At 44.1% G+C, this 142,368-nt stretch overlaps 4 protein-coding genes across 9 annotated transcripts; 2 read left to right on the top strand and 2 right to left on the bottom strand.

Moving 5' to 3' along the window:
* Window positions 1-29,767: 29,767 nt before the first annotated feature.
* Window positions 29,768-44,933, top strand: DLD (dihydrolipoamide dehydrogenase). The gene is made up of 14 exons (XM_048301722.1): window positions 29,768-29,874; window positions 30,811-30,886; window positions 31,575-31,654; window positions 35,276-35,344; window positions 37,181-37,250; window positions 37,624-37,724; window positions 38,032-38,175; window positions 38,340-38,441; window positions 39,626-39,816; window positions 41,196-41,366; window positions 41,755-41,944; window positions 42,313-42,450; window positions 43,735-43,824; window positions 43,926-44,933. The coding sequence occupies exons 1-14, from the start codon at window positions 29,836-29,838 to the stop codon at window positions 43,989-43,991; spliced, it is 1,527 nt and encodes a 508-aa protein (XP_048157679.1). The 5' UTR covers window positions 29,768-29,835; the 3' UTR covers window positions 43,992-44,933.
* Window positions 44,934-49,652: 4,719 nt separating this feature from the next.
* LAMB1 (laminin subunit beta 1) lies at window positions 49,653-91,769 on the bottom strand. The gene is made up of 33 exons (XM_048300519.1): window positions 91,684-91,769; window positions 91,360-91,529; window positions 88,935-89,070; window positions 86,886-86,959; window positions 84,833-85,021; window positions 84,670-84,733; window positions 82,990-83,192; window positions 81,653-81,773; window positions 81,295-81,483; window positions 80,841-81,020; window positions 80,311-80,423; window positions 79,387-79,466; window positions 76,736-76,871; window positions 74,517-74,675; window positions 73,673-73,800; window positions 73,095-73,218; window positions 72,354-72,558; window positions 72,051-72,194; window positions 71,723-71,954; window positions 71,055-71,218; window positions 70,375-70,599; window positions 69,348-69,565; window positions 69,144-69,240; window positions 60,050-60,419; window positions 58,193-58,377; window positions 56,748-56,989; window positions 55,108-55,311; window positions 54,583-54,727; window positions 53,633-53,840; window positions 53,321-53,462; window positions 52,321-52,497; window positions 50,912-51,071; window positions 49,653-49,966 (listed from the first exon to the last, which is right to left on the bottom strand). The coding sequence occupies exons 1-33, from the start codon at window positions 91,718-91,720 to the stop codon at window positions 49,830-49,832; spliced, it is 5,358 nt and encodes a 1,785-aa protein (XP_048156476.1). The 5' UTR covers window positions 91,721-91,769; the 3' UTR covers window positions 49,653-49,829.
* LOC125324540 lies at window positions 91,719-126,987 on the top strand. Of its 6 annotated transcripts, none has more exons than XR_007203027.1 (7): window positions 92,034-92,362; window positions 92,616-92,769; window positions 92,889-92,983; window positions 93,459-93,637; window positions 99,636-99,787; window positions 112,960-113,168; window positions 121,945-126,987. XR_007203027.1 is itself a non-coding variant. In XM_048300521.1 (5 exons), the coding sequence occupies exons 1-3, from the start codon at window positions 91,719-91,721 to the stop codon at window positions 92,940-92,942; spliced, it is 828 nt and encodes a 275-aa protein (XP_048156478.1). In that variant the 3' UTR covers window positions 92,943-92,983; window positions 93,459-93,637; window positions 95,221-96,162. The 6 variants fall into 6 exon arrangements, 2 of the variants coding, with proteins under 2 accessions (XP_048156478.1, XP_048156477.1); XR_007203026.1 differs by having other exon boundaries at window positions 92,034-92,769; window positions 121,945-122,027; window positions 126,464-126,987; XR_007203029.1 differs by lacking the exons at window positions 92,034-92,362; window positions 92,616-92,769 and adding an exon at window positions 91,851-92,008.
* On the bottom strand, window positions 96,237-136,681 carry LAMB4 (laminin subunit beta 4). The gene is made up of 35 exons (XM_048300523.1): window positions 136,645-136,681; window positions 135,970-136,032; window positions 134,601-134,758; window positions 131,441-131,576; window positions 129,754-129,827; window positions 128,938-129,126; window positions 128,720-128,783; window positions 127,983-128,197; window positions 126,993-127,113; window positions 126,168-126,356; window positions 125,383-125,562; window positions 124,572-124,681; window positions 124,029-124,108; window positions 122,917-123,067; window positions 121,845-121,976; window positions 120,899-121,084; window positions 119,594-119,715; window positions 118,792-118,912; window positions 117,684-117,861; window positions 116,178-116,321; window positions 115,716-115,947; window positions 113,961-114,118; window positions 112,210-112,434; window positions 110,889-111,109; window positions 109,619-109,715; window positions 108,927-109,302; window positions 108,403-108,563; window positions 105,099-105,304; window positions 104,016-104,219; window positions 102,297-102,441; window positions 100,261-100,465; window positions 99,520-99,658; window positions 99,085-99,261; window positions 97,928-98,081; window positions 96,237-96,589 (listed from the first exon to the last, which is right to left on the bottom strand). The coding sequence occupies exons 2-35, from the start codon at window positions 136,001-136,003 to the stop codon at window positions 96,450-96,452; spliced, it is 5,424 nt and encodes a 1,807-aa protein (XP_048156480.1). The 5' UTR covers window positions 136,004-136,032; window positions 136,645-136,681; the 3' UTR covers window positions 96,237-96,449.
* Between the last annotated feature and the right edge of the window lie 5,687 nt (window positions 136,682-142,368).

The following is a 142,368-nucleotide window of genomic DNA, read 5'->3' as shown; positions in this document are numbered from 1 at the left end:
GACTGGAGGGAGATAAAGCAGTGACAAATTCAGTGACTTACTGTAGAAAGAAGCTATTTTTCACAGAGAAAGAAGAAAACAGTTCTGCTGGAGATGCAGAATTTGTCTTGTGAAGAGCTCCACGTCTGTCTTAAGTGTTAAATAAACACCAGTAACGATAGTGGGAGATTAGGTGGCTGAGAAGGTGGATAACAGCATCAGCCGATACAGATTTCTAGTGTTTCCCAATGTTTTCCTTCACCATGTGCTGTATAAACCATCTGTTCTCCTCTGTAGCTTCTGACCAGGTTCTGCCCAAAACCTTGAAGCAAAAGTTGCTCACAATACCATCTGCTGTGATGCTAGAGGTGCAAAACCTCCCAAACTCAAGTTCTTCCAACCATTTAAAAATTTTTGCTCTGTTCTGCTTGGGCAGATTAGCACATAAAAGAAAAATATTTTGCTCAGTAGTAAGTGCAGCAGGCAGTTTGGGAATGCACCTCTGGTTGGTGCCAATTCCTCTCTCCTCTTTTGGAGAAAGGACAGGGACCCAGCCTCTGAATGGTATCCTCAGGAAGATTTGAAGCCCCCACTGGGGACATCCAGGAAAGAAATGGAAAATTGGTTGGCCCTGAGAGACCTTCATGGAAAGCAGAGTTGTCCCTTGTACTCACACACTCAGGACACTGATGCCAGAAAGAAGCATAATGTAATTTCACTTTTCACTTCTTACAGTCTCTACTACCTTGTTTTTTTACAGAAAGTTTCTTCTACTAGCACACTGAAGCCCAATTCAAATCAGTCACATTACTGGGTCAAATTCAGTGGTGATGACCAAAATTAGGATGAGGATGAGTAAGGAAGTTTAGGCAAGATGCACATTTCAGGCAAACAACATAAGAATGGAAAGGGCAGTGAGGTTAGGTGGGAAGAGATCAGTTCCATTAACAATGATATTTCTGGATTGCTCAGATTTATTGAGACCTGTAGAAAAAGAGAGTCTGAATTTTGCTTAAGTGCTTCAGGAGGAGCTGACACTCTGCTAGGATATGGGTCATGGAAAGTTATCACTCCTTTGTATAGAACAAACTATAAGCAGGAGCACCCAGTGCTGTTATTCCAGTGTATGGGAAAGTGGAACCGGAAATTTCCAATAAAAGATTGGTGCCCTATTCACATACCTCTCACTTTTTATTCACACTTCTCTTATTAAACTTCTGTAATTTTATTATCCTTTTACAGTTATTGTGCTCTGAAAGCCAGCAATCATGGCCTCAATATTGGGTGTTTTTATGATTCCATTACACCATAATGAAGAGCACAAACACAAAATCCTGCACATTGCTTTTCAGAACAAGGAAAGTTTTGACGTCCTTCTCTGCCAACATTAAAAATAGTGCTTGATTCCTCAAAACAAAAGTATCATATTTCAATCCAAAGTTAATTTTATTTCTCCTCTTATGAACTTACCGTATTTTGCTTAAGATGTAAGTAATTTGTTTTCATTTAAAGCTGTCTCTTTTAATTTCATTAAGAAAATTAATTAAGCAATGTCTCACATCAGAGACAACCAACCAGATTAGACTTGTTGATTCAGCATTTGACTCTACTTTTAGAGTTGCTGAAATCAAGCAATACATTGAGACTCGACCAGGCTGGGAATCAGGGCTGGGAGGATGCACAGATGAGTCAGGGAATCTTCAGTGTCACAGCCAGATACTGCTACAGATACTGGTGTATACTCATAACTACATGAGCATGGAGTTATGTTTAACACAGACTGTAATGAGTGTTCAGATATCTGAAATAAAGCAGAGACAAAGATTGCCTCGTTTGTGCTGTGCTGGAATGGGAGGCTCAGCCCTGCTATTCCACCCCGATGTCCTGCTGGCTACAGGGACATCTGCCCCAGAGGTGCTTGTGGGACCCCCATTTGCAAGGGTTTTCAGCCATGTGAGAGTGCAAATACATCCTATGTTCCACCAGGCCAAAGGAGAAGCATTGCAGGGTGTCCTGTCCACCTCAGGCTTGCATACAGTGTCTATTTATATTTCTCCTCTAGGCATATCCCATCTCTGGGAAGCTAGGGTCAAGATAATGATCCTTGAAGACCACAACAGCAGTTACCTGAATTTCAATTAATCCCAAAATATTTCTCTTAAAGAGGAACAAAGTTGAATTGTCATGAAAGCAAAAGCAAAACCAAACTAATTATAAATGGCCAAAATGCTGCCTGGCAGAATTTTACTTCCATGGATTACTTCCAAGGAACTTCCATGAATGGGTGTCAGCACCGTATTTCACAGGTGAGCCCTGGCCACTGTTCCCAATTTCTTTTTCTAAAGTCCAGCTGAGCACACTTTTACTTGCTTATCCATTTTGAAATAACCTTAAAATAAACTGTTAAAATTAGCCTAAACAAATAATGTATTTCTAGGTAGCTGGTGGAACATTAGAATATACTCAAACACTGTCAGAGACATCTCCTTGTAATCATTTATGTTTGTGCTCTAGGTCTCCCTGTGTGATGTACCTTTGCAGATACCACTGCAATAAAATACTCCACTATCTCCAGATACTTTAGACTGTGCAATTCCTTAAACGGTGAGTTATGCCTGGAGTTTCCCTCGGGTAACAGTGACATGGAAAAATGTCTTTCCCAATATTTCACCAGGTCCCTTATCAGTTCCTGCGTTCTTATCAGCATCAGCTTGTTTTGCAAGAATGTGCAAAACGAAATGATCTAGGGTTTGCTCATGGAGCAACATTGCTGTGTTCATCTAGCAAAGGGATTCACCTACCTGCAGGCTCCAAGGCTCCACAGGTCTAGGGTCTGCAGACCCCTACAAGAGTTGGTTCCAGAGCTATCCAGGTGTCCATAGCCCCTTTGATATCACATCTGGATTTGGGAATTTTAAGCTGAATTCACTTTTATTAACAGCCTGCTCTTCCCCTGGAATAGCACAAAAAAAGTCGCCACAGGGTATGGAGTATTTTGTCTTTTGAGCTTACATCAGGATAGTTTCAGATTATTTAAGGAGCCTCACTTTCCTGAATATTTTGGTAACTGCTAAGAGAGGGAACCCCAGTTCATACATTGCAATGATTTGCCACTGATATTCTTTGAAATTTTTGTTATTTTTCAATTTACTGTTAACATACTGAACTTCTTCCATTTGTGGGCTCATAAACATTTCCATACAGACTTCCAGGCATACATTGAAGTCTGTCATAGAGAATTCTGTCTTTCTTACTCATGTCACAAAGATCCTTGGAAGTAAAACACTAGGTTCAAAGACCACATGCTGAAGATCAGTAGTTTAGACTAATTTTCAGATGAGTGCTAGCGAACTTTCACTTCTTTAAAGTTTGCTTCTCAGTGTCATACAGGTACCACATTCTTTAAAACCATATTATAATGCATTAAGTGGCAAATAAAATCTTATATATATATATTTAAATACTATTATAATAAATACAAGTAGGGCAAATTAAGGGTAAAATTCAAGAGATTAGTTCAGTTGCAAGAAGAAGTTAAACATAATTCTGTTCATCCCTCTTAGTCTACAAATGAGATCTCTCTCATGCTATTGAAAAGCCCCACAGTATCCTCTGTTGCATTCACACCTCTGAATATTCTTCCTATCTGCTTGTTTGCAGATCGACACAGGAAGATGATGAAATCTTTATGCAGATCAGCAGGCTGCCTGACCTGGCATGCTGTCTGCTCAGGAGAAGGCAGAAGTAGGAAAGTGGTTATATATCATATAATCCCAGTCGTAGCACTCCTTATTAACAGTGCTAATTTGAGGAGGTTTACAAGTATGAGAACCGAGAGATGCAGGGAAAAAAACCAACACAACAAAACAAACAACCACAAATGCAGCATTTGAATGAATTTTCATTTATCACTTGTTGAAGTAATGTCTGCATTTCTGTGCTCACAGTCCCAAACCCACCAGCTCTGGGGCTCCTTGGCTCATCCACAACACCTCTCAGGCAGCCCAGCCCTGACCCCAATTTTTTTCCTGCCCCACACAATGAATGTAGTTCATACTTTGGCCTCTGCTTGTATGAGGCCTCAATGCTTATGGGGCTTAGCTGTGACTTGCATACAGTCTATGGTTTCAGCCTACTTCTTATTTTTTTAGCTAGTTTTTTCAGTAAATAAAGAGGCTTATTAGCTCACTGTGCCAAATCTGGAGGAAATCTGGCCACCTAGAGCTGTAATCAGGCCCACAGTTGTCTCTGGTCCCCAGAGAGGCCACTACTGTAGTTTCTACCTACAACATTATTAGTAAAAAGAGCTGCACTTCCTCCAGCTGGGATAAAAATTTGCGAAGCCACAAATCCCAAAGCCAGGTGTGCAAAGTCATTTTGCAAACAGTGGGCAGTAACAGCAGTGGGAAAATCCTCCAGTACTTGGGTGGTGGCACTTTCTTTTGCAGCAAGCTCTGGGGAACAGATCCTGGCCACAGCACCTGCTGCCAGGGCTGGTGCTCCCCTTAGCTCCTCAACAGGCTGCTTCAGGCTGTAATCATGCCAGATCAAACAAGCTAAAAATAGTGTGACTAAACAGTTTAGGATAAAGGCTATCTTGGAAAAGATAGTTGCTCCAGGAAATAATCTTCTTTCTCAATAGCTGGCATCATTCCCAGTGAACCACCCACTGGGCTCTGAGAGCCGGGCTACAGAAGTGCAATAAAAAAAAAAGTCCTTTGGGTGAAAATAAAGAGGGATTCTCGGCCATGCTGAGCTTCATGCAAAAACACTTAAAAATAAGGCAATAAGAAACTGGTCAGTCTGAAGGGCAGTACTGGGATTGGGGAAAACAACCACAATCCTGGACACAGGTCCCTTGAAAACAAGCATTTGGCGGATTGGAGGAGGGGAAAGGGGAACTGCCCATTCTTACCAGCCAATTATCAAAGTCTATGAAGAAGGTAATCTACAGCAAACAAAAGGAGGCTAGAATAAGAGCAGGAGTTGTAGCAGGGCTCTTCCTTGAAGGGTGAGGAGGAAAAAAATTCCCTTGAGATGAGAACCAGCAGCAGCTGGGAGTCTCCACAAGCACAACCACGTAGTTTTCCTGGCTGGGGCAAACAGTCTGCTGGGTGGAAACGTGTAGCTGGAGCTCTGGGGAGGTGATTTTGCAAAGAATGGGCAGACAAGTAAGCAGTCCTCATCAAACTCTCCTTCCCATCTTGAAAATATCTTACCTGTCTCATTTCTCAAGATGTTTGCATGAAAAAAATGGTCATGCAGTTCATGTGTTTGGAGTGAGTGTATTTGGATGGTCTAGTTTAGTTGCCAATGGAAATTTAACGCTTGCTTGTCATAATGCCAAAAACTTCTGTGTTTCTGGGGCTTAGAGCTCAGTCCTGAAACAATATTACAAAGTACCACCAAGTTCGAGGAAATTCCTGTCATATCCCTTACAAAGGCATTTTAAGTTTACAATAATAATTACAACTAACTTTTAAAGCTTTATTATTATAAATACTTCAGTATGCTTTCATAACATAGTGGCTTTAATGAAAAATGCTTTCAAAAGTTAGTATTCTTTTTATTATCCCTTTATGATCAAAAGTTAATTATCTTTTACCTATTGGCTGCACTTGCATGATGTAATATTTTCCAAGGTCTTCTGGAAAGGCTTTTTAATTTATTACTTGGGATGGGCCTAAAATAAAACCCATGTATCTAAGTACATCTGATAAAGATGAGTTGGTTCCAGTCTAAGTCCTAATCAGGACAACCCAAATTAAATGTCCTTTGTTGTAGAAAAAAAGCCACACAAACACGGGTATTCCTTTGTTTTGTTGAATCATTCTGTTTCCTTAGCCAATCCAGCCCTTTATTTACCCAACTGCGTTCTCAGAGCCTGATTTAAACAGCACTGGGGAGTCAGATTACAGCTTGTTTTGGCTCGGCAGGATTCACCGTCAGGGCAAGGTGGGGCAGGGACTGTTGCCTGAGTTATGTATGGAAGGTATGGTGCAGCACTGCTGATCCCATTGGTACCAGCTTCTAAATAGCAATCACAATAAATAAGTGATACACACAACATTTTGCAGACCCTCATGATATTCCGAAGTGCTGTGTTGCTGCAGCTTGAGTTGGAAAGTCTGCACCACCCAGACCACCCTGGGTCCTGATGGGCTCTGAGCAGGCCAGGGTGGGAAGAGATCTCCTGCTGTTAGTGCTGGCAAGCCTGAAAACCATCCTGCCGCATCTCTTGGGTGTGAAGACAGGCTTCACCAAAAGGATTCCCATCTCCACAAGAACCACTCTGCCTTCCTCATGTACTTTAAGATGTTCCTTTAAGTTTCTAGAACAATTTTCTTCCACCTGAAGGTAGGATTAGTTAATTCTAAGTTAAGATTAGTTAATTCTAATTCGAATTAGTTAATTCTAAGCGACTGGGTTTTGTTCTAATGACTAAACTCCAACTCTCTATAATGAGACATATCAGCAATTGATATAAATTATCAGGGTGAAGCAGAGGAGACAGGGCACATTTAGGAGAGTGCAGGTGGAAATGCAGATGAATGAGATGGCTGAAGTAACCAGGAGAGCCAGTTTGCCGGGGAGACTGATAGGATGCAAGAAAATACGAATTAACCTAAGGAGGGACTTGGCTGTGTGCTCCTGAGGGGTTTTCTGTACCTGCAGCCAGGCACATGTGTGGGAGGTGAGTCCAGAGCCCCAACCTGGCATCAGCCCCCACAGGGTCCTGCAACACCTTCATATGCAAGCAGGGCATGAGGGCCAGGGCCAGGGAGGATGGCCTGACCACTTTCCTTGTGCCCCCAGCTGAGGTCTCACCATGGCACAGATGCCTGTGTGCTCTTGGGGAAGGGTGACCCTTCTGCAAGCCTCCTTTGGAGGGCTCAGCCATCAGCCTCACTGAAGAAGAGGAGCAGGGAGATGTACCCACCACCCTGCTCCTAGCCTTTCTCCTCCTGTCAACCCACAGGACAGCAGAAACAGCTGAGCACTAGTTCTGGGCTGGAAAGAGATGATTTTGGGCTTGATTTAGTCATATGAGCTTAAAAATTTCTTCAAGACAGCAGACATGTCTTCTCTTGCTAACTGCTTACACACTGGAAAATGAAACTTTGTTGTGTATTGTTGGGGTTTTAGTTTAGTCTTAGGTTTTCCTGTTAAAGGAATTTTCTCCCATATGCATGTTGCTAGGGGACAAATAGCTGTACTTAAGAAAGACAAAAAGGGGAGTGGGGCGGGCCTGGCTACTCCTTTGTCTACACCTGGGTGTGGGGGCAGTTCGCTCTGAGCGTCCGGAGAGAGAAGCTGCAGAGAAAGGAGCTGCTGCTGCTTTCTTTTTGGCCGTTCCTTCTTCCTGCTGGAAGCAACGCCGGGACCCCAAAAGCCGCTTTCCCTGCCCTGCTGGAGACCGGGCTGTGGCTGTCCTGCTCCGCTGCTGCTTCGAGCTTTCGCTACGCTGTAGCCCTGCTCGCCCTGCCTGCCTGGGCCTCCGTGGTTTTTCCCACCTGGATACATCTCGTCTGCCACCCGGGATTTGCGTTCGTCCCTGCCATTCCAGCCTGCTGTTCCTGAGAGCCCGGGATCAGCTGCCCAGGGGTTTGTGAAGCCTTTGTCCCATCCCTTCCCGGGATCCCAGGGCACCAGAGCCGCGGGTTTCCCGAGCTCGCTCCGGAGCGCCCCCTGCAGCCGCGGGGGAACCATCGCACCTGCCCTGCTCACCGGGAGCCGCCAGCGCCCCTGCCGGCTGCGAGCGGAACTGCACCCGAGGGGAAAAGGGACTGACAGCCGAGAAGGCTGGGACTGGGTTTGTGATTGCTGTTACTGCCATAGTTGTTGTTGTTTTGTTTGACTGGTTATATCCATACATATATAGAGTAAAGAACTGTTATTCCTATTTCCCACATCTTTGCCTAAAGGCCCTTGATTTCAAAATATAATAACTTGGAGGGAAAAGGGGTTATATCTGCCACTTCAAGGGGGGCCTCTGCCTTCCTTAGCAGACACCTGTCTTTCAAAACCGAGACAGATCTTGGCGCCCAATGTGGGGCCTGAGGGCATTAAGAGATAGAGGTGAAAAAGGAATAACAGTTCCTCGATAACTTTATTTTGTGTGCTGGATATTGGAACCTTGTTAGGCAGCACTATGTGGTCTAGTTTACCCTGGTTCGGGTGGCATGTAGCCGTGGCTATATTCTTCCCCTTTGCAGCTCCTTACTTGAGTATGGGTCCTCTGACTAAGGCTACCATTGCTGTTATCCAGCTTGCGTTATGGGTCGAGAAGGTGAGGAATTCATGGGTTTTTAACTTCCTCCGGAATGTGGGCACGTGGATAAACAGCTATCACACACTGAGCACATGTTTTTGGGGTTATGTTAACAATGGTACCTTCTGTGAGGAAATGACACCAGGGGAAGTTTTCTCCCAACCCCTCAACCAGTTCTTTGGGCCCACCCCATCAATTTTCGAAGGGTTTAAATTCCCTCTGAATACTAACCATCTGCTGCTGATAGGCCTACTCTATTTAGCATTCAAGGATAAGTTGAGATTGGCTTGGATATCTACCCAGACACCAGCCCCAGAGACTAGAGATCCTGCCCCAGAACCTGACATGGCCCCAGAGAGTAGAGTTCCTACCCCAGAGCCTGATCCTGCTCCAGAGCCTGACACGGCCCCAGACACTAGAGATCCTACCCCAGAACCTGACACGGCCCCAGACACTAGAGATCCCGCCCCACAGACTGATACCGCCCAACGGTCCACCTCAGAAATGGACTACCCAAACTGGGTGGGGGTACTGGCAAAAGGGATGCAGGAGATGTGCCAGGAGATGGGCCAGGTGCGCCAGGAGATGTGCCAGGAGATGGGCCAGGTGCGCAAGGAGATGTGCCAGGAGATGGGTCAGGTGCGCCAGGAGATATGCCAGGAGATGGGCCAGGTGCGCAAGGAGATGTGCCAGGAGATGGGCCAGGTGTGCCAGGAGATATGCCAATTGCTAAGGGAATACACCTCCTCAGCTAGTGAAAAACCCTCTCCCTGCCCCAAAGAGGGTGAGTCCGATGGTGCAGCAGTGGAACCCACGGATGTTACAACCGTCCAGGCTTCAGCTGAACCACAAGGACAACCACAGCCAGCAGCAGTCGCCCCTGTGCAAAGGAGGAAGTATAAGACCAAATCAGTACGACCAGTTAATGATGATGGGCAACCAGGGCCCTCACAACCAGCAGGAGAGCCAGAGCCAGAAATCATCACTGAGTCCCTGTCGCACGACAGTCTCCGTGCTATGCGAAACGACATTGTGCGAAGGGGGCGTGAGCCTTATACCACCTGGCTGCTTCGGGTTTGGGACCTTATGGGCACAAGTGTGCAACTGGATAGTGGTGAGGCAAGGTATCTGGGATCGTTGACCCAGGACCCAGGTGTGGACCAGATATTTGTGAGGGAGCCAGGGCCTCTCTCTCTCTGGGAGCGGCTCTTAATGAGTGTGAGAGAAAGGTTCATTCACAAAGAAAGAATGCAGGAGTATCATCATAGAATGCAGTGGAAGACACTCGAGCAAGGGATCCAACAGCTAAGAGAGGTGGCAATATTAGAGGTACTCTTTGGGAAGGATGGACAGCATGATAATGACCCCGATAAGGTCAGGTGCACAGGACAGATGATGTGGAACCTGGCAAGGCTAGGGCCATCGCAATACACCACCTTCATTGCAACGATTGATGCTGACAATACCCGAGAAACAGTGGGCTCTGTTGCCAACAGGCTCAGGCATTATGACAGCATGATCAATGGCCCGCTGAAAGCTCATGTCTCTGCTGTGGTCCAGGACTTCAAAGAGGAGATGAAGGAGATGAGGAAGGAAATGAGGGAGGAGATGAGGGAGGAGATGAGGGAGGAGATGAGGAGGGTCAGTGTGGCACCAGTGCGAGTCACAGGCCCCCAAGTCAGAGCCCGTCGTCCCCCTGCTAGAGAGAGAGGGTACACCCCACGAGCTGAGCTGTGGTTTTTCCTGTGTGAGCATGGGGAAGACATGAAAAGGTGGGATGGGAAACCCACCTCTGCCCTGGCAGCGCGGGTGCGTGAACTCAAGGAGGGAGGCACTAACCGAGGGGGTTCCGCTAAGGTGAAGGTAGCCTCAGCCTCCCGTGACCGAGCTGCCAGGTATTACAGAAGGGAGGATGATATGTCGGATCCCCTTGAAGGTACCTCGAGCATGTACGCCCAGGGAAAGAATGATAACCAGGGCTAGAGGGGCCCTGCCTCTAGCCAGGAAGAGGCACGGGAGAACCGAGTTTTCTGGACGGTGTGGATCCGATGGCCTGGCACATCAGAGCCACAAAAATATGATGCATTGGTTGATACTGGGGCACAATGTACTTTAATGCCATCGGGACATGTGGGGGCAGAACCTGTATCCATCGCTGGGGTGACCGGGGGATCACAGCAGTTGACCCTTTTGGAAGCTGAGGTGAGCCTGACTGGGAAGGAGTGGCAAAAGCATCCGATTGTGACCGGCCCAGAGGCCCCGTGTATTCTGGGCATAGACTTCCTCCGGAATGGCTACTACAAAGACCCAAAAGGACTCAGGTGGGCATTTGGGATTGCTGCTGTGGAGGCAGAGGGCATTAGGCAGTTGAACACCCTGCCTGGACTATCTGAGAATCCTTCTGCAGTTGGGCTCCTGAAAGTGGAAGAGCAACGAGTGCCAATTGCCACCTCGACAGTGCACCGCCGGCAGTATCGGACAAATCGAGATGCTGTGATCCCCATCCACAAGATGATCCGCGAGCTGGAGAGTCAAGGGGTGGTCAACAAGACCCACTCACCCTTCAACAGCCCCATCTGGCCTGTGCGCAAGTCTGACGGGGAATGGAGATTGACTGTGGACTATCGTGCCCTGAATGAAGTGACTCCACCGTTGAGCGCTGCCGTGCCAGACATGTTGGAGCTCCAGTATGAGCTGGAGTCCAAAGCAGCAAAGTGGTACGCCACTATTGACATTGCCAATGCATTCTTCTCCATTCCTCTGGCAGCAGAGTGCAGGCCTCAGTTTGCCTTCACCTGGAGGGGCGTGCAGTACACCTGGAACCGACTGCCCCAGGGGTGGAAGCACAGTCCCACCATCTGTCATGGACTGATCCAGACTGCACTAGAAAAGAGTGAGGCTCCAGAACATCTGCAGTACATTGATGACATCATTGTGTGGGGGAACACTGCAACCGAAGTGTTTGAGAAAGGAGAGAGAATAATTCAAATTCTCCTGCAAGCTGGTTTTGCCATCAAGAAGAGCAAGGTCAAGGGACCTGCCCGAGAGATCCAGTTCCTGGGAGTAAAGTGGCAAGATGGACGATGTCAGATTCCCACTGAGGTCATCAATAAGATCACAGCAATGTCTCCGCCGACCAACAAGAAGGAAACACAAGCTTTCCTAGGTGCTATAGGTTTCTGGAGGATGCACATTCCCGAGTACAGCCAGATCGTGAGTCCTCTCTACCTGGTTACCCGCAAGAAGAATGATTTCCACTGGGGCCCTGAACAGCAGCAAGCCTTCGCCCAGATCAAACAGGAAATTGCTCACGCCGTAGCCCTTGGCCCAGTCAGGACAGGACCAGAGGTGAAGAACGTGCTCTACTCTGCAGCCGGGAACAATGGTCTGTCCTGGAGCCTCTGGCAGAAGGTGCCTGGTGAGACTTGTGGCCGACCACTGGGATTCTGGAGCCGAAGCTACAGAGGATCTGAAGCCAACTACACTCCCACAGAGAAGGAAATCCTGGCAGCTTATGAAGGAGTCCAGGCTGCCTCAGAAGTAATCGGCACAGAGGCACAACTCCTGGCACCCCGACTACCGGTGCTGGGGTGGATGTTCAAAGGAAAGGTTCCCTCCACGCATCACGCCACCGACGCTACTTGGAGCAAATGGATTGCCCTCATCACGCAGCGCGCCCGAATTGGAAACCCAAGTCGCCCTGGGATCTTGGAAATAATTACGAATTGGCCGGAAGGTGAGACTTTTGGGTTATCTTCTGAAGAAGAAGAGGAGCAGGTGACACGTGCCGAAGAAGCCCCACCATATAACGAGCTACCAGAGAGTGAAAGACAATACGCCCTCTTCACTGATGGTTCCTGCCGAATTGTAGGCGCTAGCCGGAAATGGAAAGCCGCTGTATGGAGCCCCACACGACAAGTTGCACAGGCCACTGAAGGAGAAGGTGGATCGAGCCAATTTGCTGAGCTCAAAGCTGTCCAATTAGCTCTGGACATAGCTGAAAGAGAGAAGTGGCCAAAGCTCTACCTCTACACCGATTCATGGATGGTAGCCAATGCCCTGTGGGGTTGGCTGGAAAGGTGGAATAAGGCAAACTGGCAGCGCAGAGGAAAACCAATCTGGGCTGCTGAAGAGTGGAAAGACATTGCCACTCGGGTAGAGAAGCTATCCGTGAAGGTCCATCATGTAGATGCTCACATCCCCAAGAGCCGGGCTAATGAAGAACATCGTAACAACAAACAGGTAGATCAGGCTGCGAAAATAGAGGTGTCCCAGATAGACTTGGATTGGCAACATAAAGGAGAACTGTTCCTAGCTCGATGGGCCCATGATGCCTCAGGCCATCAGGGCAGAGATGCCACCTATAAGTGGGCACGAGACCGAGGGGTGGATCTAACCATGGACAGTATCTCCCAGGTTATCCATGACTGTGAGACATGCGCTGCGATCAAGCAGGCCAAGCGGGTGAAGCCTCTGTGGTATGGCGGGCGATGGTCCAAATACAAGTATGGGGAGGCCTGGCAGATTGATTACATCACACTGCCTCAAACCCGCCAAGGCAAGCGCTATGTGCTCACAATGGTAGAAGCCACCACTGGGTGGCTGGAGACCTACCCTGTGCCTCATGCTACTGCCCGGAACACCATCCTGGGCCTGGAAAAGCAAGTCCTTTGGAGGCATGGCACCCCTGAGAGAATCGAGTCTGACAATGGGACTCATTTCAAGAACAGCCTTATAAACACCTGGGCTAGAGAACATGGCATTGAGTGGGTGTACCACATCCCTTACCATGCACCAGCAGCTGGGAAGGTTGAGCAGTGTAATGGACTGCTTAAAACCACCTTGAAGGCACTGGGTGGGGGGACTTTCAAAAACTGGGAGATGCATTTAGCAAGAGCCACCTGGTTAGTTAACACTCGAGGTTCCACCAGCCGAGCAGGCCCTGCCCAATCCGAACCCCTACAAACAACAGATGGAGATAAGGTTCCAGTGGTGCACATGAGAGGTATGCTTGGAAAAACTGTTTGGGTAAAGTCCGCCTTGAGCAAAGACAAACCCATCCGTGGGGTTGTTTTTGCTCAGGGACCAGGTTGCACCTGGTGGGTGATGCAAAAGGATGGAGAGACCCGATGCTTACCTCAAGAGGACCTTGTTTTAGGGTGAACTACCCATGGCTCTGTACTTGTATCAGTATCAGCATGTATATTTGTATATAATTTGGGTAATGCATAGATTTATATGGTTAAAAAAAAAAGTTAAGTTTCATGTAACATGTTAGTATGGGAAAAAATTCAGGGTGGATAATGTTGGGGTTTTAGTTTAGTCTTAGGTTTTCCTGTTAAAGGAATTTTCTCCCATATGCATGTTGCTAGGGGACAAATAGCTGTACTTAAGAAAGACAAAAAGGGGAGTGGGGCGGGCCTGGCTACTCCTTTGTCTACACCTGGGTGTGGGGACAGTTCGCTCTGAGCGTCCGGAGAGAGAAGCTGCAGAGAAAGGAGCTGCTGCTGCTTTCTTTTTGGCCGTTCTTTCTTCCTGCTGGAAGCAACGCCGGGACCCCAAAAGCCGCTTTCCCTGCCCTGCTGGAGACCGGGCTGTGGCTGCCCTGCCCCGCTGCTGCTTCGAGCTTTCGCTACGCTGTAGCCCTGCTCGCCCTGCCTGCCTGGGCCTCCGTGGTTTTTCCCACCTGGATACATCTCGTCTGCCACCCGGGATTTGCGTTCGTCCCTGCCATTCCAGCCTGCTGTTCCTGAGAGTCCGGGATCGGCTGCCCAGGGGTTTGTGAAGCCTTTGTCCCATCCCTTCCCGGGATCCCAGGGCACCAGAGCCGCGGGTTTCCCGAGCTCGCTCCGGAGCGCCCCCTGCAGCCGCGGGGGAACCATCGCACCTGCCCTGCTCACCGGGAGCCGCCAGCGCCCCTGCCGGCTGCGAGCGGAACTGCACCCGAGGGGAAAGGGCCTGACAGCCGAGAGGGCTGGGACTGGGTTTGTGATTGCTGTTACTGCCATAGTTGTTGTTGTTTTGTTTGACTAGTTATATACATATATATATATAGTAAAGAACTGTTATTCCTATTTCCCACATCTTTGCCTAAAGGCCCTTGATTTCAAAATATAATAACTTGGAGGGAAAAGGGGTTATATCTGCCACTTCAAGGGGGGCCTCTGCCTTCCTTAGCAGACACCTGTCTTTCAAAACCGAGACATGTATACACGAGGCCATTGAAGGGCAAGATTTTTCCGAACTGGTGTAACCCAATTGCAGAACATTGTACTCAGCCTTGACTGCCTTGTGCACCACAGAGCATTTTGTTAATATTTAAACTCAGTCTTTTGAGTCATCCCAGAAGCCATGGTAAGGGTTTGGAATTTAGGCAGGTTGTGTAAGCAAGACCCTGGTGGGTCCGAGCTGCAGAATGGCAGCACTCTCACGCACTCCTGCCTGCCAGCAGCTTGGAAGGTCCACAGGGTGAAGTCACAGCAGGGGAACCAGGCTTGTCCCAGGGAGCTGCAGTCAGCACAGCATTCTGGTAAAGCTGGCACATGAGAACTGACCTCCACAGCCTCCCCAGGAGAGTGTGGAGAGCCTTGCCAGGAAGGAACACTGGGGTGCAAACAGGAGCCCAGCACATGCTGTACCATGGCTGCAACCTCCTTGTCTTTGTCCCCACCATTAGGGAGCAGTGGAAGTAGCATGGGGGCCAGAGACTCAGCTGGGGGTGCAGAGGGGAGAAACTTTGATGGAGGACTAAGGATGGAGTGCTAAGATTTCACATGGTTGTGGAAGACCATCTGTGACATCCTATGACCTCATGTACCTTGTACTCAAAAAAACCCCAAACTCCTCGGAGAGGATGAGAGCATGATGTCTGTGGCAGAGGAATGAGGTGCCAGCAAAATGTGTAGAAAGCATAAATTACATGTGCAGAGTAGGGGCTGTCTCCTTAAGACACCAACAAATTCATGTCTAAATTTTCAGCAGGAGAGATTCAGAGATGACTACCCCAGGCACCCTGCTCTGATTGATGCAGCTACAAAGCCCTGTTTTTCTTAAGAATCAATATGTAAAGCTCTCTCCTCAGTTCCTGGACACACATGTACCTATGTCTGCCTATGCCAGAGTATTTATATATATGTGTATGCAAATGAACACTAAAAATAATTCCAATTCAACCATTAAACAAAGTTAACAACAATGCAAACACAATGATTAGACTGGCCTGGTCATACAGGAAAATGAGTTGGGGCTCTTGGGACCACTATAAACCATTCTTTTTACATAAATTGACATTTTATGATATTGAGATATAGTATTTTTCCCTGACACTCTAAGAATATAGGACATGAAATGCCATTAAAGTCTTTTATTCCTAGTTAGCATTTGAAAACTGATCTGAAATACAATTTTTACTCAAGCATTATTTATTAATGTACACCTATGCTGGTAACCCTTATACTCTGTCTGAAGACAAAGTGTTTGTAATACACCTGTTATTTAATCACTCCAATTTTTGAAGATAATACTTCAATTAGAGGAACTGTACCTTGATTAGAAGAATAATTAATGATTGCTTAAGTGCCATTTTTATTACTACTGCCTCATTCTACAGTTAAACATTACCTGAGGTATCTCACTATTAATGTGTTAATGATATAAGGACACTTGTCACTTCTTAGGACCTTCCACTCAAGAGTCTTGAATTGCTTTATGACTGTTAGTGCGACCCTATAAAGAACTTTCCTTAGTAGACAAACATCTGATATTTGCTTTACATAAAATGACACATGTAAAATTTACTCAGTGCCATATCAAAGGATGTTGTATTGATAGCTATTTTTGAAACTTCCTTTACAAGGATATCTTGTCCTGTGCTAGCCCAATGCAGCTCTTGTTAGAGGCAGATACCAGCTCATGGCAGTTGACATTGTTCTGGAATTAAAATGACCTTGACTGGGAGAAGCCTTCTGAAAGCCCAACCAAACTTTGAATTATTTCAAGGGGGAAAATAGTGTCCTTATATTCTCTCTCACTTCTGCTTTGAGTCTGTGGCAGATCCTTCAGACTATTCCAGGTCTTAAAATCCCTTGATTGAAAAGCCTTGCCCCAGAAACCTGCTCCTGCCTTCAGGCATGGAAGCAAGCTGTGAAAAGAAGAATGGGCATGTTGCTGGCTCTTGCTGGCTTAAGAACTATTGTTCTGGTGTCACAGTCATAGTAGGGCTGGATTACTGATATGATTTTCCATCTTCCTCACTACCAACAAGCTCAAAATCACCACCGTGTCACTCAGGAGTCTGCGCTGATTTGCTCTGTGACTAATTAGCTGGCACAGGGCAGGCAGCCGTGTCCTTGCGTGGGTTGTGCCTCACCTGGGTGACCTGGGTGTTCAGGTCCTATTGTTTGTGTGCTGCCGTTCACAAGGATGTCTTGTCACGTGTCTTCCTTAATTGTTTCCCAACAATGTCTCCTTAATCCATTTTAGTTATTGACTAGGCCACCAGCAAGAATACCAGAACTTCAAGAACTGTGGTTGACGTTGTTTGGGAGGCCTGTGAGGGGCATTGCAGGTATTGGTTTTTAGCTTGTTAGACATTAAAATGACTGTGCTCCACAAATATGTTAAGAATGCAGCCAAACAAAAGCCTCATGTATCTCTGTGCAAAGGACACCCTGAGGAGCAGTTCCTGGTCTCCTGGGCTCTCAATATTAGAAAAAAAAAAAAAAAAGGCAAATTAAACTAGAGAGAACAAAATTCAAAACCAAAAAGGGAATCCTTTTTCTCTGAGTGCCCAACTCAGGGTGATGTTCCTGCCCTACAATGTCATTGAGGCCGGTAGTCCAACAGGAATTTAGCAAGCAAGTATTGACTGCCCCACTTCACAGCTGCACTGCTCCATGCTGTGCTGCAGGTCTTTGCAATAAAACCCCATGCATAAAATCTGCTTCAGGATAAATTTTGGGATGGTTTCAAACGAAATGGTTCAGGTATTTCTAAGAATATGACAAAGGAAAAGTGCCTTCCTTTTCTGCCAGCTTTTATGTGTGAAATATCCACTATATCCAACTTACCCCACTTGCTCCATGCTGTGAGCCTCAAGGCTGCAGACCTGCTGAGGAGAAACCAAAAAGAAGTCAGGTATTTGATCTCCTGATTTCTTATCATCACTTTGTAAAAGCACCCAGAAACAAACGCTAGTTAGAGTAAACTGTTAAGATTGCAAAATAAAGCATCCCAAATTAGGACATGACCGAATATGGGTGTTCTACGTGAATATGTATTGGCTATAGACAGTAACTGCAGGATCTCACGGCTGTGCCCCATGGGAACCTTGCCTCTTCCAGATCAAAAGGAGATGGATTGGGTTGCGCATGGAATAAAGCTGATGTAGATGCTCATAGGTGAACTGGTCACAGTCTGCTGTCTTTATGAAAAAGTTCCAGGCTGTGAAGAGCCCATCTTCCCATGGTGCGCTCTACTGGAGGTGCCTTGTGAGTATCTGTCACTCCAACTGTCTGCAAAGCCACTCCACAGAAGTCTCACAGATGCAGGTGTTGCCTTTGCAGACATTCAAAGTCCAGTGATTGGACTCCTATCCTTGATGTCTAATGGTAGGTGCTGCTACAGAGAAGTTTGAAAAAGTTAGAGAGCTTCAGGACCAGAAGAAGAATTTCCAACTTGTGTCTGCTTTGGGTTGTGAAAGAGCACTGTGAATTCTGACACACTTTTTGCTGAGCTGAAAATAGACTCCTAGATCAGCTCAGTCAGGGAAGCTGGAGTGGTCTAAGGGGCCGTGGGCGCCCACAGGGAGGCCCTGCTCCCCCCTCCAGCACCCTGACATCTCTGCTGTGCATTGCATGTCTGTTCTGTGCCTTGCAGCAGAGGTGCTAATGTGTAACTTGATGAGGAACAGCTGGAAAAGGAACAGTAAGAAGACAGGAAAGAGTGGAAATTTGGCAACTACCAGTGAAGACAGACACTCTGAGTCTGCTCTGCAATTTTCCAAGTAAACCTTCTACCTTTCCCTGTAGTGTAGTCACATCACAGTTTTACAGCATAAATCAAGTTGGAGGAGCAATAGCAAAGCAGAAGTTTGAAATGGATCTCTGCTACAAGGCTGCCCCCAAAAGCACTGTACATGGGGCTTGTGGTGGCAACACAGCACACAGCCCATAAGCCCAAACAATCCCCTGCCTTGGTGCCTTTCAGAGTTTTCAAGTTCTCTCAGCTTCCACTGGAGGAGAGAAGTAATTTTAGAGTCAAGTAGAATAACTATGTTTCAACCACAGGCTTGGGCAATCTGGCATTGGGCTGCAGCATAGTTACTCTAAATTTAGTTCTAAATGCAAAAAGAGGCCGGTCACCTCAGAGGCTGCTGCAGCAAGAGAAATTGTCGTAATAATACCTCCAGTGAGCCATGAAAACATCCCTCTAGAACAAACAGGTAGAGAAGGACCATTGACTTTAAACCATGTTTTAACCCGTGCTGAATTAATGTCTGAATATTGCCATAAGGGCAATGTCTGAATATTGCCCAAATATAAAGGCATTTGAGGGAGAAAAAAATCTCAGAAATAGATTTCTTAATCCTGCTGAAGCAGTAGATCTTGAGCCCTCACAGGGTCTGACAGTGTACTTTAGGCTACCGCTTGGTGACATTGGGATATTGAAGCATCTGGTATCCCAGCAGGGCAGTGAGGACAAATCTGCCCAGCAGTTGGCACAGGAGCATTACCTTTTTGGGTACTGCTTCTTTGATTTTACTTGAAATCAGCCTCAAAGATCCTGGAAGATCCACAGACATCCTCTTCCAAAGAAGCCAAGCCTTGCTGAGCTTATCCAGGCATTCCTATCACCCTGAAACTATGTTTAAGAGTATGGCAGCACTTCACTCTTACTCACGTAGGCATACCTGAACTGGATGAAACTGGTTAATTTAGATGCTGATAACAGAAAACACTCCAGTTTGACTTGCACCTAGTTGCATATAAACTGTTCCACATTCTCTTTTCTGTAGTTGCTGGGTTCTTGTATCTATTTTTTCATTATTATTGTTATTTTTATTTTTGTAATTTTTTCATTTTACTGTCTCCCTGGCTCACTTCTGACTGTGCTTCAGCCTTCCTCCAGTGCTGAAAAGTTGTCTGCAAGCCCATGAACCTGGATACAAGGAGACTTCCCTACTGGAGAAGTCACAGGGATAGCACAGAAGGTCTGTTCAGGCTCCTGAGGAACTGGATCCAGGACTATTGGTAGTAGAAGCATATTTGAACAGGTGTCCAGGTCAGGATTGGGAAAAGTGACTGAATTCAAGTATATGAAGTGCTTTCTAGAACACAGTCTAGAGTGAAAGACCCAATGCACAACCTGTTGGGCTGAAGTAGGGTGAATCAAGAGGTCAGGAGCGCAGCCTGGCTGTAGGCAGGCGCATGCAGTACCCCAGACTGCATTCCCAGGGCTTTCCCTTGCTGTAGGGCTGGGACCTACCTTCTTCTCACTCCTGCCATCCCAGCACTGGCTGCTGTCTTGCACTGAAAGTTGGAGACCCTAAACAGAGGGAAAAATACCCCAACTTCCCAGACAGCTCCTAGCTCATCTCCATGATAATGTGTTAATGGCAATTAATGAGAACCAGTGTTAAGATATAGAACAGAAGAAAAGGTGAAGTTCACATCTTTGGGTTCAATCATTATTCAGGTTGGCTGTGGAGGAATATTAATTAACATTAGGTATCTAGTAAACCTCTAAAGATAGTCCTGTGTCTAGTTTAGAATAATTATATTATGACTGTTGTACTGTCCTTTTGTGGCATCAGTATGAGAAATCTATCAGAACCATCATCTCTGCCATGTTTGCACTTCTTAAGTGTAGGTTGTGAGCCAGTACATGATTTGGAGTCTCTCTCTACAGTGCTCTTTCAGTGCCATTTCTAACTTTTGGACATGGATTTATTTTATTTGAGCACCTGGAGCCTCCTCCTGCATTCTCATTGGGAGCATCTACATCAGTGTGTTGATTCCGAAAGCAAGTCCACTTCTGCAGCAAATCGCTTGATCATTTCCCATTTTTCTGCTTTGGGTTGCATGAACAGCCTCAAACTGCATGAACCAGATTCCCAGGGATGGGAATGAATGGGAAGATGTGCTCCAGGTGTCCATACAGAAGCAGCTGCAAAGGGGAGTTCAACAGTTAGGTACAGTTCATCCAAAATAAAGGACACAGAAATGTGGATTTCAGGTTCTCAGCACCAACTGCTTTGCTATACGAATCCACTCCCATTTGCAGTATGTTGTAGTTTAAACCCAGCCAGCAGCTAAGCCCCACTCAGCCACTTGATCACTCCTCCATCTAGTGGGATCCTGGAAGCATAGAAGTGTGAAAGTTTCTGGGTTGAGATAGACAGATTAATAGGTGACGCAAAAGCTGCACACACAAGCAAAGGAAAACAAGGAATTAATTCACCATTTCCTGCGGCCAGGCAGGTGTTCAGCTATTCCCAGAAAAGCAGGACTCCATCACATGTAACACTTACTGGGGGTGACAAATGGCATCACTCCAAATGTCCCATTTTTCTCCTTCTTCCCCCAGCTTTTATTGCTGAACACAACCCCATATGGTATGAAGGATTCCTTTGGTCAGTTGGGGTCAGATGTCCTAGCCGTGTCCTTCCCAGCTCCTTGTGTATTCCCAGCCTCCTTGCTGGTGGGGTGTTCTGAGAAACAGAAAGGGCCTTGATGCTGTGAAAGCACAGCTCAGCAATAAAGAAAACATCCTTGTGTTATCAGCACTGTTTCAAGCACAAATCCAAAACATAGCCCCATATGCTTGTATGTACTATGTACTATGAAGAAACTCTTTTCCAGCCAAAACCACTACAATGTACTACATGTTAAACTAGAGGTACCTCTTGCCTCTGTGCTTGTTCACTTTGTCAAGCAAGTCAGGTTGGTTTGATTTGGTTCAACCCTCATTTTTCTCCTGTATCTTTCTTTTTCTGTCCTTCCTTTTTGTATACTTTTGCACAAGTAGTTTCAGGCAACATTTGGCTTGATGTTGTTTTACTACCTGAAACTTACATTTCTTCATTGCTGAAACACGAACCCTTAGGGTAGAGAATGGTGATAAATCATGCTAGATTGTCTGAATATTATTTAACCTCTTCTTTCTCTATCCTATACATCCTTACAAAAATGTGTATATAAAGTTTATGCTTATAAACTGCAGGTAAAGGCTCCTAGGTTGGCAGGACTTGATGAAATACATCCTGGACTCAGAGAAGCAACCTCTGACTCTTTTCAGAGACCTGGACTCATTCTTGCTGAGTGTGAAAGGATTTACTTTATTTTTAACTGAAAGAGAAAGAGAACCAAGGGAATACGAGACTAATTTAACACTACTATGTAAATTTTAGCACCTTTAAGACAATAAAGAGATAAGCAAGGTTGAACAGACATTTTATAAGAACAAATTGTACCCAACTGATAAAATGTTCTCTTTGACAGAGTAACCAGCCCAGGGTAGATCCAAAATAGATGTGAAATTTTCTGATGCTGATGATACTAGGGTGGGGGAATAGTGAAATTTTAGCACCTTTAAGACAGTAAAAAGATAAGCATGGCTGAATAGACATTTTATAAGAACAAATTGTACCCAGCTGATAAAATGTTCTCTCTGACAGAGTAACTAGCCCAGGGTAGAGCCAAAGTAGATGTGAAATTTTCTAAGGATGACGACACTAGAGTGGAGGAATAGGTAGACAGCAGCATTCTAAAATCTCCTTGGGAGTCCTGAAGAGCAGGTTAGATAGGCTTGTGGATGGCTGGACAGGTGCCCAGAAAAAGGGCACAGCATCTGTGCTCCAACTTGTGCCTGTTCCCTTTATCCCTGTATTTTCTTGCTTTGGGGAGCCAATATTGGATGCAGACCTGCTGGCTCATGCAGCTGTTGGCCTTCATTGCTGCCAGGGCACACTGCTGGCTCATGGTCAGCTTAGTGTCCACCAGTCCCATTTCTCCAGAGCAAGATCACTTTCTTGCCAGCTGGAACTCAGCCCCCACTGTGGCATGGGGTTGGTGCCTTCCAGGAGCACAGCTTTGTTCTAACGTCTTATATTAACAGATTAGCACACAGTATCACAAGCAAACAGTAATGTTAATGTAACTAACCTTTATGAATTACAGTTCTTAAAGGGCAAACTGCAGATTAGCATGGGGCATGCACTTTGATTTTCATGGTGTCAGTTGATTTGCTGTGCTAGATCAGGACATTTTCCCATCCAGATGCTGTACAGTGCTTACAGCCTTAACACTGCAGTGAACTAGGATGCAGGAATTACACTGTGTTTATCACCCTGTTATCACTGAGAAACTTCCAAGCTGTACAATATCATTATGCTTCAGGGAGCACTTTGACTTTCATAAAGCCAAGATGACCTAACAATGGGAATTTATTACTTCAAAGATTTTCTAAAGGAGCAAAGAAATTGTCACTGGTTTCTGGTGCAAAATTTCCTGTTAGCCACAACTTCCTCCTGCTTGCTCAGGGGGTTTAAAGGTCAGGTCCTGAATTAGGAGAGCAGAGCACAAGAAAACCTATCCCCAGAGGTGAAGTGTACCACTTCTTTGATGTAATACATATCTCTTGAGGGGAGTCTGTGAGTGAATTGTGCGTCTGACAGAGCTTTCGGAATTGAAGAAAATGAAATACTGCACAGTTGCTTCATTTTTAATGGCCTTGTTTGAGGACAAGTTGAGATTTTAGTTAACATGAAAACTTGTGTGGAAACTTTCCACCTCAGTTTACATTTACATGTTTTCCAACAATAGAACAAATTGATTTTACATGTGTCTAAGAAATAGAAAATATTTGTAGGTTTTGGTTTGATTTTTATTGCAAAGCTGAAAATGTAACTAGAAGCTTAAAACAAATGAAAGTGGGGGTTTTTTTGCTTTACATGTAAAAATAAAGCAGCGCTTTATGATCAGCTCTGGTATGAATGCTTATAAAGAACTTTAAATTGGCATGATATATTGAGCACAGAAAAATGGAAACAACAGTCATATATCATTCTAACTCTTATTGCAAAGACCTTGAATTATAGGCACTGAGCAATTTTATTCTGCAGTGAATCATTTTTTGCGTAACCTGCTAGAAAGAACACTGACTTTTTCCCATGAACAAACAAGGCTTTCATATACCGCATTGGCCTCATCCATAATCTCCTTTCTAATTAAGTCACAGATTTTCACAAGTGTAATGTGCAGGGAACAGAATTTTACAAGGTACAAGAAGTTACTGATATGCAAAGCCACTCACTGCTATTGCAAAATAATTGCTAACCAGAAGAAAGTCAGATGGAAGAAAATTGGAGGGAAGGATACCATACACAGACCTCCCACTGTCTTTCTGCAGCACAAACTTGGTACATCAAATTAAGCAAACTGATGACTAAAGGGAGGTTCATCTCTGCCTCCTTTGAGGGGCAGCAACACAGTTGTGTCCCAGGGATGCCAAGGGCAGGAGCCAATGGAACAGCCTGAGATGCCCAAGTTCTCCAGGCCTCTGGAGGCCCTCCTTCATTAATGGGGTGAGCTTTTTTCTCATCAGCTTTGACTGTATCAAAGTTAGATGTTTAGAGTAGGTCACCTGTGTCCCCTCTCTGCTCAGCATATGGCAGCAGATTGGAGGGCAATCCTTGACACCCACCTTGGGACAGGATGAATGACCCTCTCAATTTGCCAGTATTTCTGCGTGTCCCATAGAAGCCCAGAAGACAAGCTCTCTAGTAGACCTGCTAAACCAGATGTCCAACCCTGACAGCTGCAGTAAGTGCCGCAATGATTGCTCGCTTTCCCTGTGTAGTTAAAGCAGAAGCAGGAACCCTTGAAGGCCCCAAGGAAGATCGTCTTGGCCTTGGTGCATGCATATAAGACAGGCAGATAGAATCTCCTGGGTGCTTATTTTGAAGGACATCTGCTGACCATGCAGGGAATTTGGATACTTGCTTTAGGACGATGGCTTCTCTAGGTGCTTAACATTTAAATGCAAAGAAGTGTCACTCCCTCAGGTGAGGGAGCTGGATTCCACCTCACACACGAGCTACTGCCAGGAGCAGGGTGCTGGGTGTTTAACCATGCTATGTGGCAAGGTCTTCAGTATGTAATGGTTCAGCTTGTGCCCTTTTCTGCAGTCACCAGGTGGTGCAAGAGAACCCAAACGTGTCCTGTCACCAGCACTAGCTCTGGTGTCCTTTGTAGGGTCTGTGACTGATCTTCTCTTTGGCTTGAAAATACATCAAGCTCCCCAACCCCTTCTTGCTTACATGTACTCCTTTAGAGCTCCAACTGGCAGAGGAATGTCCTGACTGCTTAACTCTCCTGCTAGCATCTGGGAGCCACAGATCTTTGTAAAATACCTGCACAGCAGAGCACATACCAGGTCTCCTGATACGCTTTGTCTTGCCTTTACCATGAACCTGAGGTATGCTGCTATTTTGCATCTGGCGCAGTTTCACTCACCTTCTTTTCTATTTATCCCACATATTTATGCAAAACCTCAAGCAGAGATAATTGACTTACTGTAGCTTTCTCAGCACTTCTCACCTTGCTTTACTGCCTGAGTGACAGGAAGCTTTTCTATGCAGAGCAGTAAACTGAGCAGTCTGGAAAGCAGTACAGGGCCCTGCTTTGAACAAGGATGCAGACTCTTTCTGGATATACTTTGCCCTGCCTGTCACAAAGAGAGGATTTAGCAAAGAGAGGAGGAATAATCTGAAAATGTGTTTTCTTAATTACAGCTTGAATGGAATGTGGTAGATATTTTAGTTCTGTTTTCTCAAGTAAGATCCAGTGTAATAGTCTGTCTAGATTGATAATCTTGATTTGTACAAATAAACATGTGTGCATAGGTAAGTATGTAAAATTTCAATGCTTAATGCAAGAAAATATTCAGTATTTCAAAGAAATAGAATGTTCTACTTCTAACACATCCTTGCAGCTCTGTTAATCTATGCAGCCTTATTGCCCTCTGCTGACTTCAGCCTGTTGGCAACTTTCCTCTGGCTCCAAGTCAGAGCTGACTCTTATTCTCAGAGCAATTAACCATGATGCAGTTTTTTTCCTGACACAGAACTGCAGAATGGTTGAGGTTAGAAGGGACCTCTGGAGATATCTGATCCAACCCTCTTCTCAAGCAGGGCTGCCTAGAGCTGGTGTCCCAGCACCATGTCTGGATGACTTGTGAGAAATCTCCAAGGAGAGAGATTCCAGAACCTTTCTGGGCAGCCTGTACCCTCACCCTCACAGTAAAATAAGTGTTCGGAAGGAAGCCGCTGTGTTTCACTTTGTGCTCACTATCTCTGGTCCTGGGCACCGTTGACAAGAGCCCATCTCCATCCTCTGTGCACCCTCCCTTCAGGTATCTGTATACCTTGATGAGATCTGAGATCCCCCAGAGCCTTCTCTTCTCCAGGCTGAAGAGTCCCAGCTCACTCAGCCTTTCCTCACACGAGAGGTGCTCCAGCCCCTCTGTCATCTCCATGGCTCTTTGCCAGACTATCTCCAGTATGTCGGTGTCTCTCCTGTACTGGAGAGCCCAGAGCTGGAGGTAGAACCCCAGCTATGTTTCCCCAGTGAGCAGAAGGGAAGGATCATCTCCCTCCTCTTGCTGGCAAGATTCCTCCTCATGCAGCTGGAGTCCTGGGAGCCTGCTTTGCTGAGAGGGGACATTTCATGAGTACTAATGGATGCAATAAAAAGTAGGAGTGTAAACACCTACTGTAACCTCAGTGTTCGTGAAAGGAGTGCCACAACCAAAGCAAGGTGAGGTAGAGTCATGCCTGGAGCAAGGGAACAAAAAGTACTCAGGTGTCCATGGTTTACAAGTACCACAGTTCTACAGGCAATACACTGTCTTTATGATCTTTATTACTCAGAGATGTAAAACCTCAAAGAAGAATTTTAACAATCTCCAAACTTCAGCAGAGTTCCCGGGAAGGTTCAGAGCATTGGTCCCAGTCACCATGACCCCAAGGGACATGCAGTTAATGGAAAAGGCTGTTCAGAGGTGACTACTAGGGCTGAGGTGAATGGGATGGAGGGGTCTAACCCTGCATTCCCTGTGTGCCCTTTTGCCTTCCCACTGTCCCCATCCACTAAGACACATTTTGATGCTTCCTATATTCCCCCAGGCCCTCTACACACTCGTGCTGAAGCAATCACCACACAGGCTGCCTTCCCTTCAGTGGCCACAGAAACCATCATTCAGAGCCTCCAGCCATTTCCTGTTGCAGGAGATGGTCTTGTTCATTGCTTGCAGTAAGAAGATTCTCATGGCGTTCAGATTTGTGTCTGAAAAAACCTGTAATTTCACTAGAAGTACTCACGTACTGCCTGTGCAGAGGGGAGAGCTCCAGTACCCCAACGTGCACCAAGGCTGGGAGGCCATGGAAAATTAAAACGTAGTGGCTGAATATTTTCAGTTAGCTACTGGGGCAGTTTTGGGTTTTATTCTCTTTGGTTGGCTCATTAGTGAGGGTGGGAGGAAATGATAGGGACATGATACTATCCCTGAAAGCACCAGGGACTCTGGGATGCTTTCTCATTAGAATCACAGAATATTCTAAGTTGGAAGGGACCCACAAGGATCATCAAGTCCAACTCAAGTGAATGGCCCATACAGGGATCAAACCCACAACCTTGGCATTATTAGCACCATATTCTAACCAATAGGGGTTTAAATATAAAAATATTGGGCACATACAGTCTCCAGCGTTGCTGAAGGGCCGGTAAGAGAGATCCTTACGGAGAAAGATAGAAGAGGAATTCTGCCTGCTGAATAGGGCCTTTCCTTTTTCCCTGGCTATGTGGGAAACAGCAGAACGCTGCCCCCTGATGGAAATACTGACATATGCAAGAAATTAGTACATCTAGAAAACTTGAGAACTCTTTTCCACAGAAAATATTTTCAATTTCAGGCAAGGTGAGAAATCAATAGTATGATCTATGTTGCATATTACTTACCTGAAGACACATTTAGGTGTTTTTAGCATAAATTGAACAGAATATTGTGTATATTCTAAATTAGGTAGAATTCACTATAGAAGGAAAATGGTCTTGGCCCATTGCTGTTCTCCCACAGGCAATGAACAATTTAAGTTTTAAAATACTGATGTGCTGAAGTGAAAAAACAGAGGAATTAAGGGTGTGCAATCTATTATTCTAGCAAAAAAAAAAAAATCTATTTTCTAGAAGAAAATATATGTTCCAGAAAAATACACAGATCATTAAATTAAACAATAATAATTATAAAAAAAAGTCAATATTCTAGTTCAGTTCTTTTCTTCATTAAATAAATTGGGAACAATTATTCCAAGACACTTGAAAGTCCTTCCAAAATTAAGTATTTTAGATTTTTATACTTTTGAATGTTTTAAAAATTCAATTTATATGCATTTCACTGTCACAGAGTCACAGAATCGGTCAGATTGGAAGGGACCACAGTGGTCATCTGGTCCAACCTCCCTGGGTCATCCCAAAGCACATTGCACAGGATTACATCCAGAAGGTTCTTGAAAATCTCCAATGAGGGAGCCTCCAAAACCTCTCTGGGCAATCTGTTCCAGTGACAGTTGCCTGCACAGTAAAGATGCTCTTCCTCATATTCAAGTGGAATTTCCTATGCATCAGTTTCTGCCCATTGCTTCTTGTCCTATTGCTTGGCACCACTGAGGAGAGCCTGGCTCAATTTTCTTGGCACCTCCCTTTTAGATACTTGTATACATTGATGAGGTCCTCTCTCAGTCACCTCTTCTTGAGAAGAATTTCTTCTAGAGAATGTTCTAGCTCAAGAATATGCTCAAGAATATTCTATTTCAATTTTTTCCTGATTAAATAATTTGAAAACAATTACTCCAAGTCACTTGAAAGTCTTTCCATAATTAAGTACCTTAGATTTTACATTTTTTAATAATTTAAAATTTTAATTTATGTGCATTTCACTGTCAATTAGCTGGAAGAGGTTTCCATCTGAAACATGTAATTTCCCTTTCTCTGCCTGTGCCCAGGTGTTGTTCTGATGCAGTCCGTCTGGGTCTGGGGGCTACTTTGCTTGCCCCAGGGTTCACTTTGCTGCCAGGTGGGGCCATGAGTTCCCAAGTACCAACACAGATTGGGGTCTGACCTACTTGAGACCGGCTCTGCTGAGAAGGACTTGCAAGTTTTGGTGGGTGAGAAGTTGATTATGAACTGGCAGTGTGCCCTTGTGGCCGGGAGGACCAGTGGTATCCTGGGGTGCATCAGGAAGAATGTAGCCAGCAGGTCCAGGGAGGTGGCCCTCCCCCTCTGTTGGGCCCTAGTGAGACCGCATCTGGGGTGCTGTGTCCATTTCTGGACTCCTCAGTACAAGAGAAACAAGGAGCTGCTGGAGAGGGTCCAGAGGGGGCCACAAAGATGATTAAGGGACTGAAGTATCTGTCTTAAGAGGAGAAACTGAGGGAGCTGGGCCTGTTTAGTCAAGAGAAGACTGAGAAGGGATCTCATCAATACATACAAATGGGAAGTTGAATATGAGTCAGCAGTGCCCTGGCAGCCAGTAGGGCCAACTATGTCCTGGGGTGCATCACCAGCTGGGCAAGAGAGGGGATTGTCCTGCTCTGCTCCGCACTGGGGTGGCCTCACCTCAAACCCTGGAACCAGTTTTGGGCACCACAATATAAAAAAGACATTAAGTTATTAGAGAGCATCCAAAGAAGGCCATGAGGATGCTGAAGGCTCTGAAGGAGAAGCCTTATGAGGAGAAGCCTTATGAAGTCTTATGAACTTGGTTTGTTCAGTCTGGAGGAGACTGAGGGGAGATCTTACTGTGAACATCCTCACGAGGGGAAGTGGACAGGCAGGTGCCAATCTCTTCATTCTTGTGATCAGCAACAGGACTGGAGGAAACATGAAGCTGAGTCAGGGACGGTTTAGGTCGGATATTAGAAAAAGGTCCTTCCCCCAGAGGGTGGTTGGGCACTGGAACAGCTCCCCACAGAAGTGGTCACAACACCAAGCCTGACAGAGTTCAAGACACATTTGGACAATGCTCTTGGGCACTCGGGTGTCCTCTGCTGGGCTAGGAGTTGGATCCTGATGGGCCCCTTCCAACTCAGCATATTCTATGATTCCCTGATTCTATAAATATCTCAAAGACTGGTGCCAAGAGGATGTGCTAGACCCTTTTCAGTGGCGCCCAGCGACAGGAACAATGGCCATAAACTCAAACACAATAAGTTCCACCTCAATATGAGGAGGAACTTCTTTATGTTGAGGGTGGCAGAGCACTGGAACAGGCTGCCCAGGGCGGTCGCGGAGCCTCCCCCTCTGAAGACGCTCGAAACCCGCCTGGATGCGCTCCCGTGTCACCTCCTCCAGGTGTCCCTGCGGAGGCGGGGGTTGGCCGGGACCATGCCCAGAACTCCCTCAGCCCCGAGGCTCCCATGCCCGCCTGGCCCCGCCCCGCGCCGCCGGCCCCGCCCGCCCGGAACTGCGCCTGCGCCTGCGCGCGTCCGCGGAGTCCTTGAGCGGCCGGGGCGCCGTGGCACCGTGGACATGCAGCGCTGGGGTCGCGTCTCCTGTGCGCTCGCTCGGGTACGGCACCGGCGGGCCGGCGAGGCGAGGGGAAGGGAGGGGACAAGGAACGGGAGCCGTGCCGGGCAGCTCGGGCCTGGGTTTTCCTCAGCCCCGTCACCCCGCCGGGGGCGTGCGTGAGGGCGGGCGGGGCCGGAGCGGCGCCTTGAGGCGGGCGCGGGCCTTGGCGGCGCTCCCCTGCCTGCTCCGCTGTCCCCTCCCGTCGCTGCTCGGCCGGGCGCAGGGGGCGCGGCGGCCGCGGGCGGCCCTCGGGGTCCCTGAGCGGCAGGGACCAGCCTCCGTGCTGCCGTGCGCGTTGTCGGTGCTGGTCCCCGGTGTCCCGGCCCGCGGGAGGCCGCGGCCGTGGCGGCTGCAAAAAGCGCCGCTGTCAGTGGGGCCGGCCCCGGCTTTTGGGCTGCGGTGCCGGGGACTTTGCAAGTGCTTCCAGAGACATCCTCTACTCCAGTTATAGGGTGATCGGCCCTCGATATGCTTGTAGCAGCTGTCCTGTGCTGTCCCATTACCTTTTCGTAAAGGTTAAAAAACCTTGCCCTCCCGAGCCTCCTGTGAGAGATCCAGCTGCCTGTTCATAGGAAGTGGCTGAAGGGAATGGTTACAGAACAAGACTCCTCATAGACTCCTGTGGATGTCTAATTTATGTCATTATGTGGTTTGAAAGCCCCATATAAGGAGTTGAAAGTTTAGAGGCAGCCTGAGATGAGACCTGAGAACAGGTGTGATGACAGACTGAGGTGACAGAGCAGGTAAGTGTCAGAGCAACTTCTGCTTCTTGTTCCAGTCAGTGCCCACTGTGCTTCAGTCGTGCTGTTCCTGTTTTGGTTAGCTGGTGACAGTAACTGTGTTCATCTGTGTGCTGCTGGTTGCTTATTTTCCCTCAAGGATAGACATAAACTTTTAAACCTAGGGGATTCTTTTTATTTTTTTTTTCCTTTCTAGAGAAGCCATTTTGATCGGATTCATCATGGTCTTCAGGGAGTTTGTGCAGTGCCACAAAGGTCCTATGCCGATCAAGGTAATTAATTGTGGAAAACCCCACCAACCCGAACCCCCACAAAAACCAAAGCAATACTTCAAACTCAGATACTAGTCTTCCAGTTGAAGTCCATGTCAGGGTGCAGATTTAGATGAAATATTGTGGTTTGTTTGCATTATTTGATTTCAGGCTAAAGCTGTAAATAAAAGTTGAACTTTACCATCACTGTTCTTATGTTAATTAATATTCTAAAGGAGCTTGTGGTTACAAGACAGGAACTTGGTACAAAGTTCATAGCTTCTACTGCTTCATAATCAATAGAGGTTGCATAGATACCTATTGCAGCCATGTTTTCCCCTTTATAAATTTGTGGCATTCAGTAAGCATTTTTGTTTCGTGCTAAACATCAATAGAAGCTATGTTGGAAAAAAATACAACAGTAAACTATCGAGACATCTTGGGTTAAGTTCTTAAAGGGTTTATAGCAAGAGGGATAGGGAATTCAGTTTCTTTATGTCATTTTACATTATTTTCATTGTGGAATTTAAGACTGGTTATTTTTCTTGTGGAATCAATACCTCTACACAATCTTTCTCTGTGTCCAGAAAGTTACTTTCAGATATGAGGTGGAACTTCCTTATCTAAACCTATTTTATTAACTTGCATAATTCTTAATATGTAATTATTTTGCTGAGAAAAAAACAAACTCAAACGTTCTCTGTTTCAGTTGATGCTGATGTCACGGTTATCGGCTCTGGTCCTGGAGGGTATGTTGCTGCTATCAAAGCAGCTCAGCTTGGATTTAAGGTGAGACCTCACTCAGATAGCAGAATACTCATCTAGGTGAACTTGAAAGGTGTCTGTGTGATTGTCATAGGTATCACTACAGTGATACTGTAATTCTTCTGTCACATCTTGGGCCACCAGATACTGTTGACATATTTTGTTAATCTTTCCTTACCTTGCTTACCCAGATTATGCAGAATTGGAAATGGAGATGTGACTGTATTACTGTTATAGCCCTGCTACTGACAGAGCTGCTCAGGACAGCTCACTTTTGGTTGGAACTGATAATTCAGGTGGGCTTATACTCTTGTGAAAGAGAAGGTGGGAAAACAGTGCTAGGAAAGAATTTTTCTCTCAACAAAGGGAAAAATAAAGAGACAATGACTGACAAAAAGAAGAATTGTGAAGAATGGACTGAGGGAACTCAAAAGGGGAAAAAGCCATATCCAACTGATACACTTTTTGAATGTGAGTAGAGGAATTCCATTGCCATGTGAGAATTTTAGAGGCGGAACATGTGTGTAGAAATACTGTAGTATCTTAGTTACATTTTTTTATGTTCTTCTCTGTTGTTCAGCCTGTTGTCTTCGAATGCCTTCTGGAAGAGGCAGTTTGTATCTGATGTGTACTAGTGGTGTGTCGTTTAATTAAGTATTGTCAGAGTTGTATGTGTATAATATATTTCAGGTACTTTTAAACTTACAAAAACACAGAATGTGACTTCAGCAGGATATTTTTTTGCCTTTACTCCTTAATATGAGATCAACTGACTCTCTTGGCACTGCATTATCATTCTCAGAATTATCTGGAACTCTGAGAAGGTGGTGGTGCTAGCAGTCTTGAGGATGTTTCTGCTGTTTGTTATGTCACAATGTGTCTGGATTACAAAAAATTTGCTTTGTGACCAAAATGAGCTGTTTTGACCACCTGGTAAGGACAAGAACTTCTGGTGGTGAGTTCCAGTGAAGCACTGGAATAGTGGCCTGTGCAGCATGTAGTCTTCATCTTTCAGTATTTTCAGCACTTGGCTGTACAAGGCCCTGAGCCACCTGATATATCATAGAATCACAGAATGATGTGGGTTGGAAGGGATGTTGAAGATTGTCCCTGCCATGGGCAGGGACACCTTCCTCTAGACCATGTTACTCAGAGACTCATCCAGCCTGGATTTGAACGCTTCAGGGGTGGGGCATCCACAGTTCCTCTGGGCAGCCTGTTCCTGTGCCTCACCACCCTCATGGTAAAGAATCCCTTCCTAAGAGCTGATCTAAATCTACCCTACTTCAGCTGAAGGCTGTTTCTCTCACTAAATGTCCTTGTGAAACATCCCTCTCCAGCCTTCTTTCAAGCCCCCTTTAGGTATGAGAAGGGTGCTGTAAGGTCTCCCCAAAGCCTTGTCCAGGCTGAACAACCCCAACTCTCAGCCTGTCTTGATAGGAGAGGTGCTCCAGCCCTGTGATGAACTTCTGGACTTGCTCTAGCAGGTCCAAATCTGTCTTGTGTTGGGGCCCCAGAGCTGGACACAGTACTCCAGGTGGGATCTCCTGAGAGCAGAGTGGAGGGGGAGAATCACCTCCCGCAGTATCTTTGATGTTGACTGTGTTTGCAGAAGGAAGTTTGATTAGATGGCCTCCAGAGGAGGGCCCTTCAAACTGAATTTGTCTGTAATTCTGAGCGTTGTCCATCATTGGTCCCACAACTGGGTGTCAGTGACATCTTTTTGGGTATCTTTTAGCCTTCAAATGTGTAACTGTACCAAAATATAAATGTTTGAGATTCCATTAAGTTGTTCCTTCGACCTAGTGCAAATAATTGAGTTGTCTTTACACATATCTGTGAATTACTGGTTTTGTTGTAATAAATACTCTTGCTTCTTGATGTATGTTGTTACTGAGCTAGTAGTACAAGAGGTAAGAAATAAAGTAAGAAACAAAGGTGCTCAGTGCTACAGGTTTTAATTAAGATTGTGGCCTTCTGCCATGTAAGTTCATGTTTGATTATTGTAAAGCTATTTTTGTGGCTGGCTTAATACCAGCTTTTCTTGGAACAATACTGTCCTTGAGTCCTTCATATCTGTGATTAACAGTGGATACCATACACAAAGGGCTTTAAAAGTGCCCTGGATTTTGTTTTTTCATCATAGCAAAAAATAATTCTGTTACACTGTTTCACAGCTCATCAGAGAGAGGAAAATGCTTGGACATACATGTGTACGTCACAATTAGCATTGAATAATCATGTAGAATGTTTTTGGTCCTTGAAGAATGTAAGGAGACATTTTTAGCAGACTGGCAGAAAGATAGATTGTATAGTTACCCTGTCCATGGAAGAACCTGATTCTGCTCTACTGAATCACTTAACTTTCAGTTTTAGTACTGTTTCTGCTAGCACAAGCATTGAGTCCTTGTATCACCACCACAGCATTCCATGTTATTGCCAACAGTGTTCTCTGGGTACTGGCATTCCAAAAGCTTTGCTTGGCCTTGTCAGTGAAGTTTATGTAAAGTGGATGAGGCAGAACATCCTTATTGGGTAAAGGTAGGAGTAGTCTGGTGCTGTTTGATCCATAGTGCAGCTTTTAAAGCCCTTGTGTTGTGTTTCATGTATTCATGTGCTTAAAACAAGAGGAAGGGGACATAGGGGATCAGCATGTCTCAAAATGTTCATGTGATCTGATTTGGTGAATTCTACTTTTCATGTCACCATCATCCCTACCTTAGTACAAAAGTAGCAATTTAAAGAAATTGTGAAAGGCTTTCACCTGGGTAGTTGCCTCTCAGTGGACTGGAACTCTCAAGAGTGTAAACCAAGGAACAATTATTTTGAATATGTGTGTGCCTGCCAAAGGAGGAGACACCAATTCCTTTGCTTCTACAAAAATGGTTTATGATACTCTCTCCCCCACTCTCTCCAAGTGATCTGTTTTTATATGAAGTTTTGGCAGTTGTTTTTGTCCTTTGCACACTTTGATACTCTCAGTTTAATGAGAAGGAGATGACATATTTTCCATCCCTGTTGGTACTGACCTTATTTTTGTTTGGTTTTACTTTACTTGATTTTTGTTTTTTCTTTCTTTATAGGTGTTGGTACAACTTCATAGCGGTGGGAGGAAATGTTGTTTGTGGCTTGGGGCTTCTTTTCTGTTTTGTTTTCTTTGAAGAAAAGATTGCTTCATGGGATTTTAATCTATGGCAGTTCACTTACCAGTTGTTTTCTTGCTTTTATGAATCTTCACATGATTTATATTTTTGGCTTTTTGCGGTGTTTTTCTGTAATTTTTAGGGGAACATCTTTCACTGGACTGAGTGTTGTATTTATTATTTAGTTTGTAACAGATTTTTGTAGTAGGACAGCACTTACATGAAAGTATGAATGGTGCGGTGGCTGTCGTTTGGTAGAGGATTTTGTTGCAAAGAGCTATTTTGTGGGTTTTAAGGTAACAAAAAAAAATGAGGTAAGGGAAATACGAGCTGCATAATAAATCTAGGAGTGAAATTAATGAGACACTTGGTAGAGGTAGAGTTACTAGACAAGTAGACAAATGTCTTTGTCGTCAATGCTAAATTGTGAGATAGCCTATAAGAAAATGGCGGCATAGTATTTCTAAAAAATTCTTATGTTTCCTCTGTTCTTTTTCCTCAGACTGTCTGTGTAGAAAAAAATGCAACGTTAGGGGGAACCTGCTTGAATGTTGGATGTATTCCATCCAAGGTAAGCGTACATAGTTTGTCATAGCTTCATTAAAAACAGCTGACATTCTGTGCTTCACTTGGAAGGAGAGTAGGAAGGAGTTTCTCAAGATAGATGTACATGTACAGAATGGCCTGGAGGGTGAGGCTGGTGGTGCTTGTGTGGAGTAGTGCAGGTGTGGAGACAAAGAGGTGAGTCCAACACATACACTCTGAAAGAAAGGAGGAGCAAGAAGATATTAATAAGGACTTTATATTTGACGTTGTCAGTCTAGTTTAAGGTAATTTCAGACCTAGGCCTTTGTAAGAACTGTGCTGTTGCTGGGGAATCTGCCTCAATAGCACCCAGCAGGTGAAGGAGGACACTGCTAATGCCAGATTTGTAATGGCTGTAGTAACAAACACAGTATTCTTAACAAGATCCCTCCTAACTGTGTTGCTGTTTCTGGTCCTTTTGCTCAAGAGGTTCCATTAGCATGGGAGGAGAAAATACTAAGATTTTGAAGAAAATTTGTATTCGTTTTTCTAGACATTTTAATAATAATTTTAATGAAGTTCTGAGTATGTTATTATACTGAAGCACCACTCAAAAATGTTAATCCACACAGTATTACCTTGAAAGTTTGAAACTCTACTAGACTCTATTTAACTAACTTCTCAAATCCCTTTTTATTTTTTTATCCTTTAAAATTTTTATGAAAATATTACTGAACTGTGGTTTAAGTTGAATGCTATCTAGAACTTGTTTGAATGGCAGTAAACTTAAGAAGTGGGATATGTAGGTTGTGTACACCAAGGTAATAACAAATGACTCAAATATTCCTTTCCAGAAAACCACCCAAAATAATACAATGGAAATGGATTTTTTTTTTTTTTTCCTTTGTAGTTGCTGAAGTCTTAAGTGGTGGCTCTGTGTTTTAAGTAATGTGGATGTTACAGATTCGGGGCTGTGACAGTTACGTGAAGTGGAGAAGTTAATTTTAAAGACAGTTGATAAAAATTATAAAAATGGAATTATCTAATTTTGATAGTATTAGTTTTCCTCAAGCATATGTAGATAAGGCAAGTATTCAAAATGATCTTTGAATCTTTTGCTGTGCCTGCTTTAGATTTAAGTCTGCAAACTCACACTGTTGTCCCTGCAGAGATACAAATAATGTCATATTTGGGATGGTTATAATATAACAAAAGAATCAATCTTCTTAGTAAGATCCTGCCTTAACTATATTGCTATTTCTAATTAAAATACAGTTACTGAGGTTCTGAATTTCAAGCTACTCATTTATAGCCATCCTTATAAAAACTATTCTAAGTTTATCTATGAGCTTGGAAAACCCATATACCTGAGCTAGCTTCAAGCCATCCAGCTCAATTAGCTATGCTGTTGTAATAACTTCAGCACAACAATTCAAAATTAAACTCACATATGTCTACACAGGCTAAAATCTTAACAGGCATTTTAGTGTAGATTTTCCTCATCCAGTTTTTCTGTATCTTCTCTTTGGCCTTCAGTCAGAATCACGTTTATTTTCCTCTACTTAGTCTGTTCCTTTTTTTTTTTTTTTTTTTTTTTTAATCCCTATGAACTAATTATCAATTTCTATGGTGAAATGAGCAAAAAGGTGTGGATTTAACTGTTTTCTATTTCATTATCAAGTATGTAACTTTACTTAACGTTTCAGTAGGAGCTACTGTGAACAATTTCTGTGTTTGAAATACACCTTTTTAAATACAAATATGTCAAACTTTTTCTTAATAGTGAGAACACTTTGCAAATAATGTATTTTTTTTCCTTATAATAAATAACTCATTCTTGTGAATGTATGTCCAAATTCACATTTTTGTTTGTCTGTTTTAGGCCTTGCTGAACAACTCACATCTGTATCACTTGGCCCATGGAAAAGATTTCGCTAGTAGAGGAATTGAAAGTGAGTGAAGAACAACTGTCAGTGCCTGTTAACATCAGTGGTTTCCAATAAAATGTAAATTTAATCGTTCAAATCTGACTAGTATGGTTTTCTGGTCAGAAAATTTTGAGAGTTATAAGTAACATCCTCTATCTGTCACTTGGGGGCTTAGGGATGTGTCTGCTCTTTGAACTCTGAATAACGGATAGATAAGTTATACTTGAAAAGTGTAATACTGATTTTCAACATAGCAGTTGTTGAATGTAACCTTTAGTATTTAGTAGGACCATTCAACACATCTTTCTGTGTCAGAGCTATTAACTGTGTTGAGGTTAGCTCCTTTAACATTAACACACTGCAAGGCTTGATGTAAGTTGTTTTGTTTTAATCTTAGTTACAGGAATCCGTTTGAATCTAGAGAAGATGATGGAACAGAAGAGTAGTGCAGTGAAGGCCTTAACAGGTGGAATTGCTCATTTATTTAAACAAAACAAGGTTAGTTTGGGTTATATACTGAGGTATATCCATTTTTTACATTTTCATATGGCCACATAAATTAATTTGATTGACTGATTTGACAAGGGCAGAATTTGAACGCTTTTCTTCCAGAAAACTTTTAAATGCCCAGTGCCTTCGTTGTTAATCTCCTTAAAAGAGTAATATACAATTACTTTGTGATTTGTGCCAGGTAGTGATGCAGACGTATGTTTTAGCAGCATCTCTAAGCATTAGTGAGATTCAGGTGAAATGTAGCCTAACTTACATATTTGAATCTGACTTCACTGTGTTCTGATTACTAAAGGTTGTACATGTATCTGGGTTTGGAAAAATAACTGGCAAAAACCAAGTCACTGCAACTAAAGAAGATGGCAGCACACAAGTTATCAATACAAAGAACATACTCATAGCCACAGGCTCAGAAGTTGCTCCCTTCCCTGGAATTACTGTAAGTATTTGAGCTGAATTGTACTTACTTTTCAGTGTCTCATAGTCACACAATTTAATGTGTAATAATTGTTTGCACCTGACTGCACTTCACCTTCTGTGTGTTTTGTATATAATATGTAAAAGAGGTTGTAAACCTCCCTTTGTACATTTCTTTGTCATTAGATTGATGAAGATAACATTGTGTCATCCACTGGTGCCCTGTCACTGAAAAAAGTTCCTGAAAAGATGGTTGTCATTGGTGCAGGAGTCATTGGTGTGGAACTGGTGAGAGGATACTTAAACCACTTGGCCTTCAATTTGTAAAGGAGTGGGGCATTATTTTTGTTGTATTTTGATGGTATTGCTGTGATTCAACGTTTCAGTGAGTTGTAATGAATCTGTTCAGACTTCATAGTGTGCTAGCTCACTTTTTTACCAGAAAAGCTGGGATAAGTGTTTGTTTGATCAGTACTTCTGCAGCTGGTTAGTTAAGCAGAGAAATGAGAGAGGAACATACAGGGTCTTGCATATTTATTTTTCTTTTTTGGAGGATTAGGGAGCTGGGGGGATGGTGCTTAACTTTCACTGAAGTTTGTACCTGGCCTACGTATAGATGAGAGAACTTCCTATTTTAAGGGAAGTGCACTAAGTCAGGATAAATTCTTTTGTTTAGCAGTTATTCTTGAGAGATGTTTAATGTGATTGTACATATTCTATCAAGCAAAGGAGTGGAGACTTTGTAGTTCATCTTGGTCTGAGTCCTTTTGCCTCACACCTATATGTTTCAAAAACAATTTACATTTGCTGGTCTTGCAACTGCTTGAAGCTGTGCACGTCTGCCATGTGGTTGCTTAGCCTGCTGACCATTAAGCAGGAAAAGAGTAAGCAAAGTGAAATTCGGTATTGGGTGGATGTGGGTAACTGCAGGTTAATAGGGTGTACATGAATTTTGTTGGTGAGGCTGATGATTGTGGTTAAGGTTATAAATACAGACTGAAGCAGCAGTGGTTCCATTTTGCTGTGTAAAATTTCCTTAATGTGGTCTTGTTTTGGTTAATTAGTAGTGGTATTAGAACTCCACAGCAATGCCATCAAATTCTCTTTGGATTTTCCTTTCAGGTTCTTTGATTTTGAATTTCTTCTATACCTATAACATAAAACATACGTGAGTTGTATTTAGTTATTTTGTTAGCTATTTCTTTAAATAGCTTTCTTTAAAATTAGGCTTAATTCCCTGAATTTGGTTATGGAAGTTTTGAGTCTGCGAATAAGCAATGATAAATTTTTTTTGTGGAAAGACTGGGGAAAGGTGAACTTGCTTTATTTTATGCTGTCGTGTTTGTAGAAATTGATGAGTTTGCTGTTACATGTTATCCTGCTTTGGAAGAGTTTACTGTCTGTTGTAAGTATTAAAGTATCTGAAGTTTGCTTTTCAAAAATTCCTTTTACCTATATTGTTGTGACTGCAGGGTTCAGTTTGGCAGCGCCTTGGTGCAGATGTGACAGCAGTTGAGTTCATGGGCCATGTTGGTGGAATGGGAATTGACATGGAGATCTCTAAAAACTTCCAACGTATTCTTCAGAAGCAGGGATTCAAGTTTAAACTGAACACCAAAGTTACCGGTGCTACCAAGAGACCAGATGGAAAAATAGATGTAGTGTAAGTGTTTAACATAGAACTAAAGTAATGCCAAATACATTCTTCCTCCCAATCCATCAAACCTATTTAAAAATACAGCCTGATACTATTTATTTAAACAGGAAAAAAATGGATCTAGAGGGAGGATTAATTCTTTAGTGCAATTAAATGTTTATCCTCCATTGTAACTTACAGAGCTCATAATTTTGGGTTTATTGAGTCCTAGGTTGCTTATACAGGAGAGGTTCTGTTGACTTGAGGGCTTGCTGGTAAAAAACCACTGTATGAGATCAGTAATAAAAACAGAATTCTAAATCATTCTTTTCATGGAAGATACTTGCTTCTGGTATAATTAGCATAAATACCATGATTGTTCATACAGTCATTTTCAAGCCATTAATTCTTGGCTACTTACTGGGAGGTCGTCTTGTCTTAGAGTAAATATGGCAGACATACTATTGTTCTCGAACAGAAATAAATGAAAATACCCAAAGAGTGTACAGTAGTGGTCATACTCCTAATGGTCATACATACCTTTGAAGTTTTATATATAAACAATTACTATAGACACACATACAGCAAATTTGCTTTGTAAAAGTCTGTAAATACACACTACTTCTGTTTGTGTTAATGGATTCTCTATGCAGAAACTGTACTTTAAGAAAATGCTTGATGTTACTTCACAAAAATAATAATGATCTTAATATGGTGACTTGTAGTTGCTGTATCACCATAGCTGGGGATAGTCTGTTCTCCATCACTGTAAAGGTCCGGGATTTGGGCTTCTTTACATGCCCTGCTGATGATGGTTGGATCTCTCATGTATTCTGTTACTACATTTAGAGTTTTGTTTTGGTTCAGAGTATGGTTTTGAAATACACTTCCAATTATCCTCACTTCCCATGCTTTGCTTCTTGTGCTCTCAGAGCACATGAATTGAACTTGTTCTGGGTGCAGTTAAACACAAGATGCACTTGAGGAATGCATGGGATGCTGGACAGCTGCTAACAGGTGTTTGGTTCCTGGGCTCAGAAGAAAGCTTGCTCAGAGTACATGGCCCTACCCCACCCCAAAGTATATATTCTTTGGGTGGCAAGTACTCATCACCAATTACTTTGCTGTATGGGTTTGATCCTATCAGGTCATGCTATTTGCTATTGAAAATATACCCTGAATTTCTCTCTAACAGTTGTTAAGAAATGTATTGAGAGGTGCTGTCCCTTCCTCCCTCTTCTGCTCCTGAACTCTTGCAAGGAGGAAGCGTGGGGCAGGCTGAAAGAAGTGTTTTGGGTGCCAGGCCCAGCCAGGAGGTCACCATCTGGGTCATATTAGTTACTAGTCAAAGAGAGAGAAGGCTGCAAGCTTACAGCTTAGCATTTTTGCTTCTTATTTTTCTCTAGTGTTGAAGCTGCTGCTGGTGGCAAGGCAGAAGTAATAACTTGTGATGTGCTCCTAGTTTGCATCGGTAGGCGTCCGTTCACAAAAAATCTAGGTCTTGAGGAAATTGGAATTGAACTTGATAAGAGGGGAAGAATTCCAGTCAACAACAGATTCCAAACCAAGATTCCAAAGTAAGACAGACTAATTTTTCGTTTTCCTTTTTTTTTTTTTAAATGCAGAACACTTATTTTTAAAGTTTAACCTACTAAAGCACTTGTGTTTTTTAATACAAATCATACTTTTCTTTTCTGAAAAGAAAACTCAAGATACCAGTATTATTTCAGGAACTAAAAATTTTGAGTCAGCCTTTGAAGTTTTGTAATTTAAAAGTCCCTGTCTATTTCATGTCACTAAATACCTCTTGAAGTGTGGTCATTCTGTGGAAACTGCTAAAATGTATTTTAGTCTGTTTTGATTAGAGTTTCAGTAACGTGTTTCAAACAGACTGTTATGTAAGGTAGCCCAGGTGTGCTAGGATGTTTTTAAACAGTGTCTAATTCTGTTTCATTGGTCTGATAGCATCTATGCTATTGGTGATGTAGTTGCTGGACCTATGCTGGCCCACAAAGCTGAGGATGAAGGCATTCTTTGTGTAGAAGGCATGGCTGGGGGAGCAGTTCACATTGACTATAACTGCGTTCCCTCTGTGATCTACACTCACCCTGAAGTGGCCTGGGTTGGCAAGTCAGAAGAACAGCTGAAAGAAGAGGTACTGTTTGTTTTCTTTTCAGGCAAAAACTGGTTTTCCACCTTGGGCCTGGTTTCACTCTCTAGTTGTTTATCTAGCTACTTTATCCAAATTTCTGCATTTGAATTTATTGCTTAGGGGGTGTGAGTGAATAATGCCCTTATGCATGCCACTCTCCCAAGAACCACAGTTCTTTTTAATGACTTGCATTCTGTGACGTTAATATTATTCATTTGCAAATTAATCTTTTTTAGTACAGTCTTACACCACTTTTGGTGGTTGTTCATGTACATTTCTCTGTGTTTTAGTTCTGTATTGCTTCTCCTCATGTACTTAGCCGTTGGTTACATTGTTCTTGTTGGTCATTAATTAACACATCTGTTTTGCAGGGTGTAGAATACAAAATTGGGAAATTTCCATTTGCTGCAAACAGTAGAGCAAAGACAAATGCTGACACAGATGGCATGGTAAAGATACTTAGTCAAAAGTCAACCGACAGGATGTTGGGTGCTCACATTTTAGGCTCAGTAAGTATCATCACTTGTGCTCTCTTGGCCTTGTAATGGTCTTTTTATTTAGTGTTGCATAGTTGTTGAGTTAGACATGGTGTTTGTAAATGGGGAGGTTTGAGTTCCCCATACTTATTTTTCTTACAGTTCTGTTCTGCACCCCTGCCCTCCTTCCCATGTTTTAGTTACTTTGGTGTTAAACCCAGCTTTTTTTTTTTTCCTCTTGAATTGCTGTGGTTATTTGGTGTCTTTGACCAGTTTTATGTGGTGAGGTTTTGTGGTGGTGGTGTTTGTTGTGTTTGGTTTTTTGTTTTGGTTTTATGAATACTGCCAAATACTTGAGAGAGCAGCAGAAAGTGTTGATTCAAGTTTTGGAAGTTGAGGAGCTGAAAAGACTGTGGCTTTTTCATTGGTGTGTTCTTTTTCCCCTCTCTCTGACTTAAGACTTAGCAAAGGTGGTAATCTTATGCCGCAGTCACCAAATGTGGGGTCAGTAATTTGTGGAACTTTGAGTAAAAAACCTTTGGGATTTCCCCTGTTTAGGGGGGTTTGGAGGTTTTTTTGGTCAAAGTTAGACCCTAATCTTTTTCTGTTTTCTTAGCTTTAAATATTTTTTTTTTTTCAAAAGATGTTTGCAGAAACACTTCCATACATTTTTGTGTACAGCTTTCTTTAAGAGAAACACCAAAACTGCTCTCAATAAGATACTGTGCTGGTCACTTTCTCTTGCAATTGCAGTAATTTAGAAACCAACATGTCTTAAAGGAAGCACAACTTTGCCTGTCTCATACCAATAAATCTAATTTTCTTCATTGGGAAAGGACTGGGGGAAAATCTTATGGTTGTGGATCTGAGTGCTAAAAATGTAAGGGGAGATTTAACTATTTTTGACTCCTCAAAGATATATTCTCTTAGTAAATCTGCATAAATACAGCAAATAAAAATGTTGGTGTAGGTTTAGTAACATGCTTTTGTTTATCTAGTTATCTATTTAACTTTTCAGCGGAGCATTGGTGTTTTGGGTAGGTTTCCTTTCATGGAAAAATGCCCAGCTTTTGCACAACTCTCAGAAATGAGAGAACAAATACTCTCATTAAGAATTATATTTAGATTTATGCTAAGTTTGAGCACAGTCACCAAATAGATTAAGTATTTATGACTTAGAACACAGCTGAAGTGCTAGTTAAAACATAACTTATCTTTTTTAGCAAAAATTGCTTATTTAGAAGCTGTTACTGATTCAGGAGAACCTGGACAACTGCATAAGGATTTGTGCTAATTGCAAGTACCATTAAATTACAGGGTGCTGGTGAAATGGTGAATGAAGCTGCCCTTGCTATGGAATATGGAGCATCATGTGAAGATGTAGCCAGAGTTTGCCATGCTCATCCAGTAAGTGTTTTCTAAAGGGACTGTTGAACACCGTTACCAGACATGCTGTTACTCCATGTAGCTGTTAATGACTTGTAACTTTTTGTGTTTGCTCTCTACAGACAGTGTCAGAAGCCTTCAGGGAAGCAAACCTAGCAGCATCCTTTGGCAAAGCTATCAACTTCTAAAATGAAAGAGCAGATCTTTGTACATATATAGTACATCTCTGAAAATGGACTGTGGGCCCTTATGGAAGGCTGAGTCTGAGGATTTTAGGACTGATTTAAGTGAATATCTTAATTTTAAACATCAGATATTTAAACAAGTAGAGTTTGGAACAAGTGGAATTATCTGTAAATTAAATACTTAAAATTACATGTTTATTTACACAATGAATGTTGCAGAAAAGCAGCCTGACAGAACTCTTTTCTTTTTCAAAACCAAACATTTTTCTGCTGCATGGGATTATCAGGTGTGCTGGTCAGAACTCTGGATAACTGTCCAGCACACCTTGTGTTTTCTTATTTGAAGTAGTGATACAATAAACCATTGAATGCTGGCATGTAAAATGCCACCGGCACTTAAAATGCCACTGTCACTTCCGCACAAAAATGTGTTTCCTTCTAAAGGGATTAACTTTAGTATTTAGCCTACTTCTTACATATGAGTACCAAAACTTGTTTTGACCTAGTCATGCTGGGATGTTGGGAGAAGAGGGGCTCGTATAGATCAATTAAAATGATACTGACTTTCTAAAAAGAAAATTACTCTGTGTATGATTCTCCACGTCATGTTTTCATATTGAAAACTTGTAAGGGGAAAAAATTGAATATTGATTGAGAAAAGAAAGATTGAAGACAACTTCATAGTACTGCTACCTAATCTCTTTTGGTTTTAAAGCTTCCATTGTCCAACTCTCTTAAACTTGAAATGCTGAAACTGGGTAGTGAAGCAGTGTTTGCTGTTAAGTGCTATGACATGAGGGTTATTCTGCACCTTCCACACATAAGGGCTGCAATGTCAGCTCTCCACACAATTAAGACATACTTTCTTCTCTTCTGTTTTCTATTTTGTTCTCTTTTTCTGTCTCTTCTTCTGTAGCAAGAGAACTTAATAAATATTTGACATGGCTGGAGGGTCTTCCTGGATTTTGTTTGCTGATTGGATCCTTTTAGTGTCTAGGTTGTTGAATATGTGAGGAAACTCACTAACAGATGGCATCTTTAGAAGATCCTTAACATGTATATGGAGCATGCCCAATTCCAGTAGTTCATTTTAACTTCTTTTCCAAGGTGACATATGTTCTTTTTTTGCCAGGCTCTTCTGCCTTGAAGAAAACCTTAATATCTGCTGATACTGTGCATGTCCTTTTTCATTATGCCAAAGGAATGAGAAGAGCACATTCAGAAAATGGTGTAACAATGACTTGGTTTTGGGTATAGACAAGATGGTTTTATCTTTCTACTTTTCTTTATAGCTTCTTATTTAAGTATTGATCCATTATCTGTAGTGAGTGATGGAGATGTATGCCAACATTACCATAACAGTTAATCAGCAAAACACCAGTGATACTCTGCTTCATTGTGGTTTTTCTTAACTCCTACTTCAAATGTAGATGGGGTTAAACAACGACACTTCATTAAGCTTGTCACCATCTGATTCATGGATATGCTGGCTTAGTGAATTAATGTGGGTCTGCTTTCAGGTGTTAGTAGGAAACTGCTGAAGGGAAAGCAAAGGTGAGACAACAGGGTAGAAAAGCTCAATTCTTCCAATAGATCTTGGCATTTCAGAATCACTTCTAGTTTAACACAGGTAAATGTTAAGTGTTAATCATGTGATTTGCAAGTTCTTCCCAGAAGCCTTGCTTTTTCAGAAACTGCTTTATGCCCACTCCCTCCACCTTGGGAATACTTGTAGCAGTCTTAGCACAATTTACTCTTGAGGTTTATCAGTTAAAAATTCTTGTATCTCGTTTATGTTAAATGAAGTTTGAAAAGCCAGGGAACCTTACAAACAATAATACTACCAAGGCTGTACTGGAGACTATAGTTTTCCAGACACTTAAAAATCAAGGCCTTAAAATTGTTTTTGTTACTTCTCTCACTGTCATACCCATTCTAGTGAAGTGTACAAAAGAGTGTTTGTAAAAGTAAGATGAGCTGCTGAGCCACCTGTCAGTGGTTTCACAGCAGTTTTGCTTGAGTGCTGCCAAGTTGGCACACTTTTTAACAGCTGCTGAGTGTACTGGCAGTGAGTGGTGTGTGATGCTGCTGTGATGATCAGTTGCTTCAGTGTGGACTCTTTTGTTGTGGTGTTTGTAACCTCTGGAATTTTGGAGTAATTATTAATTTAATCATAATGCCCTTCATTTTGCTTAGGTGGTGCTGTATCCTGCCATAGTTGTCCTGAATTTGATTATGTTAGTCAAGGTTAGGTAAGGTGTCAATCAAAGAACATACACAGAATCCTGGGGTCAGAGTTAGCAGTCAGGATGTGCAAGCACATGTTGCAGTTTTGGGTGCTGACTTGTGTAGCTGATGAATGTTTGTAGCTGCAAATCAGTTTGTGCCATACTGTACAGCTCTCTGAAGGTGCACTGTAATGCAGATAACTTTGAGCTGAAGTTATGGTGAACTGGATGCTACTCTCACACATTATCTGTGTAAGTACAGGCTGTTGTTAAAGTTGTCCGTGTACAGCTCCTTAACTGATTCACATTACATGCCCTGTGAATTTTTGTAGTTCTTTCCCAGAAAGGCCTCATCTTCCTGAAATGTTTCTACACTAACGCATGCAGCATGAGGAACAAACCAGAGGAGCTTGAGGCTTTGTCCCAGTCCCATAGATTTGTCATCACTGGTGTAAGTGAAACCTGGTGGGATAAGTCCTGGGACTGGCATGCCTGTTGGATGGTGACGGGCTCTTCAGCCTGTCTCTTCAGCAGGGCAGAAGAGGCAGAGGGGTCGCACTGTACGTGATAGAAGGGTTAGAATGCTGGCAATGACACTATTAAGAGACTGGGTAAGAATCAAGGGGCAGACAAATAATGCAGATGTCATTGTGGGAGTCTGCTATAGACTTCCCAGCCAGGATGATGATGTGGACAAATTATTCTTTGAGGAGCTAAGGGATGCTTCCAAATCAACTGCCCTTGACCTTATGGGCGAACTTCAACTTGCCAGAAATTAACTGGGAGTATCACACCGGGGCCAGAAGATTCCTAAAAACCTGGATGACAACTTTATGGAACAGGTTCTAAGGGCGCTGACTTGGAAAAATGCCCTCCTTTATCTACTGCTTGTTAGCAGAGTAGATCTCCTAAGTAAAGTCGAGAGTGGCAGCCATCTTGGCCACAGCAACCATGAAGGGATCAAGTTTAAAATCCCTGGTGACAGGAGGAAAAGTGCCAGTAAAAACTCAGCTCTGGACAGGAGGAGAACAGAACTTCAGGCTGCTCAGGGAAAAGGCTTTCTCAGGTGCTGGGGTCTATCAGTGCTGGTCACTTTTTAAACATCAAAGGGCACAGGAACTGGCAATTCCCAAGTGTTGGAAGTCAAGCAGGTGAGGCAAAAGGCATGGCTGAACAGGAATCTTCTCTTGGAAACAAGATGAAAAAGGAAGGTGTATGCCTACTGGAAGCATGGTCAGGTGATGGGAAGAATACTGAGATGCTGCTGGCCACTGTAGGGAGAAAATTAATGTGGCCAAAGCTCAATTGGAGTTAAAGGTGCCAGAACTGAGGGGGTCAACAAAAGAGTATTTTCAAATATATTAATGGCAACAGGCAGTGGAAAAATAACGTTGTCACAACAGGGGCAGGGACAAGGCAGAGGTGTTTACATGATCTTTGCCTCTGTCGTCAATACAAGTGATGGACCAAGGGAGTCTCAGTGGCCTGAGCTGGAGGACCATGACTGCAAGAATGACTAACTCCCAGTTGACCCTGAATTATGCAGGATCTGCTGCTCCAGCTGCCTGCCTCCAAATCTATGGGACCTGAAGGGTACACCCAAGAATCCTCAAAGAGCTGCTGCTGTCATCACAAAAACTCTCTTGAATTTTTTGAGCAGTCTTGGGAATTTGGAGAGGTCCAGCTGACTGGAAGCTGGTGAACATTGTCCCTGATTTTCAAAAAGGGCAAGGACTCTAAAAACTACAGGCCTGTCAGTCTCACTTCAGTGCCTGGTAGAGTTAGATTATTCTGAGAGGTATCGAAAAACACCTGAAATTCAATGTAGTCATCAGTCAGAGCCAGCATGGCTTCATGTGAGGGAAGTCCTGCTTATCAAACCTGATTTCCTTTTATGAAGGAAATCAAGAGCAGCCAGTGGCTGTGATCTTTTTGTATTTAGTAAAGCTTTCAATACTGTCTCTCACAAGATCCTTCTGGACAAAATGTCCAGCACAGAGCTGTATAAACACACCACGTGATGGGTGAGCAACTGGCTCATGAGTTGGGCGCAAAGAGTTACAGTGAATGGGGTGACGGCAGACTGGGGACCTGTCACTAGTGGGGTTCCACAGGGCTCCCTTCTCAGCCCTGTGCTCTTCAACATCATCATGAATGACTTGGATGCAAGACTGGAAGGGATAATGAACAAGTTCAGAGATGATACAAAACTGCAAGAAGCTGTCAATTCCCTCAAAGGCAGAAAGGCCCTGCAGAGAGACCTTGACAAATTATAGAACTGGGCACCAACCAGATTAAGTTCAACAAGGGAAAGTGCCAGATTCTGCACCTGAATATGTGGACAGACTGGGGAATGAGATGATGGAAAGCAGCACTGTGGACAGGGACGGGGGGTCCTGGTCAATGGAAAGCTGAACCTGAGTCAGCAGTGCCCTGGCAGCCAGGCAGGCCAACCATGTCCTGAGGCCATCAGGCACAGCATCTGAACCCAGGCAAGGGAGGGGCTTGTCCGGCTCTGCTCTGCACTGGGGCAGCCTCACCTCGAGTTCTGGGGGCAGTTTTGGGCACCACGATATAAAAAAGACATTAAACTGTTAGAGAGTGTCCAAAGGAGGGCAACAAAGACAGTGAAGGGCCTTGAGGAGAAGCCATATGAGGAACGACTGAGGTCACTTGGTCTGTTCAGCTTGGAGGAGACGGAGGGGAGACCTCATTGCAGTTACAACTTCCTCTTGAGGGAAGAGGAGGGGCAGGAACCAATCTCTTCTCTGTGGTGACCACTGACAGGACCCAAGGGAGTGGCCTGAAGCTGTGTCAGGGGAGGTTTATGTTGGATATTAGAAAAAGGTTCTTCCCCCAGAGGATGGTTGGGCACTGGAACAGCTCCCCAGGGCAGCGGTCACAGCACCAGCCTGACAGAGTTCAAGAAGCGTTTGGACAATGCTCTTGGGCACATGGGGTGATGCTTGGGGCATCCTGTGGAGGGCCAGGAGTTGGACTTGATGACCCTTGTGGGCCCCTTCCCACTCTGCTTATTTTATGATTCCAAGCTTGGTTTATCATATAAATTTGGTGCATTCACACTTTCAGTGCTGACCTCTGTTTTCACTTTACATAGCAAGTGTTTCATAATCAGTGACATGAAACTGGTCTTATGCCTAAATGGGTATCATGCAGGGGGTAAACAATCCTTTTTGAGTACTGTGGCATAACTAACTACACATGGATAATATTTCTTCATTCCATGGTAATTTGGTCTGAGTCACCATCCTATATTTCATAGTAATAGGAACCCTTCTTTAGAATTACATAGTTCCAGCCAAGATTTTTATTAGATCTCTAACCAGTTTAAGAACAAGACTTGCTAAAGGATTAACTGATGTACCATTGCAGCTACTGAAAATAAGAAGGAACTTAATGAGTCATACTAGGTACATACAGTGATACAAAAGTACTGTTTATTTTCAACATCAAAAAGTTACTTGTCTTTGGTTCTGTGACTTTAAAGTCAATATAAAACCTGTTCACCTTATCAGGTCTTAGTGTAATGTCAAAAAGAACTAGTATAATACTTGTAAACCCCATCCTGAACACAAGCACTTCCTGTTCCTGTTCATAAGCAGGTGCTATAAACAGCAACCTTCTGGCTGATTGTCTGTAAGAGGGAGCGAACTGTCTCTTCCAGCTCCACCAACTGCTTGGCTTTGTCTTCCAGAACTTTTTGATTGTTTTCATATGTATTTTCCAAATCTGTAAGCAAAGGAAGGGGAAAACCAGCTTAATTCATGGTGTTTTAATGCAGTGAAATGTCAATCATTATAGTTATGGATAAACTACTATTCAAATTTATTTTTCTGTGGAAGACAATCTGATTGGGACCAAGAAGACCCCAAAAAACCCCAAACAAAACAAACAAATAGCAAAAAACCAAACAAAAAATCCCATAAAAACCCCAATGGCTGGAATGGCAACTTTTTGTTTCCTTAATATAGGGATGTAAAGGAACAAGGAAGTTATTTTCCAAAGGTGGAAATCTAAAAGTATACTTCGAGCATTAAAATAATTGTCATTCTTTGCTCTACGGTGGCTTTTACAGAATGGAGAAATGTTTTAGCTTATGATGATTAAGACCATTCAGCAAGTCACTGTAACTGTGCAGGAGTAGCAAAGAGGGGAAGAATGAGTTCCTGGCCTGGCAAAACCAGAAGGAAAACTTAGCTCTGCCCCTGGTACCAAGGGGCAGATTGCCTCTTCCTGGTTCAATCAACTTTCATTGTCAACAGTAAATGTTAAATAAATCTGTAAACTGGAACTCCTGTGTCCTGATTAGCTTTTGCTTTAACAGCTTTCCAGGGTGGGGTGGGGGGAGTACTGCTTGAAGATGGGGGTCTTGCTGGAACAGATGAGTCCTCAGCCTAAGCAGAGTAGTTTTTGCTCCTTGCCTGTGGTGGTTCTGGGAACAGTGAGAGGTGCCATGCCAGAAGTTTGTGTCTCACCTGTAAGTTTCAGCTTATTTTATAGATATCTTTGATTCAAAAGACTGTATTGTATCCATAAGAATAAGGAAAGCAGATCATGCCTCAGTAACAAGTAAGTACCTTTTCTTTTCCCCTTCTGCTGATGAATAGCTGGTTTAACAGTGTGAAATTGCTTCATGTTCTAAGGTGCCAAATTACCTCCTCAGAACAGCCTTACCTTTGAGCAGCTGAAGTTTGCTGTTTGCTTGAGCCAACAAGGCTTTAGCTTCATCCTGCAGCACGCCTGCTTTCCTCCTGGCCTCAGCCGACTCCTCTGTCTTCTTGGCAATGAGCTCTTCCACGGTTCTGTACTTGCCGCTCAGCTCGCTGTTGAGTACCTGTTCCAAATTCAAGCACAAGATGGAGCCCGTGCGAAGCCAATACAGGGGGAGTTGGCATTTCCTCCCTCTGTCCTTTACTGATCCGGGTGCAAGGAGACACTTCGCTGGGAGCTCAGTTAACGAAAGCAGAACCAGTGTGAGGGTATATTCTACTTCTTGTCCAAGACTAAGAGCTGGGGTGAAGAATCATCGGTTACTCTTTTGCAGATCTGTGGCTGTTTTACAGCTTCAATACTGGCACTTGGCAGAGATTTATGGGATTCAGTTACAGGGTTCTGTAACTAATGGAAGCCAGGGCCCCTAGTACAGGTGGAAAGCTACACATGGCACTGCTCCTGGCTGAGTGGGGAGGAATACCCTTGCTACCCTTTCAGTAAGAAGGACAGAACTAGCTGCCGTTGGTGTTGGTGAAGGTGCTGGAGAAGTTGTGAGCTTGGTTTCTCAGCTGTGCTTTTTGTTATGGGGTTAAGATTAAGAAGTCCTATGGCCCAACTAAATTCAACCATTAAGCAAGACAACAAACCATAGCAGCACTGGAATTCTCTTGTGGTTACTTGACAGCACCTGAAATACTACTTAGTGTTTGGATATTGTTGAGTTGATGGATAATGCAGCTCTCCTGTTAGAAAATGGGTCTCTGGAGACTGGGGGGCTAACTACAGACAAGAGATGGGAGCAATGAAACTTCTTTGGCAGACTGGTCAACTGTTTCGTTAATGAACATTCTTTTGCTATTACAAAATTGTGTAGCAAACATTGGGAGCAATGCCATATGTTCACAGAGAAAATCTTGCCTCTCTGATATTTAGCAATTACTTCAGTTTTATGTTAAAATAATTATTTTTCCTGTTGCTTAATTCTGTATATGCCGAATTCTGGTTAGTTTGTCCTGAACCTATCGCTGTCTTAGAATCGTAAATACACAAGTGGGAAAAAAAATTACCAGTCCTCCTATGACAGATAGTAAAGCTGAGGAACAGAAACCTATCTACGAAAGGCTGACAGTGTGACAGGTTTCCCACAGCTATTTCAGAACCTGAAAACTTCTCAATACATCCCTCTCTCTCAGGGTCTGATACCACACTAAAAAGTAGATATCTTTGGTAAGAGCATAAATGTTGGAGTAATTTTTACCCCCAAAATATGAACAATAAATGATGGATCACATGTATTCACTGATGTCCCTTTAGCCAAACCTGGGGGAGTTTTGCTGGCTTCTCCTTAGGATTGTTCCTGAGCTTCTCACCTTTTTAACTTCTTCAGCATTTTGTTTTGCACTAGTAATTTTGTCTTCTATATTTCCCACATTCTCTGAATTTGTAGCAGCCTTTTGCCTAAGGTCTTCAACACTCTTCTCTAGCTCAAACAGACGTAAGGTAGCATTGTTCAGTGTTTCTGCAGATGCTGCATTTTCAGATTCAATCTAAGAGAAAGAAGGATGAGAGACTTTCAAAAGACACTGGATATAATACTAAACTTTCTCCATAAACCCTGCTCAACTACGGAGTTTGTGTCCATAGATCTGAGTTAAAGACGGTGTTTTAGTTTTGCTAAAAATGGCCCATTGCGGTCAGGGTGAAAAAGCTCACTGCTTGAGAACAGTACATATGGGGCTGCAAAAGCATTAAGGAATATGGTTTAAAAGTATTTGATTGCATTATACATGCAAGAGTTGATTAATCCACTGACAAAACTTCAGACATTTGACTCCATCATGTGATAACAGACTTGTGAAACTTCTAAACTGACCAAGCTTCATAAGTATAGATAGCACTGTGGTCTCATGAGGGCTTTGAGATGAAATCTGAAAATACTTTATCTGACAAGACTTGGCACTTCAATCCAGCATTTGTTTAGTTTAGTCTGGTGCTGCAGTGGTGGATGACACTGAGCATACAAATACACAACCTTTGGGGCTTGCCAGGGGTCTTGTCAGACCTGCTGTGTTAGAGGGCAACAGTCCTGCTCATTGAACTTGGTTGGTGCAGGATACAGGGTGAGAAAAGCCTTTTGGTGGTTTTTTTTGTTGTTGTCTAGTTGGGTTTGTTCATGAGCAAATAGTCCCCTAGCATCTGTCACACTCACTCAAAAGTTGATGTGAAGGCAGGAATGGTTTAGATACATTTTAACTGCAGTCTTTGCTTTGCACTACCCAAGAGCTTTCCTTAGACAGGTTTACATCTGTTTAAAAGCACCAGACTTGGTGCTGTTTCTATTATCTTAAGAAATACTCATGAAGAACTCACTGAAGTCAGCAGGTCTTGAGTTCCTTTAATATCTTCATCAGCTTGTTTGATGGCTTTTTCAGCTGCATTTTGAGCTTTTTCAGCTTCTTCCAGTGCTGCTTTCACCATGTCTGCGGTGACTTTAACATCTGTTGCACCTTTGCTGTGGAGCAAGACTCTGTTAATGCTAAAAATGCTCTTACTTTGGAACTGGAAAAAGAACATATGCTGCACCGGGCTGGTTTTGCCCCTTACTGAAGGAATGAGAAGTTACATCAGGGAAAAGTTAAACTGCGTTTTCTGACACAATAAGATGGAAACAGGGATGCCTACCTCGCTTTTTTAGCTTCCTCCAGTAGCATTTCTGCTCTGGCAATGTCTCCAGCGCTCTGCTGCAGAATGACCTCAACATCAGAAAGGCTTTCTACACGCTCACGAATATCTTCTGTCAGGGCTTGCAGCTGCTGGGGAGTGCTTGGCATCTCCATGTTCAGCACTTCATTAGCCACTGCCTCAATGCTATCCAGGTCAGCACTGTCTTCTAGCAGATGGACACAAATGACAAAGAAGTGAGTAAAAGCTTCCTTCTGTCACATCTCAGCTCTCAAATTCTTGTTCAGCTGCTTCCTTAAGAAGGAAAATAATGGAAGACTTCCTCCCCAGATTTATGGAAAATCAAGGTGTTAAAATTACTTCCCAAGGGGAGACTTCCCTCTCAGGAGAGGCCCAGCAGGTGTATAGGCCCTGCTGGCATAGCTCTCTTGGAAGCCATTCGAAGATGTTGATGCTCAGCTGCACCATGCTTGGGGGGACCCGAGCCCACAGGAAACAAAACCAACAGCTGCATGTAGATGCATCTGTGCTCCCAGCATAGTCAGCCCTGAGCAAACAGGCATGGAATGGGCTGCTGGTGAACAAGGCTCTTATTTAACCTTTACCTGCTTTCTTACAGAGAGAGAAACACTCCGTTTCTGACTTCCTTTGCCTTAAATACTACTTTGTCTTTCTAGCCAGAACTTACAGACATACTTGGCCAAGTACAGCAGTACAACAGCCTCAGCTGAAATGCACACAAGAACATGTCACAGTTTGCTCTCACTTTCTTATTATCTTGGTTTTCTCTTAGTTTTCCTGTTTCCAGATTTCATCATACACACTGTCTGTATGGCGGAGGTGGGGAGAAGGATGACAACGATTGCACTAACCCTTGCAAGATAATGCAGATGTAAAGCTAGTTTTTACAAACCCAGAATTAAAATACAATTAAAATGTAAGGTTCTTACGCATTAGGAAGTCTCTAATCTGTTTAATAAGATTTCTCAGATCTTCATTGCTTCTGTCCACTTGTTCTTTTGTAGCATTGGTTTTGAGCAAAACTGCTTGTGCATTTTGTTTTGCTTCATCTGCTCTCTGTTTTGCCTCAGAAACCTAAAGAGAGGAAAATGGAAGGCTTGCTTTCTTATCTTCTTATGCTTTAGGGCTTGTTTTAAAACAATTCATCTGGAGTCAGAAGCAATAGTAACATGGAATGCTTTTTCTCATAAAACTCACAGAACACTTGGAAGCTGGCCCTGATCCATACCACCAGTGCTAGTTTAAACAACTCAGACTGATGTTTAGTTATACATGAAGCTTCACTTAAGCAAGCCCCCTTTCTGAGGATATTTACAAGCATGATGAAGTTACACAACTCAAAAGAAGTATTTTCTGCAGAAAACCAGCACATACTTTGCCAATTAGTGTCTGTGTTACAACAGAATGATTTTTTTTTCTTTTTTACTATCTTAACAATTGATTTGGCATATTACCATTCTGGAGAGTTGCTCAACTTCTGCTAACGCACTGAGGATGTCTCTGTCAAAATCCATAGCCTTCTGCCAGGCATTGTGAGCTACAGTCACCAGCCCGGCACAGCTGGGGCCTCCACACTTCTTCTTTCCTTCATCCGTTCGACAGCTCAAACCCCCGCACTCGGACTCGGCGCAGGAGGCTCCCGGAGCAGTGCCACACGTCTGCAGGGACACAGGAGACAAGGGAAGCAGTCACAGCCTGATTTCCATTGCTAGGCTGCATGGGGGCTGCAGTAGGACACTATTCTACCACAAAATTTCAGAGCAAACTTTTTTTCTTAAGAAGTGAAACTATTTCCATCAGCAACATTGCCCTGAAAATTATCCACGACTTGGTCAATTGTTTGATAACGAAGGAGATGATTTAACCAGAGGGAAAATTATTTTCCTCATTCTTGTGAGGTTCTTTTACCTTTTCATGCCCCCCCCTCTTTTTGCCAAATCACAGTCACTATCTGAGGTTTTGCAGCCAAAAAACCTCCCTGGAAAAACCTAGGGCCTGAGCCAAGTTAGCTGCAGCTGTCTCCTGTGAAGTGTAAATGAGTCCCTCTTACCTGTTTGGCATGTAACCCAGCAGTAGCTAGAAAGCAGAAAGATGTGTGTGTGTCTCATGATTACACCTCCAAGCAACTCAGTATTTACTGCCTTGATAAACATCTACCCCAGATTTTCAGGCCCCAAGAACAGTCAGGGCAGGAATGTAGGGGAAGAGAAACTAAACAAAAAGATGCCTCTTTCTTCCCTCCAGAGAAAAAAGGAGGGCTGAGGGAGTGGGAGGGATGACTAGTTGTAAAGGACAAGGGACAATCAGTGTGTGAAAATTCACTCCTACCACAGGCCTGGCCTGCCCAGGGGAGTTAATGAGCAGTGTCCTGCAGCCTGCCTTCACCCGGGGTTGTTCAGGGATTGTTCACTGAATGCAGCTGGCCAACTTCAAAGAGAAACTGAGGGAACACCCAGCCTCTCCCAAGAAAAAGCCACCCTTAATCATATTTACAGATGAGCAGGCACTCTCAACAGAGAAAATGCCCTTTTGACTTCAGCTCCCTGTAAATTCTGCTTTGTCTGGAGCAGGAGGATGAGCTTGGGGTGATGCTGAGACCTGCTGGGGTGAGCAGAAGCGCTGCATGGCCAGGCGCTGTACAGGTACAGAGCGTACCCTACAGAGCTGCAGAAGGGAAGAGGGGAGCTAGGGAAAGCAAGCACTGAACTCGAGATAGGCTTAAGAGGATGGCTCTCAGCCCAGCAGATTTGTCACACTTTTCTGCACGTGGGAACTCCATCCCTAGAAAAGAACATTAGGTTAGGACAGGGGTGATGCAAAAACAGGTGCTCTGCTGGGGCTGGGAAGAGTAGGAGGAAGACCAACATGAAAGGCTGGTCTTTGAAAGCCAGTAGTCTCAGAGCCCACCACTTAAACAGCCCAGTTCTAGCCCATAAAACCGGGGGGTTGCTCAACCAAGCAAGGCGCATTTTTCATGAGCCAACTGCCTATCTCACACTGTCTCGCCCTCCGCTTCCTCCCCGCCTGCTGCTTCGTCACAAACCCAGCTCTGGTTCTGCTGTGGGTTCTACCCCAGCGATTCTCAGCCGTGTACCTTCTCAGCCACCTCGGAGAGATCCAGGCTCTGCAGCTTGCCAGCGAGTTCATCCAGAAGGCGCGACTGCTCCTCTTGTTTAGCCCTGAACTGAGCCTCCTTCTCATTGATTAAGTCTTCCACTTCCTGCCGCGTTTGTGCTGACAGCTCCACGGCGCTATCGAGATGAACAGTGGAGGCATTGACCCTCTCCTCTGCCTCCAGGGACATCTGGAAATACTTGGTGATACTATCCAAGGCTCCTGCAGAAATCAGAGGGAGCTGATGAGAACTCTGTTAAGTAACCCGAAATAATGTATATTATAGATGTTAGTAATGTGTATTATAGATGTTAGTAGATGACACATCGGGGTTAGCGATACATCACATTAAATGAAACGCTGGCCTTGGAAGCTGCGTTCAGTGCCATTGCAAGGATGACAGAATTCAGCCTGTTGTAGAAAAAAAGGTTGCTTTTTTGCTTGGTGTGTCAAGCTGGACTTTGAAGTTAAGCCTTTCTCTGACCCTAGTGACTGAATTCTGCTTGCCCAAAGGGCAAAAGGAGATATGGCCTTTTAGGGTTTTTAGGGGAACAGTCTGTCTTCTAAGGATTCCCTCATCCCATTAATTCTTGTTACTTGTCCTGGGATGTCTGGCTTATGGAGTCACTGCTTGGAAACTGGTTAGAGCCTTCCTAAGAAACAACTACTTGATGAAAGATGCTGATTTATGGAACTGTTGATTTTGGACAACTCCTGGAAAGGCCTTGTGTGGGTGTGAGGGACTCTATGGGGGTGGCTATACTCTGCACCTTGGGGTAGCTTTCCTTTGCAGAATGCCAAAAGTCAGGGACTCCCCTGTTGTACATACTACTCGCCTCACTCTGCAATATCCCATGTTCACTGGAAACAATCTCAGACTTCCTGCAAACCAGGAAATTTGTAAGAAAAATTAGAAAAATACTTTCTTTGAAGTCAGCTTTCCAAATAACTTGGTGACATTCCTCTTTCTCCAGCAAATTTTGATTCTTGGCCCATTTCAGTGTGCCAATGGACATGCAAGGCTTGGGTGGCTCAGAAGAACTGGGCCCTTTACCATGAGCTCTCTTTTTTCAACCAGAAACAGCAATTTTACAGACTGAGGGGAGCAAGGGGGATGTCCAAGTGTACTTTGAAGTCTGTGGTGCACTTTCTGCTGTTGTGTCTCATCTACAATGATGGTAGCACAACACCTTAAGATGATTCTGTGCCCCAAGAATTTGAGCCAGCATTGCAATGTGCAGAGGAAGAGACAGGGTGAGGGGGCAAAAATTCCTGCTGCATCAGCAACTCTGCTAATGCACAGAAGAACCTGTCCCTGAGGAACTGTTTTACTGCAAGTTAGAAGATTAATCTGGTACTTAAACCCATGCACTAATTAAATCTTTGGACATCCTGCTGCCTTCTCCCTCTCCCTGTGACACTTACCCCGAACATCAGAGATCTTGATGAACTCTAGCTGCTCTGCAAGTTCTTTCACGACGTGGTCAAGACTTTTGGCATCTGTCTCCAGCGCGCTCAGGTCAGTGTCTGTGCTATTGCTCTTTGCTGCTAAGGCTGATAAGTTTTCTTCTATGTCAGCTATCTTAACTGTAACATCTGCTGTCAGCTTTCTGAAAAACAGGCACAGGACTCAACAAGGGGAGAAGGAAGGGTCATATGTCTCATATGTCACTGAAGAGTGGTGGCTAGAGATGTACCCATCTTCTCCCATGGCAGGACCTGTCCTCCCTCAGTGGAGCTCCAAGTGATTTGTAACAACATGCCTACCTTCAATACTGTTTTGTTTCCTTTATTACACAAAACTACTTTTTAATCTACAGCACATTTGAAAACCCAAAGCACCAAATCGCTCAGAGAACAGCTGCTTTGTGTAAGATTAACTGGAGGCAGATTCCAGAGGACTGGTGTAATGCTCTTGTATCATGGCAACTGCATAGGTCAGAGTTGACTACTATGATCCATACATAATTTGCTTCCCATCCCACACAGCTCAAATGTAGTTTTGATTACTACGAGCTCATCGGACAGATCTGAACTTCAGGAAGCAGGAAGGGGGGAGGCTTAGTTTTAACACAGTGGATTCCTTAAACTCTCTGTAAAGATCCCTCCTCACCAGGGCTATGAAGGAAAACCTCCTGCTCTAAGCATTCACTCAGTGAGCCATGGAGCAGGCTTTAGCTAGTGGGATAACCCTAAAAGGAAAAGCAACTGAATATTACATGTCAAGGCTGCTGTGGAACAGAAGTGGGCATAGGAAGCTACTCCCATCCATGGTGATCTCATCAAGCCCAGCATTTCCTCATTCTAAAAGAATCAAGGCAGTATTTAAGATCTAAGATCAATTTACATCTCTCTCAATAGCCCAATAGCCTGCTGTTTGCCAGGACTCCTCCAAAGCCCAGTACTTTTCAATACAGCCAGAGAGGAGCAAGAACAGATACACATAAGGTATGTTAGGGAAAAGCAGCTCCTCAGCTGCTCTGGCCTCCCTTAATACACACAGAGCCCAAAAGCAGCAGCAATCCCCAGCTCTCCAGCAGGAGGGATGGGAGCTGTAGGACACAAACTATTCCTAATTGAGACATTCGTGGTTTAATCCTCGGCCCTTTGCTTTGTGCAGTTCCCTTTACAATGCACAAGCAAGCTGGAGCAGTTGCAGACAGGGCTAGAAAGCCTCTGTAATCCTACTTAATGTTAGACTGCCCCATCACTAGACTACCATCTTTTGTATGCTTAGCCCTAAAAAAAAAAAATACAAGGCTTCCACCCTGAGAAAAATGGAAACAATCCCTGTTATAAATCTGATGCTTTCCCCCCACACGTGCTCAGAGTTCAGAAAGGAGCCCAAGTTTCCAACTCATCAGCTACATGCGGAAATCCAGGAATTTAATCTCTCCCACTCTTTATTCTCTCACATAATAGCTGTGTTTGTCCTTTGCCCCGGGGCAGCGCAAGGCAAGCATGAGTGGCTCTGTGGTAATTAGCTGCCTGAAGAGCAGGGGGGGCAGGACAACCCCAGCCCAGCACGTGGCAGCTGCGCTGCTCCTGCCTGCCCCGGCCAGGTTTCTGCTCGCTCCCGGGATGGACACTCACTGCCAGTGCTGAGCACGGCGAGGTGCTCCAGCAGCCCAGGAGCACAGCATCCTTGCCCAGCCAGAGGAGCGGAGCCAGAGCGCCCTCAGCCCAGCATGGGGACATCAGTCACTCAAGTAAATCTCAGCTCACTGGAACTCCCACTCCTTCCCATGACAGACTCATCCATGTAACTACAAGTGTACTCACTCTGCTTCCTCGAAGAGATTCCCAATGTTCTTCAGGGGCTCGGCTGCTGGATTTTGAGCGACGATGGTTTTAATTTCCGTGAGCTTCTCCTCCAGCGTGTTGAGCGTCTGCTGGTATGGGCCAGTGACTCCAGTGATTTTGAGCGTATTAGCCCTGTCCAAGAACTGCTGGGTCCTATTAGCCAGCTCGCTGATGATCACGTCCCAGAGGGCAAAGCACTGGTGGCACGGCACACAGTCGGGGAAGAAGCCTGAGTAGCCCCGGGAGCACTTGTCACAGTGCAGCCCTTCCACCCCTTCACTGCAGATGCACTGCCCAGTGGCACGGTCGCACTGTGGGGTCTGGATGCCATGAGGGTTGCAATCGCATGCTGGGAGGAGAAAAAGGCACATGTGAAGGCCATGGAGAGGGAAATGACTGTGATATTGGCAGGGTGGAAAAAAAATCAGTTATAATAAAGTGGCGAAATGAATACAGACATAGTCAGTGTCTGAATTATAAAAAGCTAATTATGGATGTATCGCTTGTGTATGGGGGAAGCAAGTGTGAGTGAGAAAGAGGAGAGAGATAGGGAAATAACTCTAGGGGAGACCAGGATTTGCATATCTCAGAAATAGGAACAATAATGAAGCAGGGATGGACACCACTTGTGGCAATGTTCAGATGTCAACTGGATAGCAAGAGAAAACAAAGATCCCAGTTTCACTCCTGCAATGAAGAGTGAGTAGAGCAAGGCTCTCGGGACAGGAAAAGAAATGGCAGGCAGGCACATAGATAGCAGAGGGTTTAAGAGCAAACCATGAGTGAAAAAGGAAAATTGATTTAGGAACAACCATTTACTGTCTCCTCCAGCACAGGAGTAACAGTCAACTGAGTTCCAAGAACAGGACAAATCTATGGAGCAAAAGCCCTTGTGAGATCTTCTAGGCAGAGGTACAGGCTCAGAACATGCTCCTGCCACAGACAGTGGGAAAACATTCACAACACACATTGAGGAGTCTGGCACTGGGCTGACATTTTGGGTATACAGAAAATCAGAAAAGATCTGGCAGTGACAAGTGGAATAGAACAAAGAATGTGGTCATGGGCAGCCCTGCCTGAGGTCTTAACGACCAAGAGCCTACATGCTGTTTGTCACCCTCAAGTGGGAATGAGGACATTTAACAGATGTGTGTATATATATATATATAAATTATTTCACACTTCAAGCACCAACTTGGGAGTTAGTATTCACTCCTTCCTGAAATGCACTTCTTTGGCACTAACCCACCACAGAGAGAAGTTACTCAATTAACTTAGTGATGCACTGTCACTGCTGAAAGCACAGACATGCTTTGTATGCAATAATGCTATCAGGAGAAGCATTTCCATGCTGCCACTTGACCTCCTTAATTACACAGGAGCCAGCAGCAGCAGAGGACACCACCAACATGCAAAGCTTTTAATAAAGAGACAGCAGCAAACAACAAAAAGACAGGCTTTGAAAATATGCACATCATCTACCTACCATTATAGCAGAGTGCACCCGAAGCAGGTCAAGCACATGTTCCCTAAACAGGAAAAGAACTGGCATACCTGATAAAACCCCTCACTTACACATCCATTTACCAGGCGTTCTCAAAGGAGGTAAATGGCTCAAAAAGGCCCATAAATCAATTCAAACACCCAAAGCAAATGCCCCCTTGAAAACAGGGCAAAACACAAAGCCGTTTTCAAGACTGGACATTGTTTGCTTCAATGCCAGAACACAGTGGTGGTCTTCAGTTCAAAAGTTACACGAAGAGCCTCATCAGAACAAATCACTCCTCCACAAAACGACTTTCTTGTGCAATGTGAATATGATAGGCAAGAGACAAAAATAACTTCTGCTGCCTGCACAATTGAGCAAAATGGTCCTTTGTTCTTTGAATTATACCCTGACACAAGAGATTGTTTTTACTTTACATCGAAAGTGCTTAAGTAGTCAACTCACCATGGAATATGTTCCCTGCAGGCAAACCGTTGAGTTCCTGTTTGAAGGTCAGTTAACCCTTCTGTCAACTAATAAGGCCCTTGGTATAATGATGAATTGTCCAAATTCCTCTGTATAGAAAGAAGCTAAATGGCATGTGGTTTTTCTCAAAGATCCTGAGGTCTGATCAAGTTACATGAATACTTGCTGCTGGCAAATCAGATCACTATATTTACTTGTGGATTTAAAAGGCTTAATGCAAAAAAAAAACCAACCTAACCCCACACTGGTAATTCTACTCCTGAATACCTGCATATTCGGGAAAAGCAGATGACATGGCTTTAGTAACCTTTACACGGCAAAGTGGATTCCAAAATCTCTGGAACCAGAAAATGCTAGGGAAGAAGAGAAAAGAATTTAGGTACTAACTTGTTTGCTAAGTGAAAACCCAAACTCTGCAGCTGCCTGTGAGGGGATGATAAGAGCAAAGAAGTAATTTATTCTAAATGCAGCACAACAGTTGGAAGAATCATCACGTTTCCAGTCCTACCAAACTCCCAAACCGAGCTTTGCAGGACTGTGAGAAAACTGTACAAGGCAACTGGAAACATTACTGTGGGTTATTTCTCCATTTTAGGATTTTCTATCAAGCCCAGAAGCAGGCAATCCTGGCTTTGAATTACCTCAGTCCCCTGAATGAAATGTATATAAAATGGCTTTCAAAAGTGCTGGTTTCATACTTGCTCTTCCTTTTCTTCATGATCCTCCCAAGAGATTAACCATACACTGGACCACACCAGCTTTCAAACTCTAACCATCTCTAACACCTCTAGTGGATGAGTCCTGTATTTTGTGCCCTGGACACCACCACCAGGCCTTTTACATCCCAGCAAGAAGCATGTCCAAGGCCACTGAAGACACTGAAGACACTGAAGACACTGAAGACACTGAAGACACCACCCTCCCTTTATAGCATGATGAGGATCAAACCCTCCATTCACTTTGATTGTGGCCAGTTCTCAAGAGAAAGAAAGCAAGCCCAAGCCAAGATCATATAAAGCCTTCTAGGCAGTGAGGAGCACCTTGAACATTGCAGGCCACCAGGCAAATAGCTCAGTGCCAGCTTTCACCTCTGCCTCAGGCAGTGCCTGCCTGCCAAGAACCTGCTGGCTTCAGTCTCTTTGACTGAAGGGCACAACTTCATCCTAAAGGGACAAAGGCATAGTGACAGTGGCAGGATATATGTGAAAGGAAAGGAGGACCTCCAAGCTGGCACAGACCAGAAAAGACTGGCACAGGACTGGCAAATAGCTCATGGAAGACCACCTGAGTTATGCATCCATCATTCATGATGGTGGGTGCACATGCACCAAAAGGATTCCTGTGACATTCAATTGTGACTGCCAATGAACTGGGATGTGAATACCAGAGATACCTTGATTCCTATCACCTGCTAGAAACAGAGCAAACACCATGTCAGAATGATCCAGCACATCATGCCCAGTATTGTGTTTGACCAAAGCATCACTTCTAGCCAGAGTAGAGTTCTTGTTCCTCCAACACCTCCTTTGTTATGTCCAACTATTCCTGTGGCCATGGTGTAACTCAAATGCTGTCCAGGACTAAGACTGCTGTTACAGGAGTTTTGCTTCTGCTGTACCTAAACAGGCTAACTCAGACACCATCTGCAAAGTATTGCTTCACTCAGAGATTTTGGCCCCAACCAGCACACTCCTAAGTCTGATGTAAAACCTGAGTAGCTACAACACATCCAGTGTTCGCATATGCCTGGTTAATCCAAACTTTTTCAAGAACAAGAAACACATAGGCATGGCTAGGGATGCAGAAGTGTTTCAGATATGGCTCAGTAGCTACCAACAGCTTTATACTCTATTTATCATAGTATATGTGGTGTAGGGAAAGACTAAGTCCTGTAAACTCCTTTTATGTGGCTTCCCCATGCTTACATGACAAGAAATTGGCAAAGTAGTTCATTTTGTACTGCAAAATCGTAGATGTTGAGTTTATGGATGCCTTGACCACTTTGAGTTGGAAATGCCCTCAAGACAAATGGTTGATCACTCTCCCTTCATGCAGACAGATGGCCCAAGGCCAAGGTGAAGGGCTGCAAGTCAGTGGACACACGGCTGCTTGCATTGAAGGTCAGTGTCAGACAGGCTTCAAATCTGTAAGCAGAGCAGGACATTGCAGTACCTCCCATGGAAAACACAGTGGAGGAAAAGAAGTCTTTTGAAATCACTGGCCCAAGATGTAAGGGTTTTCAAAGGAGCATTTAGTAAATTAAACAATAGGTTTCTGTTTTGAAATGTCATTTTGGAACTGGGCGTATTGTTTTCTTTAATTGAGCGTGTAACTCAATCAGCAATTCTTTTGTGGCATACTTCAACTTCAGTGAAATCATATTTTTGACAGCAAAAGTTTTAGCCAAATTCTTCAGTCAGGATCTGCTGATTAGCAGATTGTGAGTATAAAGGATTGTAGCAGTATCTGTTCATAAATGCATGTGCACATATGTGCATGCAAGCACTGAGTATCCATGTGTAATTTCTGTATCACCTTCATCAGTGTATTTCTCCTCCTCCTTTTTCCTAATCCTAAAGATAGAAGTAACAAATCAAATGCAGTCTTGTACAATCCTAAGAGGAGAAATCCAAAAGAAGCAAATTACTAGCTTGAGAGGTTTGCTTTAAACTCACAAGGATCTATGAATTGCTTTATCTTTCACCTGCTCTGGCAGATCTGCTACCTTTCCCTCTGATTTTAAATATTTAGAACTCACTTCTATTTAAACTACGGTAATTCAATATGCAGCACATTTGCACCTCCCTTAATTTAAACTCATGTGTGTCAGAGCACTTGATACTACAGCAGAGGTGATAGAATGGATATTGAATGGGCCAGTATCAGTGTTCAATTCCTTCCTGGAGGATGCCAGGAACAAACAAGTGTTGTACATCACCCTATACCAAAGAGGAATAATTTTTCCAGAAATATTTCCTTTACTGCTTGAGACTGAGGGCAGCGAGCATCAAATGTTTAACTCCTCTGCAGAAAAAACACACAGGTTTTGTTCAGACATGATTTCCTGGCATCATTTCCCAGTGGTAGTGAGGCACCGTGATAAGAAAACCATTCAGCAATTTGTAAGGTTGAAAGTTTTGCAGAGCTAGAAAATTTCTTCTGAATAATCAGCTATTGATTCAAGTTGCCCTGCAAGCATAGTGCTAACTCGTCAGTATTGTGATTTTCAGTAGGAATGTTAAGATAAGATCCCAGCCTAAAATAGTGGAGTTGTGCTACATCTTAACATGCTAGCAGACTGTGCCAAAAGGATAGCCTTCCAGAAACAATCAATACACATTACAATATTTTATGACCCTAGGTCAATTAAAATTATGAAACTCAAAGTGAAAATTGTATTTTCTTTAGTATAGAATTTGTCTGACTTCCTTTAGACACTTCTCACAGAAGGAAACGAGACACCAGGTAGTCTTCTCTCAACACCAGAAACGCCGCCTATAAAAGCGGCCTGTGACTAGTTTAAGACCCAGATGTTAAAATTTAAGACTATAAAACTTTTTCTTAAATGGCAATAGGGTAATTTGCAGCAAACAGTTGTTTCTGCACCAGCCACATAAAGACTAAAAACTGAGAAAAACAACATTTTGTCAATGTATGCAGTGTGTATTTGATGAAAAACATTACTTCCTTTTGCTCGTAGTTCAATTAAAATCTGTGGTTTTGCTATAGGATTTGATAATTGTGTCCAACACAGAAAGATATTGACATTGATATGCTTCTGAAGGGGCTATAGCAACACCACCTAACTTCCAATCTCACACAGTACCTCCTACTAACTGCACTCTGGTCTGTTTGTTCAATTTATTGAAACAGTAATGCCAGTAAAATTGCCATCTCCTTCATATTAGATGAAACATAAACTTCAAGTATCTACTGTGCAAGGGCATTGTTTGAGCTGCATATGCAGCCACTCCACATCTCAGGCTTCCCAGGAGCCTGGAGCCTTCTGCTGCAGACGCGCTTTGCGGGTTGAGGCTGGCGCAGAACTCGGCATGCCGAGTCCTGCACTGTAGTTGCCAGGCTTTGGAAAAGCTCCAGCAGAATGCCTCAGAGGCCTGCATTTGATGAACTCTGTAGTGCTATTATTTACTACCTCAGGAAGGATTTTTATGCACACAAACACGCGTTCACACACAGGCTCATGGGGAGCTGCAGACAGCTCGTGGCTGGAGCAATGGCAGAAGAGCCCTGCCAAGGGGCTAGCACTGCCCCCGGAGCAGTGCTCACAGCACAGCTCCTGCTCACTCTAATCCTCCTAGGGACCTGCATGAGGCCAAGAGAGAAATGCTGGGCTCTTCCCCATCCTCTATGCTTCTGCTGTGCTTGTTTCAGGCATTATGACAAGTTCAGTGAGAGAATGTTGTGCTTTTTCAAAGCATGGGGAATAAGCTGTCTCCGAAAACCCAGCCTACAGGCTCTCTGTGGTGTGTGATGCCCCATGGACATTTGTGGGTGCTGAAGTGCACCCAGTGCTGTGGGTTCAAGATGCTGTCCAAATACAGGCACCCACCTCAGCTTGCCCCAGCAGTGTGGTGCCAGTGTGATATCTGTGGACACGCACAGAGGAGACATCAGGTAACACTTGCCACCGCAGGGGGCACAGACTGTAAATCAAAGCACTCAGAGCACGTACAAAACCCTGCCTTCCCCAGCTCCTGCTTCACCATCTCTGATATTACCAAGGTTTCTAGAAAAGAAGTCACAGGCAGCAGCTGGCAATGGGGATGGCAGGGAAGAGTGCCCTAGAGCCTGGTTTCCAGTGGAGTGTACTGGGACCCTGGGCCACATCCACAGTTTACTGCTGCTGCAAGTGCCTGAGAACCCATGGGGAGCTGCAGCCTGTCCTACATGGGCCATTTTGTACATCTCCACACAGCTGTGTCCAGAGGTTATTTGCAGGCGCTTGGGTTTTTTTAGAATTTTAAAGGTTGTCAAAGCAACGTGAGCGGTGTGGTCCCCACTTCTCATCAGGAACTTGTGTTTCTTGATGCCAACAACCTGAACACCTCTTGTGAAGAGGTCACACATCACTGTCCTTGGCGTAATTGATTCACCCTGCGGTTTCCAACCTTGAGCAGAAGCCACTCGCCCTAGAGAGTGAAGGATCCCACCCTGGAGTCACTGGGACTGATGTCCACACCTCTACATCAACTCAGTGAAGACTGTATCCACACTCACATGGTTCAGAGTTTTCGCTCTTCCCCAACCAGACTGGTTTCTATTTTGCTCCTGAATGCAGCACAAAATGTGGCCATACTGGCTGCTTGGGCCAGCCAGAACACACCAGGTGGCAAACGGCATGGCCAGGAGCCCAAGTGTTCCCCTGCAACTGGAGCAGACATCTTTGTGACAAAGCCTTGTCTCAGTTCCAGCTTCACTTTGGCTGCAAGCCAGATCTCAGCTATTTTCCAGGGACACTGCTCAGCAGCTCCTTAAACGGCACGGTTTTCCAGCTCGCCTGCAACCCGCTTACCCCTGAGAACTGCTACCTGCCCACGCAGCAGCTGCACGTCTGCCAGCCTGAACATCACCACTCACTCCCCGGGGCTAAATGAGGGCCGAGAAGTCAATTGTCTCCTTGCCAAGGAAAGACAGGAGACAGGCAAGAGGCACTGACCCCACCACACCAGGGAGAGTCTGCAGCACCACCCAGCTGGATGTGTTCCACGCTTGGAGCCTGTCCAGAGCATCACGCCGCAGACTGCCACTGCTCAGCCCTGGGCAGCAGCTCTCCCCACCTGCCAGAGACCTCCTGCTGGATGTAATCATGAAGGAAAATCTGTGTTTCCAGCTGAGTGAGGCTCCTCTATCACTAGGGCACAGAAGGGATGGCAGGCTGGAAGGGGAGTGTAGATCTTGCACGGTAAAGATGGGCTCTGAAGAATATATTCTCTTTTTACTTCAGAAACATTAGAACAGGTTTTCACATGTTCAAAAGACAGCAGAAAACTCCAAGAGAGACCAGAAATGCTGGTATGCTGCAAAATCCTGCTGATACGGTATGCAGATGGACTCCATCAATAAACCCTGATGGAGACAACCGATACCAAGAGACAATCCCTGCCCTGGAGCCAGCAGGGTCAGCACACCCCTTACCACGTCAGAACACACACAGCCTCTCGAAAGGCAGCCTTTTCCCCAAGAAACCCAATATGTACTCAGGAACTAGGACAATTCCCTAGTCCTTTCATCTGCTGCAGTAACTAAGTAGCTGTGACTTGACTATCTACCAAGATAATGGGCTCTAAGGTATCTCTATTGTAAGGGATTGATTAAAGACCACAGCAAGCACATTCCTCCCTGCAGGAAAAAATACCTTCATCTATTGCAAACCCTCTTGGCAAAGGCTCCTATTTGAACAGATCAGAGATATAAGTTTGTTCTGGTCTGGACAATGTTTGAAGATTCTTTTCCAGCTAATGAACAGACTTGTTTATAATGAAAGGACAGAGGCCATCCAGTTTTCTAAACAACCTACTCCACAGTGCTCTGTTTCGCAGCATGTAGCTATGGCTAACCCACTGCATGGTCTCTGCTTTCTCCTTTATTTTCATGTGAAATATAAGGAAAGTCTCCTACTAAACAAAAAACCTTATTTATTCAGGGCAAGTCTCTGTAAGAAGACACAAGAGACAGTGGTCTTCAGCTACATACAACTGAAAGGCAAAGGGAACTGGTTTCCAGACCAATTCTCAAACTCAAATGCTTGTGATATGTTTTCTTATCATGCTGGCTTACCTGACAGCATAGCAACCTTACCCTTAAGGAAGAGTTGCTTCTAAACAGAGAGGTTTGTTTCTAAATACAGGTCAGACAAGAAAAACACAGACAAGCACAGGGCTGACCTCCTGCCTCACGTCCCATCCCAAAAGGCACCAAAACCCCAGGGCAGACCCCACCATGCCTTCCTCCCTCTTTTCCAAGGCTCAAGTGGGCTGCTCCTGCCAGGGGTGTCCTAGTGAACCAGGGTGTGATGGTGTGCTCAGCCACACAGACATTTCCAAAAGGAGCAGGTGGAGCAGGCACCAGGGCTGGACTCACCTAAGCACTCCACAGCTGGGTCGCCCCAGAAGAGTTCCTGGCACTCCCGGCAGGTCCGGCCTCCAAAGCCTGGCATGCAGTGGCACTGCCCTGTGAACTGCCAAAACCAAAAAACAGACCCATCAGGAGATGTGCACTCCTCAGCAGCTCAGCACTGCACCAGAGCAGAGGCCAAACCTTGGGCACATGCCCGTGCTCCCTCACCTCGTTGCAGGCTGGGCCGAGGGAGCGCGCAGGGTCGCAGTCGCACTGCTCGCAGCCGGTGCCGCTGGCCAGCCGCCACGTGTGCGGGGCACAGCGGTCACAGGTCTGCCCCACCACGTTTGGGAGGCACCGGCACTGCCCCGTGGCCGCCTCACACCGGCAGCTCTCCGAGCCCTCGCAGTCCTCCCGGACAGTGCCCAGGTAGTTGCAGACGCACTCTGAAGAAAAGAGCATGGCACCTCCATGTCAACCTGCCCTCCTGCTACCAGACTGCCATGACTTCATATCTAGTTTATTCTCCGAGTCTGCAGAGGTGTGGGCATATGCCAGCGGCCAGGCCTGACTGACCCAACACTGAATGACACCCAGCACTGCCCAAGAGTCCTCATAATGTCTGAGGCTGGCCACCTCACACAAGGCCACAGGAGTTCCTCATTCAAGCAGCCCAGCCCTCCCTGCTCTTCTCTTTTCCTCCCTCTGTACAACCAAAGCCCAGGTCTGCCCAACCCTTGTCAGTCAGCTACGGTGGCAGATCCGCTTGAAGTTGCCAACTGGCTGATGGCGAGCTCTCCTACTCAGTGACCTGCCTGTCCTGCTGGGCTGTGCCTGATGCTGCAGGAGAGGTAGCTCTGCCTCCCCACCACCAACTTCAGCCTCCTGTCATGGCCCTCATTCCCACTGCCTGTGCACACCTGTAGGGAGCTGCTGTAAACAAAAGCTAAACCCTCCCCCCACCACCTTATCTCTGGAGAAGGGATAAACAGAGACCTCTATCAAGAGGGTTAAAAGCTGCCCTCCTGCAAAATCCTCCTCTTTTCAGCAAATGTCTCTGTCCTCCCTCTAAAATGTAGAGGACCCCCTCCCAGCCAGGAGCCCCACCCACCTGCAGGGCAGCTGCAGGCAACTCCAGCTGGAAGTAATAAGGTTTTCCCTCCACCCCAAATGCTCCCAGGTAAAAAGTGTTCAGGTGTCTGCTGCTGCCCCCGACAAGGCTGGTGCAAGGGCTGCAGCCGTGTCCCCCACTCACTTCTGCAGTCCTGCTGCAGGGCGCTCCCGTAGTAGCCCTGCCTGCAGAGGTGGCAGTTTTCACCCTCGGTGTGATACAGGCACTTCACGCACGCTCCGCTCCTCTTGTCACAGGCCTCTGGGTCAGTGGTGTCGATGTTGTTGTTGCACTGGCACGGCTGGCAGGCGCCGCCAACCTCATCGGGGCTCCCAAAGAAGCCAGACGCACATTCATCACATCGACTGCCTGTTTGAACAAACAGGCACAGTGGGAATTGCCAGCACTAGTGCTAGTGCGCAGCCCCGTAACCAGCAAGGCAATGAAGACCATTAGTGGGGGGCATTAACTGGATCACGTTTAAAGAAACAGAGACTGCACTTGGTGAGACCACGGCAACTTGCTGCAGAGCACGGATGGTACCACCCAGGGCCCCAAGGCATGCTGCTCATCCAGTGCTGTCCTGTCCACCCTTTGCTGACCACTGGTCATCCTTCACCACGCTGCTGGAGATGAGGTTCGTGTTGGCGCTGGCATCACCTGCACAAGTCACTCTGCCCTGCCACCTTCCAGGTGAGGCAAGCCCCCAGCAACAACCCACTGATGCTGGTGCTGTGGTCACATCTAACCTATATACACACACATACCCTTCTCCCTGAGAGGTTCAACCCAACCAGCCACCCCTCCATACTCCCACCAAGTACCTATGTATCCCACGCTACAGACACACACGACTTGCAGTGTAACTGGATCCTGGTAACAGCCACTGGCAAACTGGCGTCCACTCTCGGGGCCATCAGGGCAAGGGCAGGGGCGGCAATGGTCACCTGATCCCAGGATGGGGTCTCCATAGTAGCCAGCCTGGCATCTGCACAAGAGGGTACACAGCATACAGGGAAACACACTGCAGCCTTGCTGTAACCATGCTCAGATTTTCTACCACTGTGAAGAACCAAAGGGCAGAAACATCCTCATGGCTGTCCCTTACCACTCACACTCCTAGCAGCTGTGTCCACAGACACAAATTTGTCTGGTTTACACCGGTGTAAGAGCAGGAGACCCACGGATGGATGTCAGCCCTGCCACTGCAAGGCCTCTCAGAAGGCTTGCAATGGCTCGCTAAAGGTCTGGGGTCCTGCAACGTGCTCTGGGTCACTTACACAGGTACTGCTGTGAGGTGCAAGGCTGCAGGCAGGGAAGAGGGGATCCCCACTCCCATCGTTTTCCAGGACCACAAGCCCTGCTCTGATTCCCAGGGCCCAGGAACTTTCGCTGTGGCTTCACACCCACCTGAGCACTAGCACCTGCAGCTGCTGCACCCACCCTGCTGTGGGGAAGGAGAGGGGCCAGGGAAAAGGCACACATGCCATACCTCTCGCAGTTGTGTCCGGCTGTGTGGTCGCGGCAGCTCAGGCACTCCCCGGTGTAGGGGTTGCAGTCGTCAGCGTGGCCATTGCAGTGGCAGGGCTGGCAGCTGGGGAAGCCCCAGAAGCTGGGCAGGCAGCGGTCGCATTGCCGCCCATACACCCCGGGGAAGCAGTGGCACTGGCCCGTCTCCATGTCGCAGAAGGCGTTGTAAGAGCCTCGGATGTGGCACTCGCACGCTGTAAGGAGAGCAGGAGAGGGGCTGAGTTTCCACGACAAGCCATAAACTCAGGGTCCCAACCACAGCACAGCCCAGAGCCAAGGGTTTAACATACGTCGGCATCCACTCGGCCCAAACCCAAAGGTGCCAGGGGCACATCTGTCACACTGTCTTCCAACAACATTGGGACGACACTGGCACTGTCCTCCATTGGGGTCGCACACTGAACTCAGAGAGCCCTGGGGGTCACACTGGCATGCTGAGCAGAGAAAAACATTGGAAAGAGTGAGCACTGTGGCACAGGACATGAATCCCCTGCCTCATCCCACAGACACACCTTCCCCATGCAAACTGCTCTGCCTGCAAGTGCCATCCAGCTCCCAGGCATGGTTTGCCCTACAGGTAGATGGTTACGTACATAAAGCAGTCTCATGCAGTAGTGCAGAAATGCTGAATATTATGTTCTTGCAGACATCTGTCATGGGAGTTTTCACAACACTCCTGCTGTTTTCCAAACACCGGTATCTTTGGAAAGTTTCCCAAGCACTGTTCATGACCACGTCTTCGCCTGAGCTTCCCACTGTGAATATGTCCAACGATTTGCAGTATGGCATGAGAACAAGCTACAAAACAATTTTACAATGACAAAGTGTCACTACTTATAAATATCTTCCACCAAAATCGTGAAAATTCAGTATTATCCCAGTTTCTAACCTTTTTTTGGCTAAAAAACAAACAGCCAGACAGAATTTGGAAGGGAAATGACAGTATTTTGCTAGTTTTGGTGGAATACTTCTGGGTATCTGACAAATTCTAACCAAATCTACCAAATTCTATACATTCTGAAGAAAAAGATTGACACTGACATTGATATTCATGACCTACATGACACATATTAGCTTCCCCAAAGAAACTACAGGTCTGTGGATTAGCTGCAGTTCTGTAAAACACCTCAAAAGCCTCTTAGCAAAAAAAGAACTCACATACTTTGAGGAACTTTTGAAGAAACCTATATTGCTTTACATTGTTCAGTTGAAATCTGGCTTCAGCTGCAAGGAACAACACTGCAAAATACTACTTTGAATTTACACAGACACACGCCAGAGGAGATGCAAACTTTCAGGATTTTAAGAGCCTCCCTGGAATAAATTCTGCTCACAGAGTCAATGAGTGTGTATGGGTTCTCTGTCTCCATGTCCACCGAGGAGTACTGGGGCAGCTCCAAGCGGATGGTGTAATTCAGCCCCTTCTCGAAGCACACAGGCCGTGGGAGAACAACATATCTGAGTGAGGAACAGGAAACAATCCTTACTTCAAACATACGGCACCATAAAGCATTTCAGGTGCCCCATAAAGCAATCAAGATAACGGAAAGCAGCCAAGACCCAACCGAACAAAAGCTGTGATGTGAGAGAGGCAGTTTGGAGGGTTGTGCAAGTCGGAACTGGAAAAGGCTATCGACAAGGTAAAGAGCCAAACCAGTGTTCACTGACAGGCTGTGCAAACACCTCCCCCTCCCTTTACTCAGTGAACAAACCATCTCAGAAAATGAGAATAAACTTAAAAAAGCTTTGATTCTACAGACACACCACTGAATGTTTTTATAACCCACTGGAAATTAATTTTCACCTATTTTCATAGAGGCTACAGCAAACTGAAAATGTGACATTTTTCTATTTCAATTTTTAAATGGTTTTTTTTCCTTTCCTCTCCTTTTGCCCATCCAGTTATACCAACCTGGATCCAGGTGACAGTGAGACCACTTGATTATCGTCATCAGGAACTGTGTTGCCACACCGGCTACCTGTGGGGATCTTGCCTGGGCGCGAGACACTGATCACAGCTTTTTCCCACTGATCAGGCAACTGGGGGAAAAAAGAAGCTCATCAGTATCCAGTAATAATCATAAACTTCTGGAAGCATCCAGAGCTCAGGCCAGGAAAAGCATGGGCATAGACGGGGTGGTCACTGTGCTTCAGGGTGGATGGGGCTACAGCTGCTACATCAATGGGGCATCTACCAGCTGCAGGCGTGGGACGAGAGCAAGAAGCAGGTGGCCAGCAGCCCCATCTGCATGGGGTTTGGTGACCTCCTCTTCCCTCATCTTTGGGTCTTGCATCTGAGTATTCACTGCAGTTAGTTGCTGACAAACTCTAGGCAAGGAGATGGAGGGATTTTTCTCTTTCCCTTCATTCTGTGAATTACCAGAGCCAACTGCTTGCAAACTCTTGGCTGCAGGCATTCAACATCCAAGGTGGGCAATTTGTTTCCCAAGGTGCATGATGGCCATCTGGCCAATAACAAATTTATAAGCTAATCTGTCCTGATGAGACTTGTCATTTTTTAATTTGCGCATTAAACAGGTGCTGAAACAATGCAATAGGGAAATAAACTGTAAAGCAAATAGTACTAGAAATAGTCAACATCATCTTGGATTTTCATGCATCTCAGACATTTAACTGAGCACCTGTTCTTGTCTTTGAGCCCTGATGACTCCTGAAAGTGCCAGGCTCATGTCAGTTGTGAAGCAGGACAGCCAGCCCCTGCTGAGGGGCAGCAATGCCCAGACTCACAGACCCACCTGCGGCTCATAGCGGATCAGAACATCATATTCCATGGAGTAGGGGATGTTGTCAATGTAGAATTCCAGGTATGCCCCCTCAGGGACCCTCACAAATCCTATGCCTGTCCATGACGGTGTACGGTCTGGCGTGTACTGGCGCTCTATTATGTTCACTCCCTACAAAACGGAACAGATATTTCAATACCCCACGGGGGCACACGAAGTGGGGGGGGTCTGCTGATAAATGACTTCTGAATCACAGTATCCACTGTTTGCATCCCAGACAACACAAATTCTCTTTTAAATCCATATGTGTGCACACCATTGCCCCTTCACTTAACAACATAACAAATGCAAGAGAGATAAAGCAAAACAAGACTGCACAACTCTTCATTTATTTCTCTGCTATGGTGCAGAATTAAATTTAAAAACTTGCTGTGAGTAACTAATTCACCAGCTATGACATCTCTTTTACCATACAGATTTCTACATCGTACTCGTAGCAGTAGGATTTACTGCAGTGGTACATTACTGTTCCATCAACCACCCAAGCCTGAGTGCTAATTGCTTCCTGACTATTCCAGGCTGTTTCAAACCAAACCACTGCTCAAAATAACATTTGAAAAGCAGATCATGGCTTTAATGAGCAGGGTGTCACTAAAGAACAGACATCCTAATCATCAATAGATATTTCATAGCCAAATCAACACATGGTCACCCTTTTCAGTCTGAGGTGTCAGGTTTTTATCTATTTTTTATATAAAGCAAAGAAGAGGAAAAAGGTAACAGAAAATAGAAACATGGTGCTCAAATTTCCTGTTTCAAACATATCTGTATCCACGAATAGTTCTCTCCACAGAACAACATCCTGTGCATTCCTAAGGAAGCTGCTTTAGTAGAAAGGGATAAATGTAAGGAAATGTCTATATATATATGTATCACTTCAGGATGTCCTCTAACGTATTCTCACACTCTTTGAATAGAGCCTGGCTGTAAGTTATTAGCCTTTGGCTTTGCATAAAGATCAGAGCTCCCCAGAAAGGATGGCAGGCATGACACGAACAAGGGCATGCAGCTGTGAGGAGCAGAGGGGCTAGGCACTGCCTGTGAATCCCTGCAACCACTTCATTTTGTCTTGTGCTGGACCCCCCACCTGGGAATTCAGAGTTTTAGTCTATCATCGGATTTGTGAGAAAGCTTTTCAATATTGGTGTTTTTTTAAATTGTTTGTTCTGAAGGTTTCAAAAGGCAAACCAGCAGCACATCCCCTTCCTCTGCCTGGCAAGGTGGATTTTCGTGCTGGGCTCCTCCATCCCTGAGCCCTGGAAGGCCCTTGGGTACCACCTCTCCAGTTGGGCAGACACAAATACACCAAAAACCCTGTGCCGGCTCATGTGACCTCTGCTGTGGTACAACTTCTGCTCTGCGCTGTCTTCCCTTTCTGCAGTTATCTGAGAGCAAAAATCCTCTTCCTTGGCTGAAACTGAAAAGTGGTTGCATTTTGCTCAAATAAATTAGGGCACTGAGTGCCCTGATTGTAGGCAGACAAGGATCTGCTGCTTTAGAGAAACCATTATTTCCATCTCCCTGACTCCTTGCTGGAGGCAAAACTGATTGATGTAATCACCTAGCTGCTGTTAATGAACTGAAAGCAAGGCTGTGTGATGGGCAACAGAAAGAGCCAGAGACCCTGTCGCACAGTACCAGCAGGCAAAACAAGCTAGAGGCAACCTCACTTACAAAAACAGTTTTTTGCACAATCAACTATGGTTTTAGTCACTAATAAAAGAAATGTTACTGATGTACAGAAACTATAAAAGCTGTGGCAATGTGCTTAAATGCGCGCTTTGTTCACTCCCAGTTTCAGTGGCACCAAAAGAGAAGAGCCAGTGTCTGCGTCCCACCCCTCTTGAGATAAGAGGAGAAGTGGATGTGGTGGGTACACATGCAGTGGGGTACAGAGGGGGATGGTGACAGAAAACTAACTGTACAGTAATGATCAAAAAAACAGGTTTAAAAAGAAAAATGGCCATTCCTGTCCCCTCAATTACTACATTATTTATTGATACTAAGATTGAAGAGCTACAGGTTAACGGTTTACTGATACATTTCAGTTTCGTGTTTTCCACGTTAACTGCAAAACACACAGGGTATAAAAGACACCTCCAAGCACCAACTGGTGAAACAACCTGCCCACACCTCTCCAGATACTCCAGACCACAAAAACTGCTACTCACAGGACCCAAAGTGGCTTCCTCCGCCTCGTAGATGTAATGATCAAGCGAAATGAAGTAATAGCCAGGCTCCACCTGGTTGCACTGACGTCCAAACATGTGGGGCCGGCATTCACATTGGCCAGATTCACTTGAGCAACTAAAACAGAAGAGAAATGAATTTACAACAGATCTTGGCTATGCTGACACAGTGTTAGAGCGATCTTCCACTTTGACATTTTAAACGACACAGGAGGAGAAGCACCTCTGAACACAGCAGACATGACGTGCTCTGGGGCTCTGCAGCTGGGCCGTCTGCACCACTAAAGCAGGAGCACAGTCCTGGGTACAGACTTGGCTCAACCCAACTATCACTCTCCCAAAACAACATCTAGGCTCAGGCTGGAAGCAAGCATGGACCAGAGACCACTTCCAGCAGGCAGTTTGCAAGCAGTTTCCTTTGTTTGGATGGTGAGAGGATTTCATGCTATGGATGCAGTGGTTCCCTGGGGGACAGGAGTTTGGGGAAGTTTCACTTGCTACCAGACATAGCCAAGAGGCACATCTGCCCTGCAAGCCGAGGGCAGCCTTTGGCTCCAAGCTTGCAAGCCACACAGGCAGCATATCTGTTTGTATGGTCTCAGGCAGAACAAGAACATGCATGACCCTACATGCCCCAGGATGCTGAGCTGCTCTCACGTGTTGCAAAGCATCCAGACAGGTCACCATCAGCAGCTACACATGGGGAAAATTATCCCTGGCTGCTTTAGAGTAGGACAGACACAACCAGTGACATGGGGCAGTCAGGGCCATCACCAGAACGTCTGTCCAGAGTGACACACAGATCTCCCCTTCTTTCATAATGAGCCATTTTCTTTACTCAATACAGCTCTAACTCCAAACTGCTTTGGCTGTTTTATTGTCCCCAGAGTGTCTGCCCTGCATCATGAAGAACCCTTGAGCACATTGTAATTTTGCACACACCCAATCACACCTTTTCAAAGGAATGTTTTTTGGTCCACCAAAATACACCTCTTTCTTTAAACTTGAGTGGGATTTAGAAACATTTTTTAAAGGTAAATGCCTCTGGTTTCCATGAACAATCTCCAGGCTCCTCAAGCCTTCAGACCAAGAGCAATTTTTAACTTAAACTGTTTTTGAAGTTGCAGAGATGCACTTAAATGTTCACTCTGAGAAGCCAGAAGTGCCTTAGCTGTCCCAGAAGAGGAGATGGGAAGTTTCCCCTCCGGGGAGGCAGTAACTCCACCACCTGGGTTACGCCACAGGGATGAATTTTGGGCGAGGCACAGCATCTCACACCCTGAGTGGGAGCCAGAAGGCAGCAATTCAGCAGCTGAGGAGAGGAGCCCTGAGGAGGGCAAAGCTCCCCCTTCCCAATGACGTGAGAGAGAGAAGTCAGGAGCCAGAGCTGGGCTTTGTGACTCTTTTGTGGTTGGAGGAAAGCACAGCTGCTGTCTGCCCATGCCAGGATGCTGCACATCCCCTCCCCACATGGTTTTGCAATCAACAGGCTCAGTGCATGGGAAACAGGCTGGGCCATGGCTGGGCTGTTACCCCAAAGCCCTGGAAGCAGCTGTGCTGGGGGAGCTGTTCTGAGCTGTGTGGTGTAACCCATCTGTGCGCAGGGAGCAAGCACGGGGGAGTAAATAATCCCTAACATCCACACTGCTGTCTGCCAAGGGCTAATAATTCACTCGGGAGCAGACAGGAGAGACGGCCCGTGGGACATTCCCACGGCAATCCCTGATGCAGATGGGGTGTCCGTAGGCTGTGACAACCTACGGGAGTCACACCAACAGCAGTCCCACACTCCCCCAGTGTGGCCCCATGGGCTCCAGTGGGAAACAGTTCATTGACCCCACTGGGAAACTTCTGTGGCTTTAGACAAAAGCATGACATTTCAAAGGGTTTGTGGAATGAAGGGGAGATGGGAAAAATAAAAGCAAAAGAACATGCTGCTGTTGATGAGCCAGGGGTTGGACACACACCTAGCATGTAGAGAACTGCTCTGGTCAGAGGAGCAATCTGGCTACCCAGCACCCCACTGACAGGGCATCTAAACCAGAAGCCTTCCATGCTGATACTGATGGATGCATATTGAAAACCTACAGTTTTCTCTAAAAAGCATCCATCTCCCCAGTGGGCACTTGCAGGTCCACATCCAATACCATGCAGCACCACTGCAGCAACAGAGCAGTACTGTGCAGCTAGCGTGCTTCCCCCAGCACCAGTGGGCAGACAGACTGGCCAAAGGGAGATTTGGGAGCACAGCAAGAACCAGCCTGTCCATGTCACTGCCTGATTCCTGCTTTCATCGTGTAAGAGCAAAGCTTTGACATGGACCATACCCCAGGTTACAGCCAAGGCAGAGCTTAATCCATGTCTGGTTCCTACCCTGGCTGACAAAGGCAGCGCTACACTAGAAACAGTTTTACATGGTCACTTGCATCAGTGGCACAAACAGAGGTTGCTCAGCACAGAAAAGACATGGGTACTCCTGTCACCCTTGCTGCAATCAAGACCTGGCACTTTCTGAAGCAGAAAGATGGGTATCAAGCATCCTCCCCCAGAGCACATTGAGCCCTGGATGTTGTGGGTGCAACAAGGTGAAACTGGGAGAACGATGACAGGAGAATCACCGGGCTGGGACTCACTTGTTGTTCAGTGCTCCACCCTGGTCGCAGTCGCACGGCCGACATCCGTCCATGTCATTGCTCAGGCCCCAGTGCTCAGGCTGCAGAACAAAACATCACCAGCACTGTAACCTGGTGCAGACTTAGTTCCATCTAACACAAAGGCGTACTTTTAAAAACTTAGCATAAACTATCCCAGACTGCCCCACAACCCATGAATCCTGCTCCCCTGGTTGTGGGTCTACCCCCACAAGCACCAACACCATTTCCCCACCTGCTCTCCTCCCACTCTGTTGAAGATTTCAAGGGCAAGAGAGCCACATGTGGGGTGGTGGCTATTTGTGTGGGACACTGCCCTTGCAGGGCTGCTACTCTGCAACTTGCTTGCTGGATAGACAGACAGACAGACTTGTTTGTTTGGTTTTTCCATGCAATTCACTGCTAGGTAAGAGTTTCTCAGTGTTTGTACAAACACATCCAGTTATCTGACAGTGTGTTTCTATAACAGTCCAGCACGCATAAATGCTACATGGAAATGTAGGTGTATTAAATAATCCCTGCCTAAAATAATGGCCTGTTTAGAAAGCAATTTTTTTGGTAACACTGTTTCCCTCACCATTTTGTCTTTCACCCCAGCAAGGACTTCACCAGAACTGCCCCAGATCCTTCATTATCACAGAGCAACCACAGGTCTCCTAATGTCTCATTCCTTATGGTCCCAGGAATTAAACTGGATGCTCCTGTCTGCCTTGACATGCATCCCAGCTCCCCAAAACACAGCACACTTCATGGCTCCTGACATCCTGAGGTGTCCTCCCCAGCCTAATGCCAGGCATGGGCTAGTAGGCAGTCAGCGACAGTGGCCAGCACCTTGCTCCACGCGTCCCACACTCCAGCCTCCCCCACACCAGTGTCTCCTAATTTATTTGACGGTGAACTACTTGCCAGACATTGATTGCACTGCTTTCCTGTCACCAGACGCTTACAATAGCAGTTTCCTGTCTCCGAATCACAAGGATTCCCCCCAGGGTGGGTACCCAGAGGATTACACGCACAAGCTAGATTGGGAAATACAAAGAGGCAGGTCAAAAGCAGGATTGGAGTTATATTTTAGACAGTGTTCAACTTAAATATATACCTTAAAGTTTCCCCTGAATTCCCCAGGACAGAAATTAATTTCACTCTTTCCCCACCACCCATTCCAGTAAAACCTCCCTGGCTTAGAGACTTGTAATTGAAAAGAAATAAGGAGGATTACGCTATTTCCACTGAATACACTAGAAGGATCAGCTGGCAAACTATGTTTTAAGGGCTGGTGGACTCCAAGCTACAGCAAATCTAGAGCAATGTTCTCCCTTTAGCAAAAACATGAAAAAAATTTTAAAAAAATCCATCCCACAAACCATCTTCTCCCACACAAACAGCACCTCAAAGAGTTTTTGATCACACATAAAGGAACATATGGTTTTACTCACACTGACAACCCGCTGGGTCATCAGCACTCAGGCCATAGAAACCTTCTTTGCAGAGGTCACAACGCTCCCCCTCGACAAATAATTTACAACGGCACTGTCCGGCAATGAGGCCAGTGGAGAAATCAGTGTAGCGATCGCAGATCCCACCATTCTGGGAGCCAGCTGGGTCACAGTTGCAAGCTAGGAAGGAAGCATTGCACATGTTTTATTAACTGCTGCAAAATTAAAGGCCAAGTCTCACACTGAATTATTGAAACTCAGCTGCTGTGTAGAAAGACTGTCACTCCTGCAAGTATTAGGCATGACATGGGTTGGACATGCAAGGACCAGGTAAATTTCCAGATTCTCAAAGAAAAAACAAAACCCAGCCAGGCTCACTCAAGACCTCCAAGACAATCCCCTGTCCCCAAGGATCCCAAGGCCATTCCCACACTGTGGATGGGGCTGCACTTACGCTCACAGACGTCAGGGTCCCGCAGATCTCTCTCTGGGTGCTGGAAGTAGAAGGGCTTGCACTGCTCACAGTTGCGTCCCATGGTGTTGTGCTGGCAGTCGTCACACACGCCCCCGCTGGTGTTCCCCGTTGTCATGTACACAGCCATGTCGAAGTGGCACTGGCTGGAGTGGCCATTGCAGTTGCACTCTGTGACAAAGACAAAGCAAAGTAAGAGTCCTGGGGGAAGTGCAACTCTGCAGAAAAGACAGACCAGTGTCAACCAAAGAACATGAAGGATTTTACACATGGTCACAAGTTTCCAAGTAACAGAACATAATGCTCATGGCACCCAGTTCTGCATTTTACTCCAACTCACTTTTGCATGCGTTACTGTTGCGGCCTTCAGCGGGACGCCAGGGTAAGTCATGGTAGAAATCCAAACACTGCTCACAATTCAATCCTTTGGTATTATGTCTGCACATGCAGTGACCATGAACCTGTAATCGAAAAAAAAAAAGGAAAAAAAGAAAGAATAAAGAGTTTGTTATAAAAGAAAAAGAAAAATCCCAAACCATTCTACAGTTAATGCAAAATAAAGCGAGCACATAATGGACATATACTTTTGGAGACTTTAATCCATGTAACTGCATTTAGAAAGGCATAAAGGGCCATAGGAATGTTCATCACCTGCCCAGGTGCCCTCATACAGATTTGTCCTTCTTTCCTTACTGAAACTAGTGCCTGAATAAATGCTTTCAGAAATAAACACCTCAATAATCACAAAAGCCTACTGGAACTAAAAGTTAGCTGTTTACTAGCTGTTAATTAGCTATTAACATGCATCTATTTATAGGTCACTAGCCCAGTGCCCTCTTTCCAGCCCTGCCTTGGTTCTCAAAGCAAAGATGGGGTTTATCAACATCAGCCCAGGCTTTGCCTTCAGTGTGTACAGAACAAGCACGAAGAAGACCAACAGTGGTTGTGTGACAGCTGCTGCAACAGACTGGCACTACCAGCACTGCAGCCATGATGTTAAAGGCAAAGCTTGGGTGGAGACACTGATCCAAACACAGAGCAGTGGAGCAGCCCTGGACAACCCACACAACCTTCCCACATGCTTCCACATCTCCAACTAGTTAATAACTCACCCATTAACAGGGTGCTATTACTGCTTGTCAGGCAAAAATCATGGAGAAAAGCAGACCCCAGAAGGGATGTGGCACTTGTGCAGCAGCACCCCATCGAGGCAATCAGGGTTTTCCTTCAAGGCCTGTGCTTATTAGGGCTACAACCTCCACTTCTCAGCTGCTAACAACCGATACAAACATAGATTACGTTTGATTCATAGGTGTTTCAGCCTTTGATGCCTCTATTCACTTCAGCTTTAAGGTAACCAAGTCAATGCATACACTGATCTCTGACCTAATAAGGTTACACTCCCTTTCTTCATTCCTACTTTTTCATTTCATCAGCTCTTTAACATAATTAGAAAAGGAATGTTAAAACAATTATCACCTAATCTGAGATCTGTGTTTGATTAACACCAACAATGACAGATGTGTTGGCTGAGGAGTAATAATTGAAACAGTTTTGTTGTCTGAAAATCAAGCATGCAGAGGTGAGGGACAGAGTGTCATATTTACATTTGTGTACAAATCACTTAAAAGAGGCACAGACAAGAAGAGTTTTATGCAGAGAAGTGTGACTATTTACCATTCCTTCCACTTCCTCATCGAAGCCCTCCACTGGCGCACACTCACTGGCGTGTCCGTAGCAGAAACAGTTCCCGCGAACCACCATGTCATAGATGGCATAGTAGTACTTCTCTCGGATCTCCATCCTGGAGTCCAAGAGGTTATCTCCCAGCGTGTGCAGCTTGACGAATTTCACTCTCAGATTTGTGATCTTTAACAGGTCTGCAGGGGACACGCACAAAAAAACCCTAACCAGCGAGCCCATTTTGGAATCATTTACCAGATACTATACTGAATGGGAGAAAGCCAGGAGTGACTTCCTAAGCATGCTTCCTATGGGCAAATTAGATCAGATTTAATTTCAGCACCTACATATCACTTCATACTCCCCAAATTAAAAAAAAAAGAAACTACATTATTTTACTACAGGTTGATAACTGTGTAAGTAAGTTTAAGCATAATTAAAAATACTGGTCTATTTTATTAGAGACATGCACAGGCACATACACAAATGTTAAAGGCAAGCATAAAGCACCACCTAAAAGACACTGGTTCTTTGGGGTTTTAAAATATGAGATGGGCAAGGACTTGACATTAAGAAACTGCTGCCAAGTGGACCATGAGCTTTAAGAGTTACGAGACTTTTGGAAAAAGTCTTAGTTGGAAACAAAGACAAATAATTCTTCTTTTGTATACGCCCAACTTTCCTAGCAAATATAATTAGTTACATTTTGTGGAAAGAAGCAACACCCCATCACGGACCAAATACAAAGAAGTTCTTGAAGGATAACCCCTGGGAATACAATATTGCAGTAATTAATACCATCTACATGTTTACTTTGAATCCTGTGTAATTTCTTATAGCCTTGAACTAGGCTTGAAAAAGCACTTCAAGCCCATGAAAGCAATTTCTCCTTTAAAATGTTGAGTAAAAAACCAACATTAAACTCATAGCAACCGGCAGACACTCCTCTACTTCACATATTTCCTTTTGTTCCAGGTAGCTTTACACTGAGGGCCATGAATCAAACCTGAGAATGCATATTAAATCAGAGGTCAGCTTAAGGCCAAGCACTGCAGTTCCCTCAGGCCAAATGCCCCACCAGGTTTCTCTTTAAGCCACACTGAGCAACAGATCTCTCCACCTCTGCATTCACGGATTGCCATGACCATACAGGAACATTACAGCAAGCTGTGGTTTATAACCACATCTGTGTGGCCCAGCCATGCAGTGCTACCATGGCCAACTGTTCCAAAGCCACGACTTCGCTCTGAAAAACAAACCACGACCCCATTGATTTTAGCTAGAAACACACAATGAAGTAAGTACCTTTGTAGCGCTGTTTATTTGCTTTCTGAATACTTACAGTCACAGGATCACATTCCAAGGTTTCTCTTGGCAACTGCATGTATTTTGGGGAGAGGGGTTCTTCAATGAAAATAAATTCCTGATCAGTTAAGAAAAGGACCAACTCCAATGAAGCATGGAAGAGCAATCCCTTGAGTTCACAACACTGATTCTTACTGCCCAGCACATCACTGTCTGAGCCAGGAAAAGGAGCCATACACAAAGGTATTCATATGACTTCAAAACTGGTATTGGGGCTAATGCATGACTTTGTTTGTTGCTTACCAGTTTTTGTAAGCAAGTAAGTACTGAAATGCTTTCAAATTAGCCTGAAAGGAACTGCATACATACTCTGAATCCTTGGACTGTATGGATCTTCAATTCGAAAAGCAGGATCTAGAACACGATATATTACCTGGGGTAAAAAATCAAACAATGAAAAGATTCAACTTCAATCTGAATTTGTAAGCAAAAAGTCTACACAATAAACATACTGGAAGAAAATGCCTCTGACCTCTCCCTCTGTTGAAGGTTCAATGTCAGAGTATCGGGAATCACAAATTATATCATCCACTTTCTTCATGGGTCCAGTTGAAATCCCAGGAAATGAGCTCTCACAGTCATAGGCAAAATACCTGTAAACTTGCCAAGTCTGTCCAAAGTCAGACGATCTTTCAATCAACATTGCAGCAGGACGGAATGTCTAACAGAAAAACAAGAGATTTTATTTGGTTAATTATTACTTGCATTTACATTGAGCCTTGTTAGTGTAAGCAGTCCACTTATCTGGATAATAATCTCTCTCCCCGCACCGACTATTTCCAATATGTGGAAATATTGGAAATATTTTTCTGATGATATTCAGCTTTCTTCTCAGAGGCAGATACATGAAGTAACACACATCAAACCATAGACTACCTGTCTCCAAAAGATGGCACTCATTGGCCAAGTGCCTAAACACACTTACAGTAAGTAAGAAAACTTGTAAGTTTTTTGGATTCCAAACCCTTTCTGAAAAGTGGAGGTTAAAGCAGGGCTTTACAGAGACAGAAGGATTTTTTCTCACTGCTTGTGGAAAGCAGCACCACCTTCCTTGCTGTATCTCTTCACCTGGTCCTTTACAAAGGACCTAATGGGCCTCCTCTCCTGCTGTAGGGACCAGGAGGCCACTGTCAGTGCTTCCCACCCAGCTCTGACGCCCAGAAGTTAACTGCTGAGCAGGTACCTCTGATGCTCAGAGAAGCCCCAGCACCTCCTACCTCTTTGTCTGATCACATGACCTTCTGCAGCATCTCTGACACTCAGTGCCAGCTGTCCTCTGTGCTGCCTTAATAAAACCTTCTTTAAGGAGATTGAGAGGTTCAGCTTCATCCACTCATGCTGCACTTGACTCCCCCAGTCCCCAGTGACCCTCCTCCAGCTGGCCTTGCCCACACTCTGTCAGGCTGCATTTGCTTCACACAAACCAGTGTCCTTCTTACCTACATGTATTCAACTCTAGAACAACTAACTAATGAGATTTTGAAAATATTTTTATCCCTCTGACCTAAAAAGTATCATGTTTTAATTTATGTGCTGCCTTCCAAATATTCAGATATTAATTTAACTCTGGCTTGTACCTACCAAGAAATGCCCACAGTCTCTTCCTTAGTTTTATGTATTCAGAGGAGGACGTCCCAGAGCCAAGCACAAATACATTTCAGTCACAGCTGGGAAGAAATTTTCTCTCTGCTTCCTGGCTGAAAATATCACCCAACTTAGAAACCAGTACCTCACCCAACAAAAATATTTAGCAACCCAGAAGTAAGGCAGCTCAAGTGTCTACCACACAAAGTCCACAAAGTATCATTAAAACTGTCTTTCCCCTGCAGTCTTCCTCCTGACAGCAGACCAAGCTGCAGCACCGGGGTACAATGGCTGCAGCACCCACATCAGGTCAGCGGTCTTTTGGGGGTCCCTCACTGCTGACTCCAGCAGAAAGGACCAGCTTCCACCTCAGCCACCACCTTAAGGCAGGGGGAGAAACCCTAGTCAACACCACAGGAAGAGGAACCAGCTGTCCTAGAAAGCTGATGCGTAAAAACGAAGAGATTAATTTGTCCACATGGGAAGAGCATTTAGGATGTACAGGACATAACCTACCATTCCAAGACATCTGTTTGTAAAAAAACAAAGACACTTTGTGTACAGATGTTCCTTCTTCCTCAAGACCTTTCCATTTGCCAAATGAAAACTGATACCATGGCCAACTTTTTTCAGGAAAAAAACCCTTGCTACTATACGATTTAGCTAACAATCTTCTAGAACATAACCACCAGAGAGACACACCAACACAAAACCCAGCTTCAGTATGACTCCTTCTTCAGCCTCACTGGAGTTCAAACACACGTCACAACTCAGCCTTTCTGCATGACTTCAGCACTGGTTAATGGTTGGCAGCTCCAAAAAATTCAGGCCAAACAGCTCAGACAAAGCCCAAATCCCAAATTTCAGACAGACCTGAAGGACTACGAGACCTCTCGTTTCCTCATGTTTTAGGGTTTGGGGTAAGGCTGTGGCTTCCTTACCTTGAAGGTCATAATGAGATGAGTGAAATGAAACTCAGCCTCCAGGTTCAGCTGGATAGTCACGTTTTCCAAACCTGCAGGGGCAGAGAAAAGGTGTTCAGCAAGCAAGGACACCTGCCAGTCTCTGCATCTAAATTCTGCCAAAGCTCTTCACTCTGCTGGCTCACAGACTATTTTCTTTACCACTTGGCTCTGTTGTGAAAAAGGAATATGATGGCTTAGTGCATTCCTGGGGTACAGGGGGAAACACCAAGGACCTGCTGAAGAGTATTACACATGGAATTCCTGTGCATGATCAGCACCAAACACACTGCACCCAGAGCATGAGCCTGCAGTGCGGTGATTTCAGACTGAGAACTGTGGCTGGCATCACTGGATTTTGGGCAAGGACAGAACCACCACGGGCTGAGTCCTGGCACCAAAGCCCCCAGTACAGCTAGGGATACTGTGCCCAGACCTGTGTGGTGGCCCCAGGCTGTCCTCCCACACCACAGCCTCTCTGGCAGCAGCAGCAGCTTCTACAGCCCTCCCAGTCTCACTGATGTCTGCTGGGGGCCATTTCCTACCATTTTTCTCTCACTCTGGACTCTCCTGGCCACAAGAACAGCTCCTTTACAACCTAGTTTTGAGACACTCCTAAAGCAACTATCACAACCCTGCTTTGTGATCCTGAGGGTTAAGAAAATGGTGAGAGGCAAAAGGTTTTCCAAACTCTGCTGTACATCTACCTGCGGTCAAGGACTCCTCACAGAAAGGAAGAAAAACAGCTACCAATATTATTTTGCCTTGTGAAAAGAGCTCTCGAAACATCTGGATACTAATTATACTGTAGTTAGAAAAAAAAAATAAAATCAAGATTTACAGAGAGGAGAAAGGGTAAGAAATGAAAATAATAAAACAAAAAGGCACTTAAATTTTTGACCAGCTGTAACCTTCTGTGAAGCATGCAGCAATGGTCCCTTACACTGTATGCCTGAATAGATGAAAACATTAATTGCACAGAAAGAATCATTTGTTTTTTATTGTTGAAGGACATTTTTATGACCTTATGAGCTAAGAACTTTTCTGTGTGAATGCTGCCAAGCCTGTTGCAAAAAACATGAATTATCTGGAATGCTGGAAGAAAGCTGCTGGAGGCAAGCAGCTTGCTAGGCTGATCTAAATGGTTAAAAAGGATTTAGTGAAAACCTTTCTTTAACAGGCAGCAAAACTGTTAAAAATATTACCTTTTTTTTTTTTCATATACAGTAAGGCTGTTACTGCCAATGCATTTGCAAAAATCCCATCCTGTCCAGCTGGCTCTAAGGCTTCAGGGTAGGACTGCTGTTTGAAAAACCCTTGCTGCCTTGTTTTATGTATGAAGGCATGCCAAAAGCATAACCAGAAAAGTAAAACAGGCAGAGGAAGGATTAAAACAAAAAACAAAAACCCCACCAAACTAATATGCAATTTTTAACTAGCTGGCTTGTTTCTGCAGTTCACTTTATTGTTTGGCATATAGTACAGAAATTCAGGGAGCTCAGGAGGGAGAAGACAGCTTGTACGGTAAGAAATATCCCTGGCTTTACTCTCCTGGGGTAGGAAAAGGAAATGGGAGGTCTGCAGGCACGGCAGCAGCCCCCAGCTCTGTGCCTAAACCTCCTTCTTCTACAGCCTCCAGCCCAGTGGCGCGGGGAAGCCCTGTTGTGCTGCCTTGGCAGCGCAGCCCTGGGATATTTACTCCTGGAAGGCTGCTCCGCTCCTGCTGCCCAAATATGAGGGAGATCTGAGGCCAGTGTGGAAAACTCTTCTCTTTAGGAAAGGATTCTTGCAGAGTGCTTGGACGGCTGTTTCCAACACTTCTGGAGGACTCGGGGGGTTTTGTTACAGATTAAGGACCGCTCCAGGGCACACAAAAGCAGCCAGTTTTACTCATCTCCTCACGCAGCATGATCCTTCACAGGGCAGTAATGAGCGGGCCAGCGATAACAGCAAACCCACAGGTACCCTTAAACAAAAGGAGGGAAAACAGCTCCCAGCCCCGGAAATTGCTCTGGACAAGCCGCATACCATTTTCCGACTGCCACCAGAGCTTCAGGCGATTTGGAGCGAACGTGGTGACGACATTTTCAATGAGGTGACTGTCGGGATTGAGAGTATCGTGGAAGGGATCCTTCGAGTCACATATGAAACATTTTTTGTCCTCCTGAAACAACACGATAATCAGCGTTACTGATTTTATCCATGGGGCAATAGTTGCTTCCTGCAGATAAGAGTATTTTCCATCCATATCACATTCCACTCATTTTGCCTGCAGGAGTCATCAAAGATATTTTTTCACTGAAATGCTAAGTGTATTTACCTTTATGAATTAATGCAAATTGCCAAATGGAAAATATGCCAGGAATTCCATAAACTTCATTTTTAGGGGAAGCATGTTTTCAATCAAAATTGCAGTTTCAGGAAATCTCTTCCAGTGCATGTATGGAAGTGGAATTCAAAACCAATGACAGCATATACAGAAAATTGCTGAATTGCTTCTGTAAAAATGCACACGTGCAAAACTGCATCGTAACAACTTGTGTGAAGTAACTCTGGCTTTTGGAGATGCAAGTTGCCTGCATAAGGGATACCTCCCGTGAGGCTCAGTGCACATCAAGGGGCCCTCAGTGATTTAGCCCTTTTTCTCTGAATTCAGCTTGTCAAACTCCTACCCAAACCTTGTCTCTTCACCTGCCATTGCAACACCAAACTGTGCACATAAAGTCCATTTGCACACATTACAAGGTGTGCCCAAGCAAAACCAGCTCAGAGCAAGTTTGGCATGTGCTGTTTGGGAAAACTGGAAGCTTCTTCACCAGGGGGACAAAACCCCATCATGGCTATTACTACAACCAGTGCTATTTTTGCATTGTCCTAGTGCCTAAAACCACCACTTTGTGATTGCAAGGTAGGGTGCAAACCAAACCAAAAGGGAGGGTTCCTGCCCAGATCAGCGGGACAAGGCAGATGAGGGAGAGGAGATAATAGGATGGCAGTGAGGGAGCCCCAATACACCAGCAACTCATCCTTGTCAAAAGCTACACAGGCATCGTTCCTCCAGCACGTTCATGGAGACAAGCACAATTCTTTATCAGCCAAGAATGTGAGAACTGGCAGGTCTGCGCCACACAGGCTTTCCATTTCACCATTCTGGCTTCAGTGGCTCCTCCCAAGCTCAGGGATTCACCTCCCACGAGCCCTCAAACACTCCTCCAGCACGAAGAATGGCAAGAGCAGAGGTCCCAGGGAAGACGATCTGTCTGCTCCAGGTTTCTCTCCCCCTGCACCTCATGCCACAACTTGCCCCTTCTCTGACCAAAACTGAATCCTAGAAGACCTAACTCTGCAAAGCACTCAGCGCGGCCAAGCCCCATGTTACTAAGAGGATACTGGCACTTTCTCACGAGTTGTTCAATACCACACATTATGGTTCAGAACTAACCAGGGACATCCCAAATGCTGAACCGGGGCTGGGAGATCAGGAATACGGGCACGTGAGAACTTCTGAAGTGATGTTTTTTACAACGGCACTTCCAACATTTTTTGAGACAAGAAAACATAACAAAGCACCTTGGTTACTTTGTTCTACCAGAGATGCTTATATTGTTAAAGTCAATCGCAACATACTCTGAAATCCCAAGTCAAATAAAGTATTAACTCTAATAAACAGAGCTTATATGGTAAAACTAAATGTGGGGAAGGGATGGGGGGGAGCTTTGGTAACTTCAGGGCACAAATGAGTCAAGTGCTACAGCCCCTTCTGCTTCCCATGGTTTTCCTTCCAAGTGCCAGAATCCGGCCCTATTGTCTCCACAGTAATTCGTCCGGAGATTATCCCTTTACTTTCAGTTCAACAGAGTTCCACGTATAACTGATAGTTTATTCTTCTCCATCCTTTCTGTCTCAGAGATTTTGAGTTTGATGAGCTGCTTCTGGCTTTAAAAAGCAACAGCTCACCAGATGTGCTGAGACAACTTTATTTGCACCCTTTCACTCCGAGACTATACACATGTAATTACATTACGGGGACTTTGGACAAAACATTGCCGGGCCCTACAGCCCACTCTCCATCAGGAAGCTGTCTAGACGGCTCCGAGCGAGCCTGGAAATAAAGGATTAATTGAATTTACTGCGGCACATTCTTCCTTATTGACCTCGATCAGGAAAGGGGGATCGGGAGCCAAAAGCCGCGAGGGATTCCCTGGACTCGGGGCTTGGGGTACCGCATCAGGTTGTGGGGTCCCGATGCTGCCCCACCGGAGACCGCTGCCCGCGCCTCCCTCCCGCAGGCGGCGGCTTGTCCCGCCGCCCCGGCCCGGGCGCTGCCTGCGGGCGTGCGCCCCGCGCAGTCCCCGCGCCCCGCGCAGGAGGCGATGCCCGCCCCACCGCCGGCACCGAGCGCGGCAGCCGGCGCGGTGCCCGGGAGCGCTGCCCGCCCGCGCCCGGCGCTCACCTGGAGGTGGCTGACGATGCAGTAGGGCTCGGGCTGGCTGAGGCCGCAGGTGGAGGAGGCGGAGAGGCGGGCAGCGCGGCCGATGAGCAGGTCGCCGGTGGCGGGGTAGCAGCTGCCCTCGGCGCAGCCGTAGCTGTACTCGGGTTCCTGTGCCGCCGCGGGCCACAGCGCTGCGCGGCCGCGGAGGGAGAGAGGGGAACAGAAGGTGAGAGAGGGGAGCGGGAGCGCGGCCAGACTGCGCGCCCCGAGCCTCCCCGGCGGGCGCTGCAGAGGCGCGCCCAGCCCGCCGTGCCCCGACGGCGGCCGGAGCAGAGCGGGAGTTACCGAGGCAGCAGCAGAGGTACAGCGGGAGGCGGCCCATGGCGGGCAGCGGCGGGACGAATCGGGACAGGATGGGACAGGACGCGACGGGACGGGACGCGGCAGCTCCTCCAGGCGCCACCGAAAGCCGCTGCTCCGGCTGCTCCACGCAGGCGCCGCCGCTCCCGACCGCGGCCCCGCGCCGCCGGGCGCCCCCCGGCCCTCCCCCTCCTCCTCCTTCCCCCCTCCGCACCCGCGGGGCTGGGCCGAGCCCCTCCCGGACGGCCCTCCGCCTCGGGCAGCCTGGCCCTCAGGCGGGGCGGGGAGCGCAGCCGTCGAGGATGGGCAGGTCAGTAGGGGTGGGAGGCGGGCTGGGGAGGGGAACTTCGGCCCTTCTGCAGCCAGGGAGCCCGGAGCGGGGGACGGGGAACTACAGACCCCCGGCCCGCAGATTGTGCTGTTCCGCTGCAGCGTCGGGAGCGGGGTCGGGGCAGGATGCGACAATCGGAAGGGGGTGGTGGAGAGGTGGGAGGAATCACCAATCGGGTGCCCCCCTCCCTGCCCCTGTCGGTGGAGAAACAGTGAAGGAATGGGGTTATTGACCTAATCCTGTCTTCTGCTGGTAGTGTGGATGGAACCGGGCCCCTGGGATGGATTGGGATGGATGGATGGATGGATGGACGGACGGACAGACAATGGAGCAGTAAGGCCCAAAACCCAGCAAAGAACCAGGGGGTTGGCAACTGTCACATGCGATGCTCAGTGGCCTCACTTTGCCCGGTGCTGTGGTGCCAGCACACGTGGCTCAGGAGTGCCATTCCTGGGGGCGGTGGCCGTGCTGCCATACATGGCCAGGTCTGGCCCTGGCATGGGCAGAGAGGCCCGACAAGCCCAGACCAGCCACTGCCAGGCGGTGTCGCAGTCGCTGGGAGCACACGGCGCTGTTGCCTTCCCAGGGGCACTGGGGCAGCTGCAAGGAATGAATGGCTGTGCTGGAGCTGCGTCTGCACCCCAGCCTTCCACATCAGTTCCCTGGCCTCTGCTGGAGAACGTGGGGGTTTCGTTGGCCGGTGGCAGAGTCTCCTCAGCAGCCAGGGAAAAGGGTTACTGGTAAATAAACACCAAGGAGCATGTATGAAGGATGGATGTGGCTGGGACAAATGCCTGGGTTTATATACCCAGGTTTTGCTTGCGCACGTGTAACGTGAACTTGTGTAAATCTTTACCAGGTACCAGTGTCCCTCAAGAACACTTTGCCCTCACTATTTGCAGTGCCAGAGTGAAAACACACCATGGTCTGTCTGGCCCAGCAAACCCTGCCGAGGTAGGTAAATATGTTCATTCTCATTTTACAGATGGATAAGCAGAAACAGAGAGATACCAAGTGACTTGCCCTAAAGGTTAAACACCAGGTTTGAAACATAACCCAAGACTCCGGATTAAAGAACTTGTGGAGCTGTTTCATTAAAGATATCCATGAAATGAAGTCATTCTTAACTGTCAGGGCAGGAATTGTAATGTTCTAAACTTCTTCTGCAGTGTGGTCTTCTGAATTCACAAAACAAATTCCGTTTCATAACACTGTCATATTTTTTAAGCTTCAGTACAACAAACATTTTTGTCCCCTGCTAACAGAAAATGTTTTACTTTGCTGTTGTTAGAACCATCTCTGATCCATGGCAGATGGGCAGCAGCATTACCCCATGTGCGACTGTTTCATTGCCACTGGACTTTTTTCTGTCCCATATTTTTTCAACTTTTATTGAAGTTTTCTCCTTTTTTTTTTTCCTGTTTCATAGCCTTGTAGAAGTCCTATCCTCCCCTATAGGCTCCTTTGTGCCTTGCCACAGACAGCATGAAAACGCGCTTTGTTCCAGCCTGGGGGTGACCCTGCCATGCGACGTCAGGGATTGAGCTGGAGCTTCAGCCACGGACCAGGGTGGCCACCATCACCCATAACTGTGGTCTTCTTTCAGAGGTAACTGAAACCACCACATTTAGTGTGTGAGTGATTAGGAACAGCAAGCCTGTGTCCCTCCCTCTCTGCAGTGCTCGTGACAAATAGTGAGTGGGAGTATTTTAATTTGATTCTTCAAATGATAAAAATTCAGTTTTGTGTCTTGCTCTATCCTTGCAGTTGGTGAACCACCCTTACAGCCCTGGAGTGTCTGTGTTTGTGCAGGGTTGGAAGTCTTCTCAAAGAACAACATTTCAGAAATTGATCCCAGTGGGACCCACTTGATCACCCGTGTTCTTAAACACTGCAGTGGTTGAAGGCCTAGTAGACAGAGCTGATATGATTTTGATTAAATGTATCTTTGATTATATGTCCATTTGGTTAAGTGTTGTTTGCGTTTTGATTAATGCCATTGAAGTCAAAATGCTCTACAGCAAGATACTTATTTCAAGTTTTTTTCAAGAAACAGTTTTCTGAAGCCACTTCTCCGCACAAGGAAGAGGTCCAGGGGGAGCTACAAATAGGTACCTTTTATCTAGAGACAGCATTTTCCCCACAAATTGACTTTGAAAAACACTTTGGAAGTTTTTGCATCACTTCCAATAGGAAATGCTGCACAGCTGTAAACCTTAGAAGCTGTCACAGACTGGATTTGGAGTTCTGTAGTCGCTGATCCCATCAGATCTGCTTTCTTTGTGTGTCTGAGCATGCTTGGAGGCAGGCAGGGGAGGTTAGACTCTGTGCTGACTTTCTTCTTCCTGCTTCTCTCTTCCTTCCAGCGATTTCTGTTTCCCCCGGTGGATAAATCTCCCCTCCAGGCCTGTTTAACTGCCTTGTGTTTACAGATTTCTCATCCATGCAACTTATGGAAAGCCATATCACAATTCTCATAGTCAACAGTGGATTTTAGGAGGAAGTTCTCTTTCAACTTTTTGCTTGTGAATTCAGATTTTTAAAGCCATGTATGAAATAATTTTGGTTTTTACGCAATTGGGAATTTCTGTTTAAGGGCTTCAGTTTGCCTCTTCCAGGAGCAGTGCAGCAGAGATGCACTGAAACCTGCAGAAAATCCTTCCTTACTTGGAGACCTGTGTGTGAACAGCTTGGTGTGTGCTCCGAGTAAAACAGAAACACTCGATTTCATTAGGGCAAAGTCAGTCTAAATACAATTACCTGATTACGGCCTAATAACTTAGAACGAAGCCTCACACCTCACAGATTATTTTTTTTAAGTGCTAAAGTAAAGAAAATGCTGACCCACAAATTGTGTGCATTCCTGCTTTCAGGTGGCTTTGTTAGATTATATCAAAATTGTAATTTGATTCCATTATTTTCGCAATAGAATGTGTCATGGTGCAATGTATGTTGCACATTGCCCTGGAGCACAGCTGGTTTGAGTTAGAGGAGTATCTCTGAAATCTCAGCCAGCAATTCCCACCCAAGCCCCCAGCGCATACCAATGCTACTTTAGCTCTTGTAAACACAGGGTGATAACTATGCAGTGTTTATCTCCGTTGGATCGATAAGGATTGTTTTACGGGTGCTGCTGGCATGGGTAAATGTTAAGAGCCCTGTGTTCCCGAAGAGCATTCCTCTTTTTACAGATGTGGTCTGGGCTGCATCCGAGCTCTGAAGCAGCGCCGTGCTGAATGAAGTCCCTCGCGCTGGGACAGTCCAGACAATCCGGGAATGACACGACTCATTTTAACTGAGGGAAACCCATCATTAGTCTGCTCTGTGTCCTGCAGGAGTATGTATACCAAGGGCGGGATTTTTAAACTGAGGCATAGCTCACTGCAGTCTTTTTAAAACTCTGGCACTTCTATAACATTTGCTTAGCTGCAGTTTCCTTCTTTATTTTTATTAAAAAAAGGAATTGCAGAATAAAATTTAGGTCAATTCATGCATTCTTTGCGGCTACAAGAAACTGCTGAGTAAACCCTGACTTCTGTGAAGTGCTGCATGTGGGAGAAGAGCTGGAGAAACTGGTTTTCAACATTTCTGGCCCTTAGACTCACTGCTTAAACCTAAGAGCTGGAGTTATTCTCCAGTTGTTGTTTGCATTAATGAAAAATGTGTGAAACCCCTTACAAGCATAAGAAAAACAGGCATCGCAGGAGCGCCATTGCCAGAGAAAAGATTTTTAAGGTGCTTTCGGCATTAAGCATCTGAGCACTGCCATCCAGTGGGCACCGGGGAATCGGCCTTGTCACCCACCGCCAGTGGCCCCGCGCTGCATGGAGGTGCTGCCCGTCGCATTTTCAGTGAACCCAGCGGAACCCTCACATCGTCAGGGTTCCTGGTGCACCCCCTGCTCCGTCTCAGTGAAGATATGGGGTTGGAGCAGTGACAGTGCCTGGGGATGCTGCTGGTTGCCAGTAGGGTTGGCTCTAGGAGCCCTCTAGGACCCCAATCCGGGTCGGGGCAGCCCCGTGTGGGGTCGCGGCACAACCACGTTATTTAGGGTTTGGCAGAAGACACAGGGTGTTGGGAGTCTGTCTTTGAGGCCATTACCAGCAGCTCTCTGAGGAATCTTCTGCATTTCCAACCCCGCTACCACAAGATGCCCTAGACTGTGCACAGGAGTGTATTGCAGAGCTTCCTCAAAGACTACACCTGATTACTAAATCAGATGGTTTATTAGAAGATGTTTCCTATTTCTATATAAACTCAACTGGACAAAAGAAGAAAAAGAGAAAAAAAAGAGAAAATTGCAATATTCAGTAGGCCACTTCAGATGTACTTCCAGAGGACAGCGTCCTGTGCCAGGATGCTCAGGATGTGGTAATCATGATGACTTCAGCTGCATTTTACCTGATGGTCTGTTCAGATCCTAACTCTTGCATGTTGCATACTTGCTTCCCTGCTCCATGATTTCATTTTTAATGGCTATCACTTGTTCCTCTAGTTGTCTCAGTTGCTCTGCCTTATCTTGTTTGGTTTGATTCAGTTCCTGAAGCTTCTTCTCCAGATCTGGAAGAGCAGAGACATGCAATGATGCTCACATTTGTTGTAAGTAAAATCCAGGGATTAGCAGCATTTCTTTTCCCAGAAGTTTTAGAGGCAGTACTCCCATTTCAAATAGGGAATATTATATATGCAACTGGAGGGAAAAGTCTGGCTTCTGGATAGGAAGAGGAGCATGACAGCCTTGAAGAAATTAATTTCTCAGCATGTGCTTTTGTCCATCAGCTAGGATGGAGCTCTTAAAGGACTTGGTTTAAATGCAGACACTCAGAGGAACAGTGTGTGCACTGATGTGTGTAAAGCCTAGACAATTTGGGCTTAGGTCTTCCTCACTTGTGTAACTGTTTTCTGCTGGTTCCCATAAAGCTACACCAATGTAAACATATTGGTAATGAGTTAAATCCACAGTATTCACTGCCTGTTTCTAATGCCCTTATCATCTGGGCATTTGGAGTGACTGGGATGCTCTTAAAGCCTTTCCTCGAGATATGTCTCAAAATATTTATTTGGATCCTGTCCTGAAGAGTTTTCTCCTGGGACAGAGTTTCAGCTGTTTTGCTGATGTTACATGGTATTTTCCAGTGTTGAACCTGGCAGGATCCTAGGCCTAAGGATTCCTAGTGGGAATGCCCAGACCTTCACTACAAGGAGAATTAAGTTCCCTGTGTGCAGGGACATGAGATGTGCTCTTCCTTTTTGGTGACCCTGTAAGCCTACATGAGGGCCTGCGTGGGCAGTGGTGCCAGTAAGGCCACAGCAGCCACAGTTTCCACTGCCCATGACCCCTCTGCCTGACAGTCATGGCCCCACAGATTCAGGGCACGTCAGCTTCAGTCTCCACAAGCTGGTAATTGTACCTGGTTTGTTTTGCCATTGCTCAGAGATAATGTCTGAAGGGGAACAAGTATGGAAAACAGCTGCCCTACAGCTCTATCACACAAGCCCTCGCTCAGGTGATGTAGAGAAAGAGCATAGAAGGATCAAAGGTCCAAATGCCCAAAGCAAGTGCATAAATCAGGGCCTCCAGCTAAATCTGCAGCCAGGTTTTATGCAGATTTTGCACTTGCCCTGTTTTTAAACTGAAGAAAATCACTGCAAGTTCCTGTATGGACAGTTCCTAAACTTTGCTTATAGCAATCTGTTTATGTCAGAAAAAGTACCTAAGCCACATCAATTCATCTGCTTTTAAAATGAGTAGCTTCAGGCAGGGTTTTTCACCAGGTAAATTGTTTTAAACCTAATTTCAAGTGAACCTAGTGTGTTGGTGTCTGTGGGCAAGGGCTTCAGCCTTGAATTCATGACTATCACAGTGTTTACCACTCATTGGGGAAGTAAGAACACCACCTGTTATTCTTTTTATCTTCTTTTCAGTCTCTTCAGCCAGTTTTTCTGCTTCTTCTTTCAACTGCTTCACTTTTTCTAGTGTTACTTTTAGAGGTCCTTGGGTTTTTAGCTTTTCTTGAAGAATGGTGTACTTTCTTTTAATGTCAGCAAATTCCTGTAACAAAATGCCATTACTTAGTTTAAGAGAATCTCATAAGTAATCTGGTGTACAGAAGGAGGTTTTAATACTTTTTTTAGTCATCCTCTTTGAACCAAAGTTTAGATTTCTCATTCTCCTAAATATTAAAAAATATATCCCTAATCTGTAGATATCAAAAAGTGCTTTTTAAAACGTGATAGAAATCAATTAAAACAAACTGCCAGTGGAGTAATCTAAAGGAGAGAGAAGGGCAAAGGATATAAAGAAAATATTACTTAAGATATTTTAAGTGTATGCTGTTTTTACTTCTGTTGATAGGGCTTCCCTGTAAATTTCATTTTGCCATAAGGCTTAATTAAAATTTAATGAATTATCTGTAGCAACTTTGGGGTTTTCATTTTTCAGTTGTGTTAATATTCACTGGCTAATCCATCCTCTGCTGATCTAGGTTGCTGTTGCGGCTGCAGTTTAGATTTTGCCTATGGTTCTTGTAACTTGGAAGTATACTCATGTTCCACTCTTGTGCTGTGGTTACTTGGTTGTTGCTGAAATGTTAGCAAATTTCTACCTGCATTTTCAAAAAACTGAGTTACTGGAAAGCACCAAGCCAATCAAAAACTCCAAGTAACTCCCACAGCAATTTTCTCTGAAGGAGAACAGCACAGGATGAATGGTCAGGCTGCTTCCATCACTCATGTATTTTAATATCTGGTTTTGTGATTTGTTCTGTTGTGTTTACTGGTGCCCATGGTGACTACAAGTCTTATACACAGTGCAAGAAAAAATGTCATGGAGTAGCCAGAGAAATGTGTATGTTTTCTTTCATTCTAGCAAGCAGAAGTATATGCCAGAAACCTTAATATAAAACACAAATTCTTCTTAACGTGTGGCATTTTACACTGCATGGCATAAGGAAAATGTTAACAGTTTTGATGACAGCAGGGCAATGCTTCTGAAGCAAAAATACTCTTAAATATGGAGGAATTTTTTTCCCTTAACACGTGACAGGAGAGCTTACATTGTCAATATTCTGGGCTCGCTTGTGAGCTGCTTCTGCCTCTGCTCTTGCCTTTGTAGCTTGATTCTTGTTCATCAGTGTTTTTGCCTGCCATGTGGTGCTTTCATCTTCCATCTCAGTCTGTTTGGCTGACAAGTCATTTAGTTTATTGTTTGTCTTGTTCACTTGGTTCTCAGCCTAAAACAGAGCAATTGAAGGCTGTGATTTCTTGTGCAACGTCCATCCAGCTTGCAGAGGGTGGTAATGAGGGACAGTCAATGGATTAAGACACCCTTAAGTAGTATGGATTTGGTGTCATATCTGTGCCACATTCTGGTTTTATTTATTTAAGTTTATGTTAAGAAACTTAAAGTTTCTTTAAGTTAAAAACTTAAGAATGAAGTATCTTTTTCTAATAAATATAGCAAATAAATTAAAATATTTACAGCAAGATACCTGAGAGATTTGTGTTCTGATGCCTTGTATCTCTTCATTTAACTTCATGATGGTGTTTTTGGAGTGTCCTTGGGACTTCACAACATTTTTTAGTTCATTATTAGTTTCATCTACAGGTGGAAGAGCTTTAGCTGCTTTGCTAAAATGGAGAAAAAGAAGCATGTGTAGTATCATGGTGTGGTGAGCAAAACAAGAACATGTTTCGAATGCACCTATGCTGACATGCAGGAACGTTTCCTCAAGTCCAACAACCACCATTAAAATTGTGGTAAGTTGGTAAAGCAAAACCTCAGAAAAGAACTTCGTGTGGGAGCACCTGAGCTGCTGTTCTCAAGGTGAGGTTGGATGCTGCTGGCTGCTTGGTGGTACAGTGCTAGTAGGGAAGACTCAGGGGTGATCATGTTTTTTCAGTTATTGGTTCTTTCTCACCCTTCAAACCACCCAGTGAGCCAGATGTAATGCTCCACTAGGTCCAAGGTGGAATTAAGTAGCTGCTTTGGCCTCTTGGACTCAGCAGGCAGAGGAGCCAAGAGCTGTCAGGAGCTGCTTCCTTTCAGCATGTTGGCTCCTGCAGCCTGAGCAGCGATGGCTCCTTCCTGCTGGAGAGGCCCTGTGGAAAGGGCAAGGTGAAATCTCCATGTGAACTTTTTCTCCAGTGTTACTGGATACTGCCAGGGGTATGGAGCTGTTCTACTGCGCACAGTTCCACTCCAGTTGGCACATCAGTATGAGAATACTTACTCAGCTTCTTGTGCCTCCACCAGCAGTGTCTGAGCATCCTCCCTTTTTATGTTTCTCTTATTATTCAATTTGGACTTCTCACAGTGATTCATAATGCTTTTGAGTTTGCTAAGCATGCCTGTGAGCTCTTGTGGAGTCAGGGGAAGGTTTATTTGCAGAACATAATTTGCCACCTTCTCAATGTCTTCTGGAGGTGCGCTCTCATCTGCAACAGAAACGGAGCTGAGAGTATCCTGAAGTAGCTCCTTCCTTCCTTCCTTCCAGTAAATGGTCATTATGGCTGCCTACCCTTTGAGATATGGGGGAGAATAAAGCTGACAGGCACAGCAAGGGGGTAAGAGAATTATCTCCAACATTTTGTAATTTAATATTATGCTTCCAGGTACTGCTGTTAGTGTTGTCAGAACTGGCTAAAATGAGGATTTGAACCCACTTTGAACTGAGTTATTAAAATTCTGATGTAGGACAGAGCCTGTGGAGGGTTTTAAATCAGTGTCCAGCACAGCTAGATGTGTCAGAACCCATTTCTCCCTTGGCCCACAGATCAAAGAGGTGCTGGCTAGGCTGGAGTGTGAACGGAGCTTTTCAAGCTGGCCACTGGGTGTAATCCCTTCCCTGGAGTTGCCACAATATTGAGAAGGTGGTTCCTTCACTGGTTAATGAGAAAGGCTAAGCTGCAGAGGGAACCTGGGTCAGACTCAGATAGAATGGGAATTTACAATAGAAAAAAACCATATTTTGACAATTCCCATTACAAATGAGCTTGTCCTAGCTCTTTGCTAAGAGGCAGAGGCATACACAGAGAAGTCAATGCCTTGTGAAGTCACATCATCAGTTCTGTTTTCTGCTCATTTCCTTTTATAGACAAGACCTTGTGTGATAAAACAGTTGAGACATATTAAATGTTTGTGTTAATCTCCAGAGTAAGTCAGCAAGAATTAAATAGAAGACATTTAGTGTGCAAACAGTAGTGCATTCCTGAGAGCTATTTTCTGTAGAAATATGTTCATGCAGAATCACCATTCACATCAATGTTGAGTACAGCAGATTTAATATAAGTGTATGCTTCTCAGCTGTTCTGTTCTTAAACTTCAATTAACAAAACAAAGATTTGAAGAAATGCTTTTATAATTGTTAGTAAATGCTGTATGTCTACTAAGAAACATAAAAGAAGAGTAAAAGATGGAATTTTCTGTGGCTATCAAATAAAAATCTGAGACTCTTAAGGAATTAAATGGACCTAAACCTTCCAATTCAATAAAATAATGTAAATGTTTCTGAACAAAAGAAGTCCTCTGTCCTCTGCCCTTGCTCCCATTTGGATGTAGAGGCAGGAATGTCAAAAGACTGCCAATGTGCAATCCATAGAAATTTATGAGGTCAGCTACATTGAGGAGATTAAAGAAAACCCTGCCACATTTGAACTCTTTGATGTACATCTGGTAAAAAAATTTAGGATCTGTTTTGTACAGCATTTTTCTGCAATCGCGAGAGTGGAAAATTTTTAGCGTATATACGGTTGTTTTGCTATTTTTTTTAATGAGAGCTGTGAAGTTCTACCAGAATCCTTTGATTCCTCGAGTTACAGCTTTATGGAGACGATGGAGCGGGATGTGTCCTAATTCCCACGCTCCCTATGGAGAGCCTCTATTTATGGGCCTGGAAGAAGGGGGTGGAATAACAATTTGAGGATGCATTGGACATGCCTGGCCATTATATATTGTATGAAATTATCTTAGTAGTCCTTTACTCGGATAAACCAGGAACAGAGGGAGTTACTTGCATGCTTCAAATGAAACACAGTAAAAAAGATGATAATCAGAATGTAACAGATACATCATAAAATTGGTACAAAGTACTGTCACCTGGGAGAAAGAAGCACTAGAAAAAAGAGATTGAAAAAGTTTGCACAGCTCAGGAGGTAGATGAGAAATTTCATGCATACACAGCAAGATCATCTTCTGGCTGTCTATTATGCTGTATTATGTTGGAATATATGTATAAAAATTGAGTCAAAAAGAACATTGCATATTTACCTAACAAGAAGTCTTTCACTTTTTGGATGAACTCCTTAGTGATCTCTCCATCAACTTCAATTTGATTCTTAGCCATCTCCAGTTGCCCATTAAATTGTGAGCCTTTCAGTTTGCTGTCTTCTGCTATTTTTCTCATGCTGTCAACCTGGAAATATTATTAGAAGCAGCAGTGCCATTTTCTGGAGGTTATCTATCATTGCTTCACAAGTTGAGCTCTGACAAAAATGTAATTTTGATCCAAGCCTCAGCTGGAATCACTTGATGTGGCTTTGAAAAGTAGTAGGAGACCCTTTTGGGGAACTCCAGAAGCTGCTACATCTTGGCCTTCATCTGGCCTCAGAAAAAGCCTAAATCAGGCATTTTTTCTCCCTGCAACCACTGCTACACCACAGCCCATTTGTTTCTAAAAAACAGTACTGACAGTTACTGCAGTACTGTAGCTTGTCAGTGATCAGATTCAGACCTAAGCAGATCTTACCAGCTTCAGACCTGATTACAGAAAACATAATTTCATTTGTCATTTCATACTGGGCTTGCTGTTAAAAAACACTTAAAGAGGACACAAGGAAGGTGGAGTTAAGGCTTGTCTTTAAAAGTTACATTTCACCACTAAATTAGTATTCTTGATAATTTAAATGAGAACTTTAGATTAATTATAAAATTCCAACAGTATTTTACTTTGATAGGGTCTTTGCCTTAAAGAATAGCCCAGGTACATCTGTGGTCTGCAGAGGGAAGAGATTTGGTCTTTTCCCAGGCAACAAGAAACATGCCGATGCTTTTATTTCTGAAATGTCTCAAAATAGTTCACCCATATTATCACGGAGCTGCCTGAGGCTGGTGCACACCAAAGGCGATGTCCGGGCAGCCTGGCTGGCGCTCCCCAGCTCGGCAGATGCCTGTGGCTGCCGTTGCTGCGTGTCCTTGGGCCCCAGGGCGGTGCCCCAGTTGCTAATTTCCATGCCTGCTGGCTGGGATGCAGTGTCGCGTGCATTTTCAAAAGAGGAAATGGATGCCCAGGCATCCTGCAGGGACAGGACAAAGCCACAGCAGAATGGAATTTCTGCTGGAAAATGTGTTTTGCCTATAACTGTAACAGGCATCACCTCTGACTGTTAATAAGAACAGACTCTTTACTGGCGTTTTGGGATTTGTCTGTTTTGTTTCCTTGGCATATGTTGCACTGGCCACACTTTGCTTGAATTATTTTTCACTGCTACTGTGCAGTACAGTCGACTAATTGATGCCCTCTTAAATATCACTTGGGGCAGAAAAGCTTCATCTTGAAATTATTTTCAAAAGCTATTTATTGGCAAACATAAGAGTAGTATGAAGTTGTATAAATAGAGCTTAACACCATGCACAGCAGTAATCCCATTGCAATAAGCATGTCAGGCTACTGACAAATGGTGCAATTTGAATCTTTCCCAGTAAAAATACAGACAATACTAGCCTGAAACCACCAACTCCCATAGACACAGGGCACCATGACTTTTGAAATCTTGGCAGCTGTGAGGAGGAAGACCTAGATAAAGCCAGTCTCTTGGTGGGGCTGGCACCTGGTACTGAATCATGATAGGTCTATGATGTTGGCACAAAGTCCATCACTATGTCACTGCTCTTCGTCCTAAGAGCAGGTGAGTTTTTGTAGATTTGTGACCTCCCAAATCTCATCCTCCATCCATTTCACTGAACAAAGGCAGGTTTGATATACAGCACCTGATTCTCAGGTTCCTGTAGCTGAGTAGTCAAGTTATTTAGCAACACAGCAGTCTCCTCAGCTTTCCTGAAGGCCTCAGAGGAGAGAGGAAGAGCTCCACTGCAGTCTGGGCCACCACACTGCCTTAGTCCGTGACTGTCCTGGCACAAAGCTCCCCCACAGGCTGCTGTGGCACATGGCTGGTCTCCTGGCACACCACAGATCTGCAATAAGGAAGATGCTTATGTCAGGACTCCTCTGGGGGCCTGAGATACATTCCTGAGGGAATGAAAATGTTTGACATCATATGAACATTGAATATAGGATGGGATTTTCCCTAAGACACAGCATCTGGTCTCTACAAAGAGGGGTATCACTGCCAGTTACAGGTCCCTCTCCCCTGATTTGAAGGATGCAATGGCAGCCCATGGCTCTGAGCATCCTTGCAGGAGCCATCTGTTAGGCTCCATGTGTTACACTAAGACCCTTGCTTCACTCTTCTTTAACAAAAGGGCTGAAACCATTCCCTAACCATATCCAGCCCATGGGTCAATGGCTTCTTGTAATGGATCCAGGTAATCTCTAACAGAAAAAAAAAAAAGCATGTCTAGCCCTCCATGTATTTTGACACAGATGTGGAACGTAAAGGCTTAGGTGGATGATCTCTTCCAGATTTGTCATGAATTGGTGCTATCAAGTATTCATTGCTGCCCTGCAAAAGAACAGAAATCCCCTTCTTTCCCATAGGTGACACAAAGGATATGTGAGCACTCCCCATCAACCCTAGGACAAAGTCACTCTGCTTGGTTTAAGTTACTCATGGAGGAGGTTTGGGTTAATCTTTCTGAAATTACTCTGATGTCCTCTTGAGACTAGAGAGTGCTTAAACAGTTCCTTGTGCTGGGTCTGCCCTGGGAACAATGGCTTCCAGAAGGTTGGAAATAACTACAGCTGGGAAGTGCAGCTGTTTTTGATGTGACTACATGGCTGTGGCAATGAAGTGCCATTTTCTAGAATTAAAAATGCATGTAAGCACCATTTAAAAATAAAACCTACTACAACATCAAAAAAAGAGACTTTTCTTTAGTTTTCACAGCGCCTACCTTTTCATTCAAGTTTTGGATGTCAGGGCTTTTGATCATTCTGAGCTGTTGCAGCACATTGCTTGCTTTTAAGACCTGATGGTCCAACATAGCGAGTGCATGGTTCCTGGTGTACTCTGAGTATCTTACAACAGGGGTTGTCCCCCTGCTCTTCTGTTCTGCCAGCAATGATACTTCCAAGTGTTTCCTAATGTTGCTGACGGCCTCTGTACCAACAGAAATAGGGTTTAGTATCAACTGTATTTGGTTGCATTCAGTTTGTGCATTTACTTGAATTCTGGACAATTGGTGAGTGACAGGTGATTCACTGATGTTTGATTTGGGACAGCAGGGAAAGACAGGAACTGTCATTTCCTCAGCCAAGCTTTTTAATCCTTTTCTTATCCCGTTGCCAAATAGAAATAGTTATTGATGCTCATAAAACCTGCTAAACTAGATGAAAATATGGTGAATCCTATGTCATCCATAGGGTGCCAAGGTGTTTGAGAAGCCAACAGAATAGACAAAAGTGTGAAGAAGATCCCATTATTTGCACTAACTGCTACTGAGCTGTATTTATCAGTAGCTCATGCATTGCTGCCATTGTCGATTTGATAAAAGCTTCTGACATTTACAATGTTTTGGAGTTTAGGCAGGAAAACAGTTTCTGCCAGTTGTCATGAAATGATCAGTTCTCTGATTGTGAGTCAGGAAAGCATAGCACCCAAGAGTTAAGTGATCTGCTAGACTGAGACCAAAATTTAGATTACAAATGGGACTATGTGAGGGCTCTTTTGTCTCTGGAAAATCCAGTTTCAGGACTGATGCATTAAAAAATGCACTTCCACGATAAGCTCGTAGGCCAGGCAAAAAATGCTTTCCAGCAAGAGTCTTGTTTGGTCAGTAAAAGCTTTTCCTTAGGTAGGCTCAAAAGGGTTGGAGAATATTACATTTTTTGCAGATTAATAGCCCCAGAAAAGGATTCAGGCCTTTTGCAACACACATAATTTAAAGCTGCTACTGCTGCTGTTGAGGTTTCCTAGATCTCCAGGGAACCCAAATTTGTCCCCAAGTTCCTAGACAGAAGTATGTGCAGAGCCAGAAGTGATGTGTCAGCAATGAAAAAGCATTAGAGGTCTCTGATTAACATCTCTCTTTGTGCTGGTAACTGACTCAGTTACTAGTTGAAGTCAAAGACAAGACACTCAAGTCCTGTGTGCTTTGATTCAGGCTCTAAAGCCCTTGGCTGTGCTAAACATTGAAGCTGAACAATGTTTAGTTATCATGTGGAACCAGGGCTATTTATTTATCTTGTAATTCTTGGAAACAATATACAGTTTAAAGTTAGCTCCTAATACAAAATACCTGGCAAGAGACTGCTGTAACTCTACATCTAAGCCAGAGACTTTTTTTCTGTGCAACAATCCCATTGCAGGAATATTTCACAGTGGTTCAGCTCTGCATTAAGTGGCCTAAATGCATTTTCCACGTTTGGTTTGTGATGGAGCTGCAGAGACTCCAAGTTCCTTTACATTAAACACAGTGTCTTAGCCCAGGCTTGATTCACAGCCTAGGAAGCTGCTCTCACTGCATTACTGTACTGCAGCGGCTGCAAAGCCAGGGGGCCAAGGCTGGGGAGCCATAATTTAATGAGATCTCATAGACTGCAAACATTCTTCTAAGGACACTTGTGCCTTGGTTTTTCCAATGGTTTTAATTCATCATTAGATATTGATGTTTCCAGGTCAGCTAGCTGAATGTATGCATGTGAGGAAAACGCTGACTCCCAATCCTCTGCAAAGAGATGTAGGCAGGAGCTCATTCTTCACATGTGTCTGGGGCACAAGTGCCAGATGCACCCCAGATGGTGTATGTGACCATATCCTGCTCCACCCCAGCAAAAAAAAGGAAAAAGCAGACAGAACCAGTTAGAGGATGTGCTTCTGGTCCAAAATGAAGATGAAGAGAGGAGCTAGTCTCTCTCCTGGTATCAGAAAAGCTGGTTATCTTGAGGGAAATGTTATTTTTATGCTATTAGATGCTTGGTAGCAGAACCAATGAATATTTGTGGCCCTGATACGAAATTCAGCTTAAATTCAAGGTCTTCCCGTCCCCACACTCCCATGTGCTTTTTATAGGGCTGTTTATCTGTCTCCAGAGGCCAAAAGATGAAGTGGGTTTGGAATGTGACCAGAGAGCACCATGGATGCTTCAGCTGTGCGTCCACTGACCTCCCTGGGATTTATTCTTTGTCTTTCTGCCTTTCTCAGTCTACACAAGGCTCAGTTGAATTGGGAAGCAGAGCCTGGGAGAGCTGTGCTGGCTGCTCACACAGGGACCTGAGCTGAGGAGCTGCCCCAGGGGGCTGCCAAGTACAACAGGGCACGGGAGCCCTAAATCTTAGTTAATCCCTCTTTTCCCCTCTTCCATTCCCTCCACATCACATTTTGTTGACTTTTCCTTTTTTTTTTTTTTTTTTTTTAAATCTTATCTAGGCCGAGTTTTTCTTTCCTGAATGAAACACAGAGGAACTGTAAGTGGGAGTGCATTGCTTGTAGCTTGTGTGTTCTGTGGTGGGCACCCTATCTTCTGGGGGTTCATATCTTGGCAGTCATCTCTTGGGAGAGGATTCTGCTGACCATCTCCTGCCATTGTGGGTGGTCTAGCATCTGTTCAGAGCCCTGCCTGGTACATCCCCATCTTTATCCAGAAACCAGTCTGGGACATTATCATTACAGCTATTAGGAGCTGATGGAGACTATATTTAGCTCAAGCACAGACGGTGTAATTCTTTCAAAAATGCCAAGGAGCTCTGTTCTGCTTTCACATTCTTTGATGATGGAGAGCTACTTCTGTATCACATAAAGTGAAGTATTTTCCCATGGGAACACTAAGAAGCTGCACTGTGACACTATGCTTTAATTAAACAAACCATTCCTGTACAAGATCGTTTAAGTATTCCTATGAGCAAGAGGAGTCAAATGTGGGGGGAAAATCCTTTGCTGTTCTACTGCATGGTCTGTGAGTCTGTACTGAGAAACTGGGTGACTTTTATATTATTATGTAAGCATTTGGATTCATGAGACTTCTGACTGATGTGACCCTGGCATATGCATCTGAAGTTTGGGATGCTAGAAATCACAGCATTTTAAGATAAAAGAGAATTTGGAAAGTCAGTATAAAATGTTGTTAGTGTCAACATTTTTGTGCTACCACAGGAAGCTAAAATCTAGGGATCTTTGAAATGTTGTATGGTTTAATGATGAGAAAGAATCCCAGAATTTCAGGGAAAATGTCCACCCATTTCAATTCAATGCTGGCTTACCTTTGAAGTTCAAGTAATGAAAACTTTGATGCAGATGTATTTTCTGTTGTAGAAGTTCAAACACTAGGTCAGCTTCTTTTCCAATATCTTCTATGTTCTTGTTAAGGTCAGGAAACTCATGGGGCAAACTGTGAAGGGGATCCATCTGTGTAACTTTTTGTCTGAAGGGGAAAATACAAGTATGCAGAAGTCAGACTAGATTGTTCTTAAACTAGAACTGAGTTGCACAATATTTTAGAGGGCAAGAGATACATTTATAAATAAACAGAAACATTTAATTGTAATGCCTTATTTAGAAGACCTTTAGTATGAACTGGAAAATTCCAGCATTTAATTATGTCTGTATGGGTTAGGCATGTATTAAGGATTATTTTGTTCACAGATCTATTGAAAACAGTGACTTAGTAGTCCAGCATCTGTGTGCTGATCAGAAGTGGGACTTGATGTGTAGGGAAAGCTGGTGGAGTCTGGGGGATGACAGTTTCTCAGCCAAGGGATTTTTTCAGGAGCAGCCTAGCCCTTACTGAAGGTAGCCTTGAAAATCCCTGATGCCTGAAAGGGCCTCCAGTGAAAGGACAGGATGTTTCAAAATTTGTTCAGTTTCAGAAATGGCATCTTCAAAGGCTTTGAAGCGCATGTCACAGCTGGGCATTCGTCCTCCTTTATCTTCCAGCTTTGCTGCAAACCTCATTAACCCCTGCACAGTCTGAGCAAGGGCAGCAATTTCAGTGTCCCACTGATCAAAACAAAGATGACACTGACGGCAGGAGGGAAAGTCCTTCTCAAAGCCGCGGCCGCACTGGTCACAGAGCCGGCCAGTGACGCCAGCACGGCAGTTACACGCGCCGGTGGCTTTGTCGCACGTGGGATGGCGGGTCCCATCCAGGTTACATTCACATGCTGCAAGAAAGGAACACAGGTTACATCCAGTTTTTCCCTTTCTGTGGGATTAATGCTTGCAAAAGGTGCATTTCAAGGTAATAAAAGCAAACCAGTGTTTGAGTTAGAGCAAGTTGGGCTGCACAGTAATGGCTCTTCTTCATCTCTGACTTCCATCTTAACCATTGAAATAACAATATAGATAATATAGATGTCCATCTCATACACACAAGTATATGAAAGGCTGTTTCTCTACATGTATGCCCTGTGAATATAAAAGGTAAGCATTTATGTTGAGGCAGTTTCTAATCCAATTGTCCCACTTAATAATACTTACAAGCACAATGCATCTGGGGATTGCCAAAGTAGTTTTCCTCACATTCATTACAGCATCTTCCACTGTAACCTGGCTTACATGGACACTGGCCTGTAACCTGTAAAGACAGTTAGGACTGAATAACTTCCAGCAGAGCCATAGGGCTGGATATACATTATTTCAGCTGTACAAGGACTGCAGCAACACTGCTTGCCCACAGTCTTTGAACACCATGGTTTATACAGTATTGGCCCAACTTTCCTGTCTTCCTCCTGAAGGTTCTGAAAACAAAATGCAGTCTGAGAAATGGCTTTACTTTACTAATGTCAGAGATTTTGTATGATCCAATCTACTGATGCCCTTTGAGAACTCATCCTTTGACTGTCATCTGAGAGGATTCTTTTTCTTTGCAAAACAGACTACTTTTTTATTTTTGCTGGATCAAAGTACTCATCTGAACATTTCAACTTTAAACTACACAATATATCAATTGTAACTGAAAACCTCGAAGGTATATCATGCACATTGCCCTAGAAAAATTATTTTGTAATTCAGCTGTTAAATTAAACTGCAGGGAATGACAACTTTGATAACTGCTAGTAGTTCTTTGAGGTCAAGAACTAAGTTTGCTATAAAAAATAATAAATCTACTAAATAAACTGGAACAAGCTGAGAGCATATTGAAAGAAAAATGTGCAAACACATCAGCAAGACCTTAGGATAAGCTCCTGGTGCTCTGAAGTCAATAGCAAAATTGCTGTTGACTCCATGGGATCACAATTTCACCTCTCCATTCTGAAACTCTGTTTAATTTTTTCTACATTCCAATCCTAAAATGTGCACAGGAATTAAAGATGAGAAAAGGTACTCTAGTAGTCTGCTAGATGAGGCATGATTAATGTAATGGCCACAGCTGCTACTTTATGAAAATAAACACTTTAAAAATACTCATAAGACTCTGGGGTCCAAGCTTGGATTTCTTTCTTCCCTATATGCATATTTATGAGGCAGTTTTTTCCTATGTGACATCTTTTTACAAAGTATTTCTAAGATCCACTTGACAAAGAAACAACAGGCAAAGAGAAATTGCTTACCAGCAAAGCCACATTATCAGAACAGCACTTTTGATTTAATGACTCACAGTGTGATTGCACCAACTACAAACTTTCAAAGAATTTTTTGTTTTCAGGGAGTATGACAAAAAAACAATCATCATTAATAAGAGGGTCCCCACTTTGTCATGTCAAAACACCAGCACCCTGATTCCTGGAAAGCAGAGTAATTTTCTTGCCTGGTTGCACTGGTTGCTTTGGGAATTTTTTGGATCACAGTCACAGGTCTGACATCCTTTTCCGCTAGCCAGGTCCCAGTAGCCAGAGGCACACTGGTCACATGTGGCACCCAGCACATTGGGCAGGCAAGGACAAGCTCCTGTGGCTGGGTCACACAGGCAGGCTGCATCCCCCCCTGGGCACATGGCAGGGTGAACACCTGCCAGATTGCACATGCAGCCTGGAAAAAGAAGGACAATTACTACAGCAGACAGTAATACAGACAGCTGATGGACAGTCAGAGCTGGATATAAAGCCCTTGCTGTAGGTTTCTTTCTAGTGACTTCGAGCACGTTTACTCCAATACACATTACCTATCTTTCTATAATGACTTATATATGGCTTTGAGAAAACTTACTGTGAATGTTCAACACTTTTAATACAGGCACAAAAAATGAAGGCTCAGTGAATTTTGAATCTTATTAGAATGCAATGTTAAATATGTTGGGTAAGGATAAGTTGATTTACAGTAGGCATTATCCAGTGTGGGAATCCCCAGTAAGCCAAGTAAGTTAAAAAGCCTTCCTTGTGAGGAGCCAGAAGTTCTTGCTTAACCATTTCTAACAGACATCTTCCAAGAATGAACAAGGGATGGGCTTGGACTATATTTTAGAGATTCCCAGAAAAACAGTTTCTTGACTACAGTTATGATTATCTTGGCCATAGAAATTAAATCCTCGATCAGGCACATTTCTGAAAATGATTATTGAGAAAAATTGTGAAGAAGCTTGTGCCTTGCTTTTCCTTACCCTCCTGCCGTTCTGTTCAAAGTGCTGAGTTATTGATGAGTCCTCATGGAATTTATTAAATTGCCTTAACACTCTCACTCTAGCCACTTAATGAAAACAACTGGTAAGGCAGGAAGTTCAGCAAGGGATCATCTGGCTAACTGAGCATTGCTTAGTTGGCATCAGCCAATGGTGTGGATAAACAATTATCTTTGATTCCTTTACTTTTGATTCCTTCCTGAATAAGCTGAATGAATATTTATTTTTCTAACAGTGAGTACGGCCTTCATTTCACAAATGAGTATTCTCTAGGAGTGATATTTAGTATGAGATTTAGTGAGACTTGGATTACAAAGAATTTAATAGATGTCATATTATTTGTATCACTGATATATTTGGTAATTAGAAAAATATATTTGTGATCCTTATATTTTGCTCTATTCACCTGCTTTAGTTTTGCTCTCCCTCCAAGGTCTAGCCTCTCCTTATAGCCTATTTTTGTTAAAAAATTTCTTGGTAGTAAAACACAGTTGCAGTGCTGTTACTTACTTACTTTGACAGTTTTGATTGAGGGCTGAGCCAAAGTAACCTGGTTTGCAGAACTGGCAGTTTGCACCATGGGTGTTGTGTAAACACTTGGTGCATTCCCCGGTGACCCTGTTACAGGACTCTGGGTCTGTCAAATCAATGTTGTTGTTGCAGGGACATGGTGCACAGTCAAGCCCAGGGCTGCTTGGGTTTTTGTAGAATCCACTAGGACACTCATCACACTGATTGCCTGTCAGAGGAAGGTAAAAATAATTGCTGGCTGATGGCAATTCAAGTGAAACATGTAATTTCCAGTAATATTGTTAAAAGGTTCAGACTGCCTGTTCAAATGCACATTTCCAACGGAAAATATCCACCTGTTTGAGACCATTGCCCTTTAATCCTCTGATCAGTTTAAATTATATCTTCCTCACTGAAACCTGATGGAAATGCACCCTCCTCATCCCAAGTTGTTTATACCAAGGAAGTCCTTTCAGCAAGAGCAAATAGATGCCCCCTCACACAACACCTCCAAACATCTTTTTTCATTGAAGTCCATTCAATGGCAGTAGTCAGGGTTGACCATATTTGCAGGATTTTCGTTGGCCCTTCACTCCAACAGCAGCATTGGAGGGTGGGGGGTGCCCAGGAGTTCAGATGAACTCTGAAATGCTCTGTCCTTGTTTGCTGGCATTACAACTATTTCTGCATTTCATCCCAATGCCTGCTCTGATTTGGGTGCTACCTCTGCATCTCAAAAACCTTTTTTGTGCAGGCTGGTGTTCCTGGAACCACATCCACTGGTTCATCCTCAGCCAAGGACTCTGTTCCTTCACTGTGCTCCTCAGGACCCAGAGCCTTTCTCAATCTCTGAGAAAGTGAGAGCACTGCCACAAAGGTGACCAAGTCTTGCTGGAAAGGAGCAGGAGGAATAAAGTCCAAAACTGAGGAGTGCAGCAATTTGTGAGGACAGAAGTCCCCTGGGTGAGTACCAACAAGAATAATTTTGGGCCTATGACAATTACTCAAGCAAAACCACTCTTGACTTATAATGGAACCTTGCCTAAGTAAAGATGACAGCATTGGTTTAATTTTCAGCAGTGCTTCCCATTAAGCTTTGGTCCCATCACAGGAGATCTTTCTAATGCCCAGGGGAAGGGAAATATCTTCAGCTTTCACTTCAGCAATTCAAGCTAAGTCAACAAGATCTTAGGAAATGAGGAATCAGTTTGCTGCAAAAATATCTGCATTTGAGACAGCTGAGAATAGAAATCTCATTTCTAAAGTGACCATTTGAACCATGAAGCAGTCACTTTTACGCATAAATGTCAAAGAGTTTCCTCTACATGGAGAAAGACTTTCTCTGATTAGGAAATCTTATCAGCTCTTTTTGATGCCCTATTCTTTCCCATTTGGGCTTCCAATGCTTCTTTTTCAGAGGTGATGAGCAACTGCAGTTCTCCCCGCACTCCCCACCAGATTAATGGAGTGCCCCTGGAGAGGAGATTTCCAGAGAGTGACATCAGAATAATTAATGTCTTCACTGTATCCACATAGGTGAATCCCTTTTTAAAACACTAACTGCACAATTCCCATTCTTCTTAGTCAGAACTTACCCACATAATTTCACTAAACCTGAGTGCTAACTCTTCTTAGCTGTTTTTTTACCATTACCTCACTTGTTATTTCTGAACATATGACAGATGGAGGATGATCATTTTTTTCTCTTATGTTAATTTTAGTAGTATCAAAACTGGTCCTTACTTTGCTTCGTACCTGAATATCCCTCGAGACAATTACAGACTAGCTGTGCAGACTGGGAGTCCTGGTAACAGGAACGTGCAAAATACCTATTGCTTGTAGGTGCCCCTGGGCACATGCATGGGCGGCAGGGTTCTCCATCCAGAGGATTTCCATAATAGCCATCCATGCACCTGCCAAAGCAGTCAACACAAAGCAGGACAAATTGTCAAGTGCTCCATGCAGGTGAATCAATTTATATGTATATATTTAAATTAATATTCCAGATCATTGTAATGCTATCTCCATCAGTTGGTATACATATATCAAGCTTCAAAGGTGTTCTAAAATGGAAAATCAGAGCTTCATTCTCAAAATCTGGAGCAAAAAGAAAAAGACACGTTTTCCTTTCAAGGAGTGTTTGGGAAGACTTTCACCTACTCTGGAACAATTTTAATCTAAATGATTATGATATGGTATATCACACATGTTCTGCGTAGGCAGCTAAAACCTGCCATGTAAATATTCTGTATATTTGCCTATCAGCACATATATTCATCTATTTCTATACAGACATACACAGAGTGGTTGGCATGACATTAGAAAATGCTGGCACAGGCAAAAAAAGCAATGATTCATAACGAGCACTCAGAGAATACTGCATATTTTAGATGGAACATATGTATTGAGCCATGCTCTGTCTGACATGTTCTGCAAACCTGGGGAAATGGCTCTTTCAAGGTGCTGGTGGCTGTGCTGTTACCTGGACTGGTGGGAGACTTTCAAGGCTCCCTGGGGGCTCAGCCACCCTTCCTACCACTGCTGTTTCCGCATCCCAACCCCCTGTGGTTCTGCAGCTGCGGCAACAGCAACACAGTGGCTTCTGAAGCATCCTGTCTTTGATCTGCTTTACTATGGCAAATGGGAACACAGTTCTCCATATGTATACAGGCAAGGCTAAAAGACTTGGCTATCTAATTATCCTCCCCCTGGGGTCTGGAGATCCTGTAGAGCCACAGGGCAACAAGTGTTTCCGTCTCCCATTTTTAATCTGTTTGCCGTCTACAAGTACAACAGCCAAAGACTGTACTGTCTAAAAGCACCGCAGGAAAAGCTCAACAGGTTTCATGGGGAAATCCTCTTAAAAGTGAATGACAGGTACAGTACAGCCAAACTAAACTAAACAAACTTAATTTTGATGTCCATGTTGAACTGTGATACTGCTTCCAGTGTACAGAATAAAAAATAGGAGCAGTGCTCTGAACAGAGCTGGAACATGTGGGTAAAGTCATTTGCTGCTGATATGGAACTAATACGACCAGCAAACAGGGCATGTTTACTTATGTTCCTTAGAGGTAATTGCAGGTATTAAAATGAGTATTCAGCACGAGGTTAGCCTCTTGATTAACCTCGTGCTGAATTTTAAATTTGAAAGCTGGCAATTTGAAAGCTGGCAGGAGTCAGTTTATCCCACATGCAGCGCTTTGTGTGTGTCTCCAAGCATGTGGTGTCATGGCCTCCGTGTCTCAAATGCCTTCTTGCAGGGAGCCCACTGCAATGCTGAGTGCATGCCCTACCTGCAGTCCACCCACAGGCATTGCATGCACACTCCCACATGCATTTGCCAAAGAAATAGGTACCTGACATTCAGTAGCCAGGCTCGGTTTCATCCTGGTTTGGGTACATGTTTCCTGTTAAGGTCATCAATGCATTTGTAGACCCCCAGCTACACAGGCATTTTGGAGAGCACCAGTGTCTGGGGGAGCTTTGCAGCACCGCCCATCAACTGACCTTTCACAGTGGCTTCCAGCTGTAAACCCATGGCAGTTGAGGCACACTCCAGTCAGAGGGTCGCACAGCTCCGCATGGCCATTACAAGGGCAAGGACGGCAGTGGGGGAATCCAAAGTACCCAGCCAAGCAGCGGCTGCAGCGCTGGCCATCCACCTCCCGGCGGCAGGAGCACTGCCCCGTCACCTGGTCGCACAGTGTGCTCAGCGAGCCTTGCGGGTGGCACTCGCACGCTGGAAAACACCAAAAGCAAAGCTGTGTCCTTAAAGTATTCCTGCCAAGCCATCCCATTGCTGACGCTGCTCAAAGGCAGCCAGGCAGCAGGGATGGAAAATCTGTTATTTGTGGAAACATTTTTTATATTGCTTCACACATAATCTGGGATTCAAAGCCCTAAAAATTGAGGTATGGGTGAAGAGCCAGCTAGTGGTACTGGTAGTGGTGCTGGCTGCTGAGCACTCACCGTAGCAGCCATGGAAGCCAAAGCCGTAGCTGCCTGCAGAGCAGGTGTCACAGCAGCGTCCCACGACGTTGGCTTTGCACTGACACTGGCCCCCCAGTTTACTACAGTTGGCATTCAGCGAGCCTTGGGCATTGCACTTACATGCTGGCAAGGAGAAAGAAAATCGAAACAGGTTTGGTTGTCAAGGAGTGTTACTGCTTTCATCAGCTTGCAGGTTTCACACTTTGAAATAGGTAGGAAAGAGCTTGATTATTCTTATCAGGGGTTCACTAACCTGATGATGGCCATGGTTTAGATCATTTCATGGTGTAGCATCAATGGTGATGGTATATCAGACACCAGCACAAGTCTTGGTGTTGCAGTTGCCACATTGAAGGCACTGCCTTCAGCAGGCATTTGGGGTAGGACAAAAAGGGAGTAGCAAGTGTAGATCCAGATGGAGATATCCTGAAGTCTAGAAAAGTTTGCTACAAATCTGCATCTAGCTGGAGCATGGGACATAATCTGCAATCTTGTACTTAGTCTGCATCTGTATACTATGTCTCTTTCTGGACACTTTGGACTAACTTGTTGAGTGAAGATGCTCTGCTAACTCACAGAGGATGTTTTCCCAGAATGCTCTGGAAAGCACTAAAAAACCAAAGTGCTGCATTTCACTGGGGGAATCTCATCACTTCAGGAATTAGGCTAATGGGGAGTTAGCACAGCCCAAGCCTAAATGAGGGGTATACTGGTTGCACAGCCATGACCTCATCACCTGATACTAGAGTGAGGCATCAGTCCTTCTAAAAATCACCCAATCCAAGTAGATTCTATCTCTTTGGAGGCATTGCTGCATGGCTCCCTGAAAGGAGCAGGCCACCAAAGTTGTTCAGAAAGGCCCCTCCTGTTACTGGAAGTGCAGAGAAGCTCCATTTCTCTGGGCCAAATACCTGGGAAGGTCTGTGAGCCACTGAGCTCAGCTAATCTTTCCATGGTGGGTCCAGGAGACTGCCTAGGAACTTCAAACCCCACCGGCCACTGCCTTCTTGTTGGAACATCATCAAGGTTTTCTTGATGAATCTCTTCCAGTATATTGACTTATGTGCCATCATGCCTGGAATCTTACTAAGGCATCCAGCTGGCCTACATCATCTAGAGAGAGGGCTTAGAAACTTCTCTGTCATTTTGCAGCAGCCAGAAAAGTAGGAAAGTTACTCCCTTGGCCATATGGTAAAGGCATCTGATACAAACGCTCTTCAGAAGACACAAAATCACTGCCATGGTCCCTGACATGCTGCTCCATGAAGCCCCTCAGGAGTGATGAACTCGGAGATTCATGCCACCAAGAGGTGTTTGTAGCACACATAGGATTCAGTGGGATGTACCCTGTGCATCCATGGATACCATGTGCTGACCAGGTTCACTTCTACTGCGGGCTGAGAGCTCTACAATCAACAAATCCTACAAACTCAAGGGAAAACCAGCAACTGCCCAGCCGAGCTGCCTGTGCAGGCTGGTCCTTACCGACGGCGCCGTTGTGAATTCGGGCTGACAAGCTCACTATGAGCCGCGCGCACGCTTCGGGCAGGACGTGAGGCCCAACTTCAGATGCAATTTCAATACAGTGATACTTCTGGTACTCATCTAAATCCTTTTCACTGCATAAATTCTCCACAGAGTTGATTCTGGGAATAAGTCCAAGCTTTGTCATTAAGAGAGAAAAGAAAATATTTTTGCTTAGATATATTGAAAACCAGAATTTCCCACATTCTCTTAATGTGCTTTCCATTGCAACAACAGAGGCCTGGAGCACTGGGTTTCCAAATCTGCAGCTGTGCCATTCTGTCATCTAAATTCACATTTATTCTGAAGGTCTAGACATTCCCTGAGTTCTTCAAATAAGAGAGACTGTGTTTAAAAAAATAAAATTATAATAAGACCTCAGATATGTGCTCAGAACTGGTCTTGCTGTGCTGGGTTAGTGACTCCAAAAGCAGCATCTGGCCAAAAATTTTACTTGTATTACTACGATAGAGAAAAATCAGCTGAAGGTTCTATGTCCAAGTATAGCCAGCCCTTGTCAGGTCCAGTTCTACAGCAATAATTAGAGAAATAGACTTAAAAATATTTTTCTCAAGAGAAGGACCTAAAATTAACACCCAGTTCCTGACTTGATGGAAACTTGGGAAGTATCTGGACCTGATTCCCAGAAAGTACACGACTAATTTTACTTTTCCATGTCATCTTTAATAATACCCATGATCCCTACAAATTAGAGATATTTTGAAAAACCAAGTGATGAGGAGCTGCACAAATTTATATCCATAGCTACAGCATCTTGTCAGCATATATGGGCTGTGTTCATAATCAATGAGCAACAGATAAAGGTACCTACTCTGACTATCAACATGTGCAACAAGTATGGCTTGATGTATTGCTCCATGAAAATTAAACCAGATACAATTCTGCCTTTCCATACAAAAATATGCAAACAGTGCCAACAGAGATAAGCAGAACCTGAACTTCTATTAAAACACACTATAAATTATTTTAAAATACTTCTAAATAGTCTGTAAAAAAAAATCACTGTGTATAAATACAACCTCAAGGGACTTGTGACAGAACTACTCACTGAGTCAATCAAGATGAATGATTTTGCCTTTTTGTCAGAGGCAGAGAGCTGAGAAAAATACACATCCACAAAATATTCCGTTCCCGGCTCCAAGCAGACTGGAGTTTGCAGAAGTGCAATCCTGTTTTGCAGAAATTAAGTACAGTTATAGCCAGGAGTCTGGACAAGACAAGTTTACTGGGTGTTGTGAGCTCTCCCTTCCCTCTGTGCCTGCAAACTAATGCCTGCAGCCTGGAGCAAGCCCTGCTGCTGTGAGGAGCACACCCAGCCCCACGCTTGCAGGCTTCGGGAAAGCTGCTGGACTTCTGCTGGATAATTCACCAAGTGTAATTTAAACCTGGGGAGATTAAACTGAAAATGGCAAAGGGGTTTGCAATTCACTGTTCATATTCATCCTCTCCTGTCCCTCTTTAATCAAGACATTGGTCACATCCTCTTAACTTCTCTCTATTCCTTACACAGGTCCAGGCTGAAAAGCTGGTTTTGAAAATAGGCTAGGACAGTGACTTTAAGTCAATATTTTCTTTCTATACTGAAGTAGCTGCAGTTGGATCTTCACCAGAGCAACAACCAGCACCAGCTGGATCTCAGGCTGCTCTCCTGGGTTTGGCAAACCTTTGCCAGACTGAGGAGTGGGGCATCAGACTTCCTTAGAGCCTACGTAGTATTGTGGTATGCCAGCTACAGAAAAGGCCACACATATGTTTCTGATCCCACTCTCCCACACGTGTTGCTCTGCAATGTTTCAGTAAATGATTTGTACACAGAAGATCTACAGGCAAAAAGACAGGAACAGTCAGACCTCTTTGTAGCTGGGAGAGGTAACTTGTGTGGCTCCGGTGAAAGGACCTTGTTTTTGCAGCGTTGACCTGACAAGATACCAGCAGGCTGGATGGCAACACTTGCAAGCCAGTCTTCCAAGAACTATAAACAAAAGACAAAAATTATGGTAATATTTTGTATCTGAAAAACCTGCTTTCTCTTTGCAATGGTTAATGAAAGCCATCTGAATGATTGCACACTGCAGCGACAAAACAGATTTTGTTCTTTACAGCACTGAAAAACAATGTCACTTGTGAAAAATTTATTGTATTTGCAATAGCTAATGAAAAACAGAGACGGAAATGGGACCTCAGCTGGTTCAAATGGAAACAGCTCTGTTAGAGTCATTGGAGTTGTTTCTTTTCTTAGCACAGTGTTATTCTGGAGATATCCTTCATTAGCTGCCTTCTCACACATCTAATAAGAAACAATAAACATAAAAGACTTTGTAACGAATGTATTTAAAACTCAACTCTTCAATCCTTAGTCAGAAAAAGCTACCTCAAACCAGCCCACTGAAAAATTGTTCTCATGTTTTAAGAAACTGGGAGATTTTTTTACCTTAGAGTGACAGTCAGAGAACAGAATACAATAGACAGCAGGAAAATCTTGAGTTGTGGGACTGTCCCAGAGAATTGCAAAAGAATAAGGCATATACAAAAGCTGGTACCAATAAAACGCTTGTGTTTTTGAAGACATGGGTGAGGACCTGAGTTTAACCAGATTTGGATTAACAGATTTCCCTAGACATGTCTTCATCATTGAGAAATCTTCTCCAGGCAAAAAATAGTAATTTGCTATTTTCCTACAATTTTCACACATCTCAGAGTCCAGCTGGAACAACTGGGAAGATAGATGCCTGCAAAAGGCCTGGATAAATATCTATGCAGATCACTCCTGCCTGTGCCCATTTTACTGCCCAAAAAAATCCCAGCTAGGAATACAGAATGCTTATCTAAAAGGAACTGCATTTTTCATGTGTTTGATTTGTGAGTAAAAGTATAGTCCAAGTATAGGTGCCAAAAGAGAAACATTCAGAAGATGAAATCTTGGCTGATGCTTAGAAAACAGTTGTAGTGCTGATTTTTCATATTTGAGTGGAAAGGGTTAAGGGGGTCAGTGGAGGGCATATTACTTGGTTGGCAAGGCAACTTGCTACTGGGTGAAAAGGCAAGGAATTTTAATTCTAAATATAAAGAATAGAACAAGTTTCTCATCCTATTATTGACAAAATAGACCCTGCATCTATCACAACATCACAAGACATGCAAGACATCACAAGTACCTCAGGCTCATAACGAATTGTGATATCAAAGTCCATAGCAAAGGGAACATTGTTGATGGCAAATCTCAGCCCAGCTCCACTGGGAACACGGGCGAAGCCATGTCCTGTCCATGTGACAGCTCGAGCAGCGCTGGGCTGCCGGAACACCACTTCTGAAACCGAGTCCTGTCCAAACTGCATCGCACCCTGCAAAGACACATTGACATTTCCATCAAGACACAGAGTAAAATTACAAAAAAAACAAACTCAGAAAAAAGAAAGGAAATACTTTTGCCACACTGTTTACTTATTTTAGCCATCAGTCTCATTTTCTGAACAAGCTCAAAATTGACAATCTAAGAACTCTCCCAAAGATAGGATGTTTAGGGTCACATGTAACGAAAAGCTTCCCACAAGTTTGCAGTAACAGCAATAAGAGGGACTAGAATAATCCACTCACCTCTGAATATTTGGCATCTCCAAACATTCACGTTGCAAACCATAAACAGAATAAGCCTGTTTTCATACCTGGCTGGCCATTTCATTATAAACTGGATACATAAATATCAATACTTAAAATGGCTGCATTTAAGTGCTAATGTCTTGGTAAACTTGTTGGAAATGTCTTGCAACCAAAAAAAAAAAAAAAAGACCAAAAAAAAACCCCAAAAACTTTACCTTCCATAAGGATTTTTCTCTTCCAAAAATTCATGGAACTTGAGTCTACAATGGCACTGGACATAGCAGAGCAAACTTGTCAGTGTGAATAATAAAATGTCCAACCCAACAATTTTTTTCTTTTCAATATTTTTTATTCTTTTTTATTCTTTTATGATTTAATTTGTGTCAGGATTGTAATGTCTAGGACTGTGAATCCCATGTGCTCAGGCATTTCCTTGCCCTTTGTTACAAAATAAAATTTTATTATTTGGTGTAAACTTAAGTAACTACTCAAGTACTAATTTACCTGTTCCAGTCCAGATTTTCTTACAGTTCGTTTCTTGTTCCTGTTTAACACGATCTTTCCATTTTCAATCATGAACTCATAGCCTTTCTTCTGGAAATAGATGTCACACCTTGGAAGAGTGCTTGGCTGAACCTATGAAGTAATAAAAAAGGAGCAGCACTGTCTCAACAACACTGAAGGGGGGTAAGCAACTAAATGAAAATCCACATTCTTAGAACAAGCTCTATTCTCTGCTGGGTGAAACTCTAAACTATGACCCAGCAGCTGTTGGAAATCTTTTCCCCTCACTGCCTTAAAATTAACTTGCACTTTTCCCTCGTAAGCTATGTCCCAGACATCCGTTTTCCATTTAATTATTGGACTGTAGGATGAATACTGGTTGTGATTATAGCTAAATATTTGTGGATGCGACCTGCAAATAAACAGTTTTTATTATTTCTTATCTATAGTTTCTCTACAACATGCCAGAGAAAAAATATTAGTAAAAGCATAGACAGAGGAAGGTATGCATTCCAGGCTTGTACTCAGCATGGGGAACAACTACCCCCATGTTGAAGGGGGGAAAAAAAAGTAATTAATTTTTCTAAAAACATTACAGATGGATGCCAAATTCTTGAGGAAATTGGGCTACAATCAGTGCCTTTATATAAGGCAGCAGGAATTAGTCCAGTGGAGCAGAGAGTAATTTGATTCTTCCCTTGATGGAGATTACCAGAAATAGAACATTTCATGAGAGCTATTGGCAACTCAAACACTTTCCTCTAATTTAAATAATTAAATTAATTTCTCTAATTCATGCTAGTCCAGCCTGCACTTAAGAAGCAGCAAGGGCAGCTTTGCAGGTCATACCACGCTAGACTGACTGTCCCTTTTTAACAGACACAGTTATGGGATAGTCATGTGCATGAAAAACTAAGACAAACTGACGATGGTCAAGGGACTTGCTTTGCATTCTCCTGCTAAAGAGCTGCTCCAGCTGCTCCCTGAGCAAGGGCTCTTCTCAGCCTCAGCTCCTGTGTCACCACCACAATGATCCCCTCTCAGTACAACACCTAAAAAGCCAAATACCTACCAAGGGTGCAGAGCCAGAAAGGGGCTTTGCATGCTCAGCTTCATAAATATAATAATCCAGGGGTAGAAAGAAGTATCCTGGAGCTGGCTCGTTGCACTGGCGGCTCACGATGTTGGGCAGACACTCGCACTGACCATCCTTTGGTGAGCACCTATGGGAGGAGTTGGTAAAGGGAGGACATCAGTGTGGCACAGTGGGGTCCTCACAGCATGAAGGCAGCTCCAACCCACCCTTGTTCCACCTTTGCTTAATCTCATTGCTGGATTGCCTCCATTACTAAACTTCTTCCTATCACCCATCTCCTCTGTTTCTGATGCTGGATTTATTCAATGCTACTTTTCCATGACTTCAGAGTCCATGACTTGCTTTATCTTTGTCTGTTGCGTACCTGAAGCACTGATCCTTTTGTTTCCTGAGCATCTGTTACTGTATTCCTGTATCATTTATCTTTTTCTATAAGAATCATTGTATCACGGTTCTTAATAATCTGTCACCCACAAATATCAAGGCAGGACATGAGATCAGAAGGACCTTTGATGTGATATGGAATGTTTTCATATACTTACACTCATATTTAACACACCAGGTGATTTACCTGCTCACAAAGAGCTGCTCTACAGCATGGGACTGTGTGCTCCTATGTCTGAAGTCTAACAGCAGTAGTGAAGATCCCTGCCCAACAGATTTCCAAAGGAGCCCAACTGAAACCGATCTTGCTTCTAAAATTACACATTTTAAATAGGAGCTAGAAAAAAAAATTCTCACATTTAAGGTAGATGTAGGAAGCTAAGTTAAAAATGACACCTCTAACTTCTAATTTCTAATAATATTAGGGTCTCTGGTTCTGTCAAGGCATACATTTTGTATTTTATATTAAACACATCTTGGTTCAACCTGATCCAAAGTTGGCTTCAAAGGAAATAGTTAAATCCCCATATCACAAATAAATTTCCAAAATCTCCACCCAACTTTACATTGTTTGTATATGATGAAATTCCATCTACATTCTATTTTCCCATCTGCACTGTGACTGTATTAACCTAACCAGAAAATCTAGCCTAAGAGTTTATAAAAATTAAAACCAAGAAAGAACTTGAAGAACTTTAACTTACAAGTTATTCTGGGATCCACCAATATCACAGCCACATGGAGAACAGCCATACAAGCTGTTGCCAAGACCCCAGTATCCTACCTGGTACAAAAAGAAAGATTCTTTTATGGCAAATATTTAAGTATGCAAACCAAAGCAAAACAAAACTCGTTCTGCTGAATGAACAATGCTCTCCACCACTGTGCTTGGCAATGGGAGACTGCTTCTCTTACCAGATAGCAGGGGTGCTCAGCCACTGCAAGAGCCAGATATTTACCCACTTGTGCAAGCAAATAGCTCTGTAAACAGCAAAGATGGACCAGGGACGTAATTTTGCATTTCCTTTTCTTCCTGGGAGTGCTCCTTCCACTGCAATTTGATTGCATAAATGTTTGGGAGCAGTGAAAGAGAAGCAGATATGTCAATGCAAAATGGGAGCATACAGCTGTAAAATTTTTTCGAATTTTGACTAATTGTTTACTTTTATGGCAAGGAAAAGGTGTGGGATGGGTGAGGAGACTTCCAAAATCACATGCAGAAGCAAAACCAAAAACTGAGTACATACAAGGCATTTTTCACAGTGTTGCCCTGTGGTGAACTTCTGGCAGAGGCACTCTCCTGTGGCAGGATCACAGATGGAGAAGGGCAAACTGCCCAAGGGATCACAGTTGCAGGCTGCAGGGACAGAAATGTGCAGTTACCTATGCAGGCCCCAGTGACAGCAGCAGGACTGGCATTTATGTTAGATGAGGCATCAGCATGACAGGCAGTCTCCACCCTCCACACAGACATTCTGCAGATGAACGTGCCCTGGCACCCTCCAGCCCTCAGACTGCCCTTGGAAAATGAACAATTTCCTCAGTGGGTTCCTCTCTGGGGGGACCAGAGGCATTGGCAGAAAGTCCTCTGCAGTGGTTTGCCAAGTGCTGTGTGCTGATATGCACTGCAGTCCTTGTGTGTGGCTGAGCACCTGGTATGGGCATAACGTGCTTACAAACCCACAGTGCACCTGGGCAGGAGTGGGATGTGTTTTTCAGCAAGCTTCTCTCAGAGGAATGGTTGGCTGGAAGTTCTCTTGGCAAGGCAGAGGTCCTGTCATCTCAATCTCCCTTTTCAATTAAATTGCATATTTAATAACCCTTCTATTAACAACAGCCTGATCTGTTATATTATATTATGCATTCTGAAAGTGATTTTGCATTGTTTCACTCTTGGATGCTGTGCCAGAAACCTTGAATTACATTGACATTAAATTACAGTAGGCAACTGGGTATTTTGTGACTCAGTAGAGCATTAGTGTGTGGATCTGTGCATTCAACTACCTCCATGCCTTAAAAATGCTTTGGAAAGAGGACTAGAAGAAGTGGTTTACGTACGCTGGCAGCCCAGGGGGTCGCTGCTGCTCAGCCCGTAGTAGTTTGCCCTGCACTTGTCACAGCGAGCGCCCTCCACATTTTCCTTGCAGGGGCACCGGCCCGCGACCGTCCCCAGCGTGGGATCCGTGTGGCTCTCGCACACGCCCTCGTGCAAGGTGCCCTCGGGGTCACAGTTGCATGCTACAGGCAGGGTCAAGGAGACACATTAAAAAAGCTCGTCTAGATGTAAGCATGAAAATGCAATTACAGAGCTGCTGGTAATCTGCCCTTTGCTCCTTAAGGACTTTTCATGTCAATCAATTGCTACAATTAAATTACAGAGTATTTTCTCCATCCTGTGTTAATAATGAATTTAGGTCATCTTTCAGAAGAAGAGCTTTCCTGTCTGAAAGACTATTTTTCTTGCATATAGCAGGTATCTAGCAAAAGTTACTTACTCCTCCCATCATTTTGCACCCTCTTCTGTAATCCCTGAAGGTCACAGAAGCAACATCACTACTGATATTCATATTTATATTGACATTGTTCAAGAAAGACGATAGCTCTGTTGGATTTCTAAGCTCAGTTTAGCAAGGAGTTGGAATATGCAGCTCTTTTTAGAATGCTGGTTCGAGGATATTGTCATGCAGTGACTTTGTAAAGCAGTTTGGATGTTACAGGTACGGTAACATTTTTACAACCATGTGGACATTTAAGCATGGGGCTGGCTGTAGGGCTCAGAGCAAAGAGAACCATAACAACTCTGTTTTGAGTCATTTTTACAGAAGTTAAAAAGGGAAGCTTACGGAGGCACGCCTGAGGATCTGAGATGACTTTGAGTGGATCCTGGTAAAAGAAACGTTTGCACTTGTCACAGTGTTGCCCAGTGGTGTTGTCCTGACAGTCCTCACAAACGCCACCGCTGACCCCACCGCTGGCCTGGTACACGGCCATGTCAAAGTGGCATCTGCTGGAGTGGCTGTTGCAGTTACAACCTGAAACCAAAACAAATGGGGTATTTCATACCATGCCAATATTGTGGTCTGGCTACCACTGCTGTCTACACTTAACACAGAGTTACTGGTTACTTGTATCATTTCAGTGCCCAGCAAGATTATTCCCAGGCCTTGTGTGTTACAACTGGGAGAAAACATTGGAGTCTTAGGACAGAACTGTGTCCTAAACTTGGAAATGCAGGTGAGTGTGCCTGATATGCAGTGGGGAACACTGCTCTGCTGAAGAAAGCTCTAGCTGAATATTTATTACAGACCCTAATACATTATTTTCGTGTATACTACATTACTCATTATTGTGGAAATAAGTAATTTAGCCTTGTCTAAATTCTTTTACTCACATGAAAAACTCTGTGCAAACCCATGAATGATCTTTTTTGCATTAGCTGCTTTTTCCTCTCCTTACTGTTTTTTTTCTCTGCCTGAAGAATAAGAACATGAAACAGCTCTTCCTCTTGTAGGATAACACAGCACCTATGGATGCAGCAATCTGTTTTTCTGGATGAGGCATGAAAAAGTCTCCCTCTCAGAAACCTGGCCATCCCATTATGAATTGAACTAGGATTGTGCTACACCCACCCCCTGCTATTAAAAAGGAAAATAGCATGTTTGAGTTACGTTTGCAAGCATTATCTTGTGTCCCTTCAGCTGGCCTCCAGGGAACATCATTGTAGAAATCTTTACATCTTTCACAAGACAAACCTTCAGTGTTATGGTGGCAGATACATCTCCCATGGACCTGTAATGTGGTGAGAACAGAGAGATGAGGTGAGGTGAGGTGAGGTGAGGAGAGGAGAGGAGAGGAGAGGAGAGGAGAGGAGAGGAGAGGAGAGGAGAGGAGAGGAGAGGAGAGGAGAGGAGAGATCTGCTCAAGGTATGTCAGCAAGATCAGGAAAATTTGAAGCTCTTTGGCTCCCTCAGCTGACATAATTTCCAATAATTTGAGTAAAAGATCTGGAGAATACCTGCAAACTTTAAGCAAATAGTTTTAAAGCCACTGAACAACATTTAGAAAAAAAGTATTTATAGAGATATCAAAGGAGACTTCAACATTTTAGAGTCTCTCTCTGTCTGCCTACATGTCTTCATATTGAGATACATGCTTTCCAGTAGAAAAAACTCTTGTTCCCAGAGGGAAAGAATTTGCAATCACATTCCTGAAATTTTTAATAATCCATTTTTCATGGGTTAGCTTTACATTATCAACTATTCTTTGTGCCAATGCCTCCTCTCCTGCTGCAGAGCCCCCAGGCCCAGCTGGAGTGTGGAATGCACCCAACAAGTGGCCATTCAAGTCTGCACATGCCATAGGCTACTTACTGCATTACATTTGAACCATTACAGCTCTGGTATTTTGCTGCTATTATCAACATGTCTTGCCCCAGTTGCTTCTGAAACACCACAGTAGTGCCAACAAAGACAGCTTCTGTGCATTCCAACCCAGGGTTTAAAAGAAGAGTCTGCATTGAAACATTTAACAACTAGCAGTTGCAAATGGTTAATCCAAAGATTATCAGAGATCTTCCTTCTGATCCCTCCCTCCATCTCTTCCTTCTCACAAAACACCAGAAGGGACTGCCCTTTTTGGAGACAGCATTAACGACGCACCATCCCAGACTGATGGAAAACATCTCCCCGCACGTTCTGCACAGAATCACACTGGCTGGCATGGCCATTGCAAAAGCAGCTGCCTCGCACAACCATCTCATAGATGGCATAATAGTACTTCTCAAGTGGATCACTGTGCCTCCTCCCAAGCAGAGCATCACCAAGGGTGTGGAGTTTAGTAAAATTGATCCTTAGGTTTGTCAGTGTAATGAGCTCTGGAAGGAAAGAAGAGAGATTAAGAGCCTGAGTTCAGTCTAAAATGAACAGTATGAAATTTTCAGCTTGAATCAGTCATCCAAAATTTTCCCATAGTGAAGAAATAATGAAAAAAATCCGATATTGGCCAAGACCAGTAATGCCTACAGAGCCAGGGCAAGGACCGACTCCTGGCATACTGCTGCATAAGTGTTAGCATGCTGCTTGATATGGCTCTGCATTTTCCCAGCCACTTCATGGGTTCATGTGTACCTCTGGGACTGCTCTCAAAAAGCAGTGTGGATTGGGCCAGAAGGAAAGACAGTTTAGCTAGTTGGATGAGGCTCCACAGAGCTTTGCCATTTGCCCCCAGGTCTAGAGAATAAGACTGGCCCATTTCATTTATTAATACAATGTCTCCCTAAGATTTTTAGGTACCTAATTTTCAACATCACTGACTTACACCAGCTGGTGTACCTTTCAGTGTACAAAACAAACAATACCCACAAAGTACCTCTGGAGAAAACCTGTAGAGTCCATACCTTGGATATATGGCACATATGGATTTTCTATTTCAAAACTGGGATCCAAAGCTTTTAAAACAACCTGCAAAAAAAAAAATGAATAAAGCTCTAGAGATGGGATGAGCAGCCACCAAAGGGATCAAAGGACAGGCCTCTGCCTTTAGCAGACACAGACAAGATACCACCTTCAGCTCCACATATGATCTGAACTCATACAAACAGACACTTGACAGTACCTCGCCTTCAGTGGAGGGCTCGATGTCTGAATATCTTGAATCACAGACAACATCTCCAACACTTTTTGCTGGACCAGAAGAGATGTTGGGAAAAGAAGCTGCACAATCATGTGCAAAATATCTAAACACTTTCCAGGTCTGACCAAAGTCTGTAGAGCGCTCAACCAGCATTGCTGCAGGCCGAAATGTCTGCAAGAAAAATTTCAAGAATTCCCTAAGAAGGCATTAATAAGACACCTCAGGGGTTGCTATATTAATATTCCTCTTTGGAGGATGCTAAAATTTTGTGTTTGAGAACTTAGAGGCTTGTTACAGGTACTGTGATAGTTGCATGGTTCTCTGAAAAAGCTCATTAGAACCTCTCTCTAGCAAAAGGGAAGGGTAACATTTAATATAGATACAAGATTACTTTCAAAGTAAGGAAGTTTACCATAACAATATAGGAATTTCGTACCAAAAAAATTGTAATCATCTGGATCATAATAGATATGCATGAGCTGAACTAAATTGAAAGAGCAACTGCAGTTCAGGTATGTCTTAATTTTTAGGGTTTAGTTTTGCTATGTATTTTTTCAGCTTTAATTCTTGGATTTATAGAAAATAGGACCAGAAGGCACATGAATAGGAAACTATTCAGTCTATCCTCCTCCCCTAAGGCAGGATCAACTATAATTTAACCATACTTGACAGGTGTTTATCTAACCTGTTCTTACAAACCTCTAAAGATGGAGCTCTCATTGCCTCTCTAAGCAATTTATTCCTGTGGTCAAGTAATTAGTGTATAATATTACATAAAAGCTCTGGTAAAAGATGTACCTTAAAGGTCAGGATAAGATGGCTGAACTGGAATAAAGTTTCTAGGTCCACTCTAATGCTGACATGGTCAATGCCTGAAAAGAGAATGAAAATGAAGTGTACAATGCGTACATTGAAGGGGTTGCTGAGACAGTTTTCCCATGGGGGATTTAAAGATGCCTTTTCCAGCAGAGCTGCTAGACTCCCTAGGGCATCCCCTGTGCACAAACCCATGCAGCTGGACCGCTCTCTCCGGGGCAGTATGATATGCTGCCTTCCTGGCACTGTCACCAGCAATGCTGCATGTCACTGAGACTGCAGGAAGTGGCTGAAGGTCCCACTCATGCAATTTGGACTGTAAATGATGGTCATGGTAGGGTTGTGGGTTTGTGTGTTTCTATATCCAGTTAGGTTTATTTTTTTTAATCCATTCAAATAATTTACTTATCTCTAAGAAAGAAAAAGAAAGAAAAATAAAAATGAGGTGTTTTCTTCATGCTAAACAGAACTGTTAAACCCTTCTATACTACCAGATGTGAAATTTGTCATGAGCAGAGCTACTGCACCAAGCATCTTCCAAAACTGCAACAAATATGGAAGGAAACTCCACAAGAACACATTCTCTGTAGAGAGTTGCAGGAGCTTAGCCAATATCCCCATTTTTCACGTCTGCATGCACCATCCCAGGATTCCTGCTGACTAGGCTGTGCATGAGACCTCATCCCAGAAGACAGGGAGAATAAGGAAAACTCCTCTCACAGCTGGCCCACAGCTTTATTGGCAGTGGTGTCCAAAGCTGGTGAACAGATCCTTGCTAAACTCCATGAAAAACAAGGCTTATGGATTTTCAGTTGGATACTAAAATAGGGTTAACATATCATCTTATTTTTCTATACCTTAACTTCCAACCAGGCAAATGTTTCTTACATAATTATTGTGTGTCAGATAAAACAGAGTAAATGTTACTCCTCCTAGCATATCTTCCCAGAGGAGCTGTAAGGATAGTATCTTTGTCAATTCTGGGATCGCATACATCCTCAGCAATTTGCAGAGGACGCCAAGCTTAGTGGTGCAGTTGACACATGTGAAGGATCAGTGACCATCTAGAGGGACCTGGAAAAGCTCAAGATGTAGGCCCATGGGAGTCTGATGAGATTTGTTGAGGCCAAGTGCAAGGTGCTGCACCTGGGTTAGGACAACCCTCAGTATCAATACAAGCTGGCAGATGAATGGATCAAGAACAGCCTTGCAGAAAAGGAACTTGGGGTATCAGAATAAGGGAGCTGATAGCCAGGCTTTATTTAATTTTTTCTTAAACTATTAGTGCTTTAAAATACTTTCTTTAAATGGGTACACACTGTCTTTACATTACATCTGTAGGCAACTGTATCTTTGCGCCAAATGACGATTCCCTGACAGGCAGACACACTGTGGAAAATACATGGCCTCTTTGTATAACCCAGCACTGCCACAGGTCCTCTGGCCAGCTCTTGGAGGTACTGAGCTTAAAACTTGTCCACAGAAAAACAGACTTTCTGAAATCCTATATTGCTATACACAAATGGGTTTAAATCACTCCGTATTGCTAAATCAAAGAAACAGATGTGGTTTTGTTTCATCTCTTCATGAAGGCAACTACGTGGAAGCCAATTACATAAAGAAATCTCACACTAACATTTTGCAGTAATATTTTCTCTAAGAAACGTACCATTTTCTGACTGCCACCACTTCCTTTTCCTTTCGGGCTCAAACGTTGTGATAACATTTTCAACCATGTGACTGTTGTGCTGGCTATAGGGATTATATGGGTATCTGGAATCACAGAGAAAGCACTTCTCCTCAGCCTAGAAAACAAAATGAGCAGAATAAAAGCTTAATTTGGTTTCTTCACTAAAAATCAGGTAGACATAAATATATTTATGCCATTGCAAGACTTGAACCTGTCTTGTTGCTTTGGGTGCCTGTGCTTTTAATCACTCAGGCTTTCCATATACAAGCCCAAGAAAAACATCATATGCACAAAGCATGAACATAGTAAGTGTTGGTGATGATCTGCCCCAGGTACTTTATAAAAATTACACTTTTTCAGTTGTGGAGAAGGGACCTCAGTAAGACCAGGTACAAGGTAAGTAGTTGGTTTAGGCTGACACCACCACCCTGACCACTGTCAGTGTCTTTTGAAGCTTAGGGAATCTGGGAAAGTTTAAAACCAATGCAAAGGAGGAAAATTAGGATACCAATAGGAAAAAAGGGTCTTGTTTGAAAATGTTACAAGCAGAAGATGAAGGTAGCAATGATTAACCAATATCTCATGAATGAGAGGCTTTGATAAGTGAGGGCAAGGAACTCCTATTTAAGGTAACAAGACAGGGATTGAGTGGGAGACTAAGAAGAGGTGACAAGTTTACATGCTGGGCTGGGAGATGACTCGTGCTGAGCCAAGTGGACAGCCCAAGCAGCCATCACAGCCAGCAGAGTTTTCATCACAGCCAGGGAAGTTTTCAGCAGGGTGGGCAGGGGTGGATGCACTGCACAGACTGACTCCAGGAGATTTGGGCAGAGCCTGAGTGTGAGGATGCAGGAATAAGCCACAGCAGAAGGTGATGCCCCATCTGTGTGCCTGGCTGGCAGGGACAGTGGTAGGAGGAAGAGGGGATGCAGCACCCCAGAGGGAGCTGAAGGAGGAGGCATGCTTTCTGGGCCCATGGCTGGAGGCTGGAAATGACCCAGAAGGAGATGGGTGGAGAGGCACCCCACTTGGCACACTCAGGATCCACAGAGAATAATCAGGAATGATTTTAACATCTTTGCATTATGAAACGACCTGGGAATTATTCACATTTAAATAAATGATGAGATATAGATTTACAGGTATGTTATAATTATGTACTATATTCAGTCATTCTATACTACACTTGACAAGTGTATGAATGCACATTTTAGAAGATGAGAGAGAGTACAAAAAATACTCTGTAATGGCATTTCACAAAGCTCTGGTAAGGAGAGCTCAGATTGTTGAAGCAGTTGGCAGGACTGCGCACACTCACTCTGGTTTATACAGACAGACAATATGACACTGGGGCAACTTATGTCTAAGGCTACTCCATAAAAATCTGCTTCAAAGGACAAGCACGTGCATGTCCATGTCTGGCAGATCCCATTTGACTCTGAATTGTGCAGTTTTATACTCTCCTCAACCCTGAGTGCCCTGTCTTTTCCTTTCAAAACATGTGTAAGTAGTAAATCCAATTATTGAGCTAAAACCCACTTACCTACATTTTAAAAACAGTAAGACATATTAAAGACTGAAAATTATTTGCAGTGCTTCTTTCCAAACACAAAGCAGTTGAATTCTACATTTTTCCCATCTGAATCCCAGCTAAATCCCAGCTCTTGGTAGCTTGCCACATTGACTAATACCCACTTTCATGAGTAAGGTTTCCTCTTATCATGAAGCCTGACACAGATCATCAGGAGGGGAACTGGGGGAGGAAGAACTTTGCTTTACAAGATGCAAGATGCAAAGCTTCCTGGCCTGCCTCCAGCAAAGCATTCAAAATGTGCTGGTGAGATAGTGAATTGAAAGTGAAGTGGGACTCTGATGCACTGTAGGTGACAACACATTTAAGGCAAACTGACAGAACAGAACACATTGCCAGAGTGTGTCTCTCTCTTGAACTCTGCAAAGCAGCAGAGTTTGTAGTTTTCACCCTCTTCAGGAGACAGCCACCACGGGTCAAGATATGTTGAAGCAGCATTAAATCACAGGGATTATTGAGGAACAGCTGCTCCTTTTCATGAGTCTGTATTTATATAATTCAAAAGATAAGTACAGGCAAGTGAAAATATTAATTTTCTATTGCTCTTTGATCTCCTCCTAAAAAGCAAGAATAAAAGGCAACCATCCAGCTTTAGGGCCAGAAAGATGATTCAAGCTATTTCAGCAAAGGAAAGAGAGATATACATTTTGCAGAAAACTGTGGATACAATGTGCAACTTGGAGCAGTGTTTGGTTCCATGTCCATACTTTACTTTGCAAATGTGTCACAACATTAACCTAGAAGGTCATAAACTGTAATTATTTTCAATTGTTATAAATTAAGCTGTATTTTAACTTCCTCTTCAGCCTAAGCTGTTATTTAGTGAAAATATTTCTATTTGTGACAATTTATTAGCTCAGTGGGGCCAAGTCCTCCAGGATGTGCAACAGAGGAATCCTCATTTCTGCACACCTTCCATATATCCAGTGGTTCCCCCTCATTACTGCAGCCAGGGAGTGAGAGGCATCCCTCTGATCAGCCACATTGTGGATCTGCTGACCCACTCACATGGCCAAAGACTGGACCACAGCATTAGTTCTTCCCTTTTCAGAGGCAGCTTTCTGCTTTCAGCAATGTTGGCCTCATTTCAGATCAAAAGAGAGGAGAGGGTATGGTGTGAATCTCTTAACAGGCTGCCTCAGGTCTCAACACCATACGCACACGTCCTCTGGAGAAGGTCCTGCAGCCTGTGGGACCTCACTACCCTTGCACTCACACACACAGACCATGGGCTTCAGCTCTGGGGCATGTGTGAGAAGAGCACTTGCAGAACAAAGCTCCTTCAGAAATCCCTGTGCTCAATCCCTGTGCATCTCAGGGATGTTTCTCCCCCTTGAGAAGATACACATCACCGTGGAGGCTGTTCGCTGCCAAACCCTCCATATGTGCTGCAGTGAGGCACAGCCTTCCACCAGACTTAATGTCACACTGTCTGATGATTATTCAGAAAACTCCCACAGGAACTTCCTAGTCTGGGCAAACTCCCTGTACAGATGAGAATATGGTTAGTAAGAATTCAGTTTATTTAAAAAGAAAGAGCAAACCAACCTCTAGGTAGCCTATAATGCAGTACTTCTGAGGGCTATTCATCCCACAGGTTGATGAGGCTGTCAGTTGCTTGCTGCGACCCCGGAGAAGGTCCCCAAGGGCTGGGTGGCAGGACCCAGCATCACAGTCATGCTGTGCATGCTGGCATCTTATCAGCACTGAGCATAAAAGAAGATCAAAGAAAGATTTAATTGTTTTGTATAGCCAGCAGTATTCTCCAGACAAAATCAGTTAAATCCCAACACATGCAGAAAACTCAATTATCCTTTGCCTGTACTCCTTTTGCTCTTAGGTATACATTTTTTTAAGAACTTCAGTAATGAACCCACCCGCTGCAAAATAATCATAAAAAATATAGATAGCATATTGAAAATCCATGCTAAAACTTAAATTTTCAGCATATTATTTTTCAGTAAAAATGCCAATCTGCCACAAGCAATAATTTATTATGCTTCCCACCCTGACATACCCATTGCCAGCATTCCTACAAAAGAATAGTGAGCATTTCAATTGACTCTGTGAGCAGAGTCAGATTTGAATGAATTCTGCTTATTTCTGTTGATATCCAAGTCATAATGGTGGAAATGAGACCAGGATTGACATCAGGGGTCTCTCAGATTTTCTGTTAATTTGCAATGAATCCCTAGTTCACTGTCAGAACCCTCTCAGACCCCATGGAATGGTCATTAATAAATAAACAGAATAATTATGAATTTTCTAAATAATTGCAGGATTTTTTGTTTGTTTTGCCTGAAACAACTTTCAGTATCTTCCCCATTATATTAAGACTTCCCTTACAGGGCTTGTCCTTTTAAACAAGTTCTGTCCTGAAATTCTGAAAAGGAATGGGTACCTCGGAGGCTTTATCTGTTCAGCTTTACTTGGCTCAACTTGTTAGAAAAGGTGCAGTTAAAAAACCTCAACAATTGATACATGAAGATCCCACAGAATACTAGAAATGCAACTACAACAGCAAAAATACAGCATTTTATAGCCAGATTTCAGTCTATGGCTCAGGCTGTAATTTAGATGATGAGGGACACTTGATTCTTTAGGTGTAAAGCAACGCCTCTGTTTAGTTAGCCTGCTCTTTTTAGTTATACAAATCCATGCTCATTATTCATTAGCAGATGTTGATTGTCCCTCTCAGGACCTGAATCAGACTCAATTACTACATGTATGTCTTCTTTGTACTTAAAGGTTTCATATCACTTGTGGGTCCCTGGCAGGAGAGCGGGGAAGATTCACTGTCATGTGTTTCTCAATAGCATTTACTTAAAATAAGCACTTTAACAAAATCTTGGAGAGATATGTAAATCACATGATAATATTTCAAAATTGGCTGAGTAACTGTAGCATCTGTACTTACTGAGGTGTAACAGGATGGCGAGCCTCAGCCTCATGCCTCCCCATCAAACTCTGACTGGTACTGCTGCAAGAGAAGAACTGCTCTGTCACTTGGTGCTCTCCCTCATCAGGGCACCCCTTGCACACAGCTGTACCATGAGCCAGCCTTTAGTAAAGTGACAGAGATGTAATGAAAATATAAAGACTGAAAGGAAACCCTGGCTTTGATTTAGTTCTAGAAAAAAAAATCTCTCATGATGAAAATTTCAGCACTGAAACTGGGATGAAAGCAGAGGAACACTTCACAAAGGCTTTCAGAGACGACTGAAAACATATTCACACTTAGTATAAAATATAACCAGAATGCTATCAGCTAAAATATTGTAGTATTCAAATACAACCAACTTAATTCTAAGTGGATTCAGCAGGGCTGCTTGCAGAGATCTAGCTCTTTCTTTGGAGGTTCTTGTTTCTTTTCATTAACTTAAAACATAGCCAGAAGTCCTAATGAAGACACCACTGAGAAATGCCTGATGTCAGGCGCTATGAATTTTGTCAGAGACAAGATATAAGTGCATCTTAAAGTGTAGTGAAGAAAACCAGGTAATGTCAGTATCAAAGCAAAAGACTCATACAGGAGAACCTCAGCATGAGTCCAAGAGAGGTTCATTGTGGCATCCTTCGTCTTCCTACTTACCTGGAAGAAAGTGAGACTTGCCAACACAAAACTTCTGTTGGAAAAACAAAAGGCAGCCATGGGTATAAAAGATGACCCAGCATCCTGCCACCAAGTAGAACTCCCAAACCAAACTCGGCCCCATCTTTTCATCTTCCACCTCTTTCTCCACCTGTAGGAACCAGTGAGGCTGGTGTGCCCTGAAGCAGTTCCAGCTGCTGGGGCATCCCTGTATGAGCATGCCCCAAGTGCCGCTTCCCAGCTGTTATTGTTTCTCACCTTCATACAGCCATCACTGTACTGAGTGAGCTAAAATGAAATATGCCCCCAGAATAGTGGGAACATAAACAAAAGCACTTCAGATGCTACAGGGTCCACATGGGCTTGGTGCACACAGCTCTCTACAGCACGTGACACAACAGCTGTACCGAGATGAGTACTTTAGCAACCACAGGCAGGGAAAGCTAGCAAGGGTCACCAGGCTTTCATGCTGCTGCAGCTACTCTCACCTCCCACAACCACAGAGAGCCTGGCATGTGACAGGAAGATGATGCTGGTGAGCAGCCATGCAGCTGTGCCTGGCTCCCTGGCTACAGAGAAACCTGGCCACAGATCCACTGTCTGAGGCAAAATTGAGCAAATATTTACCTCCTGTGTTGGACTTTAAATTTTATACTCTGTCCGAATAATGGACAGACTCAGAGATGATTTAAGCTGCAACCACTGCAACAGCACTGTAGTGAAATACAGGTATCCACGGTGAGCGATCTTGGCAGGTACACATTCCAATTCCTACCCTAACACTGTGACATTCAATACCAGTGATATTCTCTAAACCTGACTCCCTTTAACAGAGAAACAAAGACCAGAAAAACCCCAACATACTTTAGTTCCATGCTTAACAGCAAAATTAAATATTGAAGAGGTCTTACCTGGGTTCCAGGCAGCCAAGTGTTGCAGATGGGAATGAGCTGAGTGAGGGAAGCAAGCAAAGGCATACCTGTGCACTTCAGCTGGAGAAGATAGCACATCCCCCGAGGCACCAAGGTGTAGGTGAGAATGAGACCCAGCCTGCAACCTGTCAAAAGCTTGATTTGTGAACTCTTTCTGCTTCTGGCATCGGCAAATATATTCATTGAAAGACAATTGTGACAGGTTAAGTTCACGGCAGAAAAAGTTCATGCAACTGAAAACAGAAGGCTGATATTCTTAAAGTGCTGGCAAACAACACCATGACTGTTGTTTAATTAAACATCTGTTCAGTTGGTCTTGTTTGAAACCAATCATCAAAGTCTTTATAGCTACTTAACATCAGAAGTCTAGTGGCACTGGATTATCTGAGCATGGGTTAAAATGGATGACTCCTCACAGCAGGAGCGTGAATGGTCTGGGAGGGCTGATTTGGGGTTCTGAGGTTACTGTAAACATGCTTGCCAAACAGCTCTGATTGCACTTGTGTGGACATATTGAGCCAACTTTGAAATAGTTCAAACTCTGGATCATCACTGTGAGCACTAGGTTTTTCTCAAAGCTAAAGACAACATGGCAACTTGAGTCAGAGCTTTGCATTTCAGCACAAGTTTTACCTGTGACTGTCCCCGGCAGCAAGCACGGAGCAGGGATTGATCTGTGGGATACAGGGCAGTCACAGGCAACATGGTGATGGAGCAGCTCTGAAATGGTGTTCACCAGCTCATGTGCAGAACTGGTCACTGTTTTCTGGTGTCTTTATTGAAACCTGCGGCACTATGATTCCAGTTTTCAGAATGGCAGGTTGTCTTGATATACAATTTTAGAGGTGATATATTTGTTATCTTTTCTCCTCTGTTTGTAAAGCTTAATCCATGATAGTCTGTCAAATATCATCACACATCCTTAAAGAGAAGGTTATCTATATGAGCAAAACATGTTTTATAAATTAAACACTGCCTTTTCTTTTGGTACTTCCTATTCTTTGGAAAAAAAGCAAGGAGTGTGTTCTTTAATCCTATTGCAATGCTCAGTACTAAGTGTCCTCTGCCATTATTATGACTGTTAACTCTAGCAGCAATAATTCTTATTCTTAGATTTTTCTAAATTGTTGTCCTCAAATGCATGTGGAAATTACTTGCTAGAGACTTTTTTTCAGGCTGATTTAATCTGCATTTGGTTTGCACTCATGCATGATTAGTTATTGTACAGGTGGTTTATACTTAGTGAGTTTCGGTATTAGGAAAAAGATGAAATGATATATTAAGATATTAATTTTACTTTTTATATGCAAGCAGTATGTCAGATGTTGCCTGAAAGACATATAACTGAAGAAAGTATTATTATTATGATGCTACTAAATTATAAAATGGTTGACGTTTTATTAGCATATATCGTGGGGAATTCAGATTTTGTTACAGAGAAGTTATGTGAGAAGTAAATATCAAGGAAGATTTATTTGCAGAATATAGGCAGTCCTGTGTTCTAATTTATGTAGGACCCCAAGCAAGAAGGAGGTTTTAAACTGCTTGAGGCAGGGATTAAGAAACTTCTTTCTTGCTTCTTTAATCTCTGCACTGGTAAAGGATCTGGATTTATAATGCATCACTCGTCCCATGCTGGCTGGAGGGTAGATAGCACTGGTGTGTGATTTTTCAAGTCATCACAGGTCCAAGGGTTGTCATTTCTTAGGCCCAAGGCATATTCTCAATACAAAGGATGGGAATTGCTAGCACTGCAGCATAAATTCCCTTCACAGACACCAACTAGCAGTGAGGGAAGGGGCAGGAGCAGAGCCACCACTTTAAATTTTCAATAAGAAATAAAACTATTTGAGCCTAGGATTAGTCTTGCCATGTGAAAAGTAAGTATTTAATCCAACAAATCACTTGGGCTTCCTTGCGTCAGTAGAGGAACCCTACAGAGTCTATCCCACCACCTTCTTTAGACACTTACCTTAAGTGGATAAATCCCCTTTTGGAGGTATCTGCTGCTTTCCTTTGGTTATGGGCAGCCCAGGTCCTTAGTTTAGGACAGATGCCTGTATTTTAAGCAACTACAATATACTGAGATGAATCCCTTCCATGGCCAAAATCTTAAAATCCAATGGTCTGGAAATCAAAATGATCTTGCTACATTTCTTTCTCTTCCCTCTTTTATTTCTGCTGTCGTTTCTCCAAGTGTATCTTATGCTTAAAGTGCAATTTCTCAAAGGCAAAGACTGTGTTTTTTGTGTTTTTACATATTGGGAGAATGTAGCACTGAATAATAAAACCAGAATGAATTGTAAGTTTACAATCAGATAGGAGAAGTATTTTTTTTTTTAATAAATCTGATCAGGAGAGAGCTAAGGACAGCAGAGGCACACACTAAAGAGCTCAGGTGTGATGGGAGAAGAAAGCTACCCTACCCCTCAGCCTCCTTGTCTCCACATCTCACTGGCTGGATGCTCCTCCATATTGTGCGCCCTGGAGGAAACAGCTACTTTTAAACATCTATTTAATGGTTATTTTTAAAGAGCTTTTCCACAATTCAAAAGGATGTTAAGTCTGTTTGTAATTTATGAGAAGTTTCTCCATTTTCTTACAGTCACAGCACCCCACAGAGCCCTTCACATTTTGTGTGCAAGTTTGAAGTCTTTGATTTTTCCACCACAAAAAGAAATGCAGCTTCAACTTGAATATTATCTCCCTGGCAGGCACAGTGTTGCTGATAGCAGTAATCAACACTGAAGACTGTTCTGGTTTCAGCCAGGACAGGTTAATTTTTTGCAGTAGCTGGGAAGGGACATGGCCAGGACCCTGATATTATTTGATAACAACTCAGGTCATTGCCAGGCACAGGAGGGGGGGACTCTCTTTCCTTCCAGTGGAGTAAATGTGGCAGGGGGAAGCCATCCAGCATTGTTTATTTCTCAAGGGGTCTGTGGTGAGCATTTTTGCAGGTGAATCACTACCTCTTTGGTACACCTCTGTTATTAATATTGTTGCTGTTACTGTTCATTTTCTTATCTCATTGCTGTTTCAAGTAAATTGTTCTTATCTCAGCCCGTGAGCCTTGCCTTTTGTATCTCCAACTGGAGGGGTGGGGAAGGGGAAGCAGCACTGTGGTTTTAGCAGGAGTACTAAACTGCAGAATAACATTCCTGAAGCACAACAAAGAAAAAGATGGTGTATTTCTTTTAAAATACCTGTCTGATTTTAAAAGTGCTAGTCAAACGATATCTATTCAAGATACAATGTTTCATTGTATTTCCTACGGTCCTGACACTTCCTTGCTGGTAGTAGGACTGGGAGGATGAGAAACCTGTCACATACCTTGTTGCAGTCTCATGCTAAATTTACTCAGTAAGTTCATGCAGTACAACAGGAAAACTTTTTCTAGGAACCTTCTCACATCAATAAACAAGGACTTGAAATTTTGAATTTTTCATTGCTTTGCTGGCCTATTAATCAGAAATAGTTATTCTCCCTAAATTTAAGAGAAAAAAGTGGATTATTGCATATGAAAGCATAGCAGAGAGGACTAGAAAGAAGAAAAGGAATATGCTATTCCAACATAAAATATGAAGCTTCTCACAGGAAAGCTTTTTGCACCACAGTATCTGTTAATAGGGCATAACAGTGTTCTTACTCTGCTAATGGTCTCTGTACTGCTGAAAATGCTAAGAAAATATTGTCCTATTTTTACTCGTCCAAATTTGTGGACCTGTCCTGTTTTATGTCCCTATTATTAGATTTTCCATACATGTCAGCCTAAATTATCCTAAGTATTTTTCTCTAGGTTAAAGTAAATTCTTCTGCAAATGTTAAATTGGTGTTGTTTAGAAATTATCTTAAGCTCAGAAAAACTCTCTGGCCCCTGGCCCACTGGCTTAGAAACACTTTCTTACCAATGCAGAAACATTTCATACTATGGTCTGTTTGGGAACTCAGATATATGTTTCGGTGGTTTTATTGGGGGGGATGAATCAAAAAATCAGAAGCCAAGAGACCACAATTTAAAAACTAATATAAGGGAAAACAGTCAATTCTACAAGCTTCCCCAAAAAACTAGGAAACTGAGATCATCAGGTAGAGAACCTGACAGACAGAAGGATGACAGCTTCAGTTTGAGAAGTGCAAACAGAGAGATCATGTCCACTGGAAGACAACAGCAGCGACAGCAGCAGCAAGAGCATCCACTGCAGAGCTACCAGAGCTCAGTGGTTAGAGAGTTACCATGGGAGCCACTGACTCAGGTCCTCCAGTCAGAAGCACAGAGTGAAATCAGTTTTTGCACCTTCCTAGGAAGCGCCTGAACTACTGGTCTCTGAAATGAAAGAAATCTGCCCTCATAGTTTCTCCTTATTTTTTTTTACAAGGACTTCAAATTTAAATATTATATTTTAGATCGACATGGAATAAAATGATTTTGGTTCATTTAAGTTCATTTGGGTTAGTAAAAGTGAGATGGACTGAAATCACTTTTCTTTCTTTTTACTTTATTGGCTGGAAGAAATGGTTTCTTTCTCATTTAATTGGAAAAATAAAAGTAGCACAAATCACTAGAAGTCAGAAAAAGCATATTTAGACCAAAATGAATAAATCTTCAGAAAGATGCAGAAGTTTCAGAAAGATCTGTCTGCATGGAGAAATAACTGATAGACCTGAAGTTACCAATACCTGTGACAGGCATGGTGTCTGGCTGTGCACCACTACAGCATCCTTACACAGCCCTTCTCCTGTGGTCACCCATGAGATCCCTGGTTGCAGAAGACAGTGAGAACAGAGCAGA

The sequence above is a fragment of the Corvus hawaiiensis genome, chromosome 4 (genome assembly GCF_020740725.1).
Source record: "Corvus hawaiiensis isolate bCorHaw1 chromosome 4, bCorHaw1.pri.cur, whole genome shotgun sequence".
In the NCBI taxonomy this organism is placed as follows: Eukaryota; Metazoa; Chordata; class Aves; order Passeriformes; family Corvidae; genus Corvus; species Corvus hawaiiensis.
This window is presented reverse-complemented; position numbering and strand designations above follow the sequence as displayed.

What these genes read in the sequence shown, in the direction of transcription:
- DLD (XM_048301722.1), top strand. Translation starts at nt 29,836, where the DNA reads ATGCAGCGCTGGGGTCGCGTCTCCTGTGCGCTCGCTCGG. An exon ending in AAGGTCCTATGCCGATCAAG is followed by an intron (nt 30,887 to 31,574) that starts GTAATTAATTGT and finishes TCTCTGTTTCAG; the next exon opens with TTGATGCTGATGTCACGGTT. An exon ending in CTCCCTTCCCTGGAATTACT is followed by an intron (nt 38,176 to 38,339) that starts GTAAGTATTTGA and finishes CTTTGTCATTAG; the next exon opens with ATTGATGAAGATAACATTGT.
- LOC125324540 (XM_048300521.1), top strand. Translation starts at nt 91,719, where the DNA reads ATGGCGGGCAGCGGCGGGACGAATCGGGACAGGATGGGACAGGACGCG. An exon ending in CAGCCGTCGAGGATGGGCAG is followed by an intron (nt 92,009 to 92,285) that starts GTCAGTAGGGGT and finishes TTCTGCTGGTAG; the next exon opens with TGTGGATGGAACCGGGCCCC. An exon ending in GCCAGGGAAAAGGGTTACTG is followed by an intron (nt 92,770 to 92,888) that starts GTAAATAAACAC and finishes AATCTTTACCAG; the next exon opens with GTACCAGTGTCCCTCAAGAA.
- LAMB1 (XM_048300519.1), bottom strand. Translation starts at nt 91,720, where the DNA reads ATGGGCCGCCTCCCGCTGTACCTCTGCTGCTGCCTCG. An exon ending in CTCAAGACCTGCTGACTTCA is followed by an intron (nt 52,498 to 53,320) that starts GTGAGTTCTTCA and finishes TCTTTCTCTTAG; the next exon opens with ATTGAATCTGAAAATGCAGC. An exon ending in ATGCTGAAGAAGTTAAAAAG is followed by an intron (nt 51,072 to 52,320) that starts GTGAGAAGCTCA and finishes AATTTGGAACAG; the next exon opens with GTACTCAACAGCGAGCTGAG.
- LAMB4 (XM_048300523.1), bottom strand. Translation starts at nt 136,003, where the DNA reads ATGAGGCTGAGGCTCGCCATCCTGTTACACCTCA. An exon ending in CGCCATCCTGTTACACCTCA is followed by an intron (nt 134,759 to 135,969) that starts GTAAGTACAGAT and finishes TTTTATGCTCAG; the next exon opens with TGCTGATAAGATGCCAGCAT. An exon ending in AGTGAAAGACTTCTTGTTAG is followed by an intron (nt 100,466 to 102,296) that starts GTAAATATGCAA and finishes TTTCTGTTGCAG; the next exon opens with ATGAGAGCGCACCTCCAGAA.